The sequence below is a fragment of the Nuphar pumila genome, chromosome 16 (genome assembly GCF_984573655.1).
Source record: "Nuphar pumila chromosome 16, dmNupPumi1.hap1.1, whole genome shotgun sequence".
In the NCBI taxonomy this organism is placed as follows: domain Eukaryota; kingdom Viridiplantae; phylum Streptophyta; class Magnoliopsida; order Nymphaeales; family Nymphaeaceae; genus Nuphar; species Nuphar pumila.
Genome location: NC_143264.1, coordinates 4,093,243 through 4,237,421, shown reverse-complemented (window position 1 = coordinate 4,237,421; position 144,179 = coordinate 4,093,243). Strand labels below are relative to the sequence as shown.

At 36.9% G+C, this 144,179-nt stretch overlaps 4 protein-coding genes across 5 annotated transcripts in view; 1 reads left to right on the top strand and 3 right to left on the bottom strand.

The window, feature by feature from the left end:
* Positions 1–27,682: 27,682 nt before the first annotated feature.
* On the bottom strand, positions 27,683–62,205 carry LOC149812718 (zinc ion binding protein). 2 transcript variants are annotated; one of them, XM_089990810.1, is made up of 8 exons: positions 62,132–62,205; positions 58,938–59,206; positions 58,593–58,824; positions 58,308–58,453; positions 57,418–57,505; positions 57,161–57,307; positions 28,130–28,279; positions 27,683–28,057 (listed from the first exon to the last, which is right to left on the bottom strand). In XM_089990810.1, the coding sequence occupies exons 2-8, from the start codon at positions 59,192–59,194 to the stop codon at positions 27,977–27,979; spliced, it is 1,101 nt and encodes a 366-aa protein (XP_089846936.1). In that variant the 5' UTR covers positions 59,195–59,206; positions 62,132–62,205; the 3' UTR covers positions 27,683–27,976. The 2 variants fall into 2 exon arrangements, with proteins under 2 accessions (XP_089846936.1, XP_089846937.1); XM_089990811.1 differs by lacking the exon at positions 62,132–62,205 and adding an exon at positions 61,819–61,993.
* Positions 62,206–77,798: 15,593 nt separating this feature from the next.
* On the top strand, positions 77,799–84,271 carry LOC149812717 (CBL-interacting serine/threonine-protein kinase 9-like). The gene is made up of 14 exons (XM_089992287.1): positions 77,799–77,972; positions 78,667–78,729; positions 78,817–78,888; positions 79,351–79,458; positions 79,823–79,903; positions 80,328–80,381; positions 80,645–80,770; positions 81,083–81,172; positions 81,490–81,612; positions 81,699–81,818; positions 82,770–82,883; positions 83,291–83,347; positions 83,886–83,960; positions 84,142–84,271. The coding sequence occupies exons 1-14, from the start codon at positions 77,799–77,801 to the stop codon at positions 84,214–84,216; spliced, it is 1,332 nt and encodes a 443-aa protein (XP_089848413.1). The 3' UTR covers positions 84,217–84,271.
* Positions 81,297–118,467, bottom strand: LOC149812716 (phosphoglycolate phosphatase 1A, chloroplastic-like). Its single transcript, XM_089990687.1, has 12 exons — positions 118,360–118,467; positions 117,639–117,706; positions 116,688–116,780; positions 116,527–116,598; positions 115,432–115,503; positions 106,215–106,274; positions 106,014–106,066; positions 87,310–87,407; positions 87,111–87,210; positions 86,248–86,351; positions 85,645–85,746; positions 81,297–81,544 (listed from the first exon to the last, which is right to left on the bottom strand). Exons 1-11 carry the CDS (start codon positions 118,436–118,438, stop codon positions 85,652–85,654), a joined length of 894 nt encoding a protein of 297 aa, XP_089846813.1. The 5' UTR covers positions 118,439–118,467; the 3' UTR covers positions 81,297–81,544; positions 85,645–85,651.
* An 18,824-nt stretch (positions 118,468–137,291) lies between these two features.
* LOC149812715 (oligopeptide transporter 5-like) overlaps positions 137,292–144,179 on the bottom strand; it is a 10,985-nt gene continuing 4,097 nt past the window's right edge. Inside the window, exons 4-9 of the mRNA XM_089992286.1 lie at positions 143,685–144,179; positions 142,780–142,788; positions 141,934–142,192; positions 139,801–139,931; positions 138,237–138,258; positions 137,292–137,981 (exon numbers count right to left, since the gene is read on the bottom strand). The exon at positions 143,685–144,179 is cut by the window's right edge and continues 78 nt beyond it. Coding sequence (XP_089848412.1) covers positions 137,292–137,981; positions 138,237–138,258; positions 139,801–139,931; positions 141,934–142,192; positions 142,780–142,788; positions 143,685–144,179 — 1,606 coding nt within the window. The remainder of the gene's footprint in view (positions 137,982–138,236; positions 138,259–139,800; positions 139,932–141,933; positions 142,193–142,779; positions 142,789–143,684) is intronic.

Here is a 144,179-nt window from a genome sequence, read left to right as displayed (position 1 = left end):
TCAGTAGGGGAGACACCCCCTGCCGCCTTTGACAAAGCACGAGGCAAGGAATTTTGGCACCTCCCTCGTTCCTTCCGTCCGACAGGGGCTTTGCCCCTACTGCCCGGGTGTTTCTAGCATGCGGGGGCAAGGCCCTTGCCCCACCTATTCCTTCTTTTTCGCCAGGGAGGGGTCGATTTCCTTCCTTGTCTTCTTTTTCTTGGGTTTTGAGGGAAGGGCTCAGCCCCCTCCCATTTCTCCTTCTTCGTAAGGGAGGGGCTGAGACCCCCTCCCTGTTGCTTGGGTTACGAGGGAGGGGTTTAGCTCGGACTGCGCCTCCCCTCTCACCGCCCCCCGCGTCTCTCTTTGTTGTATATAAATGTGAATTGCATGTACGTAGATGAGCTAATTGCGCGATGCTTAGTGCTAAGCATAACTTGCGGCTAAAAATGCAATGCAAAAATAAATAAGAAAAAAATACAAAGGCAAAAGCAATGCAATTCGGGTAAATACCCATGGTGAGTAAGTGATACAAGCGTGGCACATGTTATTTACTTTCGTGGATGCAATATTTTTTTGTTCACACACTCACTTAGTTGTGGATATCTGGGACTGCTTTGCTGGAGTTCGGAGATCATGCTGAGTATGATTTGAATGTATAGAAATAGAAGTGCTCTTATTTTCGTAGTTCGGAGTTCATGCTAGTCATGGTAGTACTTAGGGGGATATTGGAGTTTGTTTGCTGCAGGTACATGTTTGACATTATTGTGATATGAATGATTGAATGTATTGCAATGTTAGACATGACTGCATCCTTGCTTGCATGAAGTTATTTTTGAATTAATTATACCCTCCATATGAAATTGTATTATGAAAATATGCTTAAATTGAATGTATCGTATTTATGAATATGATTTCATCTTTCTAAATATCTTAAATATCTTTGTGATATATATATATATATATATATATATATATATATATATTTGTGTGTGTATTGTGTATCGTGTATTCATGCTTGCATGAAGTTATTTTCAAATTAAATATGCCCTCCATGTGAAATTATATTATGAAAACATGCTTAAATTGAATGTATCGTGTTTTTGAAGGGGCTTAACGGGGCAGAACGAGAAAATGAAGCAAAACCAGCGCATACTCTCTCGCTCTCTCTCTCTCTCTCTCTCTCTCATACACACACACACACATATACATATGAGGGAATGAAAACCTCCCAATGGAACCCCTCCCAAACCTCCCCCATGGAAAATTTTTGTTGTTTTTTTTTCAAAATTCTGAAAATCTACACTTCAATCATGAATTTTGGATCCTAAAAAATTTAACAAAACTGTATACAATTGATTTTGAAACTTATAAAACCTTATCCATGCATCAGAATCAAATGCTCCAAGAACTGATGATTCCTAAAAAAACAAATATATAGATCTATGGTAAATATTTTCAAAATAATACCAAAAAACCAATAAAATGTCCATTGAGAAGGTTTGGGAGGGTTTTCTATTGGAAAGGTGTTCATTTCCCTCTATATTATATTATAGATGATGAACTAAATTAAGTAGCCATTTTAGATGACACCAAAAGCCTGGAAAGCTTGTTTAAGATCATAAATCATGTTACCCGGTTTGGGTGACATATGTTACAAAAAATAAACAACGAGAAACACAAAACACACAACAATGGTTTACGCGGTTCGGCTGAAATGCCTACATCCACAGAGAGAAACTACTCTCTCATATATTGCTTATATCTTAATACATGGCAAAACAGACTATTTATAAGGAGGAGGATGCAATACAATGAGGGATAAACCTCTATCGTTAAGATAGACTTCCCTTAACCACCAGAAGATCTTGCCTATAACAGACTTGCCAAAAAAGCAGAGATCCCCATCCTAACAGATCCACACCCAAACTTAACAGATTCTCACAATCCAAAAAAAATGGGAAAGAGGGAAGCGGATCTCCAACATACTCCCCCTCAAGTTGGTGCACAGATGTTGGTCTGCCCCAACTTGTCACACATTATGAAGTGTTCTTCTCGGTGTAAAGCTTTGGTTAAAATATTTGCAAGTTGTTCATGGTTTCCAACATGAGTAGTGTATATCTCCCTTTTTTGAATCTTTTCACGAATGAAGTGACAATCAACTTTAATGTGTTTAGTATGTTCATGAAACACTGGGTTAGCTTTGATATAAATAGCTGACATGTTGTCACATCTCAGTTTCATCGGTGATTCAAACTTGAATCCCAGGTCATACAGTAAGGCATTTGTCCAAATCAGTTCGCATGTACATGTGCCCATAGCATGATATTATAGCTCTGCATTCGATCGAGCTATCACTCCCTGTTTTTTGTTTTTCCAAGAAACAAGATTTCCTCCAACAAATGTGCACAACCTTATAGTAGATTTTCTGTCATCAGAATTACCGGCCCAATCTACGTCTGCATATCCTATCACCTTTAAGTGACCATTTCTTTTCATAAGAATCCCTTCTCCTGAACTTCTTTTTAGGTATCAAAGAATTCTGTGAGTGGCTTCAACATGGGTGGATCTTGGACAATGCATATACTGACTGATCACACTCACTGCATAAGCTATATCGGGTCGAGTAATGGTTAAGTAAATTAACTTCCCTACTAACCTTTGAAAACTCTCAATGTTGTCTACCGGTTTGCCCTCCTCCCTGTTTAGCTTAGTTTTTGTGTCAAGAGGAGTTTCAGCAGGTTTGACTCCGAGCATTCCAGTATCTTTAAGAAGATCAAGGGTATACTTTATTTGACATAAGAAGACTCCATCACTTGAACGAGCCACTTCAATTCCTAGGAAGTATCTTAATTTCCCTAGATCTTTGATCTCAAACTTTGCATGGAGAAGGATTTTGACATCTTGCATCATTTTTTTATTGTTCTCAGTCATTATGATATCATCTACATACACCAATAAAATTACAACTCCTTGAGCACAATTAGAGACAAACATAGTGTAATTTGCATTACCTTGTGTGAAACCAAAGTCAAGTAAGGTTTTACTTAATTTTGAGAACCAATCATGGGGAGACTGCTTTAACCCATAGATAGATTTTTTCAATTTGCACACCAACCCTGGTTTGTGATTGTATCCTTGAGGTGGGCTCATATAAACTTCTTCTTCCAGATCACCATACAGAAAAGCATTTTTTATGTCCAGTTGGCCAATTTCCCAGTTTTGGTTTGCGGCTACTGATAGCAGAATACAAACGTAACTCATTTTTGCTACAGAAGCAAAAGTTTCAAAAAAATCAATTCCCTCCTTTTGAGTATATCCTTTTGCGATGAATCTAGCTTTATATCTCTCTATAGAACCATCACTATTATGCATAATCTTATAGATCCATCGACATCCAACCGTAGTTTTTTCGGGTGGAAGATACACCATGATCCATGTCTGATTCTTAAGAAGCGCCTCCAATTCATCTTTCATGGCTGCCTGCCATTGAGGTATTTTCGATGCTTCATCAAAGGAGGTCAGTTCTTGATCAGAATACACCTAGCAGAGATAGGTAAGATAAGTTTACGATAGTTTTGCGAGATCGAATTGATCTTCTATCGAGTGGGCTTTGGGATTTTGACTAGAGCAACAGAAGTAAAAATCTCTCAACTTTACCGAGGGACGAGTCACTAGTGTAGATTTCCTTACTGGTATGACATCACGGATCTCACTAGATTGGTCCTCAAGAACAGTCACCTAGTTTGTGTCAGCTGAAGTGTGATTATCTATCATGCTGGGTAAATCAGCAAGATTATCATTGTACCCACTATCTTTAAATTGATAATTTGGCATTGGCAGGATAGTATTCAATTCCTTGGATTGACTTTGATGACATATTTCGAGAAAGTAAGGTTCTTTTTCAAAAAACTTTACATCACGTGAAACATGGAGTCTTCTGGAGATGGGATCAAAACACTTGAATCCCCTTTTTTTAACAGAGTATCTAACAAATACACACTTCACAGCTCATCGTTCAAGTTTGTTTCAAAATTTTTCTTGAAGATATACAAAGCATTTACAACAAAAAACTTTCAAGTGGTTGATAAATTTTTTTTGTTTCTCAATATCTCCATAGGAATTTGGTTTCCTAAGCTTGAACTGGGAATCCGATTGATCAGATAACACGCAACTGATATAGCTTCAACCCAAAAATCAACTGAAATGTTCATGTGAAACATAAGAGACCGTGCAAGATTTAGAAGGTGTCGGTTTTTTCTTTCAGCAATTTCATTTTGTTGAGGAGTGCCAACACATGTATTTTGAGGTAAGATCCCATGTTCTTCAAAAAAGGTAGCTAAGCACTCGTTTATATACTCGCCCCCATTATCAGAACGAAGTTGCTTAATCTTATAATTGTATTGAGTGTTCACCATGTTATAAAAAACTCTGAATACTCTAGCTACTTCACTTTTGTGCTTTAAAAAATATATCCAAGTAACACGAATCTTATCTTCAATGAAAGTGACATAATACTTGTACCCAAATAAAGAATCGATAGGTGTTGGTCCCCATACATCGGAATGAACTAATTCAAATAATTCATCTATTCTAGTGGAAGAACTTTGAAAAGGGGTTCTAGTGGACTTAGAAAATTTACATGCATCACAGGAAGTGTTATCATATGATAAGCTAGGTAGCATAAACTTAAGAATCTTATATGGGGGCATGACCCAAGCGAGAATGCCAAAGAGAATACTCATTATTGAAAGTTCTCTGACTTAAAAAAACTTGAGACGACTCATTGATGAAGTACAAACCATTTTTTTCCATGCCTCTACCAATCACCTTCTTCGATGTCATGTCCTGAAAAACATCTTTAGAAGAGAATATAACTCTGCAGTTATAAGTTTTAGTAATCTTGCTAACAGAAACCAGATTTGCCGCCAATTTGGGAATAACAAGAACTTCTGATTTGTTGTCATGATCCAAGAGTTTAAGATGACTCGTTCCTTTAACCATCATGACTGATCCATCGGCCGTGTACACTGGTTTTTGAGATTCACCAGACTTGGAGGTTATGGGTCGACTAGTCATGTGGTCAGATGCGCCAGAATCAACAATCCAATCAACGTTCAAACTATGAGAAGTATAAGCATAAGAACTGTTACCTTTGGAATCAGAAGCTTCTGTCATGGGAGTTGTAGTCACCAGATTTGTTTTTGATATTTGTTGAAAGAATCGTGCAAGATCTTCTTTAGTAACAAAGTGAGTTGAATCACCTTTTTCAATAGTTTCTTTTTCTTTGTCGCGAGTTGGCCGGCCAACAAGATCCCAACATCAATCATTGGTATGACCTGATTTCTTATAGTAAGTGCATTTATATTTTGATCGGTTCTTGAACCTGTCTTGTCCAGTTCCTGTCTGATCTGAGGAACTCCATGATTTTTTTGAGTTAACCTGCATAACCATATGTTGAGGAGCTTCATCTTTGGTTTTAAGAGAGGAATTCATTACCTTCCTTCGGGTTTCTTCCTGTTGAATCATTGCACAAACCATATTGAACGAAGGTACAGGGTTCACCATGAGAATTTGACTACAAAATTGTTCTTAGTCGAAGTTGAGGCCAACGAGAATTTTAAAAATTTTGTCTCCTTCAAACCTTTTTTGATTGATAGCGATGTCTCCAGTGGGTGGACGATATTGCAACAATTCATCCTACATACCCCGTAGAGTTTCAACATATGAGTTAAAGGACTTATCTTCTCTAGTGAATTTGGATATCTCCATCTGCAGCTCATAAACTCGAGCAAGATTAAATTGCTCACCATAGATTTCAGTTACAACATTTCATATTTCATGGGCTGTATTCATGAAAAGAAATTTTTTTGCAATTTCAGGTTCCATCGAATTAAGTAACCAACACATGATGGTATCATTTTCTGATTCCCACTTATCATATGTAGGATCAGATGAATCTGGTTTTTTAATTTTTCAGTAATATAACCAAGTTTAGATTTACCACTGAGGAAGAGCTTTACCGATTTCGACCAACTTATGTAATCCTTGCTTGAGAATGGTGTGGTGGTAATTCTGCGAAGGTGACTTTGATCAGGATGTCCAAACTTTGGTTCTGCCATGGCTACACTTGACGAACTTGTCAAGGAAGGAGTTGAAGATGACTGATCAATGTCAGGCATGACGAATCAACAGAACTCAAATTGGTTGCTGCCATAGACCACCCGCTTTGATACCATGTTACGAAAAATAAACAACAAGAAACACAAAGCACACAATAATGGTTTACGTGGTTCGGCTGAAATGGCTACATCCACGGAGAGAAACTACTATCTCATATATTGCTTATATCTTCATACATGGCAGAATAGACTATTTATAAGGAGGAGGATGCAATACAACGAGGGATAAACCTCTATCGTTAAGATAGACTTCCCTTAACTACCAGAAGATCTTTGCCTATAACAGACTTGCCAAAAAAGCAGAGATCCCCATCCTAACAGATCCACACCCAAACTTAACAGATTCCCACAATCCAGAAAAAACTGGAAAGAGGGAAGCGGATCTCCAACAACATAACATTTTGTTTTCATAAACTAGGTTTATCTCAAGATCATCAAAGTGAGCATAGACTTTTCAACAACGTTTCTTAGGGGTACATCCCTCCTTGCCCCACATCCACAGTGTTATGCACGATCATCCCAAACCCCTCATTCTAGAGATTTTTTGCTAGTACTGTCAGGAAAGAACAAAGGTATATCTGTCGGTCATTTTGCACCCTATAGATGTTTGGCCAAGAATGACTTAAACAGTTTGATTTTTTCTCTTGAAAAGAGTGCCCTATGTCTAACCGTTAACCTTGTTATTTTTTGGCTACCCACTAACCAAAAATTAGCTGTGTATTATGTTGTCAGTATCGGTATCGGCCCTGAATCGTTGGGCTGCAGATTCAGCTGTATCGGGCCGATACCGATACTCAGTTAAATAATTCTGTATCAGCTCAAAAATAATAAAAAACTATTTGTGTCAGTCGTGACACGTGTTAAAATCATTAAAACAATTAAAAATGATATTCCGGTATTTTTATATTTATTAAAAATTAGCTGAATCGGTCCTGAATTGTATCGAAGTTCTGACATTGGTAGTACCATCCTTACCCAACGGTACTAGTTTGGGCATTTTTATGTTTGTGACTTATCAAAACATGGCTAAATAGGTCCTCTTTTTTGGAAAAACCAGACTAGCTAAATAATGCTGGCATGCATGGTGCTCAGGGATGGAAGGTACTGACCGGTGAATGGTTATCACATGCTCCCAGAGCACCTACACCCACCTACCAAAAAGCAAATTTGTTCTTAATCGTTTATATGTTTTTTGTTGATATGATCTTCATACATTGTAAAAAATAAGTTTTGGATAATATAATTATGTCGTTTATGTAGGTCTTTTAAGATCTTCAAATTTCAATGACTTATAATATACCAAAATTCCATGGCATGAAAAATCATATTTTAATTCAAAAGGCATGATCTATCAAACAAACTATGCTGAGTAAATTCATGCTGTCTCATTATGAAGATGCAGCGTCCACCCATAATTTCTATGATGTGAGCGTTGGCACTTCCACAATACCATAGCAATTGCTGTATACATGGTTTGAAAAATCATATTTTATATTAAAAAACATGATCGATTCCTATCAAACAAACTATGTTGATTACATCCATGTGGTCTGATTACGAGGATGCTTCTTCCACCCATAGTTTCTATGATGTAGGTGTTAGCGCTCCCCGAGCACCACCATAATTTCTACGACGACCGCGTGAATGCTGCAAACCTGGTGGGTAAGGAACCCCTAGTTGGAACACATAGGGAAGTTGTTTTAACCAAATTCGACCTCAGACAAAACAGTAGGATTCAACCTTTAGATCATAGTTTTTGACATAAAAATATATTTTTTTGAGGTTTAAAGTTTTGGTATCAACTCTAGTAAAATCTGACATATACTAGAAAATACATTATCCAAAGGTCAGTTTATACTAAATATATAGATCACATCATAAGGGTCAGATGTAAAAAGAAAAAAAAAACTGAAAGAACATGATCCAAAAGGTCACTTTTTTCACAAAGAGGTTTCTCACCACGCTCGCGCACACACACACAAAGAGATAGAGATAGATAGACAGAGAGCCGAATCAAAGATATCAACATTACGACAGGTTCAACATACGTTGAAACTGGCAAACAAAACACACAGGACCCAACAAAAAACACATAAGCCAAAAAAAGAGCATAAAATATAGATCAGGCGATCAGTCCGGATCTGGGGGAGGCCTTAGGGGCAAGTGGCACTGAAGATCAGGAAGACAGATGAGTAACGAGGCGTATACATCTGCCAGAATATAATTTACTAATTTGTTGAGAGAGAGAGAGAGAGAGAGAGAGAGAGAGAGAGTATTGCTGGACTGGTTGAGGCTCATAATATTGTAACATACCTTTTCAAAGATGAGAAGAACCCACTCTTGTTCCAGCTCGCCATCTTCAAGACAAAATTATCGATAACATCCTCGGCATCGAAGGCCACCTGCCGTATCTCACCCACCCAGCGCTTCACGCGTTCGTCCTTACTCTTGCCCTCTGCATCTCTCAGAAATCCCTGCATCAGGTTCATCTGGCTTAGAATCCATCTGACCTCCTTGTCTACCTCACTTAGGTAGGCAGCCTCCTCTTGAAGAAGGCTGCCAAGCTTGCACACCAGAAGCTTGATCACAAACTCGGCCATCCTGCAGAGGGTCTGCTCCTCGGCTTCACCTAAATAAGTAGGCCTCTTGATTGGGAAGCAGATCAGGTTATTCTGAACATGAGCTTTTTTTTGCTCATGCCAACATCGTCGTGGCCGTTCGTTTTGTATTTTGAAAAGTTAAAAAGTCAACGGAAGATAGGCTCTACCATTTGCAAGTTGATCACTTTCTCTTCCTCCTGTCTTTGTCATTCGACAGAAGCGCTCATTTGTTTTTTTTTTTTTAATTAGTTTTTTTGTCTTGAATTTATAAGCCGAACGCTGCAGGAAGACCTAATCGCACTAGGCCTTCTTGGACCTAATCGCACTGTCTTGAATTGAACCTTGACTGCCCGTCTAGCAACCAAGGCCCCCACCCCCATTACTGCAACCCACCTTAAGGCATAAAAAAAAGAAGACTTCTCTGGATAATTTTTTTTTTTTAGATAAAATCAGGTTACACGGATACGCCTAAAGGATTTAGGGACATGCTGTTTTTTATGTGTAAAAAATTAGAAGCTTTATAACTTTTTTTAATAGATACTATTGTCATTATTGTCATGTGAGTTGAAAATGTGATTAAAATTTGTAAAGGAATTTTCATAGAGTTTCAACAAATTAAAAACAAAGTGTTACATGGCACCTTGTGTTTTTTTCAAACTCTCTCTCTCTCTCTCTCTCTCTCTCTCTCTCTCTCTCTCTCTCTTAACAGGCCCAAACTGATGAATCTCTCTCTCTCTCTCAAATGTTTTGCTCCTCCTTAATAGCCATAAAATAAAAGTATTTTGTAATGTTTTAAAATTATCGATATGATTACCCCCCTTTTTTTGTACGTTCAAGATTGACAAATTTATATGATGAAAACGAGACTGAATCATCAAGACCCTTTTATTGGTAAAAAAAAATGTTTTTGTTGTTTAATTCCATTGTTTCATCACAGAGCTTTATTAATTCCTTAGACAGGTAGCGGGGACATGGATGGATGTGAGATATTTTAGTAGAAGGGCCATGGTTGTTACTTGGTGTCTTTTTTTATGACGGAACTGTGGGCGAAGGGTAGCCAAGCCCACCACCACCCCCACTACGCCAACCCGAACTGATCAGGTCAGCTTGTACCACACGTCTTAACGACAATGGAAAACCCTTATTGAGAACTGGGTTATTTAATGGCCCCACTTGTCAAACTCCGCGTTGAGAACACGACCACCCAACCTTACGTGTCTCAACCGTGCTAAAGCTTCAGCAGTCCCCACGCGCCAGCGGTAGGGATGGCAGTGGGGCGGGGCGGGGGACAAGGTCTCCACCCCCGCCCCGCCTCAAGATTTTATCCTCCATCCCCGGCCGGGAATGGATTTTATCCTCCATCCCCGCCTTCATCCCCGTTTCATGTCCTCCATCCCCGGTTCAAACGGGGATGAGGCGGTGCAGGGATATTGCGGGGAAAAGTGGTCGGGGCAGGGTTGGGGCGGGGATCGTGGCGGGGACGGGGCGGGCCGGGGAAAAGTGCACGTCCATCCCCGCCTCCACCCCCGGATGGGGATGGATTTTAACCTTCACCCCCGCCTCCATCCCCGTTTCATACCCTTCATCCCCGGTCCAAACGGGGCGAGGCGGGGCGGGGCCCCGCTTTCCCCCGTCCACTGCCATCCCTAGCCAGCGGGATCCCGGGCCTTCAGTTTGACACGATGCATCTCTATGTGTGTGGGCCCCACTCTGGCATATCTCAAGTCTGGACTCTGGTGTAAAAAAACAGGTGAGATGTGCATTGAGGATTGAATACATCTAGGGGTGTCAACGGGTCGGGTTTGGTTTTGACTTTGGTGAAACCAGACTTAGATCAGCGGGTATGCATCGTATCTGTTCTGGACCTGGGCTTAATCGAGTCCACTATAAGAAAAACCATACTTGTACCAGATAATAACTACATGAATCAAACCCGGTAAAACCATATATTTTTTTTAATCATTTTTGCATTGAAAAATTGTGGGTCTTAATCGGAACTTGGGTCTGGTATAAAATTTCACAAAATATACCCGGGCCCATGTATTAATCGGACCTTTGGGTTCAGACCCAGGTCTTAATCGAGTCTTCTTATTTATGACCACACCCGGACCCTATAAGGTTTGATTCTGGTCAGTTCCGGGTAAACCAGGCCCGTTGACACCCTTAAATACATCCCATGATCTGTTATATACAACATGACTTATGGAGGGTTGATCAGGTCATATTGAAAATAAATGCTCAATATTTAACCTCTTTTGCCCATCTTAGTAGGTCACCTACATATTTCCATCAGCATCAAGTGGGATCTGCAGTGATGATTGAATATGATTGAAGAATTGATTATATAAAATACTAACTGATCTGCTCTCCTTGGTGTCGTTGGGCAAAAAGATTCCATTCTACAGGTCATCCTATACATGGTAGCTGTGCAGCTGATGCATCTGGATGGTTTGGATAAGTCCACATCCAGGGAAGAATGTGGACCAATCATAACCATTGGTTGAAAGCACTGGGATTGAGTGTATTATGCGAGATCAGGTGATTTGTCAAAACACAAGTATTTTCTGTCCACGGCCTGCATCTATGATGTGGGTCATACCACATGAATGTACTCATCTACCTTGGTGGTAAGGAACCCTTTAGTTGGAACACACAGGAGAATGTTGTTTTAACCAAATTTGACTTCATAAGCATGCATGGTCAAAATAAAAATATGTTTTTTTTTAGGTTTAAAATTTTGGTACACTGTAAGCTTCAACCATCATAAAATCTGTTTTAAAGGTTAGATGTGCAAAAAATATGAAAAAACTAAAAATATTACATTTTTTCACAAGGAGGTTCCTCACCAGAGAGAGAGAGAGAGAGAGAGAGAGAGAGAGAGAGAGAGAGAGAGAGAGAGAGAGAGACTATGGAGGCAAGAAATTAGATAAGCCCAAAGTGTGTGGTGTAAATGTACCTTGGTCTGTCCCAATGGGACTGCAGGATCCTGGGTATTCAGCTGGAAACAACACATTTTTATTTTGATAGAGATGTGTGAGGCTCCACTCTCCATATCTCAAGTCAGGTGCACAAAAACCAGGTGAGAAGTGCATATGAAAAGATCAGGCAATATGATTGCACAAATATTTGTGCATTAAGCACCTGATCACCCTCCATCTTGGGACAGGGCCTGACAGGTCTGTGACCCAAGACCTGCCCGATCCGGACTCAATGTACATTGGGGATTGCTTTTCTCTAGATTTGATCAGATCATATTGTGAATAACCGCTCAATATTCAATCTCACGTCTCATTAGTAGGGCTCCTGCAAATCTCCCTCATCAGCCTCAAAAGATCAGGTGCAATATGACAAATATTTGTGCACACCGTCTATCTTGGGGACAGGGCCGTATGGGCCCAAGACCTGAAATGCACATTTTTTTTGCAATCCGGCTGGCATCAAGCGGGATGTGCAATTAAAATTGAATATGATTGAAGAATTGATTATATAAAATACTAAAAAATCTCTTCTCCTCAGTGTGGGTGGGCAAAATGGATTCAATCCTTTGACATAAAATACAAGTGACCCTATGCATGGTAGATGGTTTGGATAAGTCACCATCCAGGGAAGAATGTGGAGCAATCATAGCCATTGGTTGGACCACTAGGATTGACTGTAAGATGAAACCCGTCTTATGTCAAATGATGATATGCTTAACTCTCTTTGTGGGAGGTCAGATCAGGTGATTTGTCAAAACACAAGTATTTTGTATTTTGAAATAATCACTGTTCACTTTGAATAATGATGACATCAGCATTTCTGGTAGGCCCATGGTGATGATGAAAAGGCTATGAACGGTGAGGATTTCAAAGCACAAAAAATTTGTGTTTTTGACCGATCAGATGTGGTGCTTTCCTTTTCCACGTAAAGTCTTGAAACGGTTCTCCTTAATACATACTACATAGACGGTAGGACGGTTGGTAAAGGAAATTGATGGCTGTAACATATGTCAGGAGGGACACGCCATTTTGACTGTCTCCCAGGTGACACGGGCAGACACGCCGACATGGACATTAACACATACGGCATTATTTTAATAATTTTAAATAATATGTTATTGTATTTACATTTTATTTCATTAAAAAGTTATTTTTAATGTTAAACTATTCAAAAAATAGTTTTGTATTGATTACAAAATTAATTTTTTTTTTCCTCACATCCCATTTTTGAAAAAAAAACTCTAACTCCCAAGTTGAATCTGAATCCTGTGTACTCGAGTCCATGAATAATTGTGATACAGACTAACTGTAACCCTCTGGGACTAGGGGTGTTTGGTTCGGACCCAGGTGGATCTATACCTGACCTTGATTTTTGGGTATGTCATTGTGTACGAACTCGGGTCTAATCAGACCCACCATAAGAGAAACCATACCTAGACCCAATAAAAACTACATGAACCATACTTGGGCCGTACCTGGTAAAATAATAGTTTTTATTATTTTTACATTGAAAATTTGCGGGTCTTAATCGAGACTTGGGTTAGAACCGGGTCTGGTATAAAATTTCGCAAACTATGCTCAGCTCTATGTATTAGACCCATGTCTTAATCCGGTCTTCTTATTAATCATCATACTCGGACCTTCTAGGGTTTGGTAGGGGTCGGGTAAACCCAACATGTTGACAGCCCTGTCCGTGACAAACAAGTTTGCTTGGCACTGCCATGCAATGGGTCGAATTGACATTCATATTTGAATGGGATTTTCGTATTTACAAATTTGTGAAAATTGGTTCATATATATGAACCATTTGAATGGGATTTATAGTACACAAAGGAGCATGAGCAAAGAAGAAGACTCGGGTCCACAAAGATTCATTTGGATGTAATTTATATATATATATATATATATATATATATATATATATATATTATTTATTTATTTATCATTTGAATATTTGTATTTTGATCATTTTAGTATTTTTCATTTGCAATAGATATTGGATTATGTATTTGATTCAATGTCTACGTTTTACTAGATTAGGATAAGTTTATCTTTCAAAAGGTTAGCATATTAAGATGTTTACTCGAATTAGAATTAGAAATTCTTATCTATTTATAGATGAAGGAGCTCTATAGATAGACACTTCAATAAAATCCTTATTATTATTCTTACATTTATGCATTACTTATTTTGATTTTCAATTGTTCCTGTTCTTGTACCATAATTTTGGTAGGCATGACGTAACATATAGAGTTTTTTTTTCTATGGATGAACAAGTCATTTTTCATCACAGTGGAGTATAGGACTAAGAATTCATTTAGATCTAATTTATATTTTAGTTTCTTTTATCATTTGAATAATTGCAATTTGATCATTTTAATATTTTTTATTTATAATAGATATGAGATTATGTATTGGATTTCAGGTTTTATTAGATTAGGATAAGTTTATCTTTTAAACGGGTTATCAAATTAGAAAGTTTACTCAAATTAGAATTAGAAACTCTTATCTATTTATAGATGAATGAGCTCTATAGATGGCAGTTCAACAAAATTATTATTATTTTTTAAGTTTATGCATCACTTTTCTTAAATTTTCATTGTTTCGCTTTTTGTAAGGTACGTATAGAGTATTGGATCTAGTTTAGATTTTAAACTTTTTGAATATTTTTGTGTGGATATTGAATCATTATGCTTATGCTTGATTATATCTTTTAAGATAAGTATTATCTTTTTTAAAAGGCTATTAAATTAAGTAATTTATTTTATTTAAAAATTGATACTATTCTTTGTCTACTCAGTTCAACGCTTGCACTTTGATATCATGATGAACAATAGACAGAATGTTGATTTATCTGGTAGTTCAACTATTTCTCACGAGCAGATGACAACAAAGGGTGCTCTGGCGATGACATACGACGATAAAGGGTGCATCAGGAAATAGAGCTCTTGTTATAGCAGATGGTGCATTGTCAAAGGGTGATCTAGAATGTTTAGAGCGAAATATTGTGAGGAGCTCCTATTACAGTAGAGGAACTTATTGCTTAGGACGAAAACATAACGTTTAGACTTTAAAGAGTTAAGATTATCCTTCTTTTTTTGGATGGAGGATATTTTTATTCTTTTTTAAAATCGTCATTTTATGACGAGAATGGCGAGAGAGGGTACTTAAGTCTTTGCAACCACACTGAACTCCAATGCTAACTGATGCTGACACACACGGGGATACTAGCCCCAACATGTTAAAATACATGGCACTCATTTGGACCACTCATTTGCCTCGTTCTCCAATCATCTGCCTCCTTTCTCCAATCACTTAGAAACCAGCACGCAGGAACACAATAGCCAAAATCTGACCAAGTACCCGCTGCCAACCATCAATGACCAACGACAGACCTGGTTGGTCGACAGTGCCATCGCCGACCATTGGCCCAACCATCGGCTAGACAATATACTGATGTGCTTCGAAACAGACATCATCAACATTATCATCATCATCAGCAGCAGCACCTTCAATTTACTGAGTGGCCTATGCTAGTCACTGGGAACGATAGAAGGCAAATCAATCTACCAATGAAGGTCCTTACCGTTTTCAGTTTTCTTTACATGATGCATATTGGCAGCAGATAAAGGTATGGATCCCAAATGGCTGATTGGATGCAGCCCCCAAGACTAGCATTATTTGTCATGAAGTATATCGAGGTTTAGGCCGATAGGATGCAGCCCCCAAAACTGAAAATCTATTGTATGTGAACGATTAAGAGTATGACAGTAGGAATAGAACAAACAGAAGGTCATCAGCACCCACCTGCCTATCATGCAGAACATCTGTGCTTTTTTCGGTATGGCCGCAGAGATTGAGGATGATTATGGTCGTTATATACTGCGTAAGCTTCGATATACTTCACGACAAATACGCCATAGTTGTATGTGTCATGAACATATCGATATACCCACAGATGATACCACTACAATCATCATCAAAGATTATACAGACCTTTCGGCACAGCATGCAACAAATACGGAATCATGATCAAACACCATCCATCAAGCAAATGTTAAAGGAACAAAGAAGAACAAAGAAAGAAAAAAACATGGAAGGATAAATAGGGAAAAGAAGAAGAAGAAGACGAGGTAGTAAGAGAAAATAGAAGAAGTTGCTCTGCTGCATTAAAGAAAGAGGAACAAATGTTAAATAGATTAGGGATTAGTTGGGGTGATGGGTTTAGTTGGGAGAGTGACGCGGCCCGACCCATTGTCGAGGTGTAAATCCTTAATCTAGACCTAAGGCGATTTGTTGGGATGAGGGTGGACGAAGTTATGGATTTATAAAAGACCAAAAAAGATTTCTATAATCAAACTCACACGATATGTGCTACCGTGATTTGAACTACTATGTCCCATCGCTTTAATTAGTTTTGTATACAGCTATATGAAATGACATTGTTTAATTTCATTAATGCGAAGTGTAATTTATTTGAGATTTGCTCGCTGTTTTTGAAAACTGGCGTAATTATTTGAAAACTGGCGTAGGGTGATTGGACGTTTCATTTATATATGAATGACACATCACACACATTAAAGATGTGTTTCACTTTGCTTCGTGAATAAAGAACCGACAAACCGACAATTCCTGCATAAACGACTTGTTCGTGAATCGATCGCTTAAGGTTTATGGTTTACTGTTTAGGTTTAAGGGTTTAGGGTTTAGGATTTAGGGTTAGGGTTTAGGGTTTAAGGTTTAGGGTTTAGGGTTTATGGTATATTTTAGGAAGGGAGAACATTACAAGCCTTTGTTGATTGCATACATCGCAATCTAATTTTGCGATTTTCAATTACGCAGGTTGAGCGTGCGCTTTTTATCAATTAGAAGATTTCAATACTTGCGTATGCTGACCGTATAAATCGCCTATGTTCCTTGCGATTTGCATTCATTGACGACGAAGAATATTGCGAATTCTGAACAACAAACGTTCCTTATCGTTGTTTACTATTATCATTTTAGGTCGAACATTTCCATGTTTTTTGAGAGCATGCATCGCTAATCGAGTTTGCGACTTTCAGTCCAGGAGGGAGAGCAATACAATGATTTATGAACAACAATAATTTTATATCGATGTTTACTTTTTTCATTTCCGAACGTTGATTACATGCCTGTATTCACCGCATAAATCTTATACGCGTTCTGCGATGTTCATTCAATGCCGATAGGAATATTGCGATTTCGGAATAACAAATATTTTTTATCTCTGTTGACTATTATCATTTAAGACGGGCGAACCTGGCCAACCATTTTTGAACGTATACATTGCAAACCTCTTTTATTTATTGTTGAGCAATACAGTGATATCTAACACAATTTTCTTAGCGATGTTGACTTTTATTGTTTAAGGATTATGGTTTAGGGTTTAGGTTAGAGGGTTTCGGATTTATGGTTTAGGGTTTAGGGTTTAGGGTTTAGGGTTTAGGGTTTCGGATTTATGGTTTAGGGTTTAGGGTTTAGGGTTTTGGGTTTAGGGTTTAGGGTTTATGTTTTAGGATTTAGGGTTTAGGGTTTAGGGTTTATGGTTTTGTGTTTATTGTTTTGGGTTTTGGGTTTAGGGTTTTAGGTTTTGGGTTTGTGGTTTATGCCTCGGGGTTTATGGTTTCGGGTTTCGGGTTTCGGGTTTCGGGTTTCGGGTTTAGGGTTGACGGTTTACAATTTAGGGTTTAGGGTTTATCTTTTAGGGTTTAGGGTTTAGGGTTTTGGGTTTATGGTTTATGGCTCGGGGTTTATGGTTTAGGTTTTAGGGTTTATGGTTTAGTGTTTAGGTTACAGGGTTAGGGTTTAGGTTTTAGGGTTAGGGTTTAGGATTTAAGGTTTATGGTTTATGGTATACTTTACGAATGGCGAACATTAAAAGCCCTTTTCCACCGGAAACTTCGCAAATCACTTATTGTGATGTTCATACCTGGAAGGTGAGCGATACCATGATCCTGTACATCAAACATATCTTATATCTGTGGATTTTTTTTTTAAGGGCGAAGATTATAAGGCTTGTTCAGCACATAAATCACAAATTCGTTGCTGCAATTTTCAGTTACGGTTTGTGAGAAAGACCATGATTTCTGAATAGCAAATGTGTCTTATCGCTGTGGACTATTTCTAATAACGAAAGCGAACATTAATAGCTCTCGTTGACCGCATTCATTGAGAATCTCTTTTGCGATTTTCATTCAGGGAGTTTGAGCAATTCAGCGATGTGTAAACATCAAGCATTTCTTATCGATATTGACTTTTATCATTTTGAATATTACAAGTCTTTGTTGATTGCATAGATCGCAATCTAATTTTGCGATTTTCAATCACGCAGGTTTAGCGCACATCTTTTATCAATTAGAAGATTTCATTACTTGCGTATGCTGACCGTATAAATCGCATATGTTCATTGTGATTTGCATTCAATGACGACGAAGAATATTACGATTTCTGAATAACAAATGTTCCTTATCGCTGTTGACTATTATCATTTTAGGGCGAACATTACCATGTTTTTTTAGAGCATGCATCGCTAATCTAGTTTGCGATTTTCAGTGCAGGAGGGAGAGCAATACAACGATTTATGAACAAAAATCATTTTATATCGATGTTTACTTTTTTTATTTTCGAACATCGATTATGTGCCTGTGTTGACCGCATAAATCGCATATGCGCTCTGCGATGTTGATTCAAAGATGACAGAAATATTGGGATATCGGAATAACAAATATTCCTTATCGTTGTTGACTATTATCATTTAAGATGGGCTAACCTGGCCAACCAATTTTTAACTTAGTCACGAGAAAGAATTCGGCTATTATAGCAAACATATCAAATCGTTGATATGTTCACCCCGAATATTACAAGTCGTTGTTGACCGTATGAGTCGCAATCCTATTTCACAGTTTGTATTTATGGTGTCCTAGCAAAAGAGCGATTTCTGAGCAGCAAACATATCTTACCGTTTTTTACCTTTATCATTTAAGACGGCTGAACATTATCAGCGTTTGTTGACCACATACATCGCTAATCTAATTCTGCGATTTTCAACCACGGAGGTTGAGCAATACCAAGATTTTTGAACAACACACATCTTTTAGCAATTAAAATATTTGAATACATCCTTTGCTGACCGTATGAATCACATATGTGTCTTGCGATTTGCATTCAATGACGACGAGAAAAATTGCGATTTCTGAACAACAAACGTTTCTTATCGCTGTTGACTATTATCATTCAAGGGGAAACATTACCATATTTTTTTGACAACATACATCGCAAATTTATTTTGCGATTTTCAGTCCAGGAGGGAGAGAATTACAACGATTTCTGAACGTCAATCATTTCTTATCGATCTTTACTTTTATCATTTTCGAGCATCGATTACATGCATGTGTTAATCGAATAAATCGCATATGCGTTCTGCGATGTTCATTCAGTTTAGGGTATGGGGTTTATGGTATAGGGATTCGGGTTGAGGCTTTATGCTCAATTTTTGTATCGATTTGTACTATATTATGCTATATGTACATCGATTTGTGTATTTAAATTGTTACTTTGTTAGCAATTTCTCATAAAATCGATGCACAGTATTTGAATTATGAATCGTTATAAATATTTATTATGTGTTTCCTATTGTCAATAATTACGATATTTTTCTTATGAATCGCTTCAAAACAAATCGATTTCGTTCGCAAATAAATATTTCTCTTATCGTTGTGGACTATTATAATTTACGAAGGGCGAACATTATAAGGCCTTATCGACTAGACAAATCGCATATCACATTTTGCGATATTCATTTACGGAGGGTGAGCAATACCACGATCTGGTACATCAGACATCTCTTATATCTGTTGATTTTTTTTTTAAGGGCAAACATTATAAGGACAATTTTTTTAAAGGGAAAACAATAAATGCGAAAAGATGAAAAGATCAAACGTCTTTCACAACTTACAAAGCGCCAGAGGCGCCGATTGAGCAATACCTGTAAATCACCATGCTGCGAATACACAAATCGCTGCCCAGCGATGACCCCAAATCGCCATGCAGTGATGTCACGAACCGACTTCCTGCAGAAGCCACAAATCGCTATCTAGCGATGCTCACAAATCGATGTCCATCTAACAACACAAATCACTATCCCGCGATCCTCACAAATCATAATATTATGATACCACAAATCGTTGTCGGCTGATTACACAAATCGCTATACAGCGAATATGAAATCGATTCACACACCACCAAACACGGACCACAAATCGTCACTGACAAATCACTATCCAGCGAATACAAAAGACATCTTCGGTAAGATCAGTGGAGGTGCTTGGAGTTCTGTTGCGGTTCGAATAAGAAGGGAAACCCAACAATTTCTCAGTAAACGAGCTCTGTTGTAAACCCTAAACTCTTAACAAATCCGACAATATGGAAATCGGGTCATGCAAAGAGGCATGACAACTGAATTAATAGCCCACACGAGATTCCTGTGTCTCATACCTCTCTTTCAAATTCATCGGAGCCTGTCATGAAACAGATAATATAAGACACTGCATTAAGTTTCACAAGAAATGCAAACCTCCTCCCAACATTGATTACATACCAAAAGACTTGTAAAACTGAAGCTATCGTTGCCGAAAATCTGGTCGGGAGGAATGAAGGTTAGCACGTTAGGTATTACGTCTTTAGGGTATTGCTGCATGTTGGACATTACACGAGTTAGATATTGACAAGCTTCAGGTAATGGGAAGCAATATAATGTCTTACATACTTGTTCATGCGAAGGGCTTTGTTATTTTTTATTACAGGTTGGTTGTTTCTTAGACCTTTTCTTGCCAACCAATTCTAGTGCACCCTTTGCCCTCCGACGACTGCGATCAGAGGCAGGTTTTCTTTTGATACCCTTCGCTTCATGAATATGTCCATCATAATCAACAATGTTCACTGCTGACTTGTTGAAGATGATGTTTATGCTTCAACGCAACTTCTCAGGAGTGTCAAGCGAAGCATGATTTTTACCTATGTTGTTCGATCCCATTATCTTCGACTGGTATTCATTCGCTGCAACGGACTGAAGGTTAATTAACTGCACATTTTCGAGTAACTCTCTTGACGCTTTTCTCATGCATACATAGCCTTCTTCACTTCTAGATGTCAAATCAGCAACATGCATAAATGACCTACACAGTTGTTGATAACGGGAGGCTATGTGGCACTTCTCGTCAACACCAGATTTACTCACATTGTCCATATCAAGCATTTCAATATTTGCTTGTCTTCTCTATCTTCGTATTATATAAGACTCAGGTATTTCTTGTATCTTCTCTTGATTAAGTGTCTTTAATACATGACAACATAAAATACCTTTGAATTCATACATTTTGCACGAACATTCAACTCTTTTGTTGTCAACATTGCACGTGACATGTGCTTCTTGCCTTTCGTGATGCTTTTCGCCCTCCCATAAAATACGGTATTTGTGCATATTCTCGGTTTGCATGAGTCCTTCTATATTGCAATTCATGACATGTAACACCTCTTTCTTTATTCATTCAAATACAGTTAGTGTATACAGATCTGCAGGTCACATCAATATTTTCATGCCCAAAGTTAGAGGTCATGTATTGAAGCATTTCACATCTTATTCAAGCTCATTTTGTCTTAGACCGTCTATAAATAATTCATATTGTTCCATGAAATGAAACATTGTTAAACATGAATACAGGGTTTTCTTCAACGTGGCATGCATAGATTCAGCTCTTTGTGTGCTTATCATACCTGCACAAAAGTATTGTCTTCCATATGCCAATGCCCACTTTTCTTTTTCTGCATATAAATTTTGTAACCATGGACAGTCTTTAAGGTCGTATATCTTAATCATTTCCTCTCAATCTGACATAAAGGTGACCTCGTCTACGCTATGAAGTACATACCTTGTAAACTTTTTGTCAAACCCTGACTTTTGATTAAATGTGTCCTATGTTCTTTGCTGCATTTTGAAAGATTTGCCACAAACATAGGCGATGATGTGCCTGGCCACACATGATGCACTGCAACCGCAATTGCGTGATCACCATCTGTAAGTACAGCTTCAGGTTGCTTCCCTATGATTGCCTGTGTAAATACTTTGAACAACCACTCAAAGCTTTCCTTGGTCTGCTCATACAAAAAAGCGTCGCCTAATATACAACTCTGTGAGTGATGGTTCACTCTGACAAACTGCGCAAATGGCCATTGTTCAGTATTAATCTTTACTGTAGTATCAAATACAAGCACATCATTGAAGCATTCATAATCTACTCTTGACTTTGAATCTGCACAAAACATATTCACAGCATATCCATCTTCATCCAGTTGCATTGCATTAAAGAAACCAGGGTCATTGCTTGATTTCTTTTGTAAGTAATCAACCAAAGAACATATTTCTATGTTCTTCATGTTATATGTCCTCTTTCTTCTCAAGTGGTTTCTTAGATCCAAAGGTGTGAATGACACATTATCGCGACCACCATCTATGTGGGCAAACAAATTATATGTCTTCCCTGGTGCAATGCCAACGCTATCGGCTATTTCAGCCATTGCAGCATGTGCTACAGTTACTTTACGATGTGACATTAGCATAGGAGTCATAAATGATGCAGATAAATCATGATTATGATCACTGACTAAAGTATGAACTAGAAATTTTCCATTCGGATGTCTTCTCAAGACCATTCTCGCTTGACATCCACATCTTGATTTTGGCATGCTCCTTGTTGGATTTCTCATTGATTTCTTCCAACCTTGCTTGGAACAAATATATGTCATTCTCACCATGACACCCTGTGCATTTTTTGACCAAGAAAACCTTCTCACACTGAAGCCAACATTTAAGGCATAATCATTGTAAAATTTATATGCAGCTTCCTCATTATTAAATTGCATTCCTTCTACCGGAACATAGTAAAGTGTACTTACATGTACATTCTCAGTGCCTACACTTTTATTAAGTGTTCTGTCATGATAATCTACCTCGTTATTAAATTGTATTTCTTCTACTAGAACATTCAAGTCAAGAGTGAATCTAATGCATGCACCCTTCTTATCATGTGCATCATTAGTGCAGATGTTCAATTCTTTTGTTGCGTCATTAGTATAGATGTTCAATTCTCCATATCTTTCAATTGGTTGAGATAAATCATCTTCATTATAACTTGATGATAAGCTCAACAATATTATGAGCAATATATCAATTTGCGTTAGCAGCAAAATAGCAAACAAATCGATATTAACTAACAAAACAATATCTCACAAATCGGTAGTATGTTACTAATATAGCGGTTTGAGATACAATGCATATACTGAGTGAATGTAGGATACCTGATAGGGTAGAGGCCCTTCCTAGCATTTGTAAACAAGTATTCTTGTCAACAGGTCCCAGCGTCTTACAAATATCGATAAGTTTCTAACCATCGTAAAGACAAGATCTACCTGTAATAACAAAACAATGCCTTAATGGCACACAAGACGACATGCGTTCTACATCGATTGCATGATGAGATGGAAAGCTACTCACGGTGCTTTAATGGCATTGGTCGAAATGTTTGTGCGTCATTGCTTTCTTCCATAATGCCTAACGACAACGAAAAAGAAGAGAAGTGACGAGAATGTTTTGTAAGCAATATATCAATTTGCATTAGCAAGCGCATATGTTTACTACGATTTAATCAGGATGCATATAACAACGGATACCGATAAGGTTAAGCAAGTCAAAGAAACGATTTAATGAATGACAGTATAAAAGCAAGTGCGGTTTGATATTTGCTTATACTGAGCATCGAGTTATTACTTACCATGCCAATAAAAGACACGACATGTCGTACATGTGTGTTGACGATAACGCTCTCATTATTTCCACGAAGCTGTGAAGCGAGTTCAATAGAAATCGCTATCAGAGCGGCAATTTGAATGCGAAAATTGCCACCGCATGCGCTAACGCAATGTGTTTCTGCACGCACACGTTTTCAAAGTCTGTGTATAAATATCTTACAAATATATATTACAAAACATATAATATCTTACAAATCGATATACATATCGAATAATATATTGAAAATCGATATGGCAGTTCAACATAATAACTTACAAATCGACAATACAAAACCATAATATCTAAAAAGTCAATAAATATATCGCATAATAAATTACAAAGCGATACGAAAGAAATTGAGCATAATAGCAAACAAATCGATATTAACTAACAAAACAATATCTCACAAATCGGTAGTATGTTACTAATACAGCGGTTTGAGATACAATGCATATATTGAGTGAATGTAGGATACCTGATGGGGTAGAGGCCCTTCCTAGCATTTTTAAACAAGCATTCTTGTCAACAGGTCGCAGCGTCTTACAAATATCGATAAGTTTCCAACCATCGTAAGGACAAGATCTACCTGCAATAAAAAAACAATGCCTTAATGGCACACAAGATGACATGCGTTCTACATCGATAGCATGATGAGATGGAAAGCTACTCACGACGCTTTAATGGCACTGGTCGAAATGTTTGTGCGTTATTGCTTTCTTCCATAATGCCTAACGACAACGAAAAAGAAGAGAAGTGACGGGAATGTTTTGTAAGCAATATATCAATTTGCGTTAGCAAGTGCATACGTTTACTACGATTTAATCAGGATGCATATAACAACGGATACCGATAAGGTTAAGCAAGTCAAAAAAACGATTTAATGAATGACAGTATAAAAGCAAGTGCGGTTTGATATTTGCTTATATTGAGCATCGAGTTATTACTTACCATGCTAATAAAAGACACGACATGTCATACATGTGTGTTGACGATAATGCTCTCATTATATCCACGAGGCTGTGAAGCGAGTTCAATAGAAATCGCTGACAGAGCAGCGATTTGAATGCGAAAATCGCCACCGCATGTGTGTAACAATGTGTTTCTGCACGCACACATTTTTAAAGTCTGTGTACAAATATCTTACAAATACATATTACAAAACATATAATATCTTACAAATCGATATACATATCGAATAATATATTGAAAATCGATACGACAGTTCAGCATAATAACTTACTCAAGAAATTACAAAGTGATACAGAAGAAATTGAGCATAATAGCAAACAAATCGATATTAACTAACAAAACAATATCTCACAAATCGGTAGTATGTTACTAATACAGCGGTTTGAGATACAATGCATATACTTAGTGAATATAGGATACCTGATGGGGTAGAGGCCCTTCCTAAACAAGCATTCTTGTAAACAGGTCCCAGCATCTTACAAATATCGATAAGTTTCCAACCATCGTAAGGACAAGATTTGCCTGTAATAAAAAAACAATGCCTTAATGGCACACAAGACGACATGCTTTCTACATCGATAGCATGATGAGATGGAAAGCTACTCACAACGCTTTAATGGCACTGGTCAAAATGTTTGTGCGTCATTGCTTTCTTCCATGATGCCTAACGACAACGAAAATGAAAAGAATACACGAGAATGTTTTGTAACACAAGGCAGGCACGAGAAGGCGACAATGTGTTGTAAAACAGGATAAAAAACAAGGCAGAAACCTCTACTGGAGACGACGACAAAGTTTGTGTTGACAATGGGAGTTACTGTTACAACAGATGGCGCAAGAGTTTAATGAATAGGGAACGTCTCCACTTTAGATAGTTAACATCAAACTTTCTGGATGGAGGACTTTTTTGTCCTTTTCTCGAACCATATTTTCCCAACTTTTGAATGGAGGATATTTTTGTCATTTCCTCGAACCGTCATTTTAGGGCAAGAATAGCAAGAAAGGGTGATTAAGTCTTTGCAACAACACCAGAGTCCGATGCAAAGTTATGTCAACATACACGGGAATACGAGCCCCATGTGCGTAAATATGTGGCGCTCATTCGCCCCCCCCCCCCCCCGAACACAGACGTGGGATTCAGTGAATCATCGGGGGAGAGCATACACCACAGGAAGAACAATTCAAGATGACAAGGTAAGGGCAGTAAGCCCGAGCGTGAACCCTCTCACATGAAGTAGACTAGGGTCCATACTGTGGCTTGAACTCTCGAAAGGGGGCGTTGGATGAAGTTGAAATTCTATTCCAAGACCATGATGAAATTGTTTAGAAGCCAAGCCCCATAGGTCTCTATTCCCTTCACCCTAATCGAAATACATACATTTGTCTCATACACTATTGGGATGGTGAGCCTCCAAGCAGTTCTATGAATGGAGTAAAAAAACATACACCTTTAAACTTTCGAAAAACAAGAAAAAACCGATACCACCAATGCCCAGGTTCCAATCAATCATTTGTGAATGCTGCCCAAGCAGTGCCTAACCGAGGCATGCTCTACAAGCCGCAAGCGAGCCTGTCCATGCCGACATAGTGCTCTCCTCTTTGTTCAATAGTCCCGGCCAAATGCCTAGCCTTGGGGGTGCTTCATCTAGGGGGCAGCATGAGGTAAGGGCACAGCCCGCGCCTATTTAAACCACCCTCCACCCTTGCCCGCTACCACGTGAGCAGAACCTGCTGGTTAGCAGTAGGTTCTTTGTTTCAAACAACTAGGGATGTCAATGGATCAGATTTCATTTAATATCTGACCGAATTCGATTCTCGTGCATTTAGTAAGCCAAAACCTTATCGGACTATAATTGGACGCAGATATGGTTCTGATTTTTTGCTGCCAAATCCTACAAATATCTGAATTTGACGGATATGCTAATCCATTTAAGGAACTGGTATGAGCATTTCACCCTAAGAATCTGAATCTCAATTCAAATCCATTTAGCAAACATCCAATTAGTCAAGTATGGTATTTGGCCACATTCCATCCAAATCCTAACCGTTGAAATTTTCATTCCCACCTTTTGCGTTCTATTCCTAAAAGAGTCATATGTTGATGTGACCAATACCAAATCCGAGGTTAATAGGGTTCAGGTGGTAAAAGTATTTTTTTACATGTAATCATATTCAAATATCCATGAGATTCAATACCAAAAAATCAAAACCATATTGACCCAAGGGGTTTGGCGTAGTGGGATGGAGCATAGGCTGTTTGATAGGCAGCCTAGGTTCAAATCCCATGGGTCCACACCCCCCCCACCCACACACACACACACACACACACACAAGTTCTGGGGTCAAGGGATAAGCCCTCGGAGTTTTAAGCCGACAGGATAGCAACCATAAGTACAGCAGGCTGAGCCAGTGCGGCTAGGTCTCTGCACCTGGGACAGTTTCTCCAAGAAAAATAAATCAAAACCATGACGGAATCTGCTTATAATCAGATGTGGTTTTTGGCTTAACAAATCTGATCCATGAAAATCCCCAAAGCTGTGCTTTGAGCATGGAAGAATCCATGATAAGGGCAGACTTTAAGTTTGTCACATTTGATTTTGTCATCCGAAGACTCTACATAAAGGTATTTATTAATTTTTTAAAACATCTTACAAACTTTATTCAATAATTGGGATTGAAGTTGTGCTATCATGACTAAGGAATGTCGCACCATCATGAGCAAGGGGTCTAGGGTTCGAATCCCACGAGGGTTGCCCCCCAGCTTACGTAAAATATTCAATAATTGACATATTATCAACATAGAGTGGACCTTAGAAGGCCTCGGTGTTAGCCAATTCCATGAATAATGTAAAAGTTGTTTCCCCCAAAAAGCATGGTGAGCACGTTTGAAGGAATACTTTTGCTCAGAATTTCTTAATAAGATGCCACAGTCGAGTCAAATATGAAAATTTTGAGGAAAAACAAAGTTCCTGCTTCACATGAAGCTCTCAAAAGAGTTTATTTAACAAATATGGCATGTTATTATGCATTAGAAGGGCATCTTCCAGATATTTCAAGATTTTCAACAAAGTTCCTGCTTCACATGAAGCTCTCAAAAGAGTGTTTATTTAACATATATGGCATGCTATTATGCATTAGAAGGGCGTCTCCAGATATTTCAAGAAGTTCAACAAAGTTCCTGCTTCACATGAAGCTCTCAAAAGACTGTTTATGGCTTGTTATTATGCATAGAAGGGCATCTCCTCCAGATATTTCAAGATTTTGAACAGTTTCCTATCAATTTTAGAGCATTAGATGACCAATGAAAGACACATGAAGGGAACAGACCCACCTATTTACAGATACAGGGTACCCTTTGATATTTAAGCAACAAAGCAACTATCTCGAGTCTAACTCAGATATATTTCACTCTGATGAAGCAGACTCGGACTTCTGGTTTTCAGCAACTCCAAGCTGACCATGGAGGAACTGGAGCACTGAAAGGCGCTGCATGAGCAACCACACAATAGTCAGCAACATATGCATGCAAAATCCCTTATGAAAACAAATTGCCCATACCCGTTTCTCTAAGCCAATTTCGCCTGGATTTATTGTCAAACGCTCCAAACATTTTATTGCCTCATGAAATCCATCGACAGCCAAACTTTCGCTTCCGATATTCCTATCAACATCAGCAACTTTTGCCAAGGACACAGCTACATCCACCATCTGCATAACATAAAACAGACACCAATAAGGGGAGACAGTCTTCTTCTTTTTCCCCCTCCTAATTATTTTGTGTTAATTTAGTTAACTGAAAAAGACAGGAAATTTGAACAACAATTACCTAAAGTTCTCATGGAAAAGGTACATTTATTTCATTTGCTGAAAACAGATTCACAAATTTCACCATATTCCAGTAGCACTACTCAATATTCTAATAGCAATAGTCCTTGTAGTAAAAAAGCTAGAAAGTGTGTGTGTGCGGCGCACATATGCTGAAAGTTGTATGATGAAACATGCAAAAGAAAAAATAAATCAAATAAGAGTATTATTTACAGAATTAAGTAAAGCATGAATCAACATAGTATATATCTAAAGCTGTTTGGAAGAACAAAGACCAAAATGCATAAAATATTGAATAATTGCCTACAAAAATACAGCAGTAATATGACATGATATACCCACATAATACCTAGAACCACTATATAATAATATTGCCTATAAAGTAAAAGAAAAAAGTTGGTTTGAGAAATTTTATGCTACATCAAAATTTTTAAAAGAAATTGCAGTGTAATTTTGTTGAAAAGAAAACAAATGAGCTGTAGATTTGCAGTGTAATTTTTTCAAAAGTCACCTCAAAATTTTAAAAATTCACTCGGTGTCCCCAAGATCGCACATACACCGCCAAACCACATATTCAGTTTGACAATACTTTTGCATGTTTTCTGGAGTCAGTGTATCACTATTATAAAAACAAGCACCATTAAACTTATAAACTAATAATTCCAGATAATGTGAGGTCCAGACTTAGAAAGAAAGAAAGAAAAGGTCAAAAATCATTCTTGCTAAAACTCATTAGGATAAAGATACAATCCACAATTGCCTAAGAATTTTTCACATGTGATAGGAAACAGAAACAAACGAAAAGGTTGAGGTTCAGCATCGTTAATATTCTAGACAAATAAAAAAAATTATTGGGATAATGAGATTCGGTGTCCCTGTATAACTTCATTTCTTTGTTGTCAATGTGACAGATTTCATCTTTACACGAGAAAATGAAAAATTAAACCTTACCCACAGTTCTAAGCTACATGTTCCTTATTGCTTAGTGCTTACGGATCACTAATATATTCAAGGGCATAAATTGGCATCCTACAATTTCCGCACAACTATTTTGTGGCCGAACATCTAGAAATTCTTGTAGCACCAAGTCCACGGTTACTGAGAGATTCAATATATGTTCGACATCTTGCTTCTCCAAGAATAACTTCACAGAAAGAAGCTAGGCACTTCCAAAACTTGATTAAATGTTATGGAAAGCGCAATTTTTTAGAACATGAGATTATGGGCAGGAAATTTGTACATTCATTAGAAAGTAATACATTTGTAGTTGACCTATTCTGATTGAATCAGGAACAAATTAGAATTAAAAATATTATATATTCAAATTGGTTAGAAAAACAGAGGTCTAATTCATACCAGAATAGGAAAAAACAGATAAAATCAGACCAAAACCTCTCTCTCTCAATATAGTCAGGTGTAGCTGCCGACTCTGATCCGTGCCTACTGCCATCATACAGGGCTTTTGAAGGAATTTTTTTTCATGTTTTTCTCAAATCTGATGTCCATATGTGTTCTACATGCTTGATTTTATAGGAATCGACTCTTGGATCGTCCAATTTTGAAACGTGGGTAGGTTTTTATAAGGTTTGAAAATCAACAGTTTAAAATTTTCATAAATATTCAAGGCTTAAAAAATCACATTTTTTTTAACGTATAAAACATGATCCAAGTGTCGCTTCCTAACAAATTGACCATGCCAAACACTTCTACAGAGTCAGATTTGTGAAATACACCGCAAAAACCCATGTTCGCTCGTGGTAGGCACCTATATATATATATATATATATATATATAAAAAATCACTGTCACCAATATCGGTGATATTTTGAAAATATCACAAAAAATAGCTCACGATATTTTCAAAATTTTGCCAGAAGACAATATCGCGATAATATCATGATATTTTTTGGCAAAAAACAAATTTTTTTATATTTTAAGTTTGTATTTTCTATTCTTTTGTTTCTTTTATAATTTTAAAACCTTTAAAACTTGTTTCTTATTATTTTTGGAATAAAAATAATGCAAAACTTATTATTTTCTTATCTTTTTGGTTATTATTTATATTTTTTTATAATTTTATAGATTTCCCCAAGATTTTCCAACTTTTGAAAATCTCTCAGAGAATACCTTAATGATATAGGTGACAATATATATAAAAGAAAAGTGGTAGCTGCCTACCATGCACAAATAGTGTTTTCGGGTTGTTTTTCGTAAATCTGACCCTGCAGATGTGTTCAGCATGATTGACTTGCTAGAAAACCACACTTGGATCATGTTTTTTGATAAAAAAACATGATATTTTAAGCCTTAAATATTTATGTAAATCTTAAACCATTGATTTTTAAATCCTATAAAAACCTATCAGCATATCAGAATCAGGCAATCCAAGAGTCAATTCCAATAAAATTAAGCATGTAGAACACATATGTATAGTCAGATTTAAGGAAAACGCTGAAAACCCCATTCAAAAGACTGGTAGGCTGGCGATATGCTAGAAAAGTGGTAGACAGTTACCACTTGTTAAAATGTACACATTGTATATATACTATATATATTTATCTATATGTATACATATTCATGTATATATATAAATATGTCTATATTATCTTTATTTTATTTTATTTTTTTCTAATGCCTAGACTTGCCCTCTCTTGTGTGTCTAAATATTGTAAGTATGCATCTTGCATACATTTTGTGAAGTTAAATAAAATATTATTTTTATATGTGAGCTCTCTTTATGTGAGCTCTCTTTATGGCCTTTGTGAGTAATGTTGGAAGTATCGTACTGTATCGTACGATACAGTGCAATACTATTGAGGTTCTCGTATTGATACACACTCGTATCGCGATATGAGTGTCTCATACCCGTATCGGGTGTATCGTACGATACACCCCCGTATCATACGATACAGGGCGTATTGTATGATATAGTATTAACGCACTTTAAAAGGGCCTAAAACTTACTTTTAACTTTTGGGTTTTAAATAACTTTTGAGGGCAGACTCCCTTATTTGGGTAGAGGCCATTAGAGAAAAACCCACACCCTAAGAGCCGTGAGAGCGATTTGGGGGCCGATCCATGCACTAGAGAGTGGGTTTTTGTGACTCCCTCAAGTAAGAGTGCATTTCCATCATTTTTCTACTCAAAGAACTGGGTTAGGGTAAAAAAATCCCTATTATTGGATTCTTATTGAGTTTTTTTTGGGGAAGATGGCATCAGAGAATCCGGTATAGCAATGGAGCACTCAAATAATGAGTGAAAACCAATTAAAAATCAAGTGCAACGAGTAGTGGTTGGCCAAGTTTGAAAGTGATGTTTCAAATTTGAAATCTTTTGCCGTTCACATTCTTAGCCAAACGTGTAGTGCAAGTTGATGTGAAAGAAATTGAAGTGTCTTTGAGCAAATCTATACAAAAAGAAGAAATAGATTGAAGCACAATAAACGTTCGTTACAACTTACGATTGAGGTAAAGGTATACAAAATTATAAAGTTTATTTATCATTTTCATGTGTTTATTTAAAGTATTTTTTATATCATTTAAAACCATAGTTACCGAAAGTTTCTTAGATAGGTGGGAAGCCCGATTCTCGGAAACTCGCTTCGGAAGTGCGGTACTCCTCGCTTTCGAAACTTGATAAGAATCTCGATTCTCTCACGCTTCTCTTATGCTTTCCAAACACTTCATATATTCTTCTTATATGTTTTTTCACTTTACTTTTCATGTTTTTTATGTGTTTTCTCTAACGCTTATCACTCACTTCCATGTGCTTTCTCTAAATTGGCAGTCGTCATTTTTAGATTTTGTTAAAAAATTAATTTACACTAAAAAATCATAAAATTTAAGAATAATCACATTTATTTTAGTTTTTATTTGTGTTCCATTTCAATTCACATTCAATTCTTATATTGTTTTTTTATTCCTCTTTTCCGGCTTCCTATATATTTTAAAATGCATAGTTTCTCGCTTCTGCTTCTCGTATCGTTTACTGCTTCGCTTCCGAGTCTGGCAACCTTATTCAAAACCCAACTAATTTTAATTTTTTCATTTCATCTTTTTAGGCAAAAAAAAAAGTTATCCTTAAGGAGGCACAAAGAGCAATTTGATCCCATCAATTTGAAACATTTTGATGAATTGGATGCATGGGTTGAAGAAGCAAAAACTTTTTTTAATAAAGATAGCATTCAATGGATAAACGTGGAAGGAACACAGGTGGTAGACGATAAAGACCCCATATATCTTGGGGACGAGGTGGATGTCGAAGAAGGAGAAGAAGAAAAGAAAGATAATGATGATGAAAATGATTATGATTATTGAAGTTTTATATAATATGTTTTAAAAAAACATTGTTATTTAACACTTAATTGTTCATAAACTTGGTTATTTTGTTTTTGTTTTTGTTTATGTAATATGAAAGTATGAGTCTTGTGGCATGTTCTTAATTGCAAGCTATTTAATATTTTTCACTGTTCTATTGAGATATGAATGTAATATTATCTATGATTCTATATTACTTGATGTTTGACAATGTCTTATGCAGCTCATATAGACATAAATGCTTCATATGTGATTTTATGGTTGTATTTTGTGCAATTCATCATTGTTTCATGTGATTTTTTTTAAAAAAATTGCTATTTTTCTGATTTTTCTGATTTTTCTGATTTTTCTGATTTTTCTTTATTTTTTTAGATTTTTTGAAATTTTTTTATTAAGAATTTATGATATTTTATGATACAATATGGTCTTAATTTGGGCCCGACCAATACAGGTAACGATACAATACTTGCAACCTTGTTTGTGAGTGTGCCCATAGTGGTTGCTTGTGTTTGTCCATTTGGATACTTTGGTGGACATTTTCTCTCATTTGGTGGCTCTACTCTCTTTACATGGTATTAGAGTCATAGTGCTCTTGGTCTTTGAAGATTGGCAATCCCTTTGTTCGTGTGCTCGTGGATTGCTCCTCAAGTATTCGTGCTCCTCCATATCAACTTCTCTCTCTCTTGTGTGCTGATGGTTTGCTCCTCAATTGTTCGTGGTGGTTCAAGTGGGCGTGCTCCTCCTCTTTCTCTCTCTCTTTATTTTTTTATGTAATCATTCATGGAGGACAAGGAGAGTGTCACCGTTGTGCCAGTCAAGCTCAATGACACTAACTATGTAATGTGGTCTTCTATCACGAAACACCATATTTAGGGCAAGAGCTTGTACAAATTAGTAGATGAATCCGATTCAGAACCTAAACTTCTTCTCACAAAAGTTGAGAACGGGAAGAATATAGCGCTTCAAGGAGATGAGAAGACTAAGGTCATAACCAATTATGAAAAAAAGTTGGAGTGAAGAATGGGATGATAGATATTAAAACATGTTCTAGCCTTGCGAAGTTTGAGCATGCCAATGATGCTTGGGATTGCTTTGAAAAATATGTATTCACTCAAAGATGAGCATTTTTACTAATTCATAAATGGGTTGCAACCCGAGTTTTAGGCCATAAAGTCGACTCTTCTCTATACAGAAAAGGTTCTCTCTATTGTTGATACGATGAGGAACTAAGTATGGAGGAAAATGGGTCGAAGAGACACACCCTCAAGAATGATGATGAATCTGTCTTGGTCATATCTAGGTTGGGAACCTATGCTTGCACATACAAACCACTTCACTTTGGGAGACAAGGCAATGAGTATGACAAAAGGAAAGTCATTTGTCACTATTGCCATTAAAAAAAAGAGAGGAAAAAAAGGTGGCTACAATTGATCCACCTCAAGAGACTAAGGACATGAGCAACCCTCAAGATGCATCCTTATAAAGTACGTCCTTATCCCAATTGGTGGAGGTACTTCAACCTCTTCTTAGAGAATCATCTTTCCTAAACCGGAGTTGTAGTCGCATCCTATTCCGATCCCGGTAAGTCTCCTTGGCTCCTTGACTTCGATATTTCGTTTCATATGACTCCAAACCTTGATATCCTATCAGAATGCCGTATTAATTCAAGCATGTCTAATGTTTTCATTGCCAATGGTCCGTCACTTGAAATCAAAGGAATAGAAAATTTTGAAAGAAATCTTAAAAACTTCAATTTTAAAAATTAGATATATTTTTTAAAGTAAATCTAAATCTTCTGTCTCTCAAATATTGGATCATGGATATAATGTCTTCTTATCAAATGGTTGTTGGAGGCAGAATCGCCAGTCAGGGAAGCTGATTGGAGAAGGCCATAGAGAAGGAGGCCTCTACTACATGGACTTTTTGGAAATACCCAAAAATATGTATTATTGTAATGTCCAAAAAGTTAGATTTAGATTTATGTCACAAAAGACTAGGGCATCCAAATGTATCCAAAATTTCATAGTTTTCAAGTTTGAAAATATTTTGTAATATTGACAATTTTACTTGTAATGATTGTATTCTTGACAAAATGAATAAATTACCCTTCTATGAAAGACCACTTGTTAGTCCATTCAGATGTTTAGGGTCTAGCACCAATCATATCAAAAGGTGAATATACATATTATGTGATATTTTTGGATGATTTTTTAGGTATATTTGGATTTACTTCCTTATACATAAGTCCAAAGTTTTCTTACATTTTCAAATTTTTCATAACTTAGTTAAAAATAGGTTTAATAATAACATTTCTATCTTTCACACTCATTCAGGGGGAGAGTTTGTCTAAAAAATTTAAAGATATTTTAATTTACATGGCATTAAACATTAAAGATCTTGCCCTCACACACCACATCAAAATGGTTTGACTGGAAGAAAACATCAACACATTTGCAAACCATGTACCTAAAGTCTTTTGGGCTGAAGTCGCATTAATCGTTGTGTATCTTATAAACAGAATGTCATCTTCATCATTACAAAATATCTCTCCTATCGAAAAACTTTTTATTATTTCATATTAAGAGTCTTTGGATGCAAGTGTTTTGTTTTAACCAACAAAAATGATAAGTTTTCTTGTAGGGCTATTCCATGTGCTTTCTTTGGATATGATGATAACAAAAAAGGTTATAGATGTTATGACCCTAGAAATGAAAAGTTGTATGTTTCAAGAAATGTGTCCTTTTTAGAAAATAAAAATTCCTTTAATTATGAAAAATCTAAGGAAGTAACTAAGTATTCCCTTCTTAGCAAACTTTCGGTCATTATACCGTAAGTTTGAAGGGAGTGTTAAAATGTACACATTGTATATATACTATATATATATATGTATTTATCTATATGTATACATATTCAAGTATGTATATATAAATATATATATATATATATGTATATACATATGCATATATATTATCTTTATTTAATTCTTTTTTATTGTTGTAGTTAACTACAATTGACTAGCCATTAGACTAGGTCTAATGGCTAGATGATCTAGCCATTAGAAGTTAGAACTAGTCTAATCCCCATTGTAAATATGCATCTTGCATACATTTTGTGAAGTTAAATAAAATATTATTTGTATATTTTGTGAGCTCGTGTGCTTTTAGTGGCCTTTGGCTCATAGTGGTTGTTTGTGTTTGTCCATTTGGATACTTTGGTGGACATTTGCTCTCACTACACTACTCTCTCTCTATATATATATACATATAAAAAAAAGGTACGAATAGTTTGGAAGATCCCTCACTTCAAGTGACTGAAGCCTCTCTTCTTAGCCAATAGGCACTTCACACCTAGCCTCTTTCTTTTTCCAATGCACTACTCTCTTCTTTCTATTATTTACTTATCCAGTTAACCCACATTAACCCTTTTCTGTTTTTCTCTCACATTTATTCACATAACTGTGCACATCTGTCTCTCTCTCTCTCCATAAGCAACCCCTCTTCCCAATGCTTCTTTGTTCTCTGTCCATTGTCCCTCTCTCTTCTTTCTCATTTACTCACTCTACACACACTACCTAATTATAAGGATCAGCATTACATAAAATCCTTTTAGACTCTTCGAATACTAATCCTCTCAATTCTCCATGTATTTATCATCACTACTTCTATCCCTTTGAATAGTGAGACTCTCAATATCTCTCTAGAAACCTCCATAAGACTTATTAAAGGACAATGCATTTATCATCAATACTTTGACCCTTTGAATCTAGAGCATTTCAATATAGCTCTTAGAAACCTCCCTAAATCGGCCCACAAGGCAAAATAAGCTTTCCTGATTCCTGACCTCTATACTTTTGGTTTCCCTCAATAGCCACCTAGTTTTCGGTTGCCAAACAGAGGGCCTGTATGGGTGAAAATATGTGGTAAGTTCATGATTTGGTTTAATAAGATTTATTCAGATTTATTTTCTCAATTTTTGGAAGTTAAATGCAACAGAATTGTTTAGTTTATATTTGTTTGTCCATTCACTTGTTTGTTCAGGTCGACAATAGAAATGCATACGGATCAAAATGTTGTTGCGATGACAGTAAGATTTGTATATTAATGCAATACAATATCGGCATTTTATAGCCATTGTCGTCGTCGTTCTCAACATGAATAATTTTTTTACTGTTCTCTTGCTTTCTTGAAGGTTTAAGAAAGATATTGAATTCTGAAGTAGGCTCCTACTATTTTCCTTTTTGTACAAAATTGTTTTCTTATTTTCGTTTCAGTAACCTTGTTAGAATTCTGTATTATGTCTTTCCTTTTTTCTTTATTTTGTTCTTATTTTCTTCCTCTTATTTCTGCGACTTCTACAGTTGGCTAGATAAACATACCTGGGCACATTGCAGAAAAAAAGAATGCAGTATCCCTACATTTTTTGACATTTGGGTGCACCCAAACAACTCCGATTGCTACCCGTTCTCAGCAATATTATCATGCTTATGCAGAACCATCTAACCTCCTCTTTGAGAGGTTTAATGTCTTGTATCCTCCTCTCATGTGCAGTTGTGGTTTGAGATTAAGATAGTTTTTATTCTCATGTTAAACGATATTCTTTCTAGTCATCATACTGATGGAGATTGGACCAAGGTTGCCAGACTAGGAAGCGAAAGCGGGAAACGATACAGGAAGCGGAAGCGAGAAGCGATGCATTTTAAAATATATAGGAAGCGGGAAGCGAGAAAAAAAAAGAAATATAAGAATTGAATGAGAATCAAAATAAAACACAAATAAAAACTAAAATAAAAGTGACTAATATTAAATTTCATGATTTTTTAGTGTAAGAATTAATTTTTTAACAAAATCTAAAAATGATAACTACCAAGTACCAATTTAGCGAAAGCACATGGAAGTGAGTGAGAAGAGTCAGAGAAAACACATAAAAAGCATGAAAAGTTGAGTAACAGAACGTATAATAAGAATAAATGAAGCATGTGGAAAGCATAGGAGAAGCGTGGGAGAATCGAGGTTCTCATCAAGTTTCGAAAGCGAGGAGTATCGTGCTTCCGAAGCGAGTTTCCGGGAAGCGAGCTTCCCACCTATCTAAGAAGCTTCCGGTAACTCTGGATTGGACCCACTGCCACCATGAAAATGCGTTTTTTGGGTGCAGGATACCTTGCAATAGGACCAAGTGTGGTACACATAAGACCTACATGACTTCAATGACAAGATATTATGTAGTGTCTTTGTCAATAAGAACATTTCATGTGTATATATACATGTTTTTATAGGTCTACGATTGCATGTTTGTAGTTTGCACATTGCATCTTTGAATAGTGTTTGACATTCGATTGTGGGGATGTGAGGTTTTACCATGTAGGTATTGCATCTTTGTGCTTTCATAACCCTTGTCACGTCTCATAGGTTAGTTGTGGTTGTCTTTCTTGCAAAAAATTACGCAATGGTGTCAATGATATAGAATTTTACGGTGATAAGTATATCAATCCGGTAAGGCTTATAAAATTTCATACCATATTTGGGTCTTCACTTGAATTCTTGCAGTTTTTGATGTAAAGATTTTAGAAAATTAATATCTTCAGTGTTGGCCATGTTTGGATCTAGACTTGGTACCAATATCCTAAAGACATATTTGAGTTTGGATCCACCTGGTTCTGATGTAGGTATAGCCTATCAACAGCCCTAATTACCATTGTTTCCATCCTTTGTACGCTTAAAACAAATATCTAGAACCACTATAGAAATCTATTTAATCAATTTCAGTTCATTTAAACATTTTGTTAATAATGTCTATTATAGTTTCACAATTTTATGCATAGAAGTAACTAACATCAATGACTACCCTTTGAAATGGTCACTTTATCAATAAAAAAATTATTTGTAGGCTATATAATATTCGGTGGTCTCACATGTGAACTTAGTGCAAATTCCTGAAAATTAATATACCTTCCGTGCATTTGCACGAGTTTTGTACTAGTATATATATCGTAGGGGGGTATAGCTGCCTACTCTGATTTGTGCCTACCGCCAGCCTACCGGGCTTCTAAAGTTTTTTTTTTCAATGTTTATCGCAAATCTGACCACACAGATGTGTTCTACATACTTGACTTAATAGGAACAGACTCTTGGGTCGTCCAATTCAAATACATGGGTAGGTTTTTATAAGGTTTGAAAATCGACAGTCTACAATTTTTATAAATATTCAAGCTTAAAAAATCACATTTTCTCACTGAAAAAACTCGATCAAAGTGTTATTTTCTAGCAAATCGACTATGCCAAACACATCTGCAGGGTCAAATTTGCGAAAAACACCCCAGGCTCATGATAGGCGTTAAGATGTATGTATATAATATTATAATGTATATATACATTATATATATATTTATCACTGTAATAGGTAAATACCCTTCATGGGTATTTTTGTCTTTTTCTTATGTAATAGGTTTTGTCCTCTAGGGACAAATTTTCCTTTTTTTCTTTATTTTTATTTTTTATTGTCTTTATCCCAAAGACCAAGGATATTAAGGTCTTTTGCTCTTAAGAGTCGTTGGAAGCACCCCAACGATTTTATGGGAGCTCCCTTTTGGCTCTTCCTTTGTGTATATAAGGGACCTCTTGTCCCCATGTTATGTAACGTTTCTCTTAAGCATTCATGCTCAATAAGATGAATATTTTTATGTTCCTCTCTTTAATTCTTTGATGTCTTGAATACACTTAGTGCTTGTGTAGTGCCTTTGAATTCTTGTATTGTCCCTTAGTTGGACTTGTGTATGTACACGTTGAAATGAAATGAGGATCTTCCAAACACGAACTAAGATCCGTAAGAAAGAGTGTCTTAAAAGGACACTTAAGCATAACCCTTAAAAGGTATAAAAGAAAACAAAAAGAATAAAATATATTCTTTATTGAAGCTGGAGAACATAATGCTTAAGAAGCATTGGAATAATATTACAAGAAAGGCTGCACCTGTAAGTTTTTCACATGTATAGAGAAAAGAGAGAGACGAAGAAAGAAGCAAAAACTTTGCCTGTCACGATTTCTATCTTGAAATCATGACCTAAACAGTGCTTTTATAATGTTACAACACTGAGATATGGATCCGGGTCTGGTGTATCCAGACCCGACAGTCTAGGAGTGTTATAATACAGAAGTATGGATATGTATGGATCCGGGTCGGATCCTTTTTCACCCCCCCTCAAGTTGATCATGGTTTTGGACCTTGAACAACTTGCCTTTAAGCATCCAAAAACGATCCTTTGTTAACCCTTTGGTAAATAGATCTGCAACTTGTCTTTCAGTATTGACGAACTCAGGCTCAATCTCTTTCTTCAACCTTCTGTCTCACAAAATGTTGGTCAATCTGAATGTGCTTAGCACGACTGTGATATACTGGATTGAATGACATGTTGATAGCACTTTGGTTGTCACATAGCAAGGTAGTGTGGGAGATCTTTTCTCCTACTTCAGTTAGTAGATGCCTGATCCATGTGGCTTCGGCAGTAGCAGCAGCCATAGATCTATACTCAGCCTCAGTGTTTGATCTAGCGATGGCCTTTTGTTTTCTACTGCTCCAAGAGACTAAATTTTTTTCAATGAAAACGCAATATCCTGATGTAAATCTTCGTTCATCAGGATCTCCTGCACAGTCTGCATCACAATATACAGTGAGTCTGTGCTCATCTTTGCCATATGACTGTGGTGAATATATCAATCCATCTCCAATGGTCCCTTTGAGATATCTAAGTATCCTCTTGACCGCTTCCAGTCCAGTACGTGGCGCATGCATAAATTGAGACACTTGATTGACTGAATAAACAATATCAGGCCTGGTGAATGTGAGGTATTGTAACATTCCTATTATGCTTCGATACCTGGTGGGATCATCACACAAATCTTCATCCTGAGCGCTAAGTTTTTGATGAAGCACACTCGGAGTTCCCAGAGCTTTGCAGTCTTGCATGCCTGCCTTGCTGAGAACGTCTACGGTGTACTTGTGCTGAGTGAGTGTCAAGCCATGAGCCTAGTTATCAACTTCTACACCAAGGAAATAACGTAGAATTTCAAGATCTTTCATTTTGAACCTCTGACCTAGTAAGTCTTTTACTTCTTGGACGTGGGTCGCAGAGTTTCCGGTGATGACAATATCATCGACATAAATTAATAACAGAGTGCTCACAGTCTGACTTCTAAAAATAAATAATGAGTGGTCCAGCATGGAACGTGAAAATCCATGTTTCTGAATCTCTAGCGAGAAGCTATCAAACCATGAGCGAGATGCTTGCTTCAGACCATAGATAGCTCTTTTTAACCTGCACACATGAGTTTTACAATTTTGTTCTTGATACCCAGGGGGTTGCTCCATGTATACTTCTTCATTTAAGTCCTCATGCAAGAATGCATTTTTCACATCAAGCTGACTCAACTTCCATCCATGTTCAACAGCCAGGGAAATAATAATTCGAATTGTTCCCATTCTTACAACCGGACTGAAGGTCTCATCATAGTCTTGCCCTGCTTCTTGAGTGAATCATTTTGCCACAAGTCTTGCCTTGTATCGTTCAATGGTTCCATCTGGCTTGTACTTTATTTTGTAGACCCATTTACATCCGACAATATTTTTGTCAGGTGGTCTGAAAACAACTTCTCAGGTTCTACATTCATGCAAGGCTTGCATTTCATCATTCATGGCTTCTACCCACTTGGTAGAAGTGGCTGCCTGGTAGTACATGATGGGCTCATCTTCCTTATTGAGAGCAGTTAAGAAGAGTTGAAGATCTAATGAGAAGTTGTTATAGCTAACCCACCTGTCAATGGGATGTCGTATGCGGTTTGATTTTCTGACCTCAAGAGTATGAGAAGGTGTCGGATTGCCGACTGAGACATGATCTGAATGGCTTGATGTTGTCGGTCTCTGTCTAGAATAGACAATGCCTTTGTATCTGCCCGGTACTTCTTCTGCATTCTGTGATCCCGACATTCCAGTGTCTTTAAAACTCTCTTCTTCTTGCTGCACGCAATCTGAGGAGCATGCTTCATTGGAGTCAGCAAAAAGTTCTGAACTCAACCAAGGATAGTAAACTTCAGTTGGCATATTCGTTGCATCAGCTCCATCATCAAAATTTTGTTCATCAAAGACAACATTTCTTGAGATTCTGATACGTTTGTTGGTGGCATCATAACACCTATATCCTTTGTAGTCATCTGCATATCCTACAAACCTACATTTTTGGGCTTTGTCCTGAAACTTGTTTCTCAGAGACTGATCAATATGCACATAGCAAACACAATCAAGGACACGCAAATCATGATAACTAGGATGAGCTCCAAAAAGACAGTGATAAGGAGACTTATTTTCCAGAACAACCATGGGCAGTCTATTTATCACATGCACGGTAGAATGAAAGGCTTCTGTCCATAGGTTGATAGGAAGATTACTGTCATGAAGCATACTCATGGCACTTTCAACGTTATGTCTATGTTTTTGTTCAGCAATCCCATTCTGTTGAGGAGTGTGGGGGCAGGACACCCTTCTTCCTATTCTATTATTTCGAAGAAAAGAAACAAAATCACGGGATGAGAATTCCCCACCTCCATCACATTGAAAAAATTGAATGGACTCAGAAAATTGATTTTTGACCAAGGAAAGAAAATTTTGAAACAAAGAGAAGACTTCCGACTTATTCTTTATGAAATATATCCAAGTGTATCGAGAATAACTATCAACAAAGAATAGATAGTATCTGCTCCCAGATCAAGAGACAATTGGGGCGGGTCCCCATACATCAGAACAAATAATCTCAAAAGGTTTTGAAGCTCTCTTATTAATGGAATGGAAAGGCAATACATGACTCTTACATGAAAGACTACTAGAACACTTATGACTGCTCTCATTCCCATTGAGACTTTCTTTTGGAATGAGATTATTAGAGACAAGTTTCTCAATAAAATGACTCCCACAATGTCCTAACCGACTATGCCATAAGAATGGCTTATTACATTCAGAGATACTAAAAACACTGGCAGAAGAGGATGAACACGACTCTAACGAAGGCTTCGAATTCAGATGAGCAGGGCGGATAGCATGACATGGAGCTTCTTCAAAGACATACATATTGCCTCGTCTTTTTCCTTCAGCGAATGTTTCCCTCGTGCGTAGGTCATTGACCTGCACAGAGAAGGGAGTAAATTCAACTGAAGCATTATTATCATCAATAAGCTTGGAGACAGAGACAATGTTTTTCTTAATGTCAGGAGCATGAAGAACGTCAGAAAGAGTAAGAGTGGAATGTGACATGGGAATGACAGTTTTTCCAACATGAGAAACAGGATGGTGGGATCCATCTCCAGTGACAATCTTACTTTTTCCAAAATAAGGAATAGGATTAGAAATCTTACCTGCATCACATGTCCCATGAGTCGTTGCTCCTGAGTCGACAAACCAAGTGCCTTCATCACTCTGCTTCAATTTCAACTCTGACAAGGCAGATATTAGCAGATCTTTGATTTCTCCACTATCTCTGGTATTTGTGAACTTTCTTTTTGTTTCTGTCTGTGGACCCTTTCCTTTATTCTCTGGATTATGCCAACAATTCGCCTTGACATGCCCCTTTTTGTTACAAAAGAAGCAAGTGGGGATGGATCTTGATCCCTGCGTATGAGCAGACATATTTGGAGTGGGGAGCAGACCACGCCCTCCATGTCCACTTCGCCCTTATCCTCCTCGTCATCGTCCTCTACCATAAGTCACTCCTGTGGCAAAAACTTCTTAAGAATTTGTGTAAATGTGAGTTTCTTCATAGAATCCCTTCAGAGTCATTTCATACTGAATCAATTTCGCTCGTAACGCATCGAATGAAGGAAGAGCAGGAAGGCACAATAGTGAAGTGACTATCATATTGTAGTCAGATCCCAATCCACTCAGAGTTTGTTACACCATGTCATTGTCGCTTACGGCACATCTTATAACTGCAAGCTGATCTGTGATAGTCTTTATCTTGTTCAAATATTCCATGATGGTCATGGAATATTTTCTTAACAACTGAAATTCCCTTTTTAGGAAAACCATCCTTACTTGAGAAACCTGCAAATACGTCTGAACCTATGTCACACGGACTCGACTAGGGAGGTGTCGCAACCGAGTCGACACGCCTCGACACGGGTGCGGCTTCGGACACGGATCAGACTCGGTCAACACTGAGTCGGACTCGGTCAACGAGTCGAGGCCGAGTCCGTCCTTTTTTAGACTCGATCAACATTGACTGAGTCCAAAAATTGTCCCTTTTTAGGGTAAAAAACAAAAAAAAATGATCTTTTTATATATTTTTTTAAAATATATATATAGCATGAGTCTCAAACATAAGCCCCAGAAAAAAAAAATTCAGAGGGCGCTCCCGGACCCCCTTTTCTGCAAGGGCAAAAGTACAATTTGCAAAGTTTATAAAAACACTCATGCTGGTGCCAAACTTTAGAGGACAATATCTACATATATGCACACAGGATATATTATTATTATTATATATATATATATATATTTTAAATATATATATATATAGCCGAGTCCCCGTGTCCAAAATTTTTTAAATTGCGCCGCACCTGTGTCGCACCCGCACCCGCACCCATGTGACATAGGTCTGAACCAGTCGCTCCCAGAGTTGTAGCGTTGTACAATTGTCGGGAATGGCAACTAGAACTTCTTGAGACAGGGTTGAGGTGATGTATGCAACAACTGATTGATCTTTCCTTTCCCAATTGAGAAATTCTACATTTTTGACATACACGATCGAACTCGCCCCTTGATCATCTTTCTCTTCTCTCGGGACAAATTATGGTGAAACGAGAGTGGTTCCATCCAGGTGACCTAAGAGACCTTGACTCCTTATAAAAGGAATAATTTGTCTCTTCCAAATCAAGAAATTTGAGGTATTCAACTTTTCAGAAACGAGTTAGTTGAGAAAACTTGAAGAAAGATTTGATTGAGAGAGATAAGGGTCCATTTGAGAATGGAAATCAATGAGAATGTCAACCAGAGTGTTCACAAAAAGTTCAGCCCGCTTTCCTTTTTTTTTTTAAAGGATAGAGAATCACAGGTTGTCAGATTCAGGGAACTCAGTTTCTGAACCTTTTCTATACAATCCAGAAACTGAGATTAACGTGATGAAGAATGCCTTCACACGTTAAATATATCCCCTTTTTTTTTGACAAGAATAGAAATGGATAATCAAGAATTAAGTTTCACAGCATAGCAATAAAGAATCATAAAAAATATTTGAATATGCAAAGACAGACTTAGAGGAGATTGGGTAAAGGAAGGTCAAGAAAAAAATTAAGGAAAGATTCGGTGTTTCAAGTGAATCAATTCACGTGAAATACAGTCACCCACAGTCTGTGTTCACGTAAATAGGGTGCACGTGAATCGCAAATTCACCAAATATGAAACCCACGTGAATAGGGTTCACATGGATCACGATTTCACAAAGAAATGAAACCCAAGTGAGGTGTGGGTACACAGGAGATTTCAGAAAGAGGGGACGAATGAGAAAAGAGGGGAGGAAATGGAGAGGAACAGAAGAAAAGGGAGAGGGAAACGAAAAACCTTGATTTTTCGAACTTGAGAGAGGAACGAAAGACCTCGATTTAATAGAACGTCACTCTTGCCGGAATCCTTTTCAGCCTTAGACGAATCTACGCTCTGATACCATGTAAGTTTTTCACCTGTATAGAGAAAAGAGAGAGATGAAGGAAGCAAAAACTTTGGCTGTCACGATTTCTATCTTGAAATCGTGACCTAAACAGTGCCTTTATAATGTTACAACACTGAAATATGGATCTGGGTCTGGTGTATCCAGACCCGACAGTCTAGGTGTGTTACAATACAAAAGTATGGATATGTATGGATCCGGGTCGGATCCTTTTTCAGCACCCCTATATATACAAGTTTGAAAAAGCGAAGAAGAGGAGAGTTCTCCTTGTAGCCATTGGAATGGTCCAACGGTTAGAAATGTAACCGTTGGACCATTCCAACAGTTACCTTTCTAGTTAAGTTCCAAGTGGAACTTAATAGATAAGGTTAGCCTAGTTCTATTAGAACTAGACACTAAAAAATACAAAAAAATACACAAAAATAAAATAAAATTACAGAAAAATATAGATATAATAATAATATTTATATTGTTATTATATCTATATGTTTTACATTTTAACACCCCCCTGAAACTTACGGTACAATGAGCAAAAGTTTGTCTAAGAGGAAGTGAAAACGAGGAGCAGCGAAAGGCTTTTTAAAGAAATCTGCTAACTGATATTCTTAAGTAACATATGACAGATCAATTGTCCCATGTAGATATTCCTCTCTGACGTAGTGACAATCCATTTTGATGTGTTTGGTGCGTTCGTGGAATGTTCTGTTACTTGCAATATAGATCGCACTTTTGTTGTCACAACACATTTGTGAAGCTTTTGTTGCTTCAGCTCTCATGCCAGCAAGCATACGTCGGAGCCAAACTACTTCCATGGTCATGGTTGTCATGGCTCTGTATTCAGCTTCGGTGGTTGATAGAGAGACCTTCTGCTGCTTTTTGCACCTCCACGAGATTAATGATTCACCTAAGAAGACACAAAAAATCAGTGGTTGAGTGTCTGTTATTGGGATCACCTCCCCAATCAGCATCAGTATATGCAATTAAATCAAGGGAGGAGGAGGAAGACAAGAAAAGTCTCCGTGAAAGAGAGAACTGGATGTATCTGATAATACGCATGACTGCTCCCATATGAACAGAGGTGAGAGCGTGCTGAAATTGACTTGCTGTGTAAACAACATGTGCTATGTCTGGTCTGGTAATGGATAGATAGGAAAGTGCCCCGACAAGCTGTCTATAAAGGGTAGGATCTACAAGAAGTTCTCCATCATCAATCTTCATTTTAACATTGACAACTTCTGGAGTATACTTTCTTGTCATCAGTAATACCAGACCTGGAAACAATGTTAAAAGCAAATTTAGTTTGGGACAATAAGTATCCTCTAGGGGAATAGGTAACTTCAATGCCTAAAAAATATCTCAATAAGCCTAAATCAATCATTTCAAAGTGAGATTTAAGAAGTGTTTTGATAGTTTTAACTCCCGGTTTATCACTTCCGGTGAAGATCATATCATCCACATAGAGAAGAATCATAATGATTCCTTTATCAGAATTCTTAATAAACAAAACAGTGTCAGTTAAACAAAATTGAAACCCAATATCAATCATAACACGACTAAACCTATCATACCAAGCTTTTGGTACTTGTTTAAGTCCATAGAGGGCTTTTTCTAAGTGAAGGACTTTACCCTTAGAAATATTGAGACCTGGAGCGAGTTCCATGTATACTTCTTCAACTAGCTTTTCATTTAGAAATGCATTTTTGACATCCATTTGGAAGATGGACCATTTCTTGACGGAGGCTAAGGCAATTAAAGTTCTGACTGTTGTCATACAAGCCACAGGGGCAAAGGTTTCTTCATAATCAATGCCATATTCTTGGGCATACCCTTTGGCTACTAATCGGGCTTTATATCTTTCAAGAGTGTCATCACTCTTGGTTTTAATTTTATAAACCCAACGACATCCTATAGTTTTCTTGCCTGGAGGAAGATCTTGAATATTCCATGTAGAAGCCTTTTCGAGTGTATCTAATTCAGCTTTCATGACTTCTATCCATTTGACATCATTTTTTGCTTGAAGATATGTAGATGGTTCTTCATATGAGTGAATTAATGCAATGATTGCCCTATACGTAGGTGAGAAGGACTCGTATGATACAAACTTTCTTGGAGGCCTCAAGACTCGGGATGACCGTCTAGTTGGAATGTCAGAATATCTTTCAAGTGCACATGGAAGATTAGGCTCTCGTCGCGTGGAATACTGTATACTAGTGTCTCTATGAACTTCTTCATTGTCAACATTATGATCAAGATCAATAATTCGTTGATCATTATCAAAGTTATAGTCAATATCATATTTATCAGATTTTGATGTCAGATCTAACAAAAAAGAGTACTAAGTGACTTTTTTTTGTTTTTCAAAATCAAAGAAGCTCTCCTTTTCGAGAAAGGAAACATTTCTAGACACATATAATCTATTATTTTTGAGGTCAAAACACCTATAACCTTTTTTATTTTCAGCATACCCTAAAAAGGCACAGGGAATCGCACGAGGAGAAAGTTTATCATTTTTGTCGGTAAATATGAAACACTTGCATCCAAATATTCTCAGTCTAGAGTAATCTGGATAAACGTTCATAAGTTTTTCAATGACAGTTATATTTTGCAAAAAAAAGTATGGCATCCTATTAATCAGATAGTTGGCAGTTAAGGCAGCTTCTGCCCAGAAATCTTTCGGGACTTGATTTGCTATTAATAAAGTCTTAGTGGTTTCCATAATATGGCGATGTTTACGTTCTGGCAGCCCATTTGGTTGAGGTGTATATGGACATGACCTTTGATGTGTGATGCCATGTAAATTAAGATAATTTTTAAAATCTGTGGATAAAAATTTTCCCCCTGAATCTGTGCGAAAAATAGTAATATCATTTTGAAACTTGTTTTTAGCCATATTATGAAATGTTTGAAAGTATGAAAATACTTCAGACTTATGTTTAAGAAAGTAAATCCACGTATGTCGGGAAAAATCATCGACAAAAATAACGTAATAAGCAAGTCCTCCTTTAGAAATTACTGGTGCAGGACCCCAAACATCCAAGTGTACCAATTCAAGTGGTCTTGAAGAGATAAAAGTTTTGTTCTGAAATGATAATCTTTTCATTTTGCCAAGAATACAATCTTTACAATCAAATTATTCAGAGTTACAAAATTTTGCCTAGATTTGGAAAATGTTGGATTTTGGCTATACGTGGATGACCAAGTCTTTTATGCCACAGTTCCAACTCAACTTTCTAAATGTTATAACAACAGGCATTCTTCAGCATTTCCAAAAAATCCATGTAATAGAGTCCTCTATGGCCTTCCCCAATCAGCTTTCCTGACTGGCGATCCTGAACTCAACAACCATGAGAAGAAAAGGAAATATTACATCCATAATCAGATATTTGAGATACAGATAAAAGATTTAAATTTAATTTGGGAATATATCTAACTTCTGTAATAGAAAATTTCTTAGTTTTATGATTTTTTTCAAAATTTCATATTCCTTCTATTTCAAGAGAAGTTCCATCAACTGTAAAAACTTTTGACTCACTTGTTTTATTTTTAACACATTTGGATAGACTTTGATTATTTAGGGTCATATGGAAAGAAGCACCAGAGTCAAGGAGCCAAGGAAAGTTACCTAGATCGAAAAAAGATGAGGCAGTTGCGTCAGTTGAAGCTTCAGATGAAGAGGATGCTCCTTTGATGAGAGATTTGAGAATCTCCATTAGTTGAGCCATGGAAACCGGTGCATCGTGATCTTTGGGCTCCGATCCAACAATCGCAGCTCTTTTCTCTCTCAGCTCCTTAAGCTTGGGACATTGTGGCCTGTAGCGTCCAGCTTCATGACAATTATGGCAAATAACCTTTTTCTTGTCATAGTCACCACTTTGTCAGTTAAAATAAGGAGGTCTATAAGATCATACATGATTCCCCGATCTAAATACAGCTAGCACAGAATCATCTTCAGTCTTTGGAGTATTCTTTTTTATTTTGTTTTCCTCCATAGTTAATTCCTCTATAGTATTGACAATAGAGGAAACTTTTCCTTGATGAATAAGGGCCGACTTAGTCGACTCGAATTCTGGTCTTAGACCATTTACAAATTGATAAAAGTGCTTCATGTCAAGTTGCTTTTGCCGGAGCTCAATGTCCTCGGGACAATTCCATTTTGGCTCTAAAATAGCCAATTCACCCCAAAGTTTTGATAGTTCATTATAGTATTCACGTATAGTTTTATCACTTTGGGTCATTGATCTCACTCTTTCTTGAAGATTGCACACATGTGTAATATCTTTGAGGGAATACATATTCTTGAGATATTCCCATGCCTTATCGGCATGCTCAAACTTGGCAAGACTAGAGCATTTCTTTATGTCAACACTACTAATTAGCCATAACATAATTTTAGCATGCGCTATTCGTCATTCCTTCCAACTTTTTCAAAGTTGGCTAAGGCTTTGCTTTTCTCCTCTTCGGTTAAGAGAATTTCTTTATCACCTTCCATTTTGGTGAGGACAAGTTTAGGTTCCGAATCGGAACCATCTAGTATGCCCCATAATCCTTTTCCCCATATGTGGTGCTTCATTATTGAAGCCCACATTACATAATTTGTGTCGTTTAGCTTCATGGGTATGATGGTGATTTTATCTTGATCATCCATCTTTTCCAAAGGTGATAAAAGGAGAAAGAAAAAGAAATAAAGAGGAAGAGAGGGTAAAAGAGAACAAACACAAGATTTTGATGCAACGAGCCTTCCTCTTTTCTCCTTCCTTCAAAGGGAGCTTCAAAGAACCCAACCAAAGTGATAAAACACCTTTATAAGCTTGGCACGAAAAACAAGGCAAGAAATTCTCACGACGTAGGATGAACCTTGCTCTGATACCATGAAATGAGGATCTTCCAAACACGAACTAAGATTCGTAAGAAAGAGTGTCTTAAAAGGACACTTAAGCATAACCCTTAAAAGGGTATAAAAGGAAACAAAAAGAATAAAATATATTCTTTATTGAAGCTGGAGAACCTAATGCTTAAGAAGCATTGGAATAATATTACAAGAGGGGTTGCACCCCTATATATACAAGTTTGAAAAAGGGAAGAAGAGGAGAGCTCTTAAGGAGCTCTCCTTGTAGCCGTTGGAATGGTCCAACGGTTAGAAATGTTACCGTTGGACCATTCCAACAGTTACCTTTCTAGTTAAGTTCCAAGTGGAACTTAACTAGATAAGGTTAGTCTAGTTCTATTAGAACTAGACACTAAAAAATACAAAAATAAATACAGAAAAATTACAAAAAAATAAAATAAAATTACAGAAAAACATAGATATAATAATAATAATTATATTATTATTATATCTATATGTTTTACATTTTAACACACGTGCACTTTGTGTTTATGATCTTATAAGCCCTTAGAGGCCCTCATTTTGTATTTCTGCATATTTCATTACATAGTATCAAAGCCAAGAAATCTTTCTTGGTATTTTATCTTTTTTGGGTCTTGGGATTCTTTGGTTTGAGTTCATGCTTCCTGAATGATTTGTGATAATTGTGTGGTATGGATTCAATGACAATTTTGACCCGGTATGTATCTTATATAATTTAGTGTTACTTGGGTTATCTATGTCATGAATCATCAAGAGAAAGCACTCATTTTTTTTATCTTTGAAAAATTAGTTGTTATCTTTGTTAAAAATTAAAATCTTTAAATATTTTTTTAAATCATTATTGGATATATTTTTATTAAATGTTTTATAAGGTTTATAATATTTGTTTGATCTTATGAAATTATATATGTGCATGCTTTTATGAGATATAATTTGATCTTAGTTTTTCAAACTCACTTTACTTAATATGTACATATATGATATAGTATTCTTGAGCATGTATTGTTGGCATTTAGATGTTTTATTTGAACTCTTCATGGTTATAAATGTCAAATCATGTTCATATTTATTATTAAACTTTGTTTTGTTTCTTTTTGAAAAATTATCAAATATTCTAAAATAATTTGAAATGGTATTATGTAGCATTTACAAGTATGGCCTTATGAGATTTTGCTCAACTTGTGTTTGAATTTTTTTTCTTTCTTTACTCTTGATGTATTCTTATGTGAAACCTAAAATACATTATGAAGTATTAAAAATTATATGTGGTTAGGACCTTAGTGATCATGCATACCTTGCTATTTTTGAATTTTGAATAAATAATTTTTATATTGATATAAGATCCTTGTGCACTTGTGATTGCCTTACATGAACGAGATTATCTATTCGTGTATAAGGTATTGAGCATAATTTTTTATGAGAACCATTTACTTTTATAAATGCCTTTTAAATATGTTTTTTTTAAAAGTTATTAAAAATAGTTATCTTATCGGGTGTTTGTCTTGTTGGCCCTTTTGCGATCCTTGTGATTGTGTTATTTTCTTAGTCTCATAGCTCTTTAATGAATATTATCTTATATGTTTTGCATGAGATTTAAATATTATATTTTTTTGCATACTTAGTTTTAATAAAATATTAATTTGAGATTTATGAGAACCATCTTTGTGTTTGGCTTTTGTGGGTGTTATAAGTGTTTCCCGCATGGTTCACTTTAGCAATTGTCCATTATTGATGGACATGCTTGTTCGTAATTGAAGACTCTTGTTGGTGGACATTTTATCTTGTAGTATGATTGTATTTTTACTAAAACTTATTTGTATCATGATACCTTACATGAGTTTTAAGTGTTATATTTCTATTGAATACTTATGATATTCTATAAAACATCATTTTTTTATATTGTGAGACGTCTGACTTGTGTAGCCCTTTGTGGGTTTTGTGAGAATGTTCCTTAGATAACATTTTTTTTATCTACTTAATATTGGTAGACGTTTTGTTTTGTAATTGAAGGCTTTATAATTGCATCACTTGAGGATTTCCTTGACTTGAAAATTTTTGTCTTATCAGTTCTTGTTCCTTAGAATGTGTCTTTCAAGGTTTTTTATTATTTGGTTTTGTAAGTCCATCACTCTTCTTTCGATGAATCCAGTATTGTTTGTTTGGCCTTATCGAAGTGAGTTGTATGCACTTTTATGTTGTTGGACCAAAGTTAGTTGTTGAGGTGAGTTATGCGTGCACATTTGTCTTCTTGTCAGTATAAATTGCCAAATGATTTGGCTTTGACTGAAGGTTGATTGACCTGTTCTATCAATGTGTTGTACCACTCATTTGTTTCTTGTGCACCTTGATGTTGTGAAGTCAGGGTTAGTCGTTGAGGTGAGTTATATGTGCACCTCATGTCATCTTATCAGTCTAGATTCCTAGGGGTTATGAGTGATGTATTGTCATTTGCCTTGAGTTTGATTGATGGTTGATTGACCTCTGAACTCATTACTGTTCAAAATCTGAGATAGTTGTTGGGGTGAGTTGTGTGTGCACCTTATGTCATCTTGTCAGGATAGGTATGTATCTAACTGGTAGGTGATTGACCTTAGTTTTTATGAGTGTGTTTTACCACTCATTTGTGTATGTGGCCATTCTTACAGGATTATATGCTTGATATCTTGATTTTCCAGTGATGGTAGTTATGTTTTTGAAATCGTAGAGTTTTGAAAGATTCTTAAAATCATTATTTTTATCCTTCTTGATGGCATTAGTTTATTTTTATTACAAGCTCTCTTACCTCTTGTGTTTTCTCCTATTATGCCTCTTATCTAAGTGTCATTATATATAGACAAGAGATGTATGTTCACTCCTTTGTATGTGTTTTAGTCCATTATTGGCATTGTGATTATACTACTGATCTAGTCACTGATACACTTAATTTTTTAGTGTCATTATATGTAGACAAGAAATGTTTATTCACACCTTTATGTATAATTTTAACCCATTGTTAGCATTATACTCTTTATCTAGTCATTGATACACTTGATTTTTTAGTGTCATTATATATAGACAAGAGATTTATTTACACCCTCGTGTATGATTTTATCCCATTGTTGGCATTATGCTCTTGTTCTAGTCGTTGATACACTTGTGTTTAAGTATCATTATATATAGATAAGAGATGTTTATACACACCTTCATGTGTATCTTTGGCCCTTTAGTGGCACGGTGATTATGCTCTTGTTCTAGTCGCTGATACACTTTATGTTTGAGGTTTGGAAGCCTAGTCAGGTGATTGCTTATGGTGGTCAAACTATTATTGAAATTTACAAAATATCACTTCTTGATATTTGTGATAATTTAAATCTCTTTATATTTTTCATAAATTAGTGTTAATTTGCAATCGTTCTCTTTGTTACGTGGGTTTTTAAAATTTCTTCTTGAAATTGCAAATCTTTTACTACTTATTTTTCCTTGTATGGAAGATGTTTATGGATAAAATTTTTGATCATTTTTTGCATACTTGTGATATTTAACAAACTCTTATTCTTTATATTGTGAGCCTTCTTGCGTGTACCCCTTTGTGGGTGTTGAGAGTGCTTCTTACGAAAACACGTGTGTGTTGTCCACTTGATACTGGACACTTTTGTTCATAATTGAAGGCTATTTGATTCTTTACATTAAAATTATGCATTTTATTGATAAAAATAGCTATTTTTATTGTCGTCTGATGTGCATTAAATATGCTTTAATTGCATGTTGGAATTGGATATATATGTGTGTTTCATATTGATTATCGTGTTCACATTATTGTAGGAATGGAGTTAATTAGCTCATTTTTTAGACCTCTTTTTTTATATGCATGATTGAAATGCTTAAGATATTATTTATGCATAATTGTTTATCACTTCTTGATGAATCATATATCTTTTAACGATCAAATTTTCTTATGGTCAATGTTATGTTTTCTTAAAAAATATGTTGATTTTATGATTATGATTCAATTTCATAAAAATTCATCCTTGAGGAATACTCCTCTTGTCTTTCTTAATAATTATTTAATGTTTCTAAAATTATTATTATTTCGTTTGAAAATTCTATTTTTGTTTTAAAATATATTGGTTTTAAAACTTTATAACTATTGAGCTAGGATATTTTCCTTGTGTACTTGGAACCTTTTGGTTTGTTCTTTCTCTGCAGGTTCTTAAAGGTGTGATGGATTGAGAAAAGAATACCTATGAAGGCGTTTCGGGATGATCACCAATAAAGACATTTAAAGACTTGTATTTGAAAAATTTTCTTATATGCCATAAAGATGGATATTTCCCTTAAAGACTCTTGAAGACTCTGATTCTCTCCTTTGATTCTTTTTTGTATTTCCAAACTTTTGGTATAACTCACCGCAAGTTTGAGGGAGGGTGTTAAAATGTATGTATATAATGTATACATACATTATATATATTCTTTTATCATTATAATATATATATAATATATATATACATTATATATATATATATTTATTTATTTATTTATTTATCACTGTAATAGGTAAATACCCTCTAAGGATATTTTCAGCTTTTCCTTGTGTAATAGGTTCTATCCTCTAGGAACAAATTTTCCTTTTTCTTTATTTTTATTTTTGTATTGTTTTTTATCCCAAAATACCAAGGATATTAAGGTCTTTTGCTCTTAAGAGTTGTTGGAAGCATCCCAATAAGTATATTTATAGTCATTGGGAGCTCCCTTTTGACTCGTCCTTTGTGTATATAAGGGACCTCTTGTCCCCATGTTATGTAATGCTTCTCTTAAGCATTCATGTTTAATAAGCTGAATATTTTTTAATATTTTTATGTTCCTCTCTTTAGTTCTTTGATGTCTTGAATGCAGTTAGTGGTTGTGTAGTGCCTTTCGGCTCTTGTATTGTCCCTTAGTTGGACATGTGTATGTGCATGTGCACTTTGTTTGTGTAGTGCCTTTCAACTCTTGTATTGTCCCAAGTTGGACATGTGTATGTGCATGTGTACTTTGTGTTTATGATCTTATTATCCCTTAGAGGCCCTTGTTTTGTATTTCTGCACATTTCATTACAATAGGCACCTACTTCCCCCTTTATTGTGATATTCTCATGATATTATAACATTATATTAAATTAGTTTTCCTGCTTTTATTTATTTTTTACATTTTAAACATGTTTTTCTTCTTTATTTTATATTTTTTTATTTCTTTTATTATTTATGTATTTTTTGTCTAAACATGATATTTTCTTACTTAATTTTGTTATTTTTTATATTTTTTAAGCCGCAATATTTTGCTAAGATGTATCACCAAACCTATAATATCACAAGAAATAGCCTCGCCGAGATATAGCCGATGTTGATATTTGTGACTATATATATATACACCACAAGGTCAAAGGTGATTACCTACACAAAATAACCATCCATCTCTTACCTTCGGTTCCAAACCAAGGGGCCATAATAAGCTGCCATATAGAAATAATTCCTCCTATATAAACATTCCCGCCGACACAAACTAACACGTATATTCTGCGAATGAAGTAACACAGACAAAAAAGATGCAGAAAGATCTTTCTGATGAATTGTAAAGATAGCTATGACTTCCCAACAAGAAATTGTGTTTTTTCTAGTTTAGTTGAGGGTTTAGGAAAGGATGCTAACCAAGAAAACAAGTTGATTCTTGGGTTAGGACTAATTAGAGTTACTAGAAGCTTCTTAGGTAGGTGGGAAGCGCGCTTCCCAGAAACTCGCTTCGGAAGGACGGTACTCCTCGCTTCCGAAACTTCATGAGAATCTTGATTCACCTACACTTCTTTTAGGCTTCCCACATGCATGGTCTACTTCTTCTAGGCTTCCCACATGCATGGTCTATACTTCCTATATATTTTTCTCATGTTTTTTATGTATTTCCTCTCACTCTTTCACTCACTTCCCATGTACTTTCTCTAAATTGGTAAACATTATTGTTAGATTTTAACAAAAAATTAACTCTTTTACTGAAAAATCATGAAATATAAGAATAATCAATTTTATTTTAGTTTTTATTTGTTTCTTGTTTGATTCCTATTCAGTTATCATATTGTTTCATTTTTTATTCCTATTTTGTTTTCAAATTGATACTTTGCTTTCTGCTTCATATAAATTTTAAAATGCTCGCTTCTCGCTTCTTGTATCGTTTCTCCCTTCCACTTCCTAATTTGGCAACCTTGGGACTAATACCTCAAATGGAATCAGAAGGAAAAGTTCACGCACTAGGGCCCAGCAAAGATCAGCAACAAGATCACTAGAATATACCTGATAGGCACAACCTCATTATTAATACTCCTCATGTTGGCTGAAGACACCATCATATCTGTCCCTCCTCTCAATTCCTCCACAGAAAGACCTGGTTTGAATATCCCAAGAAACATTTACAGCACTCGATTACTTTTAACAGCTATTCCCATCCATAGATGGTGGGCGAGTGAGTGGATAGATGTGTGATCACAGCAATATGCTTCATAAGCATCCAATTCATTTTTAAGTTTGATGTTTAGGACGACGAACATGCAACAGAATAAAACTAAAAAGGCATCAATGGACTATCCCAATAAAGTAGAGGCAGATTCTAAAGAGTCAACCATGTCCTCACAACTCCACCATCATTGTTAACTCAAGGTCATGCTCCATGAGCAAGATAAGATAAAGATCTGCAGATAAAGAACACAGGCACAGAGCAGCAGCCACAAGGTCAACATAGGATCATTGAAAAGAAAGCAGTGACATGACACAGTGGATGGCCAAATAGCTCAGCACAACAGATTCACTTTAGTTTCTCTAACATTAAAAAAAAAAGAATATGGTGAGTTGTATTGAAAATTTTGAGCAAGCAAAACTCCTTACCTGAGATGGCATCTTGGACTGATTTTTAACTGCATTTCGACGAACGTCCAGAGCCCGGGAGTAATAATTTCTGGCTGCTTCTAGATCTCCATCATAGTACTTAAGATCACCAATCTTGTTGAGTGACACAGAAAGAGTGTGCATCACCTAATTAACAGGACAACCAATGGGAACTGGATTCATGGAACCATTCAACAAAGTAGAATGAAACTTGAGAAAGTTTTGGCCGCAAGGGTACAGGCACATCTCTTACCAACCTCTAGATCATCAACATTCAGTTTAGCAAGGAACTCAACACTTTCTTCAAAATAGTTGACTGCTGAATGAGCATCCCCCAGTGCTCGGCTGCAACACATTAGAACAAGCAGCAGGATAACATACTTAGAAAACAAATATATGAAAATTCATACAGAATCTTCATGAAGGAGCAAGGTCTTATGATCAATCAAATAATGGCAGGCAATTTTCAAGTACAAACAGAATTGATGGGAGCAACTTGATCAATTGAAAGAAAAAGGAAAGATTCGTAGTAGTCCAACAGAAAGACATGGATAATGAAAACCAAAAAGATACTGACAAAGAACAACCTCTCCAAGAAATAATGAGATGGGTCATATCAAAACCAAAACCATTACAGCTGCTTCTTGGAAAGCAACTACAGAAATTAAGGTAACCTAAATCAAACTGTACACATGGTGGCTACAGTATTCAAGTAAAGAGTTGCTTCTCACAAATAAGCAAAGGTATTTCAGGCCAAAAGTAGTCTCATTAAAACAATTATAGATATAAACAAATATACTTCAAAATAGAATTGTTTGAAGCTTTGGAACTACAAATATTCATGTTTCCGAACATATTTCGTTCATGGAACTGAATGGCCATTCGATTAACCTACTATCAACTTTTTAAATTACACGAAATATGGAACTGTTCCAGAGGAAAGAAGAGGATAAAGCATTATAGGTGCATTAATCATACTTTTTCCTCAATTACTGTAGAATATGAAGCCGTAGGTCAAAACAAAAAGCCTGATTCCTGGGAGTTGCCATTGGTTCATAAACCCAAAAAAATCTTATTTAATGCATACATTTTTTTAGGTATGCTGGCTTTGTACCAAGACACAAGAAAAAAGAGTAAACAATAGAACCTGCAATCACCAAGCATGCCAAGGACTGCTCCAAGTTGTGTGCACAATTCTGAAGTATTCCCCACCCTTTGTATTTGCTCTCGTATATCTTCTACACAGAGAGAAAGCCTCGATTTTGCACTTTCTATGTTTTGGGCCCGAAATGCCTGTGGAGCAACAAACAGTTATACACAATCAATTGCAGAACCTACATGAACATGGAACAGCTTTGAGGAAGACAATATAACTAGCTAAGGCTTGACTGCCTCCCACAGGAACATCATCATAACTCTCCTCAAAACTCACCCTCATTGCTTGTTGCACCAAGAAAGCCCCTCTCTCCAAAGAAACATCTGCATAGATCACATTATTTGGCTGTTCTGCTTCTACTTCCTTTATATCTGATGGATGGGACCTTTTTATTCTAGCATGCCCTTCTATGAAACGATCGACCATTTCTTGAAGTTCAACATCAGGCTCAATTTTCTCTATGTCAGCTCCACAAAGTGGACAGTCCTTAAAGCGAGAAATACATGCTCTGGTTAAACAACAAAGATGATAAATAGTGAATCGGAGTAGAAAGTGACCAAGTAACATCAGCGACTCATAGAAAATTGTACAGAATGCTAAAAGATTTCTTCAGTTACTCACTTGCAGTACTTATGAGAACAAGGCAAGCATTTGCTGCTCTCAAAGAGAAGAGCTTGGCAAATCACACAGCTAAGTGGTCCCAACTTAAATGTCTGAGAATCATAACCAAAAGGACATTTCCCAGTTGGCATAGCAGAAGGTTCATTTTCATTCTTGTCAGGAGTTCCCTTTTTGTGTCTGCCTTGGCTTTCATCTATCTTTTTAGGGCAGATCTCAGTGGCACTTATCGCACTAGCAAATGGACAAACAGATGCCATACTGACCAATCACTGCTTGCATCATCAAAAACATCTTGAAGATGTCATATATGCAAAATTCAACAGTATAAACTCATGAAATTTGACAAATAAAAAACCCATCTATATTCTCATCAACAGTATAAAAAGCATGATACTGCAAGTTTGTAACAAAGTGCAACAACACACTGTCATATATGCAATCCACAACTAGTTAATAATCCTTCCTAGATGAAAATCCCAAATGGGCCTTTCGCAAATTCAACTAATCATTACTTGGATCAAATGGGGATATATGACCTAATCCAACAGTTAAAAAATGTCAGAAATAGGAATTACAATTGAAACTCATAAAGGTTAAATGTCAATTTGGAAAAAATCAAATTTAAATTGTTCTAAAGCAAAAAGTCTTGTAAAAATAAAAATAGATCACCGTGAATTCATTCTAGATGGGGATGTATCAGATAGAAACCAGTTGGGTCCACTAAGACTCTTGGACAACGACATTGTCGAAAGGTATAAGTGAACTAAGTTGGCATACATATTTTTTCCCCTTTAATAGTTCAAAATTTTGCATAGTTACCCAGATTTTTTGAAGCATGATCACAAAGTTGAACTCTGGAAATCAGGCTTTAAACTTTGATCATCTGATTTGTATCATTTAAAAATTAAAACTTTTAACTTCAAGCTCCAATTTTAAGTATAATTCAGATACATATTTGGATGGTTATCTTTTACATTTGTTTTACACATTGTTAACACTTAAAAAACGCCATACAGAAGAATACTTATCTCAGGGCAGTGGAGGATTAGGTATGAGATTGGTGGTTCAAATATTTTAATTACTCATTGCTTATTGCAATGTTAAGTATCGTTACTATGGGAAATAACAATACAATACACACTCGTAGTATCATATATGTATCATACCATATTGTACACTTTAAAAAAGGCTGAATTGTAATTTTTTTCTTTTTGGGGTTTTAAAGACCTTTAAAGGGCTGACTCACTCGTTTATATAGATGTCATTAGAGGGGTATTCACACACCCTAGGAGTCGTGATACTGATTTAGGGGCCGATCTGTGCGCAAGGGAGAGGGCTTTTGTGGTTTGCTCTAGTAAGAGTGCATTTCCACCATTTTTTCACTCAAGGAAGTGGGTTATAGTAAAAAATCTCTATTTTGTGCTTCTTATTGAGTTTTTTGGGGGCAATATGACATCAAATGATCCGGCATAGCAATGGGGCACTCAAGTAATGAGTAAAAACCGAATAAAAAACGAGTGCAACTATTGTCATACTATTTTTTAGGGTGGTATCTCTTGTTTAAAGCATCATTTAGCCAGGACACATCTCTATTTCAAAGATATATAAATTTATAAAGTTTATTTATCATTTTCATGTATTTAAAGTATTTTTATATCATACAAAACCCATCTAATTTTATTTTTTTTTTCATATCATCTTTTTACTTTTTAGGCAACTAGAAAAGTTATCCTCAAGGAGGCACAAAGAGCAATTTGATCCCATTAATTTGAAAAATTTTGAAAATTTTGAATATTAGATGCATGAGTTTAAGAAGAAGCAAATATTTTGAACGAAGAGGACATTAAGTGAATCAACATGGAAGATCACATGAGGTAGATGATGAAGAGCCCACGTACATTAAAGACGATGTGAATGTCGAAGGAGGAGAAGAAGAATAAGATAATGATGATGATGATGATTAAGGGTATACTTTTAAAAAACTTGGTTATTTAATTGATAAGTATTCATACATTTGGTTATTTTGTTTTTGTTTATGTAATATGAAAGTATGAGTCTTGCGACATGTTCTTAATTGTAATATATTTAATATTTTGCATTGTTCTTGTGAGATAGTTGATGTTTGATGATGTCTTATGTAGCTCATAGGGACATAAATGCTTCATATGTGATTTTATAGTTGTATTTTGTAAAATTCATCATTGTTTCATGTGTTGTGATTGTTTTTTGAATTTTTTCTAATTTTTCATGGTTTTTTAGAACTTTTTGAAAATTTTTATTAAAAATTTATGGTTTTTTATGATATGATACATATCTTATTTTGGGCCCGATCAATGCAGGAATACTTATAACCTTGGCTTATTGTGTTTACTTGTTTCCTATATTTATCTTCTATTTTTTCTGCTGTTTGGTGGTGCATTTCTTCCTATAAGTCGCAACATATTTGCCCCACCATAACTAATGCACATGATACTGTACCTAATTACATCTTCCTCTTTTCGCTTTCCAGCTTTCATAATAGATGAATCAGAAAATTTACAAACTTTAGGAGCACAAAGGTTACAAATTTAAGCAACGGCATTCGCAGGCTAAAGGAGTTTTTTTTTCTTGGCAAATCAGACATTGCCCATGAACAGAATTACAAGGCATTCATAATAGCCCATAAGGATCAGAACAAACAACGTTGTCTCTTGGCTTTTAATTGCATGTTGGTAGTAGTTATTATGCTAAAAACACCACTGAGAAATGTTGTCCCACAACCAAAATGACCAAAATATCGCAATCCAACAATATTCTAGGCAAGTAAAATTCATGCCATCATAACATTCTCTTGGATTTCAGAAGCAAACTCCCAAAACCACATTAAGATTGAAGGGTTTACCACTTTGTCCATGAATCAAAGATTCTTAATAAGATCGGATTGCAACAAAAGCGCTCCAATTGTACGACCAACCAATAAATAATTGAAGAAACCAAACCTATCTCACACGATATCATGCACAAAAAATTACGCCATCCTTATTGGGATTTGGGATCGGTATTCCGCCCTAAGTGAGGCTTGATTCATCAGTAGAATCGGTCGGATTCGATGATCGAATAAAAGCAATAAAAGGAACAAGAACCACGAAAAAATTCAAATAAAAGAGTGGAGACCCAAAAATCCACATGGAAAGAGAGAGAGAGAGAGAGAGTACCTTGGTGGGATAGATTATGCCAAATGGAGGTTGTGGTGTGGGAAAACGCGGCGTAGAGAACAGAGAGAGACAACCAGGCCGTGGTAAAAGAGGGAGAGCCCGTCTTTTCGTAAAAGAATGATTGGGTCAAGCCAAGAAACCTGGGCACAACACGTATAGAACTCGTGAAAAAGTCCCTCGAGCTCATTTCGTAATTCGTAGAACTTGGAAGAACTGTAGGTCACAAAGATACGAGGTTTTACCACACAAGCTCATGTTTTTTTTAAATTGGACACGAGGGCATTGCATTTTAAAATTTTAGGCAATAAAATTATTATTTAATGTTTAAATTTATATTGAAATGTAATTATTAAGAATCATTAATGTTTGTAGGCATTTCCGACTAGGGATGGGCTCGAGCCCATTTAGAGCTTGGCCCATCGGGCTTTAAGTGCAACCCGGCCTGAAGATGGTCCGGTTGTTAATGAGCTCGAGTTTGAAGAGCAGCCCATGGCCTGACCTATTGACCCAACAGCCAATGTGAAGCGGGCTGGGTCTAGCTTGACCCAACTCAAATCTATTTATAAATAATAATAATTAATAAATTTTTAACTTTTCATGTACCCAATTAATTATCTTTCTAGTTTTTATAAGATTAATGTAATTAATTAGTTAAATAGTAATAATTACCAAGTTACTATCCAATAGTTAGTTTTTTTAATTTTATATTATTAAAAAATAATAAATAATTCAGGCTCATCGGACCTGCAGGTTGGGCTGGCTTACGTATATAACGGGTCAGGTTTTGGCCTAGTACCTAACAGAACGAACCTAAAAAATTGACCCAAACCTGACCCATGACGGGACAGGTCAGCTGGGCCCATCAGGCCGCCCGACCTGTTGCCCACCCCTAATTCTGACTTTGTGCACCTCAGATACAGGCCCCACATACATGTTCAATAACAATAACAGTAGTAATAATAATAATAATAATAATAACAATTACTAATATTATTATAAGTTATTCATATGGAGATTAAGTTGTTCTAAATAAATGCAAACAAAAGTTACTTATTTATAGTTAGTCAAGCGTGAAATTCAAGTTTTTGATTGATTCTTTTTAAAAGTCACGATTGTTTATAGGGATGTAACTGGGTCGAGTATACTTGATTGGACCTAGAATCATGAATCGATTATACGCGACTTGAGCCCAATGGTTCAGGTTATGCCCAAAATGTAGATCCATAACAAAAATGGCCAGATCTTAGGTATTGTGAACGAAGACAAACTTGTTTGGACCTGGCCGCTTTTTATTCCTGACTTAAATGGTTCTCCACAATGTAAGGACTAGAACCTGACCCGAGTATGCACCTGAACTTGTAACGCCCCAAAATTTAACTGAAGAAATTTAAGAAAATCAAAACTTTTGTTGTGATTGTTTTTTTTGAAGTCAAATCGATTACAATGAAAATTATTTAATTAATCTAAGTTAGCAAACATTAGGTGGGTTACACGCAAAATACACCACTAGAAGGATTGGATCCAAATCTTAATAGATCTGGGTTTGAACCCATACACATTGATTCAAACGGAGAATCGAGAATCCACAAACGATTCATTTCAACCAAAACTTTAACCCATATATAATTGAATTGAAATTGTTCAACATCAAAGGTTGACACATCAAAACAAGTCTAAAGACGAAACAAGATAGTGTGATTTCATGACTCTAACGCGCCATCCCACCATCGCATCCAACACTAGTCAACACCTAAAAAAGGTTAAAATAGTAATATGTCAGACTCACATGGTCTTGTAGGTATAATAATATCATACAATTGTAATGAACTAAGACATACATGATAAATAACTCTTGCATCCAATTATATAATCATGGTACACATCAATGAGGCATTCATGAACACATCATAATGCTTAACTTTCCAAACCACAATGTCACAAGTGGTTTATCAAAGATATTATAATGTTAATGCCATCATTCCGAACATGCAAATGACCAACCAAAGGTTTGTATTATCAAATTATGTTTTTAAAATTTTTGTATGAATAACAAGTCTTTATTTCAATATTTATAATCCTTGCAGAGCCATTAGTTGAATCAATCTAAGATTACTCGGGGTTTTATCTATCAGGCTATACACGAGTAAATAACATGACGATAATCCACAAGTATTACATAAATCCAAAATCCAAGGCACAATAATGTTTTTGCATAAATGCTCTATCATAGTACATCTACTTTACCAAGTATTACTATATGATCTACATCCACTTATTAGACCCTTACATATGTATAGTTCGTGGATTTGCAGAAGCATTCTAGTATTCATTTTTGAAAACCAACATTGGTAAATGAGGAAGTCAATATGGTTAGATATAAATTTTAACCCAAATCTAACATGGTCAAATAAGATAACCTAGATTTTTTGAATGTATATCAAAAGAACTTGATATTCGTGTAATCAAAGTTTACATATATGAGGTTCCACAATAGCGGGGTTAACATCTTCCAATCGTATATTTCAAAAATTACATATTCGTCAAAAGTCCAAAGAACTTGAAATATATCAAAATGTCTATCACTTTATTTGAAATTTAAAGCATGCATAAACAATAGTGAATATCCAAGTATTTATAATCTAAAAATGAAGACTGCATATTTAATATCTCAAAGCATTTAATCTTCCAATATGCACAATTTAAATATGATGCATGCATAATATATATATATATATATAATGTGTGCGTGTGTTTATTTCTCTATGTGTGAATATCATTTACATCGAAATAATATTTAAAACTCGTGTAATCTCTATTCTAACTTGCATGAAATAGAATCGTACAAATACATGAGTTAGTGTATGTCTCCTACCTCGAAATTCATAAAGTTTATGATGTAAAAAATCTAAAAAATACCCTTGAGGATTTTTTTTCTGAACTACGCAATATGGGTCGTGTTTGTCAAAGGTCCGAATGCGAACGGGGACTTGTGTGTGCAACTCGGGTTTTGTGTCACAAGCTCAGAAATATATGTGAGTGTGATAATGCACCGATATGTGTGTCTGATGATGGCGACGGAGGAAGCGGTAGTTCAAGTGGAAGAGAAGTAGGCAACTCCTCCATCGAGCAGGTGGTGATGACGCCAGTGAAAGGAAGACAAGCGCTAGGGATGGTGGCGATGCACCTATGAGAGTTATCAGCGATGACTTTCGAAAGAGAAGAGACGAGAGTAGTAGAGAGATATGAGTGAGTGAAATATGAAAAAGAGATAGGGTGAGAGTCATTTTATAAGCAAGAGAGGATGAGAAAACAAGGGATAAAAAACCATGAGATGAAAGAAACCATGGGTTAAAAAACTATAAGATAAAAAATAAAAGGTAAAAACCATGGGGGGGGGTGCTTTAGATTGGATTGAGTCCATCAATTAGATCCAGCCTCGACCCACGTTAATTAATATTTGATAAATTAAATATTACCAATGATTAATTGATAATATAATAGATTAAATAATTAATTATTAAAAATTAATATTTAAATAACATTTAATCTTAAATAATTTCCAAAATAATTCTATTTTATCTATTAAAAATTTGAAGAAATTTGCGAGTATTAAAGAACTTGTTTTATTCTTGAACCAGTACAAACCAAAATACAATTCATACCCGAATTGACTTAAACCCAAACCTATTATGTATTGAAACTTGTTTTATACGTGAACATCACTATATATACTCGATACATTTTGAATGTGATATATCATTGATGTCTTTTTTTTCAACTTAAATTGATTGGTATTATTTAGGATAGTTAATAAACATATCATTTGTTAGCATATAATCTTCTTAATGAGTACCTAATTCTAGTAATTTATATATTTTTATTGGTGGGTAATTAGGTGTAGAATACCAATTATATCAACAAAAACGGATCATATTGTTTTCTAAAAATGGTGTGTTCTCACAAAAACCCACAAATATGCCAAAAATATGTGCATGCCCAAAATAATTGATTTCTGACTTATTTAGGATCATTTTACCCTTTACAACGTGTAAGTGACGTTCACACAAATATGTGGAGAACTTCTTAACATTCACACTAATATGTTGCAAACCTCCACTAATATGTTGCTAACCTATTAACGTTTGCACAAATATTTGTGTGGACCTCCCGACGTTCACACAAATATGTTGTGCCCAAAATCTTTGTGATTTTCTTCGGCTCCAAATATCATTTATTTTCATTGATAAATCATGATCTTGTTATTGATTCTTAGTAAATTGGCTAGTATGGAGTTAGAAATTAAAAAAAAAAGCCCAAAAGACACTTTTAGCATGTTTGCATCTCTCTCTCAGAATTGAGAGTAGCTGCCTACACCGATCTATGCCTACTCCTGCCTTCAAGACTTTTCAAGGGTTTTTGTTGAATCTCAATCTGACTGCACAAATGTGTTCTACGTGTTTGCTTTTATAGGAATGGACTCTTGCATCATTCTATTCGACATACGTGTAGGCTTTTATAAGGTTTGAAATTCAATGGTGTAAAATTATAAAAAGCAGCAGGTTAGTCAGGGTGACACCAGCTTGATCATTTTTCAGTTGGGTTGCTGGCTGAAAATGGTAAAATTTTTAAAAAGAAAAAAAAAGGCCAGTCATCTTCAAGCATATGGCTAGCCCAAAATTGGCCGACTGATAAAAAAAAATTTGAAATTTTTGAAGAAATAAAAGAAAACTGGCGGCCATCCGATGACTTGAAAATGGCCAGACAACCATTAAAAGAGCAAAAAAAGCAAGTTTTCCGGCCATTTATGGCCAATCACTTTGTTGGATTGGTGGGGGTAAAGAAGTTAGTCCAAGACCATAAAATTAGGTTAGCCACTTGGAACATAGGATCTTTAACTGGTAAGTTGGTAGAGTTAGTAGATGTTATGTGTAGGAGAAAGATTGATATTTTATGTCTACAAGAGACCAAATGGGTAGGTGAAAAAGCAAAAGTGATAGAACCTTGGGGATATAAGATTTGGTATACAGGAATAAATAGGAATAGGAATGGAGTAGGGATTGTTATGAGTCATGAGTTTATAGATAATGTAGTTGAAGTCCGTAGGAAGGGTGATAGGATTTTACTTATTAAATTAGTATTAGGTACGAATATTATTAATATTATTAGTGTTTATGCACCTCAAGTAGGTTTAGATGATTCCATTAAGCGTCAATTTTGGGAAGATTTAGATGGAGTAGTACAATGGATATCTTATGGAGAAAGGCTTTTCATCGGCGGTGACCTTAATGGGCATGTAGGCATTAGTAGGGATGGATTTGAGAGTATCCATGGAGGTTATGGTATAGGAGAAAGAAACAAAAGTGGAGAAAGGATTTTAGATTTTGATTTGTCCTATGATATGATCTTAGCAAACACTTGGTTTAGGAAGAGGGAGTCTCACCTAGTAACATTTAAAAGTGGGGTTAATACGAGTCAGATAGTTTTTTTCCTACTTAGAAAGAGAGATAGGGGTTGTTGCATCGATTGTAAGGTTATACCGGGAGAAAGTGTAGCTACACAACATAGAGTCTTAATTTTAGATCTTAGAATTAAACAATGCCGCAAAAGGGATAGACATAGGATAGATCCTAGAATTAAGTGGTCGGCACTGAAAGGAGCTAAACAAGGAATGTTTGTAGAGCGGGTAGTTAAGGAAGTTGATTGGTGTCTCGAGGAGGATTCAAAATCTATGTGGAATAAGATAGCTGGTGGCATGAGAAAGGGGGCTAAGGAGGTATTGGGTGAGTCTAAAGGCGGTGCACCGCTAGGTAAGGATACATCGTGGTGGAACAAGGATGTCAAATTAGCTATTAAGGTTAAAAGAGAGTGTTATAGAAATCTAAGTAAAAGTCGTGATAATGAGAATTTGGATAAGTATATGATAGCAAAGAAGGAAGCTAAAAAAGTAGTTCGGAACGCAAGGGATAAGGTATATAAGGAGGTTTATGACAAGTTGGATACCAAAGAGGGCGAGAAGGATATTTATAGACTTGCAAAGATGAGAGATAGAAAATTGAGGGATATGGGTATGGTTAGATGTATCAAAGATGAAACACAAAGGGTTTTAGTCAAAGATGAGGAGATTAAGGAGAGATGGAAAGATTATTTTGATAAGCTATTTAATGAAAGTCATGCTCAGGATCTTGGAAACTTTTCCATTCCTTTTCATGAGATGAATCGTGACTTCATGCGCAAGATTCAAAAGAAAGAAATTGCAGAGGCTTTGAAGAAAATGAAATCAAGAAGGGCAGTTGGCCAAGATGGTATACCTATCGAGGCTTGAAAATGCTTGGGAGAGAAAGGTTTAGAATTGTTGACAAATCTTTTTAACAAGATTTGGCGGACAAATAAGATGCCTAATGAGTGGAGGAAGAGTACTTTAGTGCCTCTATATAAGAATAAGGGTGATATACAAGATTGCACAAACTATCGTGGTATAAAACTCATGAGTCATACTATGAAACTTTGGGAGAGGGTGATTGAGTCTAGGTTGAGGAAGATTGTCATGATATCGGAGAATCAATTTGGTTTTATGCCTGAAAGATCAACTATGGAAACTATACATCTTCTTAGACAACTTATTAAGAGAAATAGAGAGCGGAACAAAGATTTGCATATGGTTTTTATTGATTTGGAGAAGGCTTACGATAGAGTACCTAGGGACGTTCTCTGGTGGACAATGATGAAGAAAGGTGTTTCTCTCAAGTACATTAGTATAATTAAAGATATGTATGAAGGAGTAGTAACCAATGTCCGCACTTGTGGAGGGGTGACAACCAATTTTCCTATAACGGTTGGGTTACATCAAGGTTCTGCTTTAATCCCTTTCCTATTTGCTATAGTGATGGATGAGCTTACGAGATCAATTTAAGAAAATGTGTTGTGGTGTATGTTGTTTGCTGATAATATTGTTTTGATTGATGAGTCTAGAACTGGGATTAATGCTAAGTTAGAATTATGGAGACATACATTGGAAGCAAGAGGTTTTAAGTTGAGTAAGAGTAAGACAAAATACATGGAATGTTGATTTAGTAAGCAACGAAGTAGTGATGGGAGTGTAGTGAAGCTTGGTGAGTAAGAAATATCGGTGGATGATTCTTTCAAATATTTGGGATCTATCATTCAAAAGTATGGAGAAATTGATGGAGATGTAAATCATAGGATAAAGGTTGGGTGGATGAAATGGAAGAGTGCAATTGTAGTGTTGTGCAATCGTAGAATGCCATTGCGGTTAAAGGGAAAGTTTTATAGGACGACTATTAGGCCCACTTTACTATATAGTACATAATGTTGGGCTGCCAAAAGACATCACATTCAAAAAATGAATGTAGCTGAGATGCGTATGCTGAGATGGATGTTTGGAAATACAATAAAAGATAAGATTCAGAACGAAGAGATACGTAAAAAGGTAGGCGTTGCACCCATTGAAAATAAGATGAGAGAGAATCGTTTACGGTGGTTTGGACATATTCGACGAAGGCCTAATGATGCTCCAGTTAGAAGGATGGAGAAATGGGAAAATATATTAGTTAAAAGAGGTCGGGGTAGGCCTAGGAAGACATGGATGGAGGTGATAGGAAAGGATATGAATGCTTTGAACCTCATCGAGGACATGGCATTGGATATAAATGAATGGAGGAGAAGGATTCATGTGGAAGACCCAGAATGTTTTTCTTTGTTGGTTCATATCGCCGACCCCAATTGTTTTGGGATGAAGGCGTAGTAGTTGTTGTTGTTGTTATCAATCAGAATGTGACATGTGTTAAAGTCAATTAAATAATATTAAAAAATAAATTTTAAGCTATTTTATATTTATTAAAAATAGCCAATTCTCCTGCTGGTGCACGGGTGTGTCCGTAGCTTTTAGAGGTGGGCTAGGTAAGACAGGGTAGTCATGGGCATTCACCTGAGGTTTTTCTTGTTCTGTGAGGGTTTCTCATCATAAAAAAAAAAATCCAATACAAGTCAGTATTGTATTGATTTTCTGGCGATACGATACATTTGAGCAGACTGATATGCATCCATACTGACCATAAAATGACTCTTATCTAATATATGGACATAGATGTCGTTTTCATGGTCCGGTTGGCCCAACATAGCCAGTCCTCCTCTTTTGTCTTTTTCCGACGTAGGGGTGTCAACTGGTCGGGTTTGGTGCCAAGTGGAACCAGACTTGAATTAGATTTTTGGGTATGATATCGGTTCAGACTTGGGTCTAATCAGGTCCACTATAAGAAAAACTATACCCAGACCCGATAAAAACTATATGAACCAAACCTAGTAAAACCATACATTTTTATCATTTTTATATTGAAAAATTGTGGGTCTTAATCAAAGCTCGAGTCTGGTATAAATTTTTACAAATTATACTTGGGTCCATATATTAATTGGACCTCTGAGTCTAGACCCAGACCTTCGAGTCCAGACCCAAGTCTTAATGGAGCCTTCTTATTTATCACCATACCCCTACCCTATAGGGTTTGGTTCAGGTCGGGCCTGGTTAAACCAGGCCCGTTGACACCCTTACTCATAAGTCATAATTAGGGCTGTCAAAGGATAAGGTTTGTATCGGCAACTCTTAACTCAAATTTTAACATAAATTTTTTTGGACCGAATAATATTTAGGTCAACTCGAACTCGACCTATGCAATACGCGGACTGGGTATGGGTTATGATTTTTACTCAATACCTGACCCAACCTGAGTATTTTATATGTATTTTTAAGTAATCCCATGAAATTATGTGGATCCCATTTTGGGATTTCATTTTTGTGACCTGGCAAAACCCAAACTCAAAAATTTGATATTTCAACGGTTTGGGTATTACCATAACCTGTTGACAACCCTAGTCATAACCATAGGCACGAACATTCACAGATATTTTGAGGCTGCTGTTTAATTTGCCGTTAAAAATGTGATAATTTCAAATCTCTCTTTCTCTCTCTCTCTCTCTCTCTCTCTCTCTCTCTGTATATATATATATATATATATATATATATATATATATATATATATATATATATATATATATATATATATATATATATATATATATATATATATATATATCGCCACTAGAGTGTGCGTCAAGATTTTTATGTTTTTTTTTTAAATCTGACCGTACTAACGTGTGATTTAGATGCTTTGTTTTAAAGGGACCGACTCTTGAATCATTTGATTGTGATGCATAAGCAGAATTTTTAAGGCTTAAAACCCGATGGCTCAGAATTTTCATAAATATTTATATATCTAAAAAAACTTTCTTTCTTTTTTTGTTAAAAAAGCATGATCTAGCAATCACTTCCTAACAAATAGACCATGTTGAACACGTCTCCAAGGTTGGATTTGCAAAAAAAATAATGAAAATACTTAGTTCACACTCTAGTTCTCATATTCTAGGGGTCATATATATATATATATATATATATATATATATATATATATATATATATAGTAAAAAAATATGGAACAATGCCAAAAGTTAGTGCCAGCTATATGTGTTTTTATCGATTAAAAATATGATTTATGAGCTTTGAAATTTATGAAAAATTTGGATCAATGATTTTTGAAAAATTATAAAAACATGCTCAGGTGTCGTATTTGGATGATCCAAAAGTTTAATTATTATTATTATTATCAAACAAACCATGATCACATTTGTAAAGGTCATTAAAAAACAGAAGAAAAAAAAATTGCTTTATCAATGAACTGGTAGGGGTCTGCCTAACCCCCGCTCTTTCATAAAAAAACCAAAAAAGAAAAAAATGAAAACCAAAAAAGTCCATCCCCTCCTATCCCGGTAGGATGAACCAATCAAACTTTAAAAAAATATCGTAAGATTTTTTTCATGCCAAGATTTGCACGAGAAAGAATTGTCACTTTTTTGTATTTATAACCCGAAGAAACTGCACCCTCCACGAATACCTGATCACACTGGCTCAGCCTACCATACCTATGGTCATGCCATCATCATAAAACTTCGAGGCTAGGACCCCTGCCCCAAAACCTATGCTACGCATTGGCTTGCACAAAAGTGCCACGCCCATGAGAATCGAACCTTGACGTCTAGCATCCAAGACCCCTGTCCCACTAAGCCAACCACCCCCTTGGGGCTAAGAGAATTGTCACTTTCTCATAATACAGAGGAAAGATGAAGCCAGCTGGCAGGAGCTGTCAGCGCACGTTATGAGTACGTCTACCAACGGGGGTGGGGGAATTCCACGGTCTGAGTGGTTGGTAGGAGTTGTAGACGTTGCGGGTTCAAACCCCAGTGGTACCTTGAATTAGGGGTGGCAATCGTGTCGGGTTGGCGGGTCGACCCGACGGGTTGGCAGGTCAGCATACCTCAACCCAAACCCGACTCATTTATTAAACGGGTCGGTTGTGGCAAACACGAACCCGGCCCGTTTAATAAACGGGTAACCCGACACGACCCGCCAACCCATTTAATAAATGGGTTGGGTCGGGTAAACGGGTTCTCAGGTTCGCGGGTCAGGTTGGCGGGTTGGCAGGTTGACCCGCCCGCCTAACCCGTTTATTAAACGGGTCAGCTGGGTTGGCGGGTTGGCATACCCCCATCCTGAACCCGACCCGTTTAATAAACGGGTTAGGCAGGTCGACCCGTTTATTAAACGGGTTGGCTTAAGACCAACCCGAACCCGCCTAAGAGGCGGGTTGGCAGGTCGTGTCAGGTTTTGCCACCCCTACCTTGAATAATACCTGGTGGGGGTCTGCCTAACCCCAGCTTGCCTTTGAAAAAGAAAAAGTTTTGAGTACGTATATATGTTTTTTTTCAAAGAAAACAAACGAGAACATTATATGTGACAACACATTATTGGTACACCACTAAAAGGGCTCCGCTTGTCCGGTAGGAGCAGCTAGTGCCGGTCTCCTTGTGTTGGGACGTTGCAGGTTCAAAACCCAATTGTATAGTTGTATAACTGGTACGAGTTTGACTAACCCCAGCTTACCTTTAAAAAAAAGAAACAAATTATTGTTACGCCTATCATTTCAAAGATAGGTATCAACTAATTAAAAAAAGTTCTCAAGGTGGCAAGTCTTTTCCTGCTTTCTTTTTCTTTGGCTTTGATGGTACCTAGATCTTGGTTGTTTCTCTTAATATAATGATGCTAACTTTGGTAAATCATCACTACTCCAAACTTATTTTTCTACATCTGAATAAATCTTTTTCTTGCTTCTCAAAAAAAAAAGTCAAAATCAAACAAGGGTTAATATTTGCTACAATCAATTGTATTTACAGTGGACTTGGTAAAACCCAGTTTTTTTTTTCACATTTTTGATAAATCTTAATAGATGTGATCTACATGCTCATCTTAGTAGAAATTGACTTTTGGATTGTCTAAATCCAATGTGTGTAGAGGTTTTTCTGGCAATTAAAAGTAAAGTGTAAACACATGAACCCCATCAGGCTTCGCGTGTCTAGTAGGAGAAGCTAGTGCACGTCACCTTGTGTTGGGACGTTGCAAGTTCAAATCCCAATGGTATCTCTGTATAACTGGCAGAGGTCTGCCTAACCCTAGCTTGCCTTTCCAAAAAAACGTAAACATGTCAAAATTTTCCAACCCAAAAACCATATTTTTCATCAGACGATCAAACGTAAAAGCACAATGTTCACCCCCAACTATTACTTTTACTGAATTTCTTCATAGGAAAATTCTGCTTAAAAAAGTCCATGTTTAATTATTATTATTATTTTTTTTTATATTTACACGGAGAAACCACTCACAAGATCATGCGGACTCTGCCTGCCATACTTACTGTCGCTGTTGACAGCATAAAACTCTGTGGGTTTACCCCTTGCCTTCATGTGTATTTGTTACCCGAACTTTTTCTTTTTTCTTTTTAATTGGGACGTCAGGTGCAATCACATTGCACCAAACAAATGTGATGTCCAGCTTGATTGCAAGTAGGGGTGTCAATGGGTCGGGTTTGGTTCGGTCCCAGGTAGAACCAGACTTGAGACCGATTTTTGAGTATAGTATCAAGTCCGAACCCGAGTCTAATCGGGTCCACTAGAAGCGAAACTATACCTAAATCCGATAAGAACTACATGAACCAAAGGCGGTAAAATAATATTTTTTATCGTTTTTACATTAAAAAACTGTTGGTCTTAATCGGAACTTGGGTCAGGCCTGGGTCTGGCATAAAATTTCACAAACTATACCCGGATCCATGTATTAATCAGACCTTCAAGTCCGGACCTGGGTGTTAATGGGGTCTTATTGTTTAACATCATACTTGGACCCTATAGGGTTTGGTCCGGGTAAAGACCCATTGACACCCCTAATTGCAAGGCAACAGAACCAGTTACAATTAGTGGGACCCACATGATATCAGACGTGTTGCTCACTGATGTAGTGCAGCTTATCTTTTGTGAGATGCAGATTGCACCTGAACTGCTTTTGTCTTTTTCCTCTAGTTCCTTGTTCTGCGTCATTGGTTGCCTTGAGAAACCTTGGTGGCTTTGTTGAAGTGGATTTTTATTATTTCTACAAGGAAAAAATTCTTCATTTTTGTAATTGTCTTTAGGTTTATGCAATCAATATTGATCATAGTGATTTTACTACAATACTTTTAAAAGTACAATTCAAAAAAAAAAATATTTCGAATATTGCCTTTTTTTAAAAATAACAATTTTATCATGATATTAGCACAAGTTCTTAACTTTTTATTTTTAATCAATAGAGGCCTAATTTGTGTCACTAATATTAGCAATTCTTTTATTTATCGTGATTTACTGCCATTCTTTAATACTGCAAATTTTTATTATGATTTTAGTGTGGATATACTTTCCGAGAAGATTTTTTTTCCCAATTAAGTAATTAAACTGATGCGGTTTTAACCACCGGACTTGGATTCGATAGTAGCACCTCAAATCAAGGCTGGATGGTTTTGGATCTATCAAAAGTCTAATTCATACCAGCAATTGGCAGACTACAACCTTAACTGCAAGGAGGGAATGCTGAAAGCAAGGCTAGTGACTAGGGTGAAGTCATAACAAGGTAGCCATATTTCAAAAGTCATAACCACATGGGTAGCCACCCACAATAGTATCATTGTTTGTTAAAATCACAGGCTAGTCCATGGATTGGATTTTAACTAAAACTGTGATATTAGGGCTCATTCTTTCATTTTTTTCGACAGAGAAAGCTGGGTTAGGCAGACTCCTACCAGTTATACAGCCATACCATTTGGAGTTCGAACTTGCAACGTCCCAACATAAAGGTGACATGCACTAATTAACTGCTCCTGCCAGCAGAGCCCCCCGTTGGTAGGGACCATTCTTCCATTCCCATGGAAGGTAAGGTCCTCTCACGGGAAATGACATGCAGTTCAGACCTTATTGATTTCTTTTATATTAGAGAAGGTATGAAAGGGATTACAGGTAAAAACCAATAGGTGGTAAAAAATATACAGAAACCGACTTGTGCCAGCATAACACTTTCTCACCAGAATGATTTGATACTTGTTTCACCCATTAAAGAAAAAAAATTAAACGTCAGCTCAGCAAATTCTCATAAAGGTTGCATAAAACAAACGAGCTTTCAATGAAAAATGAGGCTAAATTGGAATTTCACTGCTCATATTAACTTGGTTTTGGTCCAAGTTAGCCATCCATTGCAAGCTTCCTATTCTCTCTCTCTCTCTCTCTCTCTCTCTCTCTCTCTCTCTCTCTCTCTCTATAAATATGTAGAGTAAATATTGGCTACTAATGAAGATACAGAACTAATGATTTAAAAATCATAGGTGCAAGTTGTATCGATTCAATCTAACCACATAAATGTGTTCAGCATGGTTTGTTTGCTAAAGATCAAGCCTTCAATTGTGTTTTTCTGGTGTAAAAATATGATCTTTTGCGTTATGAAATTTTGGCATATTGTAAGCCATTGATTTTTTGACCCCTTTGAAAACCTAATTACTTGTCATAATCATATGATTAGAAACAAGTTTACTACTAAACAAACCATGTGGATCACATCGGTGACATTTGATCTACAAAAAATTATTTTTTTTTGAAAAAAAAGTGATTTCTACTCATTAGTTTCACACCTTCATTAATGGCTAATATTAACCCATATACATAATATATATGTGTGTACGAATTTTAGATTTGGCTGAAGATCCAATTATCCAACCAATGTACGGTCGACAAGTTTGATTCCAATATCATGCTTTCAAAATTATAACAGATACAGACCATATTTTGAAAATATAGTGTGATCTTATCACATCTTTTGAAAGTCGATGGAATACAAAAAACATCATATTTTAGACCATGAGTTTATCGAACATTAAATCTTTTATATTAACGTTGGCACTTTTTTATCTGAATTGAAACCCATTTTGAAAATTAATGTATTTTTGTAAGTTAAAATTTCAATTTTATTCCTTAAATTCAAGTTATTAAAATACATTTTATTGTTTTGTTATCTGAATATGATCTTGCTCTAGGTTTACTGCACTATTAAATTGAAACCCATTTTGAAAACCATGCTCGGATCCAAAGTTGTCAGTATTGTTGCGAATTGGCCCTGAATCGGCCGATACCCGATTTGTTTGTATCGTAATCGGCCAGAAATCAATCCCCAAACCAAACTGATTCAGCTTATTTTAAAATTGGTTTTTAAAAATGATTTTAAACATTTTACAAGTAGTTTTTAATCCTATTTAAATATTTTTATGGCACATGTCATCTGCTGGTTACAAATTGACCGATTCGGTTTGATTTAGTCCAGAATCAGAATCGGACGATTCCCTAAATCTATTCATGGCATACACCGATTCTGACAACATTGCTCGGATCAAACCGATCCATTGACAACCTAGTTCTGGGCCTCTGGCCCTCTCGGGAGAAGTACCAACTAGCAACATAGAGGTGCAGTGTTGTCAGTATCGGTGCAACTTGTATCACCAGAAAATCGATAGGATACTGACCTGAATCGGCTATTTTTTAATAAATGTAAAAAATTAGCTTAAAATTGTGTTTGTAATACTATTTTAATATTATTTTATTGGATTTAACATGTGTCATGTTCTGATTGATACATAATATTTTTTAATTATTTTTTAGCCGATTCAGAACTATTCACTTGAGAATCGGTATCGTCCGATTCATCTGAATCGTTGGCCAAACGATACAGGTCCGCTTCCGATACTGACAACATCAGAAGTGGTAAAAGGAGAAGGGTAATAATGTCATTTTTGGTTCAACCCCCTCACACCTTCTCACACCTTCTCTGCCCAATCACATCCCACAATGCCATCTTTTTCCCATACGCTTAGTGTTGCTATGAAAGGCATAGCAGAGATGAAAAGGATCAGCAAATCGACTCTAGAAACCAAAGCATGATCTGAGGGGAAGACACTCAAAAACTACTAAGTACCTGTTCCCACTCACCACCATCCCTGGCAAAACCGCCATCTGGTAGTGGTTTTGCAGTCATTGCTGGTTTTTGTGATGGTGGTTTCCACCGCCATTGTTGCTTGCCGCTGCATGTCTCTGTGGAAGAAATGGAGGGTCTTCTACCCTTTTGATTCAAGAGATTGAGTTTGAGAAGGGAAATACAGGATCTGGTGTGGGAGAAATTCTTGGGGTTCTTTCTCAGACAATGAGTAAGAAGGAGGTGAGTGGAAACATGGTTGGGAAATATGAGTTGGGGAGGGTTCTTGGAGAAGGGTCCTTTGGAAAGGTGTTCTTGGCAAGGAATTTGGAGACAGGGGAGAAGAGGGCAATCAAGACACATAACAAAGACAAGATTTTTCAAAACAGAATGGTTGATCAGGTGAAACAGAGAGAGAGAGAGAGAGAGAGAGTATTTGTTGGTGTTCTTTGTTTTATTCTAGTTCTCATATTTCAGTTCTCATAAGAACTGGAAAAATGTGTGAACAGCGATTTTCATGGATTTTTTGTTCTTTTCTCTTGAATCTAACAGTTAAGATGTGATCTACATGCTTGGTTTTATAAGAACCCGCTCTTGTTTGATGCATAAACAAGATTTTTTTAAGACTTTAAAATCAATGGCTCATCATCTTCATGAGTATTCAAGCATTCAAAAATGGCATTTTTCATGAAAAATACACGATCCAATGGTTGATTCCTAGCAAATTCACCATGCCAAGCACATCCACATGGTTGTATTTGCAAAAAAAGTGTTGGAAATGCCCATATTTCTAGTTCTCATATTTCAGTTCTCTCTCTCTCTCTCTCTCTCTCTCTCTCTCTCTCTCTATATATATATATATATATATATATATATATATATATATATATGATTTTCTGGTTCGGTTGGTTGTTTGCTTGTGATGTCAAGTTGGTTCTCAAATATGTGTTTTATGATATTTTATAGTTATATTAGTGCCTGCTTTCCTTGTTCTGTTACACGGGCTTTGGAGGCCTTGTTGGTAAAATTTTTTGTTTTAAATTTCCTTTTTGCAATGTATGTAGATATATTTGTTTTATTTGCTCTTATGTTTTAGATTAAGAGGGAGATTTCTACTATGAAACTGGTTAAACACCCAAATGTTGTTCAGCTTTTTGAGGTATGTTTTTTTTTCTCTGATTAGTTTTCTGTGTTTTAGTGATTACGTATTATCTTGTGGACAACTTTAAGATGTTTTTGCTGCCAGGTGATGGCCAGTAAGAGCAAGATTTACTTTGTCTTGGAGTATGCCAAAGGAGGAGAGTTGTTCAACAAAATCGTAAGTTTCAAAGTGAGAGCCTCCAAGAAAAACAAGGAATGAATTTACAAGAGTTTTCCACTCAAAACTCTAGAAGAAGCTGTTATAAACTGGTTTATTTATTTATTTATTTATTGTCCTTTTGGAAGATCAATTTGCAAGAGTAAAGATTAGGTGGGTTTTAATAATCCTAAAAGGAAAGTCCCGCAATAAGTAAAAAAATTGTTTTTCTTGGAAAAATATCCGAAAATATCTGTAGATTTAAATCTTAAAAATATACAATAAAAATATAAGAAAAAACAATGAGGATATAAAAATACATAGAAAAGAAAAATATTGGGTTAACAACGCAATAATAGCATGTAATAATACGATATTTTGAAACTATTGCATTTTTCTCAGGATTATATCGATTTTTTGAAAATGAGATTTTCAAAGAAGAGTCGATATTTGGGCACTATGGATAACATTAAATGGATGCAGGCACAGCAAGGAAAACTGAAAGAAGAAGAGGCGAAGAAATACTTTCAGCAGCTTATAAACGCGGTTGATTATTGTCACAGCAGGGGTGTTTTTCATAGGGATTTGAAGGTAATTTCTTCGAAATGGGGAACACAAATAAATGTCTATTGAAGATCGCTAATTTATTTATTTTCATAATGGATTAATTAGTTTTGCCAATGTTATCAAAATTGGTCTGAATCGGCCGATTCAGATTGAATTGGCCCTTAGCTGATTCACCTATCATTTCAATTCATTTTTTAATATTTTTAAGAGTTACAAAATTGTTTAATATTTATTCTAATATTTTTTATTGTTAAATGACACTTTTCATCTGATGGTGAAAAGTTGTCGATTCGATTCAATTCTTAGGTTTTTTTTAAGAAACCAATTAACCTAGTGAACCAATTTTAACAACATTGAGTTTTGCTATTGGTTTCCTTCTCCTATGCAGCTAGAGAATCTTCTATTGGATGAAGATGGCAACCTCAAAGTATCTGATTTTGGTCTAAGTGCCTTGTCGCAGCAGACAAGGGTAAGATTTAACTACACACCATGATATTTTTTCAATCTAGTTTTATATTTTCTGGGTAACCTTTCTCTTTTTTATCTAATGGGAAAACCAAAAAAAAAATTCTTTTATGTGGTGCTTACTTTGACTTGCATCATTCTTCCAGAGAACCTAGGTCAGATTGGACATGATAACATTGCATGTACATTAGTTATTGAAAATTTTCGATAACATAGATTATTTGGCCTAACCTACCCCAATTCTTCTGTGTATTTGTCCATAACATCAAAATATTCATGTCTTAACCTTTGAACTCCCAATTGAAAAATAAATTACAGTTTCTGTTCCATTTGAAATTGCTAAAAGAACTGCACCTTCGAAGGTTTACCTTAATGCTTCTGAATTTAATGTTCTTTTTATAACTGTCATGATCATTGTTTTCCTTCAGGAGGATGGTCTACTGCATACGGCCTGCGGGACACCAAATTATGTGGCACCAGAGGTGCTGTTCCTATACTTCTGTGCTATCTTGGTGTGACTGTCAAGAAACAATCTCTGAAAACAGAATAACTTGCTTACCTTAATAAGAAAATGAACTTTATTGATATTATAAATGCCTTTCTCATGATAAAAGTATACTTTTTTTTTTAATTTATCACTTTCTCAGATTAACTTCATCCATTTCACTTAGTTGTTGACGGGACTCTACTAGAGACACCTCTAATTCGCGAGACTTTTATATGAATTATCCACATTGGAAAACAGGTTATTGTGGACAAGGGGTATGATGGAGCCAAGGCGGATGTGTGGTCCTGCGGAGTTGTGCTATATGTTCTCATGGCTGGATACCTGCCATTCAATGAGCCAAATATAATAAATCTCTATAAGAAGGTCAAGTTGTAAATCTTTTCTGTTATTTTTCTTACCTTCACTATGCAATTGATGGTCTGATGTGGTTGAGAAATTGTTTTTGTTCAATCTATATTTCGTTCAGTAACTACCGGATATCAGAAACATTCAATTCAGATATATCATAATCTTGATCACTGTAAAGACAAAATGCATGTAAAACTAGCGAATTGTTTTGCAATATTTAATGTTGTAATTGCGTAAGTTCTAAATAGCTTTATCTAGCACATTGTTCTTCACTTTTTATCTTATTTGTAAGCTCGATACTGATTAACTTTCCTTGTCTGCCTACAGATACACAAAGCTGATTTCAAGTGCCCAGATTGGTTTTCTCCTGCTGCTAGAAGATTTATTCTTAGAATACTTGATCCAAATCCCAAAAGCGTAATGTCCTTTATCTTAGTACATTGAAGAAGCCATTTTGTAGTATCTGTTTGTTTTGGAATAGAAAATATCCTTTTTTGGATCATCTTGATTCACAATAGAATGCATTCAGTATCTATTTCCAAAGTTATTGAAATATTGTAGGATGCTTCGGGTAATGTTCACAAGGTTTATTCTGCCATTTTGGTTTTGAGTCATCAACTCTATCAGAATTTGAAAATGAGAGCAATTTTGCCACTGTATTTTAAGGTCTATTGGCATATTACCTGCCCATGTATGCTTTTGCTGAAATATTTTCTTGTTCTCTATTTATCAAGAGGATCACAATTCCTCAAATATTTGAGAGCTCCTGGTTCAAGAAGGGCTACAAGCCTGCAAAATTCAAAGAGGAGAAAAGCAATGACTTGAATGATCATGATCAACTATTTAATGATTCAAATGTAAGCACTCTAAAATTTTTTTGTTTGATTTCATAGTGCATATCATCAACATCATCATAACCACATAATTTTCATTGGTCGATCAGGAGAATCTATTAATTGAACAGGAGCTACATAAAGTTTCAAAACCAGCTGCTATGAATGCATTTGATATCATTTCTTTATCCAAAGGGCTTAACCTATCAGGCCTTTTTGAGAAAAAACTGGTAAGTTTGTCTTGTATTTCATCAATTCCTTACAATGTCTGTAGCTTGTTTTACAAAGACTACAATTATGCAGGCTGAAGATGATGGTTTTTCATATATCATCAATAACACTTGATTATTAGGTTGAGTGTTCTTTAGACTAGCTGTGGATGAACATCTGATTGCGCCCACTGGAACCCGAGGGTCTGGGAACGTATGACACAGTGCTAGCGTCAATCAGGCTCTAGGCTATGCCAGGTCTTGTCAGGTCAAGACCCAATGCCGAAGCCCATGTAATTCAAGCTGCATCTTGATCTAGTTAGGCCAGATACATAGAAAGTATTTCTACCCAGACCACAACTTAATTAACTTCCAGGACTACACAGGTTTAGGTTTCATGGGTTTTGTGTAACTGTAGCCATAGCCTTGCCCATCTTGTGCCGGGTACCCAATGGGCCACTAGGTACTTGGTCCACTGCAGAAATGGGGAGTCTCCCCACTGTTTCTGTGGAAATAATCCTCTTTCTGCTGGATGAGAACCCCCTAGGATGCATCATGCAGTGTATCATAATTCCATTCCATTTATGGAGGAAATGAGTTTTCATTTTTATGGCACAAGTTGTACTTGATCATTGTATCTTGCACTAAAGGCATATCATAGTTTAATCCATGCAATGAGACAGTACAAAACTTGAAAATCCACCTTGGAAATAAGATGTCTCCATAATAGTGAAAGTGGTATATAAGTTTCTGTCCATTCCTGTGTCTCAGATGATTTAGTTGGCAATTTGGTATTCTGACAGAAAGGACCTTTTCCTTGAAAAAGGGTGTAACTACTATGTATGTACCCTTGTATTATGTTCCTTGGGCATTATTGTAGTTTACTGAAAGATGCAGCTATTTTATCTGGTATGTAGTATGCTCTAATCATGCTTTCTGAGCTGCTGATTCTAATGATGGTTTCATATGAAGGGGGTAAGCCGTGAGAGGAGGTTTACTTCAAAATGTTCTGCAGCAGAAATCATGTTGAAAATGGAAGATGGTGCAAAGTCACTCGGATTCAATGTTAAGAAGTGTGACTATAAGGTATTTGTTAAGTCCATGTGTCCATGATAATACGTATTGTATTGATATCTCTTGCATGTATAAAAGATCATATCGCTTAATGAATATGCAAGTTCTTTATTGCACAGTGTTTGGCATGATAAATCCCGTAGGTTTAGTTGAGTATCCAGTGTGAGATGGTCTAAAAATTCTTTCTTTTTAGGTAATGTGGTGTTTGGCAACTTTTGACATTTATAGATTTGATCCTGCAAGCTCTTTCTCACACATTATTTGGCACAATTAAGTGCCACATGGATTCTGTCGAGTGTACAGTATGAAATAGTTCTAGGAATGCCTGTGTTGGTTTTACATAAATCCATTTTATGTAAGGAGGTGTTTGTAGTTTTGGTCTGGAATTTCATAAGAACCATTTTATGTTGTTGGTGCAGATGGAACTAGAAGCACGCACCATGGGTCGCAAAGGCCATCTGACAATATCCACAGAGGTGAATCCTTGATCATTTATGACTTTCTGCCTACATTACTTATTTTTCACTCTTTTGTTAAAACTTAAAAACATTTGACATGCATCAGATTTATTCAAGTGTGCAAGCCAACCATTTTGTAAAATGTGAGACATGACACGTAGCATGTGCACATGGAAATACAAGCAAGAAATGGAAATTTGCTTCAGCTCTTTCATCGAGTCGTGCGGCAAGAAGCTTTCGCTACATCTTTATGTGGCGTGTATAGCTAAGGTGTCTATTTTTGAAACTCAGAAAGGACAACAGTTAATGTCAGACCTGATCTGATATTACTGTTCACAAAGACCATTGGTTTTTGAAGACATGAAATTGATGAATAACATTAGGTGATCTAAATTAGAAATTGTCATGGTGTACAATATTCTTCTTGTGCCAAATCTCTGTGGAAGATAGAATGATCATAGTTCTATTTCAAGGCTTTTCACTCACTTATCTAGCTAATATACTTCAAAATAGGATGATCTAGATATTAATACTATGTTTCTTATTCTGGACGTAGGTTTTTGAAGTCTCTCCATTCCTCTCAGTGGTTCAAATGAGAAAAGCTGGAGGAGACACACTTGAATATGACCATGTATGGTATCATCAATCAACATGCACATGCACAGTTAAATTTCTCATCTCAGTTCAAACACTATACAAAATTTTCATCAGCATAAGCATACCATTGACATTCTCAGTTACGACCTACATTTTTGTGTATATGCATTATTATTTTACTATGAAAATGTCTTATGAGTTGTCATTCCTTATAGTTCTATAAGAACTATTCAACAGCTTTGAAAGATATCGTGTGGACAACAGAAGACAGACCTGCTGATTCTAGTTGATGAGGGGGGACCCTGCCTGGTTGCTTTATTCTTCTTCTATTTAGAACTTGACTCTTTGATATCCAATGAACAACTTCTATGAGTGGGGCCATTCCAGTGTATGTGAATATTTATTTCTAAAAAGTGTTTGCTAGAATTCTTCAAAGGATTTAAATGTATCCACATCACCATGATACTCTTAGTTGGAGTGTTTTCCCAACTCATAGTTATCACATGAGGCCCCTAATAGCATCCTCATAACCATCACTCTTGGGCAATGACTTGCTTAGTCCGGTGTTGGCAGCAGTTGTGGCCTGTGACAATTCTTTTGTGCACTAAGATCACATTATAAGAAAGGTGATTGTCTGTTTTAATCTATCATTGATACATTTAAAAAGTTATACCATAAGCATACCTCATGTTTTACGTCTGTGCCAATATCCCATTCCTTATAAGCTGCTTTTTGAAGATTATGTCATTAAAAAAGTAAGTATATATATGTGTGAACATGGTGTACGTTATTTCCAACAAACGGAACATGTTTCACGGTTCCTGAGGTAACCGTGCTATGTTTTGGACCATCTTGGTTTTGAGAGAAAATAGTCAGGTTAGTATGCTACGCTAATCAACCAGGTATGCAAAGATCATATTCAAACTCTAGCAAATTGGGAAACTGTTAGTCGAGGGTCAAGCCTTAATGGTTGACATTAATGTGGTCCAAGGCTCTAAGCTTGTAACTGCTCTATTGCACTTGTAAGAATTGTTTTTTATGTATGGGGCCATCTTTGCAATGGGAGGAAACTTTTGACTGCTGCTTGGGGTGATAAAATTGTTGGGGAAAATTTTGATGGGATGGTGGCGGACAACTTCTAGAGAGCCCTTACCAGTATATTTTTGAGTGATTCTACTAAGGATATATATTTGCTATGATCAATCGCACCTACAATTGAGTTGGAATCTCATGATGCGGGTTGCTTTAACTCATTCTACCTCATAGATGTGTTCAGCATGCTCAGTTTAGTAAGGAACAGAATCTTGGATCATTGTTTTTTGACAAAAAAACATGTTTTTATGAGTCAGAAAAAATAGATACATTCATACCCATTGATTTTTTTATTGTCAGAAAAACTTGTGCTCAGGTCAGATTCCAGTGATCCAAAAGCAGGTTCCACTAAATGAAGCATGCAGATCACATCCATAATGTTAGAGGTGACAAAAAAAACCAAAAAGATAAAAAGGCTATTGCATTTACAATCGGTTGTGGCAAACATTAGGCATTTTTTAACCTAAGAAATGCGGAATAAGCTAAGATCACTGACATATCTTAGCACTAAATCACAAAATCAAGAAAATAATTCAAAGGCTTAATAATTTTTTGGTATGGTCAATCATTTCAATAACAATGGTGGATTAACAATATATAGGGAACATGTAAAAATAATGTTTTACCAGAGAATTATAATAGCTCCATAAGATCCGAAACTTTGTCCGTATAATAATCAGGATGAATGTTGTTGGATGGATCATTCAAACCAGACAGAGTAGTCACACCTGCCAGTCCAATGTTTTAGCATCAGTGGCCAATACTAAAGTTCAGTGCCCTCCACAGACTGTGGATTGAGAAACCTACTAAAAAAACCATCAATTTTCCTTTCCATATAGTAGAAGCCAAAATTTGAAAAGTAACATAGGACCTAGAATGGGTCTGGATTCATGACGGATTAAGGCTATAACAAAACTTTGTAGGCAATTCCGGCAGTCTCAAGTTCGGAATGCTGTTCCAGGTTAGGTAGCGTTTGAATGCCCTGCACGATGATCCAAGGGATTGGATTTGGTGCCGCATCCTTGCTAAATCTGATAACATTTCAAACCCCGAATGTGAAATCCCCAAAAGACCATGTATCTTTTGGCCGGTGTTTGGGCCAGGGATACACATCTGAGATCCCTCCTTAGAAAACAAAGGCATGCAGAAAAATATTTCCCTTCAATTAAAGATAAAAAGAAACCAAATGGGAAAGAGTCCTGTTGTAAATCTAGGAATTGTTTCTTCACCTGAAAGAACAAGCAAAGTCTTGCAGCCTCCATTTTGACCAAACAAAATATCAGTATCCAATCTGTCACCAACCATGCACATCTTAGAAGCATCGGTCTGAAACCTGTAAATCGTAGCAATGAATTAGAAACAAATCTGCCAATTTTTGTATGCGGGTAGGATCTAAAAATCAAGCAATCCCATTTGAAGTGGTGAACCATCAATATCTTTGCATGCATCATTACATGGGTCATGTGGCTTGATTTTCATCTATGATGTTATTACAATAGAATAGATTGACCAGTTATAAAAAACGTGAAATCAGGTTTAACAATGAGTTTTCATATCGGCCCAGTTTTCTGAATCAAACGCAGTGGGAAAAATGATGCTTTTTTATCTGACCAATATATATATATATATTATCCAGCCACCAAATGTCGGCTCAAATTGGACAGGTGTTTATCATGATATGGTTACCATGTTAGTAGATGTAATCAATTTTAAGACATCATAAGATTCAATTATCAAGATAGTGAAAAATCAACAGCTCACAATTTAAGAAAATGGGGATGTTTTAAAAAGGCCCAAAACATCATGCTGGAATCAACTTTAATGCATGAAAATAGTAAACAGGGCATGCTAAACACAAACCAAAGGTTAGGTTTTGCTTTTGAATATCAGATCCATGTAAATTAAGAGTGTATGAGAGAGACAACACACACGCACATACACACAAACATGCCCCTCAAAGCTTCCACTTTGTACTAGTAAAAACCATCACAGCAATAAAACAATGTGATGCGATACTAAACAAGATATGATGCACAAATACTTGATGCTTAGATTATTCAAATGGCAGCTCTCTTTGTGGATGTTCAGATACCTCTCTAGTAACAACTCCATCATAAGCAGTGTTGGCTTCCCAACAACGATAGGTTCCTTTTGAGTTGAGCCACGTACGGCACCAACCATTGACCCAGCACCTGTCACATCAGCATCACAGTCAGTAAAACTGTACCATTATATGGTTTTGACAATTCCTCCAGGGGAGATTTGTAGTTAAGGCTAGGAAGGAACAAAACCTGGCCATTCTTGTGAATCTGTTAGATGTCCAGCAGCGTCTTGATTGGTCGCAATAAACAGACATCCTGGGTTTTCACGGATACAAAGAGTTGCATAGCTGCCAACAGTGAAAGAGCCTAGTCATGCATGACATCCACAAACAAGCACAAAAAGTCAAGTAGATTTGAAGTGCACAACACATTAGCATATTGACATCGATCCTTGGCATATGCACCAAATTCTGTAAATAACACAGACAACACTCTGATCATCTAAAGGCTTAATAACAAGTATAAAATATTTTGAACGTCACTATAAGAATATAAACTATGACAGGACATTTCTAAAGAAACTGTGGTGTTCCTTCAGGGCAGGGGAAAGGTCGAGTTCATTCCCTGCTTTTCTGTGTCTTTAACCAAGCGTAATTCTCAGGCTTGTTTTTCTCTGCAACTGGTTAAAATGACCATACTTAGAACCTTGTTCATATGACATTTTTGAAAACATTAACTTGTTATGAACTTATTTTTAAAATAAAGTTATTAATAATTGACTTTTCCAAAAACTATCACAGAACATTTGTAAGGAAAATGAGTTGCCCCTTTAGGGCATATTTGTATTGGGGAAAGATCTGTTAAAATGTCTTTGATGGACATATATAATTATATATATACATACATATGTATATGTATGTGATTACATATATTTAATGTATATATATAATTATATATATTTATTTATTTTTCACTTTATTTTAGATTGTATTTTAGGGAAAGTGTATTTTTTATTATTGTAAAGGGTAGAATGACCAATATAGCCGTTGGGGCTTTCCAATGGCTATATTGGCCCTCCTTGTTCCTTGTATGTTGTATAAATATGGGACTACTTGTCCCTTGTAAAGTATGCATTGTGTTGTAGGCACCCTAATTTTTTACAAATCCCTAAAAATAACAAACCTAGGGATCTTGGAACTCTGCCAAAAAATACTTGAAAAACCCCATTTCAGTATGGGACGACAATCCAGTCTGCGGTCCCATAATATGCCATCCTACCCCAGGGACAACACACCAGTGTACGGTCCGGTCTCGTTAGATGTGCTCATAAGCCTCCGAAGAGCATTTTTCAATTGGACTCAACCTCCTCCTAGGTGTTTTCATGTGGGACTCTTTCTAGATGAGTCTTATCCCCCGTGAAGGTAAGAACATATACATTTAGGTTTGATTCAAACTCAGAAACCTTTAATCTATATCTCATTCAGGATTATTATAAATAAGGGTAACCCATAGAGCTTGGAACACCTAAAAATCATATACCCGAGTGCTGGTCCTAGAAAAAAAGCCTACCCAAGCTTCGCCTACACTCTGACCCTCTCTCGACCTGAGCCCTAAACTGCCATACTTACGCGGAGGCGCTCTTGAAGCCATTGCAAGAACCCTCATACCTACGTGGAGGTGTTGATGAACCAAGAAAGATTCCTAGAGAACCAAACAGACCCAAAAGTCGAATCAATTTGCCTATTTCTTTTGATTCAATACCATTTGTTAATCGATACTCATACATGTTTAATCTCTTTGCATATCTAAATTCGTCGTGGTGAGCTTTGAACTATGAAAATCGAAATACCTACCTTTACCTTTTTTCTTAGAAAAAAGACGATCAGAGCTTAAAACGAGTGTCCCCACATCTTTTAAAGACTTTTAAAAAAGATTTTACGAAATCTAGGTAAGTCAAATTTTCCCTCTACCAAAAAATTTATCAACAATTTTTTACAATGATGGTGGTGTTAGAAAGTGGCTTTGAATACTTTAGGTTCGATAATGAACCCATACATATGCACATGAAGTACGAATATATCCACTCAAGGGAACAACACAAGCATATCATGTGCTAATACATAAACCCATAAAAGGGGTAAATATGACTTAAAGTCATAAGTTGAATATTATTGAAGAAAAAGGAAGAAGAGGGTAAAAAACCCTATACAATGGAGCATAAGCTCCTCCAAGGAGTGAAGAATACAAAGGGACAAGCTCCTATTTATAAGCACAAAAGGGACCACCTTGGGGGCTCCCAAAGGAGACGTTGGAGAGCCCCCAACGGTCACATTTGTGACCGTTGGGGGCTCCCAACGTCTCTATTGGGAGGCCCCCAATATGGTACGAATACGAAAATCAAAAAATAAAAACAGAAAATTAAAAGAAATATTACAATGCATATTCCAATTGGAATATGCGTAAAATGACAAATTACAAGAATACCCTTGAGGGTATTTTAGGAAGATAAAATATATATATTTATATATATAAATAGAGATACGTATACATATATATATGTATACGTATCTTTATATATATATATATATATATATATATATGTACATTTAAGGATTATATTTCAACATATATGTGTACGAGTACACATATTTTAACACCCCCCCTCAATCTTTGCGGAGAAACGAAAAGATTGAAAACAAAGGGCAAGACTCCAAGAGGCTTCGGCAAGGATGCAATTGAAACTTTGAAAATGCCTTCCTCCAATTGGCTTCTAATGGTGAACACATTTCCTGAATCATCCAGGGTACTTCTCTTTGTCCTATCTCCAAGATCCTGTGGAATAATAACAAAGAACAAGTAAAAAATATCTTTGCACTTTACGCAAATGGAACATTCCTAACAAGGTGCAAAATTTATGCATAATAGGATAATTACTTTAGTATGAAAAGAAAATTTAGAAAACCAAAGTTTCAAAAATCAAATATCATGTTAAAGAGTGAGCGGAAACGATTTGCAAGAATGCATAATGCATTCATAAGGTCCAACATTGAACAAACACAACCCCATAATGGGGAATAACAAAATGGTCCACTAAGAGACACCACAATAAGCCTACGAAGAGGCATAAGCTACATATGCTTTATTGAATGAGGGCCTAAAAGGCCATAATGATCATATGCATATACTATTATAAAATGAATTAACACTTTAAAGAAATCATTAATGAACATGCTCCAAACATACTTTAGTCAAAATGAACACAAGAGTTCAAAAGGTTTTAAAAGAACACGGATACAAATGTCCAAAGGCATGACGAATATGATCTTCAATAAGAGGGGCTTTATAAAAGTATATTTAACACGCATAATAGAGTTTTTCACATCTTTAGGGAGAAGATCTATGTCAAACAAATGTCATAAATAAGAAGCATGATTTGACTAAGTGTATTAAAACATCCACCCTAGATTCAAAAATGAATATCATTTGAGACAAAAGACTCATTTTTCATATCAAAAAGTCGCCGAAAAACTGTAAGCACTTAATATATAGATTAAATGCTAAAAAATCAATTTGATTTAAAAAAACATATCATGGATATGATTTACTTAAAAACACAAGTTATGAATGAAATTTTTGCAATTTTCAATAGTAGTTCATCCACTACAAGCAACTACCTCATTAGTCCTCCAAAACCCATAAATCAAGTGTATAAACTACTAGATCAAGAATATAAGTATAATGCCATTAAAGGCCAAATAACACACACAAAGGTGTGCAAAAGAACCTCTTGTCTACATGTAATAATACTTGAAATGAGTGTATCAACGATAAGAACAAGAGAATACACGCCAACATGGACCAAAAGCATCTCTTGTCTACGTAAACATACACTCAAGACCAAGTATGTTCAGCTACTAGAACAAGAGTATCAAGCCAACCATGGGCTAAAAACACAATACATCTCTTGTCTACATAAAATGGCACTTGAATTGAGTGAAAGAAGTCAACCATGGGCATACATCTCAGCGACTAGAACAAGGACACAAATGTCAACATGGACTAAAGATCACACACCATGGTGTGAATCAACTGTGAAAATCTCTACAAAAAGAGATTGTGTGTAACACCACAATACAAGAAATACAAAGAGTGCACAAAGGCACAAAGGAGAACACTCACAAGTGCACGAAGGCACGGATACACATGCACAAAAGCATGAAACAAAATGAACTTCAATTCATAAGTTCCCAAGAGGGGCTTTACAAAAGCATTGTTATTGCATATGCACTCACAAAAAAGCATATGTTTACAAAGGCCACTAAGGCCTATTTATAATGCAAAAAGAAGTCACAGGTGCAGCTCAATATGACTGTTGGAGCTGCACCCAACGGTCACATTTGTGACTGTTGGGGCAGCTCCAACAGCTATATAGAGTTGTCCCTTTCACAACAGTCAAAAAGAAAAAAAAGTGTAAAAAACAAAAGTAAATAAAAAAAGAAAAAGTAAAAATCTTAGCCCATTATGGTGGCTGACACCTATTGAGTAAAAGGACTGAAATACCCCTGATGGGTATTTCAATTTACAGTTAAAAGAGACATAATATTTTAACACTCCCCCTCAAACTTAGGGTGTCACGATCGAAAGTTTGCCGAGAAGGAAGTTAAATCTTGGAGAACACAGCGCCTTGGTGAAGAAGTCTGCCAGTTGATATTCTGATGTAACATAAGGAAGGTCAATGGTTTTTCTTAAATATTCTTCACGAACATAGTGGCAGTCCATCACGATATGCTTTGTGCGCTAATGAAATGTGTGATTTTTGGCAATGTAGATTGCACTTTTATTATCACAACATAATTTTGTGGGCCCTTGAACTTGAATATTCATATCTTCCAACAAGTTGTGAATCCAAACAATCTCCATGGTAGTAGATGCCATGGCTCTATACTCAGCTTCGGTGGATGAAAGCAATACTTTTTGCTGCTTCTTGCATCTCCAAGAGATTAATGATTCACCTAAAAAAATACAGAAACCAGTTGTGGAGTGACGGTTATTTGTGTCACCTCCCCAATCAGAGTCAGTATAAGCAATTAAACTTAATTCAGACGTAGAAGATAGAAATACTCCCTTGTTTACTGTACCCTTTATGTATCTGATGATGCGAAGGATGGCGCTCATATGGACTGTAGTAGGTGCATGTTGAAATTGACTAGCAACATGTACTGCATAAGAAATATCAGGCCTGGTAATGCTGAGATACGTTAGGGATCCAACCAGTTGCCGGTAAGGTGTGGGATCTTTTAAGAGAATCTCATCATCAATCTTCATCTTCGAACCTACTATTTCAGGAGTTTCGCAGACCTTGTCATCTGTGATTCCTGATCTATCAAGAATCTCACAAGCAAGTTTAGTTTGAGACAAAAAATAGCCTCTCTGAGAATAGGCAACCTCAATTCCCAAAAAATATGTCAGAAATCCTAAGTCTGACATTTCAAATTTTGAAGTCAAAATAGATTTAATGCTCTTGATTCCTTTGATATCATTACCTGTTATTAACATATCATCAACATATAACAATAATATAACAATCCCTGCATCAGATTTCTTAACAAACAATGCAGTGTCAGTATAGCATGAAGTGAAACCATTTTCAATCATTACATTGTTAAACCTATCGTGCCAAGCCTTGGGTGCTTGTTTCAGTCCATAAAGAGCTTTACGAAGACGAAGAACTTTATTTTTAGGGATTTCCATACCAGGTGGAGCATCCATATAAACTTCTTCATTAAGATCTCCATTTAAAAAGGCATTTTTGACATCCATTTGGTAAATATTCCATTTTCGAATTGAAGCAATAGTGATAAGACATCTGACAGTAACCATACGAGCTACTGGAGCAAATGTCTCTTCATAGTCAATCCCATATTCTTGACTGTACCCTTTAGCTACAAGACGAGCCTTATACCTTTCAAGAGAACCATCACTCTTAGTCTTGACCTTGAACACCCATCGACATCTTATAGTTTTCTTGCCATTGGGAAGAGATTGAAATTCCCAAGTGTTAGCTTTCTTAAGAGCTTTGAGTTCACTCTCCATGGCTTCTCTCCATTCAGTACATTGTTTGGCTTCTCCAAAATTTTTTGGTTCAAAATAAGAGTGAATGGCACTCAAACAAGCTCGATATTTAGGAGAGAAAGAATCAAAAGATACGAATCTAGAGGGAGTCCTTCTAGTTCTTTCAGTTCTCCTAGGATGAGAATCATGAGTGGAAATAGTCTCACTAGGTTCACTATATAGTTCAATAGCACTCCTAAAGGTGCTTCTATCTCTATGCGAATAAGTGATGGGTTCTCTAGATACATTTTCTTCTTGAGGGGTAGAAGGGTTAGAGTTATTGTTGATCACAACCATTTCATTTTCACTATTATATGTTGATTCATCATCACTAGAGATATCATCATACTTAGATAAAAGGTCAAAAAGAAAGGAGTAATCGGCATTTTCTAAATGAGATTCATTTTTTTCAAAACCACTATCATTTTCCAAAAAAGTTACATTCCTTGAAACATATAATTTATCATTCTTAGAGTCATAACATCGAAATCCTTTTTGAGTTTCCGAATAGCCAAGGAAAGCACAAGGAAAGCACAAGGAATGGCTTTTGGTGAGAGTTTATCATTTTTATCGGTAAGAACAAAGCACTTACAGCCAAAAACTCTCAACCTATTATAATCAGGTTCTTTTTCATATAGAATCTCAAAGGGAGAAATTTTATCTAAATTTTTGGATGGAAGTCGGTTGATAAGATAGATGGAAGCAAGAGCCGCTTCGGCCCAAAATTTTTTAGGAATATTTTGGGAAATGAGAAGGGTTCTAGTGGTTTCAATGATATGCCTATGCTTTCTTTCGGCCAAACCATTTTGTTGTGGGGTCTTAGGACACGATCTTTGATGAACAATGCCACAATCCTCAAGATATTTCTTAAACTCATTAGAGAGATATTCACCTCCAGAATCGGTCCTAAATATCTTTAAATTACTATTAAATTGATTTTTAATCATCATATGATATGTTTTAAAACATGAAAAAACTTCATGCTTATGTTTGAGAAAATATATCCAACAATATCGTGAGAAATCATCCACAAAAATCACATAGTAAGCAAAACCACCTTTGGATATGACAGGTGCCGGTCCCCAAACATCCGAGTGAATAATTTCAAAAGGTTTAGTACTAAACATAGTTCTTGGTTCAAAAGGTATACTTCTTATTTTTCCAAGAATACAACCATTACAAGAGAAAGTATTTTTACAAAGATCTTTAACAAAATGTAGATAGGATAACTTGGTAATGTTGGGATGACCAAGTCTCTTGTGCCAAACATTTATGTCTTTATGTTGGGCCACATTACAAAAGGTGTTTTTAGGAATTTGAAGAAAGTCCACATAGTACAAGTCTTCTTTCCTAGAGCCTTCCCCAATCAATCTCCCGGACCGATGATCCTGTATTAAACATTTATTAGATGAGAATTGAATGTTACACCAAGGTCCGTGAGTTGAGAAACGGAAAGCAAGTTTAAATTTAATTTTGGTATAAGTCTAATTTTTGGAATAAAGAAGTTTTGGGTTTTAAAATTTTCAATTCCCTTAATTTCTAGAGAAGTACCATCCGTGGTCGAAACAAAAGAAGGTGACACATTTTTAGAATACTCGGAAAGAGATGAAATGTTTGGGGTCATATGAAAGGATGCACCCGAATCTAAGAGCCAAGAAGTATTACCTGGAGGAGAAGAGGTGGATACGGCGGCACCGGAAATAGCTCCCTTTAGAAGAGGTTGAAGAGCCTCCACAATTTGATTGAGAGATAGAGCTTCTTTTGAAGATTCCTCTTTGGATGGTTGAGATGTAGTTGTCATTGCTAGAAGTTTCTTCCATTTTGGGCAAACCGGTTTGATATGACCCGGTTCTTTGCAAAAGTGACACGAGATTTTGCTATAATCTCTTCTTCCTCCTTGATTACCTTGATTTTGATTCTTAAAATGAGGAGGTCTGTATGTTCTTAAATTGTTACCGGCTCTAGAAACGGCATTAACACCATCACATTCTTCTTGATTTGTGGACATTGCAAGCACACTAGGATTTTGCTTGCTAATGCCCATACGGGTTTCCTCTCCACTTAATTTAGTTAAGACATCTTCAAGAGAAGGAGAGGTAAAAGAGGATAGGAGAGAAGATCTTATTTGCTCAAACTCGGGCCTTAGCCCATTCAAAAAATTGAAGAATCGGTCTTCTTCTAATTGCTTATGACGAAGCTCTATGGCTTCTCCACTCCACTTGGGTTCAAGCATGGCAAGCTCATCCCAAATTGAAGAGAGTTCCGCAAAATACTCTCTTATAGACATATCACCTTGAACAAGAGTTAACGCTCTCTTTTGAAGATAATACTTATGGGACAAGTCCCTAGAAGTATACATCTTCTCAAGATACTCCCACGCTTGAGAAGCCTTTTTAAACTTTATAATGTTGGCATTAATCCTTGTCTCAACGGAAGAGAAAATCCAAGACAAGATCTTGAAATTCTTCATTTCCCATTCCTCATGTTTCCTACTATATTCCTCAAGAGCATTAGTTCTTTCATCTCCCTCAAGGATTTTGATTTCCCCTTCTTTAACCAAAGTAATTTTAGGCTCGGGTTCCGGAATCGAGCCTTGAATGTAACCCCAAAGCCCTTTCCCTTTGATGTGAGCTTCCATGTTTCCGGCCCACACGTGATAATTTGAGCCATTTAGCTTGAAACCAAGAGAAAAATGGGAGTCTTTCTCACCCATTAGAGAGGAAAGAAGAAAGAAAAAAATACGTACCACAATAAGATTTTAAATCTTTCTTGTTGTAGTAATCTTCTAAAATATTGAATGAAGAAGAGCCTCCACTCCAATCACCAAAAAGTTGAAGGCACGTTTTTCGAGGCACTTGATATTGAGAAGAATCACACCAATTTCTTTCTCCAAACAACCTTGCTCTGATACCATGTGAAAATCTCTACAAAAAGAGATTGTGTGTAACACCACAATACAAGAAATACAAAGAGTGCACAAAGGCACAAAGGAGAACACTCACACGTGCACGAAGGCACGGATACACATGCACAAAAGCATGAAACAAAATGAACTCCAATTCATAAGTTCCCAAGAGGGGCTTTACAAAAGCATTGTTATTGCATATGCACTCACAAAAAAGCATATGTTTACAAGGGCCACTAAGGCCTATTTATAATGCAAAAAGAAGCCACAGGTGCAGCTCAATATGACTGTTGGAGCTGCACCCAACGGTCACATTTGTGACTGTTGGGGCAGCTCCAACAGCTATATGGAGTTGTCCCTTTCACAACAGTCAAAAAGAAAAAAAGTGTAAAAAGCAAAAGTAAATAAAAAAAGAAAAAGTAAAAATCTTAGCCCATTAGGGTGGCTGACACCTATTGAGTAAAAGGACTGAAATACCCCTGATGGGTATTTCAGTTTACAGTTAAAAGAGACATAATATTTTAACATCAACGTGCCTTGTCTACATATGATAACACTCAAGACAAGTGTGTTTAGCTACTAGACCAAGAGAAACAAAGCCAACAAAGGGCTACCAACACACAAAGGTGTAATAAAATTCTTGTCTACATATGATAACACTTAGATAAGAGTTATAAAAGGAGAAGACTTTTGAGGCAATAAAACTTGTAATGACAAACATATAAATAAAACCTTGAATCAATAGAACAATATTCTTCAAAAAGAATACCCATAACAACAATATTTTGGAATAAATGTGTGAATATACACACACCAAGAATACTTGTGCACAAAACACAACTGTGCAAATGCACTGATAAGATTTATAAACAATAAAAGGTTGGGTAATAATCCCAAAAACCATGATTTTAATATACCTTAAAACATTTAAGGTTTCAAACATCATATATACATCACATTTATATATAAATAAGAGCATCCATAAAATCAATGGCCAAAAACAAACGAGTGACACACTCATAATTAAAGATCATATACCAAATCATTCTAGAGTCCCAAGGTGCCCATAACTCACCTCAAACACCATCTATAATATGGTAAGTGGACAATCTAAAATGACATAACACAAGGTGCCCATAACTCACCTCAACAACCATCTCTAATATAATAATAAGGCCATAAAAAAGGATTGATGCATCATATAACATGTGATGGATAGAAGATAAAATGCCATAAAAAGGCAATGAACTCTTAGGGAAAACATTTTCCAAATATGTGATTTTACAAAGAGGGTCGATTCAAAGGTCCAACATAATTAATCAAAACAATATGCCATATAACAATAATGTTGCATATATACGAAATTATGATCATTATAAAAAACAAGACTTTAATAAACACAACATGAAATATTTAAGCTATGTCATGTGTGAGAAAGGAATTGGAATAATCCAAGAAACAAATCAAACCTTTATAATTTGCAATTATACGTATACCAAGATGTAAAATGGCAATAATCTTAAATGTGCAAATTTAGGACAACATGTACCAAGATATTGCGGAATGATAAAAGAAACAATCTTACAAGTCCATTAAAAAAACAAACACAAGCCCTAAAGAAGGCAATAAAAACATCTCTTTATTGAAAAGATAGTACCATGTGAAAATGTCTATGAATAGACAATACGCATACGAGCACAAATACTTTAGAAAAGATGTGCACGAAGGCACTCTCACAACACTTTGAACAAAGTACGCAAAAGCGTAAAAATAATAAACATGCACTATGGCATGTATTTTATAGAAAGAACAAAATGCTTGAGACTCTCAAGCTTAGTAAATACAAAGGGGGAACACCCCTATTTATACAAGAAAGAAGAAGTGCAAGAGGGGGGCTCCCCAAAGGAGTCGTTGGGGAGCTCCCAACGGTCACAAAGAAGACCATATTATGGCCAATGTAGGCATCCTTAGAGATACAATCAAGAGGTTTTTGAAACCTTATGTGAAAAATACAAACAAATACGTTTATAAAGTTGCATCATTAGAAGAAAAATAAAAAATAAATGAAATCTTTTATACCAAAGGATGCAATAGACACACTATGCATTCTATATAGTGTGGGAAATTCTTTTAAAAGATCTTTTACAATGGTTCGAACAACCTATTTATCACAAACAATTTTTCAAAAATCTTTTAAATAAACCAAAAACATTGAAACATCTTTAGGAGTTCTCATAAATAGTTATCATTAACAAGAACTACTTAGGATTCATAACAAAGATTTAGATGTGAGAGATTCTTATACAAGAATTATATCAAGATTTTCAAAAAAAAAATGCACTAAAATCCATAAACAAGAGAGGAACTCAAAACAAATTAGACTTTATATGAGAGAAAAGAGTTTTTAAACAAAGATCATTAATCAAGAAATCATATATAATTTTTAAAAGTTAATTTATAGGTCAATCATGAAATACTTATGTAAACATCATAAATCCCACATAATTGAAGACAATTTTTAAAAAAAACATAAATTACTATTTATATATGATGAGTAATCGATAAACATATAAACAAGAATTATATATTTGAATAGCAAACAAGTTTACTAAATTTAAAAGGAGATATTTTAAAATTTTTGAACATGCAAAATGTGAAAAGAAGTGATTCAACTATTATAAGCACTACATATGCAAGAAAATAGTTTCATAATGCATAATATGTTAAGAAAAGAGATACATACCAAAAACCTAAGAAAAAGAGAAGGACAATGAATACTTCACCATTTCTTGATCAACACGCTTTCCGTTGCATCAAAGGACAACCCCATCGTAACCTTGCTTTGATACCATGTTAGAAAGTGGCTTTGAATACTTTAGGTTCGATAATGAACCCATACATATGCACATAAAGTGCGAATATACCCACTCAAGGGAACAACACAAGCACATCATGTGCTAATACATAAACCCATAAAAGGGATAAATATGACTTAAAGTCATAAGTTGAATATTATTGAAGAAAAAGGAAAAAGAGGGTAAAAAACCCTATACAATGGAGCATAAGCTCCTCCAAGGAGTGAAGAATACAAAGGGGCAAGCCCCTATTTATAAGCACAAAAGGGACCACCTTGGGGGCTCCCAAAGGAGACGTTGGGGAGCCCCCAACGGTCACACAACGTCTCTATTGGGAGGCCCCCAATATGGTACGAATACGAAAATCAAAAAATAAAAACAGAAAATTAAAGAAAATATTACAATGCATATTCCAATTGGAATATGCGTAAAATGACAAATTACAAGAATACCCTTGAGGGTATTTTAGGAAGATAAAATATATATATTTATATATATATATAAATAGAGATACGTATACATATATATATGTATACGTATCTTTATATATATATAAATATATATATGTACATTTAAGGATTATATTTCAACATATATGTGTACGAGTACACATATTTTAACAGGTGGGACCTTGTGTTTTTCAGTTTATGTAGTTAGAACTGCATTAACAAACGATTTTGGGTCATAGAGAGCCCAAAACCCAGTTTTCATGTGTTTTCTTTGGATCGGATTGAAAAAGTACGGTTCATTTTATTTTTGGGTCTGGACATTATACCAGACCCGTGTCCATGTTGTGTATAGTATACATTATATTCTGGGTCTGGATATTATACCAGACCCAGACCCATATTGTATAACCAAATACTATTGATACATGTTTTAGGTCACGATTTCATTATTGAAATCGTGACAGCCGCAACCCTCATTCTCTTTGCTTTCTCTTTCTCACAAGGCAGGTTCTAAAGAGAAATCTCACATGGTATCAGAGTCATAACTGGGGTTCGAAGGGGCTTCCAAAAAAGGTACGACCAGAACCAGAAAGTTTCGATTTCTTACTTCTCTCGTCTTCTTCTCTCTCGTCTTCTTCACTTTCGTTCCTCTTCTTCACTTTCGTTCCTCCCAAAAAAAAGGGGGTTCGACCAAACTCGTTTCCTGTGTCTCATTTCTGGTGGATTCACGGCTCACGTGAAGTCCAATACCATCACGTCTAACATGAATCCCTTAAGTATAAAAAAAAAATCACATAACCCTCCTATTTCACGTGAATCCCCAAAGTTGAACTCCTTGGTCTGATCGTCTGGTATTGGAAATAAATTCGAATATTTTCCAATATTTGATTCTTCCCCTTCTCTTGGTATATCCAGATATGATCGTGCCTTTGCACCAGATCTGGATCGCTTCCCTTCTGCGCATTCTCCTTCTTCGTCTGGGGCATTCTTCTTTTGTTGTTTTTTTTTTTTTTGACAGAAGTCTTAATCTGATCCTATTTCTATCCATTTGCCCACATCGTATTCATCTACGTTTTGCCTAAACCACAGTCAGTCAGCGTGTGGATCATCCTTATTGCATCAATCTCAAACCTAGGAAAGGAAAATTCTGACCTGATTCTTTTTCTTTTTTTTTGGATCTGACAGTCTCCGATCGACTGTTTCTTAAAAAAAAAAAAAACAGGTAACCAGCACTCTTCTCGGGAAATGGACTGAGCACTTAAGTTTTTCTTCTCTTCGTTTCTTTCATGGATTCTCATTCTTCTCAATTGAGTCTTTCTTCGAGTTTTCTCAATCAGCTTGTTTCCGAAAAGCTAATCACCTCAAACTTCTTGATTTGGAAAAGACAAATCATTCCTTTTATAAGGAGCCAAGGTCTCTTAGGTCACCTGGATTAAACCACTCCAGTCCCGCTAGAATTTGTTACGAGAGAAGAGAAAGATGATAAAGGGACAAGTTCAATTGTGTATGTCAAAAATGCAAAATATCTCAACTGGGAAAGGAAAGACCAATCAGTAGTTGCATACATCACATCTACCTTGTCTCAAGAGGTTCTTGTTGCAATTCCTGACAATTGTACAGCTCTGCAACTCTGGGAGAGATTGGTTCAGACGTATTCACAAGTCTCACAGGCGAGGATGGTTTTCCTCAAGAGGGAATTTTAGATACTGAAAAAGGACTCCATGACCATCATGGAATATCTAAACAAGATGAAGATTATCACAGATCAACTTGCAGTTATAGGATGTGCAGTGAGTGACAGTGATATGGTGCAACAAACTCTGAGTGGATTGGGATCCAACTATAATATGATCGTCGCTTCACTACTGTGTCTGCCTGCTCTTCCTACTTTTGATGAGTTGCGAGCTAAATTGATTCAGTATGAAATGACTCTGAAGGGATTTGCTGAAGAAACCCACGTTCATACAAATTCTCAAGAAGTTTTTGCCACAGGGGTGACTTATGGTCGAGGAAGGGGGCGAGGGGGACAAGGGCGAAATGGACACGGAGGACGTGGATTGCTTCCCACTCCAAATATGTCGATCCATGCTCAGGGACAAAAATCTATCCCCACTTGCTTTCTTTGTAACAAAAGGGAGCATATTAAGGCGAATTGTTGGCACAATCCTGAAAATAAAGGAAAGACTCCACAATCCGAACCAAAAAGAAAGTCCAATAACATCAGAGACAGTGGAGAGCTTAGAGATCTGTTGATATCCGCCTTGTCAGAATTGAATTTAAAGCAGAATGATCAAGGAACTTGGTTCGTCGACTCAGGGGCAACAACTCACGTGACTGGCGATGCAGGTAAACTTTCTAAACTTATTCCTTATTTTGGCAAAAGTAAGATTGTCACTGGAAAAGGATCCTACCATTCTGTTTCTCATATTGGAAAATCTGTCATTCCCATGTCACATTCTACTCTTGAACTTTCTGATGTTCTGCATGCTCCAAATATCAAGAAAAATAGTCTCTGTTTCTAAACTTGTTGATGATAATCATGCTTCAGTCGAATTCACTCCCTTCTCTGTGCAGGTCAAGGACCTTCGCACGAGGGAAACATTCGTTGAAGGAAAGAGACAAGGCAATATATACGTCTTCCAAGAAGCTCCATGTCACCCCATCCGCCCTCCTCATCTGGATTCGAAGTCTTCATTAGAGTCCTATTATTTCCCTCCAGCAAATGTTTTTAGTATTTCTGAATGTAATAAGCCTTACCTATGGCACAGTCGGTTAGGACATTGTGGGAGTCATTTTATTGAGAAACTTGTTTCTAATAATCTCATTCCAAAAGAAAGTCTCAATGTGGATGAGAAAAGTCAGAAGTGTTCTAGTTGTCTTTTATGCAAAAGTCATGTATTGCATTTTCATTCTGTTAATAAGAGAGTTTCAAAGCCTTTTGAGATAATATGTTCTGATGTATGGGGACCTACCCCGGTTGTCTCTGGATTTGGAAGCAGATACTACTTAATTTTTGTTGATAGCTACTCTCGATATACCTGGATATATTTCATGAAGAATAAGTCGAAAGTTTTCCTTTTGTTTCAAAACTTCCTTTCTTTAGTAAAAAATCAATTCTCTGAGTCCATCCAATTCTTCCAATGTGATGGAGGTGGGGAGTTCTCATCTAGTGACTTTATTTCTTTTCTTCAAAATAATGGGATAGGAAGAAGGGTGTTCTGTCCACACACCTCAACAAAATGAGATTGCTGAGCGAAAACACAGGCATATCGTCGAAAGTGCCATGAGTATGCTCCATGACAGTAATCGTCCCATTAATCTATGGACAGAGGCCTTTCATTCTGCCATACATGTGATAAATAGATTGCCTATGGTTGTTTTGGAAAATAAGTCTCCTCATTACTGTCTTTTTGGAGTTCATCCTAGTTATCATGATTTACGTGTCATCGAATGTGTTTGTTATGTGCACATTGATCGGTCCCTGAGGAACAAGTTTCAGGACAAGGCTCAGAAATGTAGATTTGTGGGATATGCAGATGACTACAAAGGATATAGGTGTTCTGATCCCGCCAACAGACGTATTAGAATATCAAGAAATGTTGTCTTTGATGAACAAAATTTTGATCACCAAGTCGGGACAACGGATATGTCCTCTACCACAACCGAAGTTTATTATCCTTGGATGAATTCAGAACTTTTTGCTAGTTCTGATGAAGTTTGTGCTCCAGATTGTGTGCAGCAGGATGGAGAAATGTTTGAGACTATTGGCACATCGGGAGCACAGAATGGGAAAGAAGTACCATCATCGGTACCGGGCAGATACAAGGGCATTTCCTAAACTAGACAAAGAACGACAGCGTCCGGCCCTTTAAATCGCCCCCCAATAGCTGCACCTACTTCATCTCATACTCTCGAGGTCAGAAGATCGAATCGCATGCGACATCCTATTGATAGGTGGGTCAGCTATAACAACTTCTCCTTGGATTTTCAGCTTTTCTTAACTGCCCTTAATAAGGAAGATGAACCTATCATGTACTATCAGGCAGCCACTTCTACCAAACGGGTAGAAGCCATGAATGATAAAATGTAGGCTTTACATGAATGTGGAACTTGGGAAATTGTCCCTAGACCACCTGACAAAAACGTTGTCGAATGCAAATGGGTCTACAAAATAAAGTATAAACCAGATGGAATCATTGAACGATACAAGGCAAGACTGGTGGCAAAAGGGTTCACCCAAGAAGCAGGGCAAGACTATGATGAGACCTTCAGCCCAGTGGTGAGAATGGGAACGATTCTAATCATCCTTTCTTTGGTTGTTGAACATGGATGGAAGCTAAGTCAACTTGATGTAAAAAATGTATTCTTGCATGGGGATTTGAAGGAGGAAGTCTACATGGAACAACCCCCTGGATATCCCGAGCAAAATTGTAAAACACATGTGTGCAGGCTAAAAAGAACTATCTATGGCCTAAAACAAGCATCTCGTTCTTGGTTTGACAGCTTTTCACTTGAGATTCAAAAGCATGGATTTTCACGCTCGCTACTGGATCACTCATTGTTCATTTTTAGAAGTCAGAATGTGACCACCCTATTATTAATTTATGTTGATGATATTGTCATCACAGGAAACTCTGAAGATCATATCCAACAAGTAAAAAACCTATTGGGTCAGAGGTTCAAAATGAAAGATCTTGGTGCCTTGCGCTATTTTCTTGGTGTAGAAGTCGACAGCCAGACTCATGGCTTGACTCTCACTCAGCACAAGTATATGATAGATGTTCTCAGCAAGGCAGGTATGAAAGATTGCAAGCTTCTAGGAACTCCAAGTGTGCTCCACCAAAAACTAAGTGCTTATGATGGAGATCTGTGTAATGATCCCACCAGGTATTGCAGTCCAATAGGGATGTTAATGTATCTCACATTCACTCGACCCAATATTGTTTATTCAGTCAATCAAGTATCTCAGTTTATGCATGCGCCACGTACTGGCCATATGGAGGCGGTTAAGAGGATACTCAGATATCTGAAAGGGACCATTGGAGATGGGTTGATATACTCTCCACATTCGTTTGACAAGGATGTGCGTGAACTTACTGTATATTATGATGTAGAGTGGGCAGGGGACCCTGATGAACGAAGGTCTACATCAGGATATTGTGTCTTTATTGAAAGAAACTTAATCTCTTGGAGTAGTAGAAAACAAAAGTTTGTCGCTAGATCAAGCACTGAGGCTGAGTATAGATCCATGGCTGCTGCTACTGCCGAAGTCACATGGGTCAGGCATTTACTAACCGAAGTAGGAGAAACGATTTCTCGTTCTACCTTGCTGTGTGACAATCAAAGTGCTCTCAACATGTCATTCAATCCAGTACATCACAGTCGTGCTAAGCATATTGTGATCGACCAACATTTTGTAAGACAAAAGGCTGAAGAAAAGAAGATCGAGCCTAAATTTGTTAATACTGAAGAACAAGTTGCAGACATATTTATAAAGGGCTTGACAAAAGATCGTTTTTGGATGCTTAAAAACAAGTTGTTCATGGTTCAAGACCATGATCAACTTGAGGGGGGTGAAAAGTATAGTTCATTTTATTTTTGGGTCTGGACATTATACCAGACTCGTGTCCATGTTGTGTATAGTATACATTGTATTCTGGGTCTGGATATTATACCAGACCTGGACCCATATTGTATAACCAAATACTATTAATACATGTTTTAGGACAGCCGCAGCCCTCATTCTCTTTGCTTTCTCTTTCTCACAAGGCAGGTTCTGAAGAGAAATCTCACACGGATGACATACTAGCTCTATCGTCCAGTCACTGTCATCAAGAAAGGAACTGCAGTCCAGCCCTTTACCTTTGTCTACCACCTTGTCGTCTCAGTCCCAAACCACCATCGTCTAACTAGCACACTTATCATCTGCAAGCTCCGCAGACTAGTGGACCGTCTGTTGGTTCCACACTCACCAGAGTCCGTTGTCACAGGGCTAGACGTCAAAAAATGAATGACTGGTCACCGTCATCCGACCAGAGAACGACACTCCCAAAAGTGTCATCCCCTCCTTACCTGTCGTCTGCAAGCCTTGCAGACTAGTGGACCGTCTGGAGGTCCCACACCCACCAGACTTCGCTGCTATAGACTGTCGGCTCTGTCATGCAGCAACCACCCTGCCAGCAGACGACCCGTCGTCTGTCGTTCTGCCCTGTTTTCTGAGTTCGGACCAGAGCCTGTGGTCCACCCGGCAAAACGACAGTCCCGACACTGCCGTCCGGCCTCCCCAGTGTTGCCTGGTTTGTTGACAGGCTCCTCCACCATGAACAGAGCCTGTCGTCTAATATCCAGACGACTGTCGTCTGACCGGAGTCCCTACCGCCTACCTGGTTCAGTGGTTAGTTCAGCGTCAGACCTTCACAGAGGAGTTTGCAAGTCCAGTTTCATAGACTTGTTTTGATTGATCAGCAAGGTTTCATCATTATCTTATCAAGCACATAGACCATTTGTTTTTCTGCAAAATGCTAACAAATAAGTGGTTTTTATGTCTCAGTTACCAGGAACTTATCATTTATGGTGAATATCTTAGCAAATGTTAAATAAAAATTGGAGAAAAGAAAAAGGGAAATCTCTTACTGTATTTTGTAGTAATTAATGTACTGGTCAAGCCCAACAATAACCGCTCCAACCTGGGGAAAGGAATTGCCAAGTATCAATCAAATCGATTATTATGGGAATGATGGTGGTAAAATCTTCTAGAATGTATTACAAACTCCTCAGTAACTGTATGAAAGTAAAGAACAAGAAGAAAAGGTAAAAGGAGGATTTTAGACATACACTCTTATCATGATCGATGAACAAGTTTGATTTGAGCTCTATCCTTTTGTTGCCATCTTCCTAAGGCAATATCAAGTCACAATTTACAATGAGAACCACCTAAGCAAAACATGCATGCAACAGCTAATTTGTGGAAGGGTGCAGTACATGCCTTGTGCTCTCACGAGACTGGATCTTATGAAACGCTCCCAGCCGCAAGAACTGTTAATCTCGCCCCCTCTACTGTAGCTCAGTTCAAGCAGGACCCAACCAGGACGGGATTAATGGTTCTGGCTGCTGGGTGACATTGCTAATGTCACCCAACGTTTCATACGATCCGCTCTCGCCTCTCGTGCTCTCACCTTATCAACTGTTCAAAAACTCATTATCACCATATGGCTACATAAAAGGAACAAATATTTTTACAATGCCAAAGATTATGGTAGGAAAACATGATATTAGCTAGACATAAAGTTATATGACTAGGAATATCAACAAAGCTTTAGCCTGTATGAATCAAATTTAGACAGATTACAACCACTATTCACAAATTCCCTGATCTGAAGTGTGAATAGTCAAAAATTATTTTATGGATGATTTAAGCCAACAAGCTTACTATTGAATATAACATATACCACATCTACCAGCATAATAAAGATGTAATCATGTAAGTCAACTTACAACTAGGTATATTAGATAGAAAATGTTAAGAATGAGAAGATGTTGCACTTAAGTTGGAATAAAGCTAAGGACGACAAAGAAGTCAGTTCCTTTTTCACCTTTTCCTATGAAGACCGTTAATGAATTGAGTTACAGAGTCACAAAAATCTTACAGAAATTTATAAATCTTGCATCGCTAGGACACTTGTTGACCAAAAATATTAAAACAGAAGGATAAGTGTGGGCAGCAAGCAATATATGAACAAAAATATGGCCTTTGCTTCCATAAACTCCAGACTCATATTGTTGATTGTTCCTCAGGAATTAGAGCACATAAGCAATTAGCAGACCATCATGGAGTTTGTGTTGTGTAATTTCACTACCATTGACATAGTTTAACTTGATTAGAGAAAGTCAAAACAGCACTATTAAATAATCAAGAACAAATAACTACAGGAAATGCAATCAGAAAGCTCATTGTTCAATTGTAAGTCACAAATCTAAGGGTACATTTGATTTGCTGGACCATGTGCGACTCCAAATCAAATTTGATTTGGAGCCATATGAATCAGAATCACAAGAGGCCCCTTGCAATTCTGATTCTTACATCAATGAGAAAATTATTTACATTTGCCATTGCAAATGAGTTGGTTTCTTGTGTAACGAAACAACAAGTGCACAAACACAATGCCACAAAGGGACTACAAATGTGCACATTCACAAATACAAAAGCTACTTATGGGTCAAATACAAAAGAGCCACTAAGGGCTAACACATAACCCATCAAAAGAGAGCAAGAACACAAATATAAAAATAAAATTATTATTCCAAAATGCTTAGAACAAGCATTGAACCAAATGAGGGTGAAAGCCCTCTAATATATACAAGTAGCCATGGCCTTGGGGAGCTCCCAAAAGTCAGTTGGCTATGTCACCTGGGTACGGGTACAGAGGGTACGACACGACAATTTCAAAAAATGAGGGTACAGGGACACGGCTATATATGTGGATCCATATTAAGGTCATATAATAAAAATTAAAAATTAAATGGATGCTATTAAAAGTAAAAATTAAATTAGATAGCATGGCATATGTGTAATTTTCGAAAAAAGGAGGGGAATGAAAATTTAAAAAACAAGGAATATGTATATAATTTTCAAAAAAAGATGAAGGGGAATGAAAAGTTTTTATATAAAGGGAGAGGGTAACTCGTAACCTCTCTCTCTCTCTCTCTCTCTCTCTCTCTCTCTCTCTCTCTCTCTCTCTCTCTCTCTCTCTCTCTCTCTCTCTCTCTCTCTCTCCACGAAGGAGAACGATAAGAAGAAGAAGAAGGCGACGAAGAAGGTGGAGATTGGGAGATTCTCAGCCAAATCAACATCCAAACAGGTTCTCTCTCTCTCAGGTGGGAAGGGGTAGGTTTGACAGGAAAAAAAAACAAGAGTGTGGGTTTTGGGTTGGTCTTTGTTGGACTTGACCCAACCCATAGGCCCACGTACCTATGCCGCACCCGGTACCCATGCGCGTGTCAGGCCGTGTCGACACAGGTACATGACCTGTTTTGCCGTGTCCCGGTAACATAGGTCGTTGGGAGCTCCCAACGGCCGTCGACTCTATGGTTATGATGACCATAGTGCCCTTATATTAAATACAAAAACATAAAAAAATAAAACGATAAAAAGACTAAACTCCCTAGTGGACAGTTCCTATTACATGTATGAAATGACCAAAATACCTCTAATCATATACCCAAATTACATAACCATATATATATATATATATATATATATATTTATTTATTTATTTATTTATTTATTTATTTATTTAGTTTTTAACACCTCCCCTCAAACTTATGGTGTGATGACTGAAACTTTGTCAAGAAGAAAATGAAATTGAGATGATGGAAGCGCCTTGGTAAAAAAGTTTGTCAGTTGATACTCAAAAGTGACATGGTAATATGATGGTCTTTTTGAGGAATTCTTCACACACATAGTGATAATCCATTTCTATAAGCTTGGTTCCCTCATGAAATGTATAATTGTCAGCTATGTATATTGCACTCTTATTGTTATAACATAGTCTGGAGGGTGTTTGTAAATGAACACTCGTATCTTCAAGTAGTCTTCGAAACCAAACAATCTTTTATGTTGTAGTAGCCATTGCACAGTACTCAACTTCAGTGGATGATAATGATACTTTCTGTTATTTTTTGCACTTCCACGACACTAGAGAATCACCTAAAAATACACAAAAGCCAGTATTTGAACATCAATCATTTGAATCTCCTCCCTAATCTTAGTCAAAATAAGCAATCCGTTCAAGAGAAGAGGAGGAGGATATCAAAAGACCTCTAGAGGTAGAGGTTTGTAAATATCTAACAATCCTCGTAACAACTCATGTAAATTGTAGTGGAAGAATGTTGAAATTGGCTAGCAGTATGAACCACATGCACAATATAAGACCTAGTAATAGTTAAATAAGTTAAGGTGTCAATTATTTGGCAATACAAAGTAAGATCATCCAGAGGTATCTCATCATTAATCTTCATTTTGGCATTAATAACTTTAGGAGCGTCCACCATTTTTTCGTCAGTAATTCCTTACCTCTTAATGATATCATTAACAAATTTGGTTTGAGAAAGTATCTTCTAGGAGAATAAACAACCCTGATTCCTAGAAAAAATCTAAGAAATCCAAGACCATTCATTTCAAAATATTTTTTAAGAATACATTCACTTCACTTGTGATGATCATGTCATCAACATAAAGAAGGAGAATTACAATCTCTGTATCAGATTTCTTAGTAAGCATGGCAGTTTCAGTATAGCAAGATTTAAAACCAAGTTTGAGCATAACAAAACTAAAATGATCATACCAAGCTTTAGGTGCCTATTTTAAACCATAAAGAGTCTTTCTCAATTGAAACACCTTACCAGAAGGAGCTTCATATCCAGGAGGTGTATCCATATAAACCTTTTAAATCCTCATTTAAAAAAGCATTTTTTACATCGATTTGGTACATAGCCCAACCTTTAACAACAACTATGAGAGTTCTAACTGTAGTCAACCTAGCTATATATGCAAATGTTTTATCATAGTCTATTTCGTATTCTTGTGAGCAACCCTTGGCAACTAACCCAGTCTTGTACCTTTTTAGGATCTCATCACTCTTAGTTTTAACTTTATAAACCCATTTACAACCTATGGTTTTCTTATCCCTAGGCAAATCAAATATTTCTCAAGTCTTAGATTTTTCGAGTGCTCCTAGTTATTCATTCATAACTTTTATCCATTCGGGATATTTCTTTGCATGTTTATATGTGACAAGTCCAAAATAGGACAAAATCTTAGCTAGAAAAGCTCTATTGTGGAGAAAATGATTCATATGAAATAAATATATTAGGAAGTCTAGAGGTCCGATCTAATCTTCTAACTCCTTCTAGTTATTGGGGTTCTAAGGTGGAATCAATGTTGTGAAAAGCGTTGAGGCATAGCGAAGCGCTCCACTAAAAACCGAAGCGAGGCATAAGCCTCAAGGCGTAAAGTATAAGCCTCTAATTTAAAAAAAAAAACTTAAAAAAACTTTTAAAAAATATATAAATACAAATAAATAAATAAAATACTTTATTGATGAATCAACAACCAATAAGAAATAGAAAATCCCAAATAAATACTAAAAAATATGAGATTAAAAAAGTAATATTAACACAACAACTTGATCTATGTAAGTATCCAAGAAATAAAATATGAGCATTCAATGAAAATTTAATGAAATCACTAACAATCAAATTCCTCAACATCATTATATAATGCACACAAATTCATCTAAAGTTCTAAATAGACATTAAGCTAATTTTTCATGTATGCTTATTTGAAAAATTAGCTCTATCAAACTACTAAAATCACACATACTAATCTATATCTACACTAGTCTCACAAACAAAAAAATAAACATTTTCATTTAACATTTTTTTTTAATTTCCATGATCTAAGAGACAATAACATGCATATTTGCAAATAATTACACAAACTGAAAGTAGCAATTTCACATGTATGATTTTTATATAAACAAAATAACAAATTTGGCACATAAATTTTTTATATACAGTTAATTAATTGCAAAAAAAATCCAATCATTTTTACGAAAAAGAAGAAGAACAAGAAGAGGCGGGAAAGAAGAAAATAAAGAAGAAAAAGAATGATGGAAGAAGAAGAGGGAAAGAAGAAAATAAAGAAGGAAGAAAAAGAATGATGAAAGAAGAAGAACAAAAGACATAGAAGAAGAAGACTGGAAGAAGGAGAAGAACGAAAAAAACAAAAGGAGGAGGAAGAGACACAAAAGGAGGACAACGCAAGAAGAAGAAGAGAACAAGAAAAAGAAGAAAAAAGAGAGGAAGAAGAAGCAGATGAACCGAAGAAGAATGGAAGAAGAAATAAGAGAAGATAGAGAAAAACGAAAGAAGGAGAAAAAAACGGGAGGAGAAGAGAGGAGAGGAGGGGTTACATACCTCTTCTTCTTCACCTTCTTCGGCTTCTTTGTCTTCATCTTCGTCTTCGTCTTCTTCTTTCATAGAGACAGAGGGGGAGTGCCCTAACCATCGGGCCTCCCCTTTTATTTTTTTTTTATAAGTTGGATTTGGGTCAAATAGGGGCTTTGACTCGTTTGACCCAATGAGTTTGAAGTATGCACCTTATCTTGAGGTGTGCCTTGCCTCGAGGTGCATGCCTTAAGGCCTATGAGGCACACGCCTCAAGGTCTTCTGCTCTACACATATGCGCCTCAAGGCACAAAGGGCCTCGCCTCAAGGCGAGACACGTTTTTAACAACATTGGGTGGAATAACTTTCTAGAACACTTGGTTGTCTATCATTTTCACGTCTCCTATATTGAATTACACTAGGTCTTTCTGATTCAATATTCTCACCCTCCTAAAGATTGAGTTAAGGCTCTTCATTACTAACATTCTCAAATAAAGAGGCATCATTACTTCGAGGTAATAACTCAAGAAACAATACTCAAAATTTTTCTTAGGCACATTTTGAAAGAAACTTTTATTTTCCAACAAATAAATATTCATTGAGATATAAAGTTTGTCATTTTCTAAATCAAACATCAGAATCCTTTTTGAGTTTCACTGTATCCAAAGAATACACACGGTATAGCTTTAGGAGAGAGTTCACCATTTTTATTAGTGAGAACAAAACACTTATATCCAAAAAAGTCTTAATCTAAGATAATCAAGAGAGGTTTTAAAAAAAAAAATCATAAGGAGAAATACTTTGAAGCTTAGATGATGAAAGTTTGTTAATAAGATACACAACAGTCAAACAAGCTTCAGTCCAAAAATGTTTTGGAACATTTTTTGAAATTAAAAGAGTTCTAGTGGTCTCAATTATGTGCCTATGTTTTCTTTCAACTAATCCATTTTGTTGAAGTCTATAAGCACATAATCTTTGGTGTAAAATCTCATTGTTTTCAAAATAAGTTTTGAAACCATTTGACATAAACTCTCCCCCAGAGTCAGAGCAGAAGATAGAAATTTCAATCTTAAATTTATTTTTGATAAGGCTATGATATTTTTTAAAATTTAAAAAAACTTCATACTTGTGCCTAAGAAAGTGTATCCAAGAAAATCTAGCATAATCATCAACAAATATCACATAATAAGAGTAACTACCTTTAGATAAGATAGGGAAAGGTCCCCATACATCCGAGTACATTAATTCAAACGGTTTAGAAGAAAAAAATGTCCTTTTGGGAAAGGAAAGAGATTTCATTTTTCCAAGAACCCAACCCTCACAATGGAATTTTTCATTACAAAATTTGTTCAAATGTGATACATGAGATAACCTTGATAAACTAAAATGTCCTAATCTTTGATGCCACAAAACTATGTCTACATTTTGAGCATTATAAAAAAATTGTTTGTTGGAAGAAAAAAATGATCCATGTAGTAGAGATCAACTTTTCTATGTCCTTCCCCAATCTACTTCTCGAGCTGGAGATCTTGCACTCAACATTGCTTAGATGAGAATAAAACACTACACCCATGATCGGTAATTTGAGAAATAGAGAAAATGTTTAAATTTAATTTGGGGACAAACCTAACTTTGGAATAGAAAATTTTGAAGTACTTTTGAAATTCTCAATACCTTTTATATTAAGAGAGGACCCATTAGTAGTAAAAAAATTTATTTTGTGTTGAATCAGTGAAACGTTCAGAAAGCAAAGAAATATGTGGAGTCATATGAAATGAGGTTCCGGAATCTAAAAGCTAAGAAACCTTATCGAGAGATAAAGATGTAGAGATTGCGGCTCCTGAAAGAGAGGAAGAGTTCTTGATTAGTAGATGAAGAGCCGTCATGATTTGAGAGAACATGGTTCTAATGGATTTTGAATCTTCATTAGTTCCACTTCTTTCTTCGTGAAACGTTCTCACGAATGCCACCTTTTTGTCTTCTCTTCCCTTAAACTTGGGACAATATGGTTTGATGTGTCTCGGTTCTCCACAAATATAACATATTATTTTTTTTCTTGTTGTAATCATATCTAGGTCTCTCATAATAAGGTTTTGAAAAATGTGGTGGTTTGTAAACATTTGTATTGATACCCGATCTTGAAACAACCAAAACATTATCCTTGATCTCCTTAGAATCGGACTTGTCTCCTCCATACACACTTGAGCCAAGACTTCATGCAAGGGAAGATGTTTTTCCTTATGAATGATATTGACCCAAACTTGTTCAAATTTGGGTCTAAGACCTCTAAAAAATTAGAATAATTGTTCCTCATGCTTGTATTTTTTTTTTCATTCTAGAGCATCATTAGGTGTCTCCCATATATGCTCAAGCTTAACCAATTGATCCCAAAGTCTTTTGAGGGTACTATAGTATTTCCTCACTATTTTATCACCTTATTTGCAACTATGTATTTTGTCTTTAAAATCCCACTTGTGAGCAACATCATTTTGGGTATAGGTTTGTCTAACATATTCTCAAGCTTCATCGATTCTTTCAAATTCAAGACTATCGAAGCATGGCTACTCATGCATATTACCCATAAAGAGGGAAAGAACCTTGGCATGACCCACTTCCTAATCCTTATAGGTTTTTTTTGTATTCAAGCATAGTCTTTTCTCTTTCAACTCCCTTAAGGCTCTACCCGTTAAATTTATCATCGGCTTCAACAACCATTTTTGTGAGAATTGGTTGTGGTTCTAATGCGGAACCATCAACAAATTGCCATATATCTTTGTCTATGAGAATTCTTTTTACCGCTACAACCTACATGCTAAGTCACACGGACTCGGCTAAAAGGTCGACGCACCCGCGTCGACACGCCCCGACACGGGTGCGGACACGGGTGCTGCTTCGGACACGGGGCGGACACGGTCAACTAAGTGTCGAACTCGGTCAATGCACCGGGGCCGAGTCCGTCCACATTTTGGACTCGGTCAACTTTGACCGAGTCTATTTTTGTCCATTTATGATAAGTTTTGTTGTTATCACACTCACAAGATTCTTTATGTGGTTATATTTTGGTAAGTTTGTGTTGTTACTTCAATAGAATTACTTTTTTATTTTTGCTTCAAAATTTACAATCTTATATATATATATATATATATATATATATAACTGTGTCCTCGTGTCCAAAATTTTTGAAATTGCTCCGCACTCGTGCCGCACCTGTACCTGTACCCGCACCCATGTGACATAGCCTACATATTATAGTTTTTTCCATCAAATTTGATAAGAACAACCGTTACAATTTATTTATCAGCTATAGTGGATAAGAAGAGGAAAAAGAAAGAAAGATAGAGAGACAAGAAGAAGAGGAGATGTCCCAACTTGATATAGATACACCATAAGCTTCTTCACACGTTCTGAGGTTTCAACACCTGTTTTTTAATCCACACGCCTTCAAGATCTTCTAGATCTGATATCATGTAACGAAACAAGTGCAGAAACACAATACCACAAAGGGGCTACAAATGTGCACATTCATACAAAAGCCACTTACAACAACAACAACAACAACGCCTTCATCCCAAACAATTGGGGTCGGCTAACACATAACCTCTCAAAAGAGAGCAAGAACACAAATATAAAAATAAAATTATTATTCCAAAATGCTTAGAACAAGCATTGAACCAAATGAGGGTGAAAGCCCTTTATATATACAAGTAGCCGTGGCCTTGGGGAGCTCCCAACAGTCATTGGGAGCTAGCCCAATGACTCTACGGTTATGATGACCATGGTGCCCTTACATTAAATAAAAAAGACATTAAAAAAGTAAAACAATAAAAAGACTAAATTGTCCATAGTGGACAGTCCCTATTACATGTGTGAAATTACCAAAATACCCCTGGTCATATTCTCAAATTACATAACCCAATATATATATATATATATAAAATCTTGCACAATACATTTTAACATCTCGCTACTCATTTTCTGATGTTTTTTTAGCACTACTAATGAGATGCATTTTCTTATTTGCATGAGAGTGGGTATCTCATGAGGCATTACCAAACAAGCCCTATAACTTAGTTGAAAACTGAGTTTCAAAAGGTTTGAAGCATACCGGGCCACCAAGACATGTTAATCCAATGAGTTCCAATTCTTCAGATATGCCTGTCTCACCAACAACGTAAACCTGCAGAACACAAAGGAAAAATGTATTTTTCTCAAGTTTACCTCTGTTATGGCATTAATAAAAGCGTGACCACAATAAAATTTGCCCAATACAAAAGAGTAGTAATTATATACACTCATTTGTGGATCCAACATGAAGCATAAAAAAATCTTTTGAACCAAGATCATTTATTAAGGTCAATACACTATGTTTTTCCTTTTCAGTATAAAAAGATGCAGAACCAATTCTTATGATTGAAAGACAATTATCTTTGGTTATGCACATGCAAAAGGAATGGATACCATATCCAGGATGGGTTGGGAGCATTGAGATCCAGAAAACTTAGTAGATTGTACGTGGCTAAACACCAAAGTTTGTGTACGTCTTGCTTCTCACAGCAAATAGAATGTTAAATACCGAATACTCGAACTCCTTAGTCATAGTAGGATCTCCAGGAACAGAACACACTGGAGGAAGAGTTGCGGTCACGATATTATTGTTTAATGCTATCTTTTATCCAAACAACTTATATCAAAAAGTTGATTGAAGCAGTTGGCCTTCCTAGATATGAAAGCCACCTCTGCAAATATGAGATTGATGAATATATTTGGCATTGAGAGTACTGACTATGCTTTGTTGACACATTTTCTTTACCTTGTGTCCAAGCTCAAGATTAGCACTTCTTCTAATTAGTTTAATATGTAAAATGCACTGCCCTCCATCTCTGATCTCCAAAATCATGTGCTATCGTCCATCTCCAAACCTCTGCATGATGGAGGCTTGGCCACTCTATGGGATTTGGATACAACATCAGGTCCACAAATTGATGCTGCCCCAAGTATGTCAATTTATTATACTCTCGAGTCTCTGATGTTTTACAGTTTTAATGAAAAATACGCATTAAACCTAATGCAACAATTTCATGTTAAGCTGTTTCCTGAATAACTCAAGGATCAAAACTGAGTTTATCCAATCCTACTTACAAGAGTTAATAAGTTTGCAAATAATTGGAAAGAGATTCTAAAAAGAAGATAAAAGGTAGACCTTTTTCTCCTTGGGGAAATTTATAGATTTCAAGAAAACAGATGCAGCAAAGGATGAAGAGAAAATCTCCTCCTGAAAAAAGCAAAATACAACATCAATCTGGTCTTGTTAGAGTGAAAATTTTCAATAGAGCACTTGACAGGAAAAAGACAACAAATTACCTCACCCACTGCAAGGCCAACTGTTTCAAACTTTTTTGCATATTGCCGTCTTGATTTTCTAGAGTTGTTTGTCACAAATACCAACTTTTTTTCCTATCAAATTGGATTCAAGGTGGAGAAATCAATTCTGTAAAATCGGTATCACCATGTTATCTCAAATTACTAAGCACAAACAACATATAAGTCTTAATTTCCTTTAAACCAACTAACACAGGGTTAAGAGAATGATGTGTGCAACCCATTCTTGTGCAAGTTGATGAAAAAATTTAGGTCATGCATTTGAACAATAAAATGCATAATATTTTATCTTCAGATAAGCATAGAATATTACTTCTGAAAGAGCTTATTGCCATGAATTTGAGAAGTCATGAATAAGAGTAGCAGCTGATGGAGAGCAACTCCTAGAAATGAAGTTATTCCTACAATCTAAATATATTTCATTCTCCAAGTATTTGAGATGCATATTCCTCCAAAAATCATGAAGATGACAACAGAAAGGCACTCATTTTGTACTTGGCATACAAACCAAATTTGAACAGTATCTGTATCATTCCTATGGATCCTGCGCAAGCAGTACTTATATTTGCTCAGAGAAATCAGGTGCTGTTCAATGTTGTCACATAATGAACCAGACACAAGGCAACAGACTTTCAAAATCTGATAAACAAACAGTAAAGAACAAACTGTTCTCAGGATTTAACAGTCTCTGCTACAGTGTTAACTGTACTACTTATCAACCAACTCTTGCATTTGATTGATTTGATAAATGTACACGAGCAAGGATGCAAATACAATCCTTTCACAGTTTCTAGAGTACCTCTCTTGATCGATTCTCTCCTCAAATTTCTCAATCAGATACAAAGTCCCAGTACAGATTTCTAAGTAGAGGGGAAAAGAAAAAGAAAAAAGACGAAACAGAAAAGTAACTCAGAGAACACATTAATCCGTTACCATCGATCTAAGCATCTCTATGGTTTGTGCAACGCCTTCAATAAGTTTGTCACCTTTCCAAATAACCCCTGCGAAAACCCCAAGCAAATCAAGCTCCTGAATCATCAACTTATTAGAATCAATATTAGACAGACAAGAACAATTCGAATTTCTCTGCTGAAAATGGGAAGAAAAGAGTTCTGATCATTAAAGAAAATATAGCAACAGCAAAACCTCAACACCAGATCTCTTAAACACCGAAAATACTTGAATTTTGTATTCTTCAACCTCAGATTGAGAGGATGAACGAATGAAACAGTAAATTCTCTTTGTAATTGCAGGAAACCGGAATATCCTGATCAAAATCATGTAATTTTATCAACTAAGAGAAAATCATGGTCATGATCATGATGGTCATCATCCTGTTTTCATTTTCTTTCCGAAATCTCATATAAAGGGGAGATTCAAATGCAAAGAACTCAGACGGACACGTGAACGCATAAGATGAACGTATTTCTGAAACTATCGGAATTAAAAAAACAAAAGATCGATTCAAGAAAGCAAAGAAATCATGATCATCATTGTAATCGTCTCTTTCTAAAAGAAAAAATGAATCGCAAAGAAATCGTTATGGTTTTCGGTCCATTTCCAAATAGAAATCTAATGATTCTCCAATCGAAATAAAAAAAGAAAAAGAAAAAAGAGATTTCAAATGCACACCAAAAAAACTAATGTTTCTCACCGTCACAGTCGAAGAGAAAAACTTCAACGGAGTCGAGAAGCGACCGGGCGTCCTCCCGAGAAAGAAGGCGAGATCTCATCGAAGGATTAACGTTTCTAGAAGCTTCCATTTGAAGAAGAACGATCGAAGGAACAATGGAGAAGAAGGAAGAAGAAAAATGAATAAGAAGAAGAAAGAAGGCAAAGGGAAGGGCGGGCGGGAGAGGCATCAACGTGCGGAAGGACGTTTTGGGTATTTTCTCTTCCCGCAAATTGCCGGGGAAGGATACGATTTGCTTTTCGGTCTTTATTGATTCGCGGCTATGTCACAAAGACACGTGGATATCACGTGGGTTGCGACTCGTAAGTTCGATTTTTTTTTTGAAACATCGGAAACGAGGACACGAAAATTTTTAATAAAAAAAAAACTGATTTTTATATCTTATTGTATGCATTTTTATTGAAATAAAACTTTAGAATATTAAAAATAATAAAATATTATATGTATGTGCCAGTGTCCGTGTCCGCATGTCCGGGCGTGTTTGCTTGTGTCACCCGAGAGACACCACCAAAATGGCGTGACATAGATAGGCACACACGCAACCGGAGCCCAGGTTTGGTTGTACGGGTTCGGGTCGTTTAAGGTACGCCCATTGTTGTCAGTATCGGTGCGTATCGGCCGATACATATCTGCAGAAACTTGATACACTTCACCCTTAAATCGGCTATTTTTAATAAATATAAAAAAAATACTTAAAAATATTTTAGTATTATTTTAATATCATTTAAATAGCTTTAACATGTGTCACGTTCTGATTGACATGTAATATTTTTTATTTTTTTGACCAATTCAAAATGATTCACTTGAGTATCGTGTCAAGTCGATTCACCAAAATCGTTGGCCAAACTATACAGATACAGGGTTGATACCGATACTGACAACATTGGGTAAGCCCCCTACTCCAGCTCGGCTCATGAGTCATAAGCTTGAGCTGGTTTTGAGTAGGGATGGCAGTGGGGCGGGGGACAAGGTCGCCACCCCCGCCCCGCCTCAAGATTTTATCCTCCACCCCCGCCTCCATCCCCGGCGGGGAATGGATTTTATCTTCCATCCCCGCCTTCATCCCCGTTTCATGTCCTCCATCCCCGGTTCAAACGGGGATGAGGCGGGGCGGGGCAGGGATATTGCGGGGAAAAGTGGTCGGGGCGGGGAAAAGTGCACGTCCATCCCCGCCTCCACCCCCAAATGGGGATGGATTTTAACCTTTGTCCCCGCCTCCATCCCTGTTTCATACCCTTCATCCCCGGTCCAAACAGGGCGAGGCGGGGCGGGGCCCCGCTTTCCCCCGGTCCACTGCCATCCCTAGTTTTGAGTCGATCGTGAGTTTGCTCGACGTTTTAAAAAGAGTACTTTTTAAATATTTTTGAAATCTAATATATATATTATACAACATATATCCGACTAAATTTGGAAGCAAATATGGTTTTGAGTTTTGCTACCAAGTCCAATGGACATTCAAATTTGACTAATATCTGAATCTGATCACATGTAAACCTAATTTGATGTGAGCCTTTGGCTATCAAATCTGAATAAGTTTAGCCAACATTTAATTAATTGGATCGGGTTTGGCTATATTTGACCCTAATCCTAACAATTTACATCATTGACTGTTGTTGCAAATGCTGAAATAAGAGAATTGTTTTTTTAAATAACAATGAAAAACTCACTCGCAGGCTCATTGGCATAAAAATCCTAAATCCTAACCCAGATCTTTTAGTGCAAATTCTTGATTTAACTTAAAAATAATGCTTGCAACTCGAGTAATAATAATAATATCATCAACATATAAAAGCAAAAATATTCATACGTGTTCAGACATACGAACAAGGAGAGTTTGCAACACTGCCATAAAACCCCATAGCTAACAAGTATATACTGAATTTGTCAAACCACGTTTGAGTAGACAGAGACCTTGTAGAACCCAGTTTACAAACATAGTTTGGTTTATTTGGGTCTTGAAAATTGGGTGGCTGCTCCATAAAAATAGGTTCTCCCAAAAAGCCTTGAAGGTAGGCATTTTTTTATATCAAGTTGCCAAGTATCTCATCCTTCAACAAGAGCAATGGATAACACAACATAGGCAGGGCTGGCTGGCCTCTTTGATATTTGAGGTGCCTCAAATAAAGAAAAAATATGCTCATATTTCATATGCTGAGAGCCTCCAACGAAACATGGCACATGCATGTGCTTCTGAGGGCCTCCAATGCAAGAAAAAAAATGTGGAGAAATATGGGCCTCCAATGAAATTCGCCTAGGGCCTCAACTTCTCTTGAGCCACCTCTTATGGTAGTGGGTTTTATAATAGGAGAGAAGATCTCTACGATGTCGATGTTGAGAAGTTGGGTAAACCCCTTAGCAACTAAGCATGTTTTAAGTCTTTTCAAGGTCTCATAGGCTTTGAATTTAGTTTTAAAAACTGACTTACATCCAACTATATTGGCATTGGGATCTTTGGGTACTAATTCTCATGTGTTGGCTTGGTAAAAAGCTTTCATCTATTCTTTCATGGCATTGAATCATTCAGGATAATTTAGAGCAGTTTTTATGCTCTTGGGTTTGTGGTATGTCGGATGTGTCTCTATAGGCGAGGTAGTACTTAGGATTAGGTTTCACAATTCCGACCTTGGCTTGGGTAAGCATAAAATGAGTATTAATCAGTGGTAGTACCCTGACCCTCATTGTGGGGCTGAACCTCATGGACATCACTCAAGTGTGTCAGGTCACCATGTTGACCTGATCATCAACTTCATGCTGATCAACATCAAGGCTTGAATTTTGCTTCCTATGGTTAGTGATATCATCGGCAACATGTCTATCCTAATCACATTGGCCCAGTTGATTTCACTACAAGAAACCTGTGGATTAGTGATGACCTAAATATGTCGCTAATCCGTTACTAATCCATCGTTAAATAGCTTAGCGACGGATTAGCGACGAATATCTTTCATCGCAATTTTTTCGATGCTAACTCACGACGGAATATATTTGTCGCCCATTTCGTCGCTAAGTAGCGATGGACTGTATCTGTCGCCAGTTTCGTCGCTAAGTTGCGATGGCATAACGAATGCCAATATCTGTCGCAAGGTCGTCGTTACTATACGGCGACTTTTGGTTTGGCGACGGATTTATAGTCATCGTTAATCCGTCGTTACATTCAACGCTAATAGTGATTAGCGACGAATATATCTGTCGCTAATCCATCGCAAACAAGGAAAAAAATATATTTGAAAATTAAATATCGAGAAAAAAAAATTCGTGATACAATTTATATTTCCTGTGAATAAAAAACAAAGTACACATCAAAATACATATAAAACGAAACTAAAACAATTAATCGATCCACTTTAAAATTCGCAACTTCTAATTATTTACAATTTAACATTTACATTTTTAAAACAAAAAGAAGGTAGAACAAATTCAACACATGAATCTAATCATCGCCAAGATTTTGTGCATCCTCTTGTTCATTGTCTTGATCTGTCCCTTCAGCTCCACTACGCTGATTATCGCCAGCAACCTACACAAGAAAAGAAATGTCAATATTGATAAACAAAATATATTCAAATAAATTATACTCTATATGTGATTCTATCATCCTCATATGTGTTATAAGGCAGTAAAAAAACTATATATGTGATTCTATCATGCTCATATGTGTTCTAAGGCAGGGAAAAACTGTATATGTGATTTTATCATGCTCATATGTGTTCTTAAGGCAGTAAAAAAAACCTATATGCGATTCAATCATGCTCATATGTGCTCTAAGGCAGTCAAAAAAATGTATATGTGATTCTACCATGCTCATATGTGTTCTAAGGCAGTAAAAAACTTTATATGTAATTCAATCATGCTCATATGTGTTCTAAGGCAGTAAAAAAACTATATACGTGATTCTGTAAAACCCACGTTAAAAAAAAAAATTTATCGGACCCGGGTCGGGTCGGGACCCGACCCAGGCCCGCCCCCGTTGGGGTTTTAAAACCCGACGCAAGGTGAGGGCAAAGCTCTCCCCTGTGCGCCGCACCTCACCCGCGCCACTCCACCCCTCGGCAGAATAAGGAAACCCCTTGAGGGTTTCCTCGTTTATCGCCCCTCCCCGAACTCTTTAAGAGCGTTGCGGGAGGGGAGGATCGATACACCGCCCTCCCCCTCCTCGTTCCCTACGGGCGACAACCTCGCCGGCAGCCCCGACCGACATCTCCCCTCGCTCCTTCTTCTCTCGTCTGCCTGCCGACGACTCCTCCTGTTGGTCCGATCGCCGCCACCGTTGCAACCACCGTCGGCGATCCTCTCCCCAGGTACGCCACCTCCGTCTCTCGTCTCTCCCCCTCTGCATCTCTTCTCTCCCCGACTTCATCTCTCTCTCGTTGCCGACGTCGGCGAGCTCCTCTCTGTCGAGGCAGCCCGCCGACCACCACCTTCTTCTCCCTCCTCTTTGTTGCGAGCAGCGACCTCCGGCTACCGCGCTGACGGCCGCCACCCGCCTTTCTTCTCCTCAGGTAAACCCCGCCCCCCATTGTTGTTTATTGTGTCGACAGGGGGCTCCGTTCCCCCTGTCCTTCTTTCCTTGCCGGCAGGGGGCAGAGCCCCCTGCTGTTCGTGGTGTCGACAGGGGGCTCCATTCCCCCTGTCCCTCTTTCCTTGCCGGCAAGGGGGCAGAGCCCCCTGCTGTTCATGGTGTCGACAGGGGGCTCTGTTCCCCCTGTCCTTCTTTCCTTGTCGGCAGGGGGCAGAGCCCCCTGCTGTTCGTGGTGTCGACAAGGGGCTCTGTTCTCCCTGTCCCTCTTTCCTTGTCGGCAGGGGGGCAGAGCCCCCTGCCGTTCGTGGTGTCGACAGGGGGCTCTGTTCCCCCTGTCCCTCTTTCCTTGCCGGCAGGGGGGCAGAGCCCCCTGCCGTTCGTGGTGTCGACAGGGGGCTCTGTTCCCCCTTGTCCTTCTTGTCTTGTCAGCAGGAGGCTCTGCCGTTTGCCTTGTTGACAGGGTGCTCCGCTCCCCCTGTTTCTCTTGTTTTGCCGGCAGGGGGCTTCGCCCCCCCCTGCCATTTGCTTTGTTGACAGGGGGCTCTACTCCCCTTGTTCCTCTACCCTTTGCTGTCCCAACAAGCAGGGAACCTCGGCTTCCCTGCCTTGTTGCCTCTGTCCCTCTTCTGCAAGGGCTGAGCTCCTTGCCTATCCTCGTATTTAGGGTCCGGTACCACAACAGGTCTTACCGGACCCGCTTCTCATTTGTATTAGTGCATATTGCTAACATTCTAAGCATCGCAGGTTGAACGGTGGACCCTGCTCGCCCTTCGTGGCTCGTGCTTGCCTACGCTTAGAGACTATCGCAACCTCGCAACTTTTCGAGGTAGGGTAAAGTCGCACAAAGGGCAATAAATGAACCTATTTAAGTTGAAATAATTAAGATGCCCATGCTAGACATGCTTAGAGTTATATTGCTTCTGAAATGCGTATTTTCTTGTTTTGCATGCTCATGGGTCGAGGTTCAATTTCATTCTTCGATTATTATTTTGTGTAGTTGTTTATGAATTTGAGGTGTGGTTTCGTACTTCTTGCAATACCTATGCCCTTGTTTGATTGCATACATTTTTGCCTGCACGTTTCCTTTGAGTGAGGTACGACTTCGTGTCTCATGTATTACTTATTTCCTTATGTGTTTGCCTATCTAAGTGGACAAGGTATGTTTTTGGTACCTTGTGTGTTACTTATGTGCTTTTCGCTTGATGTGCGGCATCGCAAGTCGAGAGTTGCTTGTCGTCATGTTATAACCTGCATATGCTCACACTCATGGTAAATATGTACTTACATAAATGTAGTCTTGTGCCTAACCTGATTTCGGTTGTTTTCAAAACACTAGAAGTTGCGCTTGTGCGCTATAGTTCTTTTAAAGAGGATTTCCTTCTGCAAACCCAGTGCTCTTCAAAATGCTCAGCTTTTGCAAAGTTAAGTTTTAAGTCATGTCGGATTGTGAAGTCACATTTGGGCTTTCCCAAGTCCACACACTTGGGAGAAATGTTTTATAACCTTGATTCAAGTTGCAGCTCAATTTAAATAACCCCGATTGGGGGCAGGAGTCTGTGATCGAGTGAGGTTCTGTTGAAGGACCCATTCTTCATTTATTAAACTTAGTGTCGTGTGTCGTGCGAATCATGTCGATATTAATATAAATTTTGGATGCAAGATTGATAGTGATGTGCCTTATGTGAATGACTCAGTGTGGCATTGTGGCTTTTAAGGATGAATCGTGCCAAATGAGCACTCCTATATTCTTTTGATCGTTATGAAGTTGTGTGTTGGGTGTTCCTTTTGAGAAGCCTACGCACCCTTTTTTTTTTGTGTAGCGTACTTTTAGTCATGCACGACGTGTTAAGTACTTTGTTGATCGGACGAGAGATCCGAGACGACCTCGTATCATGAAATATGCAAAATATTGTTGAACTGAATTCAAGACTTATCTTGCCAAATTGTGTTGTGTTACTTCTTATGCAGATAATATCTGTTGGGGTTTCTTTGGTGAAACCATATCCCTTTTATCGTAGTTGTACTTTTGACAAGTACGTCTGTACTTTTTTGACAAGTACGTCTTCTTACGTTGCGATGATTGGATGAGTAGGTTGTGGCAACCTCGGTGAGTACAAATAATAAAATGTTGTGATCACCTAAATAAGTGATGATTCCGCCTTCACCGGCAAGATACTCGAGTTGGGTCGAAAGACCGGAGTATGTAGAATGGGTCTTCAGTTAACTAACCCTGATGTACTTATTCGAACTGCTGACTCCTGTCTGGAGAGAGGATGGGAAGGTACAAAAACTTCGATGGGCAAGCCATTAATGACAGTTACGAGCAAAAGACTCGGCTTCCCCAGTCATCGGAGTTAGGGGAAAGGGACTACCATAATTATCCTAGGTGGTAGCTCTCCATGTTCGGGATGCATCCATTGTTTATGCTGCCTTGGGGATTTCTCTCTTGGTCACTGACCGTCCCCTTAGGTGCGGACTCAGTCAGCTATCCGGGTTATCTTAAAATACATAGCATAATAAACCCCCGGGTCAGTCTAGGCTGTTTCTAGAGTCGTGCCTTGTGCGTACCCACTTGGCCAGTTAATATCGAAACATAATTTAAATCCGATCACACAATTTGTTGAGTTATGCACGTATGAAAGTTATAGTGTGCAACGGGTTCAATACTTATGGAATTGTGTGTGTGGTTGATGTAGCATCGTATTTTTCTAGTTAAATTGCTTATGCAGTGCTTTGCTTATAATAATTAGCCTACTTGTGCCAGTGAAATGCTTGTAATAGTTTTAGCATTTTGCTCATGATAGTTGCTCCATGAATCTGTTGAAATTAAATTGCTATATAATTGCCTGTCTACTTGACATATTAAATTATTTTGCTTAACTATGTTCTATATCGTCCTGTATGTGCACCTACCAGTTTTTAGTGAAATTGACCCATTTTATTGGCAGGTGATGTATAGGTGATACACTCTTCGATGGCACGATGACGCGATGAGATCAAGATAGAGCTTTTTCCCTGACGTTTCGCTCCTGAGGACATGTTGGTAAATTTGGTATAAAGTGTATTTCAAAATTTCTCTTTTTATTAAACCTTGAGTTACTAAAACTGCTTCAGTAAACTTCTTCTTGGTTTCAACAAATAAATTCTTAATTATTGAAATTGCATTTTAAAACCATATGATTTCAATAGTTGTGCGGAATTCGGCAAAGAAAAGTTTACGTTGTAATGCGCTCAAGGTCCATCGACTTGTTGTTTTAAAAATATCATTTTCCGTTGAAGTACTATTTAAACTCTGATAATTGTATGATTTCCAAGCTTTCTAAACTATTCTAAAAGTTACAAGTCCTGGATTTTTGGGGCGTTACAGATTCTATCATGCTCATATGTGTTCTTAAGGCAGTAAAAAAAACTTATATGTGATTCAATCATGCTCATATGTGCTCTAAGGCAGTCAAAAAAATTGTATATGTGATTCTATCATGCTCATATGTGCTCTAAGGCAGTCAAAAAACTATATATGTGATTCTATCATGCTCATATGTGCTCTAAGGCAGTCAAAAAAATGTATATGTGATTCTACCATGCTCATATGTGTTCAAAGGCAGTAAAAAAACTGTATATGTAATTCTATCATACTCATATGTGCTCTAAGGCAGTCAAAAAACTATATATGTGATTCTATCATGCTCATATGTGTTCTAAGGCAGGCAAAAAACTGTTTATGTGATTCTATCATGCTCATATGTATTCAAAGGCAGTAAAAAAAACTGTAAATGTGATTCTATCATGCTCATATGTGCTCTAAGGCAGTCAAAAAACTGTATATGTGATTCTATCATGCTTATATGTGTTCTAAGGCAGGCAAAAAATTGTATATGTCATTATATCATGCTCATATGTGCTCTAAGGTAGTAAAAAAAACTGTATATGTGATTCTATCATGCTCATATGTGTTCTAAGGCAGTCAAAAAACTGTATATGTGATTCTATCATGCTCATGTGTTCTAAGGCAGTCAAAAAACTGTATATGTGATTTTATCATGCTCATATGTGCTCTAAGGCAGTCAAAAAAATGTATATGTGATTTTATCACACTCATATGTGTTCTAAGGTAGGCAAAAAAATGTATATGTGATTCTACCATGCTCATATGTGTTCTAAGGCAGTTAAAAAAAATTATGTGATTCAATCATGCTCATATGTATTCTAAAGGAAGTAAAAAAATTGTTTTTATGATTCTATCATGCTCATATGTGTTCAAAGGCAGTAAAAAAACCGTATATGTGATTCTATCATGCTCATATGTGTTCTAAGGTAGTAAAAAAACTGTATATGTGATTCTATCGTGCTCATATGTGTTCAAAGGCAGTAAAAATGTTATACTGAAATATTATATCAAAGGTCAGTATTGAAAAACAAAATATACTGAAATAAATTATGTCCAATGCACCTAAGTTAAAACAATCAAAGTTATATGAAATCTAACGACATGCAATATATCACATGAATCTTTCATACCTAAGAGGCACCTGTAATCGAAGTTTCCCTGTTCTACAAAAAACTGTTGAACTCATCTCGGAGAACGTCGGCAATTGTTTCATGAAAGTAGTCACGCATTGTGTCCTTAACGATCTGGCGTACATCATTATCAGAAAAAATAGGATGCTTGGAGTTGATGTTAACAGGAGAAGTCTGTGAGCCGTGACTGGAGGAGGCAACGATTGGTGATGTGTTCATATTACTCCCAAACCCAAACACACGACCCTTTTTGGGTTCACCTGCTGCAGTCACCCATGCTGCAGGATCAAATGATGGATGCTGAGTAGAGTCATCACCATATCACTCTACCATCTGTTGCTCATATGCCTCCTACAAAATAATGTTTACAGTATGCATTAATAATTAAGAATTACAATGTTTATGATAACTTGTATATTACAATGATTATTAATACAATAAATACATACCATTACCGTTCTCGCCTTCTCTGATACAAACTTTCACGTGGTCTTACGTTTATGTGTTTCAACAAACACATCCTTATATTGCACAATGCCTCTTTTTTCTGCTTCCTGCGAAGTGAAATGATAAAAGATTTAGTTAACAGGTTTGCAACAATACTTATAAAATTGACAATATATATTGATGAGTTACCATTTTCTTTAGGTGGCTCCCAAAAGTCCTAGATCCACCTGTGTGTAGATGGGCTTCGAGAATTTTCGCTCGATTTTGTGCAGCCTTCACTGAGCGGTTTCGAAATGCATCTCCCGCCCACTTGTCGCACATTCCCTCCCAATAATCTCTCCTCACAGTAATAGGGCCATGGCCCTTTCACTGTAATGGATTATCTATTCCGCCAGATGCTTTTTTTGCTGCAGTCTTCATATTGTGCAGCATATCTGCAAATCGATTGACAGCCACCTTCTGCCACACCTTCCTTACATCATTTTCTTTCATTGTAGTCGCGAAGCGATTCGAAGCCTATATATATTTTCAAAAAGTTGGTAGACATGACTATAAAAAATAAATAAATATAAAACACATTAACTATGACAAACAACTGTATATCGTGAATGAGGACCACAATCTGTCTATTACTACTTTTAGATACTCTTTCCATTGAGCGACCGGTCCTGGTAGATGTTGAAGAAGTGAATTCCTAATATCGCGTACTACTTCTTGTGACGCAAACCCCGTGCTGCACATGAAGTGGTACACAATAAATATCAATATATAATATTTATAAGATATGCAATAAGTGAAAACGAAATACTTACGATCGATTATCGATATACACTATTCGAATGAGTCTTCTTGTGCCACACTGAGAAGACTCGACATCCTGTGTTGGCTCTTGACTTGTATGATCAACTGGTGTAGGTGGGTCATGTACAGACGAAACATCATCTGTAAAAAAATATGTTAGAAATTCTCAGAATGCGCATTTCAACTAATCAAGCATCCAATTAGTTAAATGATATACCTATAAAAGGAGCCCGTGAAGATGAAGGTTGAGCCTGACTACTACTGGATGAACGACCACTGTAAGCTCCACGAACCATATTATAACAAATAAAAAATGTCATGCAATACATTCAAATTGTTTCAAATCATTCACATCAATGCAATATATTTCAATACATTCAAATAATTCAAATCAAGTATTGTAATACATTCAAATCATTCAAATCATTGGAATACATGCAAATCATTCACATCATTGCAATACATTCAAATCATTCACATCAAGTATTGCAGGGACCCCTAATCCGACCTGTATAGGTGATGTCTAACGCCATGGGGTTCTACAAATCAATTGTTCTTACAAATCTTGCAGGGACACCTAATCCGACCTGTAGGATCCACTATACTGACACTTGTCGTTGCAAATTCAATAAAACTTTCAACACTATCAATATATTCATGCGATAACTCATTGTCAACTATCCTACGGTACATCCATTCACGGTTTGCAGTCATTTTGTCATATGATGTTATGAATAGTATCCTCACCAGTTAAAAGAGAATCATCAGTATGATGAAAAAAATATCAAATTTATCTTGCAATATATGATGTCATACAATCACAAGAATTATGATGCGTGCATTGATAACTTAATATTTTCATGTGCAAACTATTCATAACATGATACATTCATTTGAAGCATGCTTTCATTATACAATTTTACATGTAAGTCATAATCAAATTGAAAGTAACTACATGCAAGCATGGATACAATTACATCAAACATTGCAATACATCGAAAATATTCATATCAAAAAAATGTCAAACATGTACCTGCAACAAACACACTTCAATATCTTACTAACTACTACCATGCCTAGCATGAAATCCGTACTCAAAAAATAAGAACACTTCTATTCTCATAAATTAAAATCATGCTCAGCATGATCTCCAAACTCCAACAAAGCAGTCCTAGATATCAACAACTAAGTGAGTGTGTAAGCAGTAAAGTGTTGCATCCAATAAATTAAATAACATGTGATGCGTTTGCATCACTTACTCACCACGGGTATTCACCCGATTTGCATTATTTTTGTCACTTACTTACCACGGGTGGCAGGGCACAAGCGGGGTCCGTTGAGAAATCTGCAAAAGACACTGTGTTAAAATGAAGTCACCCTCTGCTGAAAGGAAAAAAATTAGAATAAATGTCAAAGTCGGACGGGATTCCGGTGAGGCGGAATGCCTCCCGGGCGTTGACCATATCTCGGTTCGGCCCGACCGCCCTCGAGTTCGGCCGGCCAGTTAGTAGGCCAGCGATGTACGACAGCAGCACAAGGTCTCCGGAGGCAGTGATTGTCCCTTGAAGCGGTAGGCACAGGGTGATGTCGTGGTTCAGGAACCCGACGATCGCCGGGCGCCACCCAACCCGTCGCCCCCCTGCCAGAAAAAAAATGAGGCAGGGTCGCCCCCCTCCCCCCCCCTACCGAAAAAGCAGGGGGCGACCCCATGCCCGAATCAAACAACGAGTCAGGGGGGTCGCCCTCCTGCCGGAAAACACAAAACACAGCAGGGGGGGCGACCCTCTGCCCGAATAAAACAACGAGATAGGGGGTCGCCCCCCTGCTGAAAAACACAAAATGCGGCAGGGGGTCGCCCCCCAGAAGAAAAAAACAAACGAGGCAGGGGGGCGACCCCGTGCCGAAAAAGCAGGGGGGCGACCCCCTGCCCGAATCAAACAACGAGGCAGGGGGTCGCCCCCCTGCCGGAAAACATAAAATGCGGCAGGGGGGCGACCCCCTGCCCGAATAAAACAACGAGGCAGGGGTTTGCCCCCCTGCCGGAAAACACAAAACGTGACAGGGGGTCGCCCCCCCTGCCAAAAAATACAAACAAGGCAGGGGAGTCGACCCCTGCCGGAAAAAATAAAAGGGGCAGACGCCCCTTTTATCAGAAAAAAATTAAAAAGGGATTTACCTGGGAGACGCCGGGCGACGGGCGGCAGACCGGGGAGTGCATCAGAAGATTGCGTCGGGCGGGCTGAAGAGACAAAATAGGAAAGAGGAAAAAGGGCTCTGATTAGGGATTTACGCAAAAATTAGCGACGGATTTGGTGCTGACCGAATTCCATCGCAATGCCATCATAAATTTAGATGACCAGTTAGCGACGAAATATTTCTGTCGCTAACGTCGTCACTATGTTGCGATGGAAAAACATCCGTCGCTACCTGTGGCATTTGTTGCGACAAAAATCTTTTGTCGCTAAATAGCGACGGAGGTAGCGGCGGAAGCTAGTTTTGTAAATATTACAAATCTTAGCGACGGATTAGTTTCTCTTGTTAATTCACCGCAACTTGGCGACGAAAAAAATCCGTCGCAAATATCCATTGCTAATTGGCAATTTTCTTATAGTGTTTGCAACAGTAGTATCACCACATGAAACCCAATCAGAAAATGTGGACACTTCATTATCAAACCCCAAGGTGGTCGGTCAGACTTCATATTTTTGGTGATGTAAATAGGATAAATAGCTTTCTCTGTACTTGTTTCCAACAATCTAAACTTTACCCGAATCTGAGTTGGGGGTGCGGATTTATGATCAAGTTTGAGGCACATGCCAAAAGGGTATTTTGGCCTTTTTATTGAGCTGTGGGTCTGACCATGAAATCAGAGCTTTAAGGACTCCACTAGTCCACCGAACAATGTCGCTTGGTCTGATTCATGGTCTTATCGATGGTTCACTAATTTCTCAAGGTATCGACTTCAGATATACCTATATTAAATGTACAAATTTCACTTCTTCTCTCTCTCCCTCTCTCATTTTTGTTTTTGGTTTTACTGAACCTAACCCATACCTAGCGGGGTATAGGTTCAATCTAAACCAAACATAAGACAAAACCTAGTTTATGTCTTTCTCACTCATAAATTATCCAAATTGGACCCCGACTTGGTTCGGTCTGGGTTCAGTTTACAACCTAAAACCGATCTCGTACGTCCAGACTCGGTCTGGGTTCGAACACATGCTGAGTCAGTTTGGTCATAACTGACCAGGCAGAGACAGATAGTGCTCACTTTCTGTCCCCCTTTCACCAACCTAACTCGGTTTGTGTTTGAATCCAAACCGAGTTGGTCTTTCTATCGATAGACTGAGACAGAGAGCATCCACTCTTTGTTCCACGCATCAGACCAGACTCGTTCTGATTGTGCACCATGAAAAATCGAGACAAAGAGGGTTATGTTTCGCCCCAAACCAAGCCAGTTTGTGGCTCGCATAAGAGCGATCGAAACATAGGGCATCTCTCTCTATCCCGCTGGTCTCTTGGCCATACCTGAGCGACGTCTCACATCACTTATTCTCTCTTTATCTCATGACTGTGACGATGATGCCGGCAACCTCTCTTGGTTTGTTGGTATCATATCTCTCTCTCTAATGTAATAGAAACAAGAAAAAGAGAGTGACTTACCTATCAATTGCACTCCCTTGATCGGAGAGCGCTTTGATCACCCTCAAGTTCTCTCTTTTCGTCTCTCTCACTTCTCTTTCTTTAAAAAATGAAGGAAATGAGAGAGAGCACATGGGTTTAAATATAACCTATGAGTATATGGGGTCACCACCACAACTCTCATTTAAATATAGGGCCTCCATCACTCTCCCTACTTCCACATATGTGAGGGAGAGGGGGAGACTCTCCATTATTCTTTCCTTAAATGTGGGGCCTCTCCACTCTCTCACTTCCTACATATGTGGCGAGAAGAGGGAGAGACGCGCACTACTCTCCTTCTTTTCATTTTAATATTCTATTTATTAACATTATTAATTAAAATTTACCTGTTTTGCCCTTGATCACTCATAAATATGCCCTTGTTGATAAAAATATTTGAATGTTGGGCATGGACTTACGCTTTCCCCCGCCCTGTCTCCATCCCCACCCTGCCTCCAATACTTTTTTAGGGATGGCAATGGATCGAGGAGAAACAGAGCCCCACCCCGCCTCGCCCCGTTTGGACCGGGGATGGAGGTTAAAATCAAAACTCATGTAGGGATTGAGTCAGGGATGAAGGGTAGGATTTTGAGACGGGGCAGAGGTGCAAACCTTGTCTCCCATTCCCCCCACCTCGGTCTACTGCCATCCTTAGTTTGATATTGCAGGGCTAGCACTTGGATATCTAATTTCTCGATTTTCAAATGATCAAGGTATAGGGGTGGACCCCTATTTATAGAGTTCTAGGAGAGTCTTTCCTTAAAAGGAAGACTCATCCAAGAAGAGTCTTTCTGCCCTAGAAGACATACAAGGCAGTTGGGATAAGTCACCATCTACACAATACAAAGGATAAAAGTTTACTTTGTAGTCCCATAGTGGCACTCTACTATGTCATTTTGTAACATATGACATTACCTTCTTTCATCCAATAGTGGATGATGTTACGTTCTGTTGTCTTTTGCCATCCAGTAGTGGAAGACATTACATTCTGCTATCTAGTAATAGACGATGTCCCATTATGTTGTCCAGTAACGGATGATAGTCTGTTTTACCGTTTGTGTGAGGGGTGTCCAATTCTCGCTGGGTACCTGCAAACACTTGTCCTCAAAAGATATTAGCAATTGAGCATCATAAAATTTTGGTGTCTACAGTCCTGAATGCTCACACTTTTGAAAAATTCTCAGTTTGTCCCAGTGGACTTGGGTCGACTTTGGTTTTGACCTAGCCGATCATGGTGGACCCGAACCCACCCAACATATAGATTTTTTTACAATTTCTTACACAGTCATGTGAATTTTTTCAAAAATCTAACCATACATGGTTATCATCATTCAATGAGCCATCATGATTCTTTCTCACATATAGTATGAATTAAGTTATTTCATCACGAGATCTTTTCATGTATTCATTTCACATAACCATATGGGTTTCTCATCATGCCAAAATTTTAATGATAACCCTTAATGTGTAATACCATGTGTAAAATTTTATTTATAGTTTTTACATTCACTGCATCCTCAACTATGCAATCTATAGCTTCAGAGCAAACAAATACACATTATCATAGTGAATTATTTCGTATGTATATTATTTAGGTTGCCTTGCTTCATTAGAGTACATTACAACATATAGGTCTCACTTTCTTAATTATCCATAAGGTTTCTTATGGCTCTTCTATGACCATACTATAGGACATCATGTGCTAATTATGTTGCACATAGTTCACATGAACCCTAGTGGAGTACTATGAATTTTCATCAACCCATGTATTTATGAAAAATCATGACCAAACATAACAAATACTCCTACTATTCAAAATTTTAACCATAGACAACATTATCACTATCCTTGTGCAACATCATCACATGCAATATGGTTTAACTCTTATAGTTAAACATCACCTGACCATTTTGGATCAATGTATATATCCATATCCAAATTATTCACTCATAACATAAATCCATTTATGTTACATAACATGAATAAATCCTCTAAAGCATAAAATGAGAAAATATATCTAATCATGTTCTCATAATAAACAAACCATAGGAAGCATCACTTACAATGATTATTTATCACAATATGCTATTAATATTTACATACATAGGCAAAAACTATAATTCAATTCTCACTTTTCTCATGCATATCAATTTAGCAATAAAGCATCATAAACTATAAGCAATATGCATTATTGCTTTAGGGCTAAGTCCGATAGTCCAATTTCAATTGGGTATGAATTAAATCCAGATCCCATGAGAGTTTTCTTTTCCTATCTCAGCATCATTTGGATATACCAAATATTATAATTGTATTCATTTTCAAGGATCTTATGAAATATGATAAGCAATCAAACTACAACATATCTAAAACATATAAGCTCGAAACTATTTATAGATTCATATATAGATCTATATCCAAATCCATTTGATTCATATAGGTCCATTTTCAAAACTAACTTGAGATGTTATCATCAAGTCCAATACAACCTTCAATGAGTTAAATCTAAATACACTTCTAGATTACTCAAGTACAACCATAGATCTGTTTTAAGACTTGGATTTAGTGTCATTTTGAGTATGTTAAAACTTGGGGGTTTATTGGTCTAAAAAAAAATCAAATCAAACAAATTCAAACATGCAACTATATAGGATTTGACTATAGTCCAAATCCATTATATATGTGAATTCAAACATATCCAACACCCAACTATTCAGACACATCACATAATATTGGACATAGGATTCATAACATGGACCATCACAAAGCATACCTAACAAGATATTTTATGATCTCATTATGTTCTTATTAATAACCAAATCAAGATATTCAAAACAAGCTTAATTACAAGCACAAAACTATGCAAGTTTATATCATAAGTCTATTACTTATTTGAATTTATGTATTTTTATGGGTTTGAAAAGTTCATTCACATATTTAATCATAGATCACTAGGATTTGACTATAGTTTAAATATGTGTCCTTAGAATCCAAAGTTGAATGAATCCACAATTAGATCCAAAACATATCTAGCATGATATTATCCAAATTCATCATAAAATTGGATCAAAACTAGATCCATAATAAGAGCATCCAAAGAGCGATTGTTCATAGAATACATGCATCGAGATGTCTGCAGTGCCACATAACTAATTTAAATAATCTCGGATTTCATTATGTTAGTTTGGATACACTCTCTCCCATATCATGTAGCAATCCAATTCGAACCATAATTGAATCTAAAGTATACATGGAGTTTTGTGTCAAAAACAATTCTAAAGTTAGATCACAATGTTCAGATCCAATGCTGGGTTTCTTGACCCAACCCAAAAATGCCCACAAAACTCATAAGTTTGACCTATTCAAGTATGATAATAAACATAAATTCAAATTAACCAATAAATAGTGTTTGATGACTGGCCTTATTGTGCAAGCAATAGTCCATCGTACCTATTCATAGACCCCACATTGAGAATTGGCCCAGTTTCAATTCAAGTCCAAGATCCAATCCACTTTCACTTCAAAAACTTGCATGGACCCCACCTTTTTTTCCCCTCATGTTCAGACTCACCATGCCAGTCACCTAGAAGGGTGCCAAGATCTCCTGCAAAGGACGTGTTTAAAGGTCTATCTTTAACATTGGAACTAAAAAAGCCAATAATTATCTCTCTGTTGGGGTCATCAAATGAAAGAGGCATGCTTGCTAGGAGAAGGGGTCGAACCTCCAACCTTGTAAAATACACCCATCTACTCTAACCCAAGCATACATTTTTTTTAGCCCTTGTTTTGAGCTCCTTGGCGTGTCCATGGTTCATTATATATAGGCAATGAAGGAGGGCTGAAATTAACCCAACCATTATCTCCTAATGCTCATTGAATACTCTAACCCCAACCATAACCCATGCAAGATAGGTTATACATGCCACCAATAATTACCATTAAAATTAATAATAAAATCACGCAATAGACTCTTAATTCACCCACCATTCAATGGCTGTTGGGGATCCTCTTGTGAGACCCTATGGCTACATCTGGATCTGGTATCTAGATCCAACAGATCATGGTTCCAAGAACCTGCTGCGAGTTCTCACTGAACCCTGGGCCCTTCAATATGAAGGTGTCGTGGTCACCATATTTGCCAACTCGAGCCCTTCAATATGATGTTCATATTTTCACCATGATCATGAGGGTGCTTTACCACATAAGCATTCATCCAGTTGCTGTTTTTTTTTGTGTCACATACCACATAGGTGAGTTACTGTCCCTTTTAACCATCAGACTTTTTACTGGGAACAAGAATCTTCCTGCCTCCTTTTTAGTTAGGTCACTGTTATGTATTTTATGCTAGATTTGAATAGTTAGATGTGAACATATATTTTTTAAACATATTAATATTTAGATGTGTATTTTAAAGAGAAAATAATTAATGGTTGATATTGTACTAAATTTTGATAAAATAATATCCACATCAAATCAATTTGAAAGAAAGTTTGCTTCTTAATAAATAAGCAATGATAAACACATCTAATGATTCAGATAAAGTATAAAACACCTAAAACACTGAATTTTTGAAAGGCACTACCAGTGACCTAATAAAAAAGGGGGGCATGATAATCCCCATTCTCCTTTTTACTAAACTGATACTTCTCTTTAGTTTTCTCCATGTTTTTGGTAGAAAAAAAAGTGATTAAATATTATAATTAAATTGATCTAAGATGTGTTTAATGACGCGAAGCCGGAACTTAGACAATCATTAGAACAAAAAATGGTGGAAAATGCTGCAATAAAAACACCATATCATATTTGTCATCAAAATTAATATGCAGTATGCAATAATTTTCCAACAATAATTATAAAAACTGTATCAGTAAATCATGGAAATATAAGTAGAAGAACAGATAACCACCCAAAAAGCCGAAGTGTGAAGCCTTCACCTCAAGGGGCAATCATCAGCCACAATCCCAGGTGCAGTGGGGCACAGTGCTAGGTCACAATTGTAGTAATTATCAACTTGACCCCACCACTGGGGCCCATAATTATCTTGGGGGCCCAGCCAGAACTGCAGTGCGAAGTAGGTGAGCACACCTGAGAAGGCTAACCCTGTGTCGAGCCCAGCAGAGAGCACATAGACGTGCTTAGTCCACCACTTCTTGTACTTATTGTAGATCACAACATTGAAGAGTATGCCCACAAAGCCCCAGGACCAGAAGGTGACTGCACCAGCTGGGGGCATCATTAGGATTCCACCCAGCACGGTGGGCACGTTGATGAGCTTGATCCATTTCTTGTCTGGGTATGCACGTGACAGGGCCCAAACCGGCACGGGCGCGAGCAGGCCCACTAGGAACCACCAGTTCTGCTTGGTGTACAGGCCGAGCCGGCCAAACATCCGGTTCGGTCCGACGACGCCCCATATGATGGAGGCACTGTAGAACACGTTGTCCATGGGACAGGACCATAAAGGGTTCTTGTCTCTCTGGCATATGTTGGGGACAGTGGAGAGAAGCCACCAAGATGTACCAAAGTATACAGAGGTAGCAACCACCGTGCCAACAAGCTGAGAAGACCACAAACAGCCATTAAGATTGTTGTATGATATACAACATAGCCACAATATCAGCTATTAATTTGTTGAAAATCTCATGATTTTATCACGAAATTTTGAAAAACCAACATAACGTTAAAAATGTGATATATTAAAATATCACAAATTTGAAGATATCATGTTTCCATCGTGATAGTGTCACGTTATTAATGTCAAATTTTTATTTTTATTTTTTTTCTTATAATCTTATAGATTTTTAAATATCATCAAAATTTAAATATCCCAATATTTTGTCAAGATTTTCCCAAGGAAAACATATACTCTTTTTACTTTATAATAGGCCTTCCCTGTGCTGAGAAAATCCAAATAACAAGATTTATGGCTATATATGATATATAGTTTGCAAAACTTTGTTTAATATATGACCCTTTATCAACAAATTTTGTAAAAAAAAAAGAAACGTCCTTTTCTTCAAATGCTGGAAATTTTTTTTGAGAGAAACGTTTAAAATGCACAAAATTATCTTTTAAGAAATAAAAAAATTGTTTTATGGGGTTCAATTTTATCATATATTTGTTTTGATCACATTGAGTCCTGGGCTCAAATCACTAGTTTATGTAACTTAGAAAAAGCGTTCTCATAGAATGTTCATTTTTGACAATTTTTTAAAATATATAATTAGAACCAAACTAAACTCGCATATATCATTTGTTAAATTTCCTTTTTCCAGCTCATTTTATGTCAGCTTTTAAATGCCATCTTAAATGTGAAACATTTTGTTTCATGAAATTCAAGTTGATAGGATGTCACAAGTTCGAAACACACGGGGGCCAACTCCTATTTGGGCAGCAGGACCTCAAGGGTTTTATCAACCTAGGCCAGCCAATGTGTGGCCGGTGATTAGACAGTTTTTTCAATGGCCTAGTAAAAAAAGAACAATTTATTTTTGCCTTTTCTTGTATTGCTAGTTATTCCTTATATCATTGGGTTTTCTTGATTACCTATTAAGCGAGATACATCTGCATACATTATATTTTGCTGGTTTACATATTCTAGTTTCCCATATATATATATATATATATATATATATATATATATATATATATATGATTTTATATGCTTGAATATTTACTAAAATTCTGAAGAGTTGATTTTCAAGCCTTAAAAGATCCTAGCTTTTTATACATCGCAATCAGATGATCTAAGAGTCTCTTTCTATAAAACCAAGCATTTAGATAACATCCGTAAGGTAAAATTTTAGAAAAAAAATAAAAAAAACCCTATAAAGTTTTTGGTGCATACCAATTTACAAATTTTGCTGACATATTTTAGTTAACCATTTATATATATATATATATATATATATATATATATATACAGAGAGAGAAATAGGCAGGTGCCTGACACTTTTTTTGCCTACCTTACCGACCTTGGATAGGGGTTTTCAGATTGTTTTTCAAAAATCTGACCCTAGGTGTGTTCGGCATGATCAATTTGCTAGAAAATCATATTTTGATCATGTTTTTTTGAGAAAAAATGATTTTTTAAGCAATGAATATTTTTTAAAATTGTAGACCGCTGATTTTTTATTCTTATGAAAACCTAACTTGGTGTTGGAATCGGACAATCCAAAAAGTCGATTCCCACAAAATTAAGCATGTAGATCACATCTGTATGGTCAAACTTAAAAATAAATAGAAACAATCTTTCCGAAGCTCGGTAGGCATGCAGTAACGCAAAAAAAAAATGTAAAGCACCTACCCATCACTATATATATATATATATATATATATATATATATATATATATATATATATATAGAGAGAGAGAGAGAGAGAGAGAGAGAGAGAGAGAGAGAGAGAGAGAGAGAGAGAGAGAGAGAGAGAGAGAGCACCTGAACGGAAGGAAGTAGATGGCTTGGCTCATGCTAATATACCCATAAGTTTTGAAGGAGACGTTGGCAAGAGGCCTGCCTGGATACAAGAACCCTATGATCATCTCTGTGATGACATTCAGCCCAGGTTGCTGCATTTGCATTCCACACGTCGATATTAATTTTTCAATGATGAAAAAGAAATTTTTTAAACAGGTTGGCCAAGCATGGCTGGTGTCACCTACACCTTTTTCTGCCAATTGTATAAATCAAAGAGATGGTTTCTTTTAGGTGAAATTTAGTCTAAATTTGTGTCAATAATTGGAACTAGAAATATGAGCATTTCTAACAAATTTTTTTTTTCAAATCCAACCACGAGGGTGTGCTTGGCAGGGTGAATTTGATAGGAAGCAACCGTTGCTTAATATATTTTCTATGAAATATGTGATTTTTGAATGCTTGAATATTTATGAAGATTATGAGCCATTGACTTTAAAGACTTAAAAATATCTCCTTTATGCATCAACATCCGATGATTCAAGAGCGGGTTCTTATAAAACCAAGCACATAGGTCACATCAGTATGGTTAGATTCAAGATAAAAAAACAAAATATCTATAAAAATCATGATTCACATATTAGTTCTCATATTTCCATTTCTCATATTCTTTTGCACGCTTTTAATGTGCTGCAGCACTTGATCACCCACCATCTTTGCTATACAAGAGATGGTAGACTATCAGGTGAAGCATCACGATGAAAGTGTGCAATCGATATTGAATCTGATCTGCCTGCTTCCTCTTGGAGATTGTGTTAGTTCGAGAGTTTCTGCCACCCAAATCACAAGAAAAATATAGGGATGCCTGCCTGTGCATTTGAATGTTACTATTGTTGCCTGGTCTGGCCATGCCACTAGGGCTGGTAAACAAGCAGAATGAATCAAAGCAAAATTATTTGGGCTGGTCTGGCCAGGCCACTAGGGCTGGTGTGTTTGAGCTCAAGCTTGTGTTCATGTTTAGAAAAGCGGAGCGGACCCCAAGCTTGGCATTGAGCTTGAAAAACTGGACACGAGTATGTGCACACACACACACACAAATACAAACATGCATGCACACACATACACGGACACCTACACTAAGGGTGTCAAAGAGTCGGGTTTGGACCCAATGTAACCAGACCTGACCTCGATTTTTTGGTATGGTATCGGGTCAGGACCTGAGTCTAATCAGACCCACTATAAGAGAATCCATACCCAGACCCGCTAAAAACTACATGAACTAGACTCGGGCCATACCCAGTAAAACAATATTATTTATCATTTTTACATTTAAAAATTACAAGAATTAATCGGAATTCAGGTTGGGCCTGAGTCTAGTATAAAATTTCACAAACTGTACCCAAGTCCATGTATTAATCGGACCTTCGGGTCCGAACCCGGGTCTTAATTGATTCTTCTAATTTATCATCATACCCATATCCTATATGGTTTGGTTCGGTTCGGGTCGGGTCTGGGTAAACCCAACCCGCTTTCACCCCTAACCTACACACATATTGACTCGCTGAATTATTTAGATGCCCAACATTTTGTTTTTTTCTTTTTGAAAGGCAAGTTGGGGTTAGGCCCCGCCCCGTTTGGACTGGGGATGGAGGGGCATAAAATGTGGATGGAGGTTAAAATCAAAACACGTGGGGATGGAGGCGAGGATGGACTTACATTTTCTCCTGCCTTGCCCCGCCCCGGTCTCATTCTGTCCCCGATCCTTCTTTAGGGATGGCAATGAACCAAGTAAAAATGGGCCCCGCACCGCCTCGTCTGGTTTGGACCGGGGATGGAAGACATGAAACAGGATTGGAGGCGGGGATGGAGGTTAAAATCAAAACCCATGCGGGGATGGAGGCACGGATGAATAGCGGGATTTTGAGATGGGGCCGGGGTGAAAACCTTGTCCCCCGCCCCAGTCCACTGTAATCCTTAGTTTGAACCTGCAATCTCCCACCACAAAGAAACGTGCACTGACAGCTCCTACCAACCACTGTTGGTAAAAGTTATACTAGCAGCAGATTCGATACCACCCTACGTTTTGTTATGGTTGGCTTTAGTGGGACTAGAAAGCATAAGCACAAGATTGGTACTAATAATACCATTAGAACTTACCACATTAGTGGTGGATGTGATTATGCCAATGGGGAGGGTAAAGGAGAAGGCAAGGGCACAAGCAAGGAGGATTCCCCACCATGGGAGCTGCAATTGCCCCCCAAACCCTAGGCAGGCCACAAAGGCCAAAGCAATAGTGAGGATGAGAAGCAGCCCGAACCACCACTCTGGCACCCTCGCATAGTTCTTCCTCATCAACTTGTTGTGGATATCACCAACTTGATCGCTCAGTGTTTGCTTCGTTTGATCCCAGACCGTCCTGTCTAGCAAGAAAAAATGTTATCCATATCCACTACGCACATCAGATATGGATTTTACAATTAATAGATTGGATGTTATCCGGATTCAAAACCTAATTTGGAGAGGAAATTTTCAAACTGCCAACAAAGTTTTCGGTATAATCAAAAGAAGCAAAATTTTTAAAAAACACACGTAAAGTTTGGGCATAAATAAAAAAAGACCTAAGTTTTAAAATTTTTTTTTTTAAAAGGTGCCTAAATGTTTGCATCCATCCATTTAACTTAGGTTGTGACTAACCCAAGTAGAGTTAAAGAGAGTTAATTTACCAGTTATCCCTTCAAAGACTTCTTCCCTGTTTTAAGGTAAAAATAGTAATTTTACTTTAGGTGCATTTCTAAAAAAATTCAAAACTTAGTGCTTTTTCTATTAATGCCTAAACTTTAGGTGCTTTGATGAAAATTTTTATTAAAAAAATGAACCAAAATTTTTTTGTTGTTAATTGAAAAAAGCCACACAAATAAATATGCCGTCTCATCTAATGCAATGACACCTGTCAGATTTACCCTGCCAGAGCCGGCATCCCAAAGATGTTGTATGATCGGGTGCAGCAGCATACTAAAAGTTTTTACCGGGTTTGGTTCATGTAGTTTTTGTTGGGTTTGGGTTTGGTTTTTCGATTTAACTCGAATACAAACCCGATACCATACCCAAAAATCTAGTTCAAGTCTAGTTCCACCTGAGTCCAAACCAAACCCGACCCATTGACACCCCTACTCACATTGCAGATGTCCCAATCTCAATAATCACTAGATCCCAACATCTAATTGAGATAAAAAAACTGCATTCCAAAGGAGGCTGAATTAGGTGCAATCACATTGCACATTTTTTTATGTGTTGCAGCATCTAACCACCCTCCATTTTTTCATGCAGCCTGTCAGCTATGGGACACAACAGCAGATGATGGGTGTTTAAGTAAATCAGCACAGTTGAAATGTGCAGTGTGATTGCACCTGATCTTTTGCCATCCCAGAGATGGTGGGAGATTTGCACGTGATTAGGAATGTCAACAGGTCAGATATATCCTGATGTCTGATATCTGATCCAAACCCAAATCCAATTAGTGAGATTGGACAGCTAAATTTAGATCCAAATAAAAAAATCAGATTCAGATTTGGATTAATTTTGCATTGAAATCCGAATCTGATTAAAACCCAAATCTGACTAAGGTCGGAATAAGTATAAAAATAGGGTTTAAGACTAGTCGGATCTGGATTCGGTTTTATCTGTTTCCATCCTAATCAGAATCAGATTAGATTAAGTTGGATTGACCCTTTGACATAAACCTGGTCACGCTGGCTTAGTTTGCCATATCTACGGCTATGCTACGGGTTGGCTTTGGCTTGCGTAGAGGGGCGACGCTTACGGTGTATGTTTACCTTGACTGGACATCCGTACACCTCCCTGATGATCTCCATCTGTGTGTGGGTACTGGTGCAAGGGTGTATGTTTACCTTCCATGGAAGAGAGCGACGTGAGAGACAACAGCAGCGAGTGTGGCAAAGTTGAAGCCGTACATCAAGGCAAAGAAGGCGGTCAGATGGACAGGGCCCTTCTTTGCATAGCCCTCGGGATCAAACTCGAATGTCTTTGTGTTGATGACATCAGAGGGGCGGTATCGTTGGCCGCGGGCATCGAAGAGATTGGAGGAGATAAGGGGGAAGCGCTTGGCATGGTAGGAGTCGGTCCAGTAGGCGATGGGGAGAAGGACGTAGATGAAGAGGATGAAGCCAGCCATGACGTTGAGGATGGCGAAGCCAGGGGTGGCGAAGGGCGTGCCCATGAAGGAAGAGATGGTGGACCAGTCGAGGCCTAGCGCGCCGATGCCGAGCCCGGTGTAGACCGAGCCGAGCTGATGTGCGAGGATGGAGTCCTTCCACAAAACACAAGCGATGGAGAAGACAGAGATGAAAGGGAAGAGGTAGTTGGGGACGATGTAGTAGGCGAAG

Coding starts and splice junctions, on each gene's coding strand:
- LOC149812718 (XM_089990810.1), bottom strand. CDS start 59,194: ATGGCATCTGTTTGTCCATTTGCTAGTGCGATAAGTGCCACTGAGATC. Junction 57,506..58,307: donor GGCATGCTTGGTGATTGCAG/GTTCTATTGTTT, acceptor AATGTGTTGCAG/CCGAGCACTGGGGGATGCTC. Junction 28,058..28,129: donor AAATTGGCTTAGAGAAACGG/GTATGGGCAATT, acceptor TTGCTCATGCAG/CGCCTTTCAGTGCTCCAGTT.
- LOC149812716 (XM_089990687.1), bottom strand. CDS start 118,438: ATGAGATCTCGCCTTCTTTCTCGGGAGGACGCCCGGTCGCTTCTCGAC. Junction 116,781..117,638: donor TAGAGATGCTTAGATCGATG/GTAACGGATTAA, acceptor CCAATTTGATAG/GAAAAAAAGTTGGTATTTGT. Junction 87,211..87,309: donor AGATTCACAAGAATGGCCAG/GTTTTGTTCCTT, acceptor CTGATGTGACAG/GTGCTGGGTCAATGGTTGGT.
- LOC149812717 (XM_089992287.1), top strand. CDS start 77,799: ATGAGTAAGAAGGAGGTGAGTGGAAACATGGTTGGGAAATATGAGTTG. Junction 78,889..79,350: donor GAGAGTTGTTCAACAAAATC/GTAAGTTTCAAA, acceptor AAATGGATGCAG/GCACAGCAAGGAAAACTGAA. Junction 81,613..81,698: donor AACTATTTAATGATTCAAAT/GTAAGCACTCTA, acceptor TTGGTCGATCAG/GAGAATCTATTAATTGAACA.